The sequence below is a fragment of the Podarcis filfolensis genome (assembly GCF_964270895.1).
Source record: "Podarcis filfolensis genome assembly, chromosome: Z".
Taxonomy (NCBI): domain Eukaryota; kingdom Metazoa; phylum Chordata; class Lepidosauria; order Squamata; family Lacertidae; genus Podarcis; species Podarcis filfolensis.
The window spans coordinates 17,517,583-17,625,493 of NC_139617.1; the positions used below are offsets into that span (position 1 = coordinate 17,517,583).

General features: G+C 44.6%; 4 protein-coding genes across 37 annotated transcripts; 2 read left to right on the forward strand and 2 right to left on the reverse strand.

The window, feature by feature from the left end:
* Positions 1–6,780: 6,780 nt before the first annotated feature.
* On the forward strand, positions 6,781–67,549 carry DRP2 (dystrophin related protein 2). 15 transcript variants are annotated; one of them, XM_083595850.1, is made up of 25 exons: positions 6,803–7,500; positions 12,395–12,541; positions 29,826–29,959; positions 30,641–30,797; positions 31,779–31,899; positions 32,892–33,160; positions 33,886–34,032; positions 34,948–35,026; positions 37,493–37,553; positions 38,945–39,006; positions 41,367–41,441; positions 48,630–48,831; positions 49,980–50,065; positions 52,319–52,476; positions 53,825–53,991; positions 54,886–54,997; positions 56,218–56,354; positions 58,796–58,861; positions 60,072–60,137; positions 61,334–61,492; positions 62,162–62,390; positions 62,897–63,017; positions 63,998–64,084; positions 64,594–64,681; positions 66,954–67,549. In XM_083595850.1, the coding sequence occupies exons 2-24, from the start codon at positions 12,434–12,436 to the stop codon at positions 64,644–64,646; spliced, it is 2,856 nt and encodes a 951-aa protein (XP_083451976.1). In that variant the 5' UTR covers positions 6,803–7,500; positions 12,395–12,433; the 3' UTR covers positions 64,647–64,681; positions 66,954–67,549. The 15 variants fall into 15 exon arrangements, with proteins under 15 accessions (XP_083451986.1, XP_083451976.1, XP_083451984.1 ...); XM_083595858.1 differs by having other exon boundaries at positions 6,804–7,500; positions 61,349–61,492; XM_083595860.1 differs by lacking the exon at positions 64,594–64,681 and having other exon boundaries at positions 6,781–7,500; positions 61,349–61,492.
* Positions 67,550–67,959: 410 nt separating this feature from the next.
* LOC310754220 (uncharacterized protein) lies at positions 67,960–84,584 on the reverse strand. Of its 3 annotated transcripts, XM_083595881.1 has the most exons (7): positions 83,727–84,584; positions 82,325–82,504; positions 80,537–80,725; positions 78,950–79,126; positions 77,204–77,345; positions 73,416–75,185; positions 67,960–68,028 (listed from the first exon to the last, which is right to left on the reverse strand). In XM_083595881.1, the coding sequence occupies exons 1-6, from the start codon at positions 83,820–83,822 to the stop codon at positions 73,432–73,434; spliced, it is 2,538 nt and encodes an 845-aa protein (XP_083452007.1). In that variant the 5' UTR covers positions 83,823–84,584; the 3' UTR covers positions 67,960–68,028; positions 73,416–73,431. The 3 variants fall into 3 exon arrangements, with proteins under 3 accessions (XP_083452007.1, XP_083452006.1, XP_083452008.1); XM_083595880.1 differs by lacking the exon at positions 67,960–68,028 and having other exon boundaries at positions 72,694–75,185; XM_083595882.1 differs by lacking the exon at positions 67,960–68,028 and having other exon boundaries at positions 72,694–75,185; positions 78,950–79,122; positions 80,533–80,725.
* Positions 84,585–85,343: 759 nt separating this feature from the next.
* TAF7L (TATA-box binding protein associated factor 7 like) lies at positions 85,344–99,858 on the reverse strand. 16 transcript variants are annotated; one of them, XM_083596044.1, is made up of 14 exons: positions 99,308–99,687; positions 96,714–98,188; positions 96,151–96,219; positions 95,178–95,251; positions 94,299–94,377; positions 92,609–92,742; positions 91,524–91,677; positions 91,162–91,220; positions 89,908–89,980; positions 88,933–89,049; positions 87,773–87,952; positions 87,511–87,623; positions 86,346–86,405; positions 85,344–86,062 (listed from the first exon to the last, which is right to left on the reverse strand). In XM_083596044.1, the coding sequence occupies exons 2-14, from the start codon at positions 96,793–96,795 to the stop codon at positions 86,018–86,020; spliced, it is 1,239 nt and encodes a 412-aa protein (XP_083452170.1). In that variant the 5' UTR covers positions 96,796–98,188; positions 99,308–99,687; the 3' UTR covers positions 85,344–86,017. The 16 variants fall into 16 exon arrangements, with proteins under 16 accessions (XP_083452170.1, XP_083452163.1, XP_083452162.1 ...); XM_083596037.1 differs by lacking the exons at positions 96,714–98,188; positions 99,308–99,687 and adding an exon at positions 99,719–99,854 and having other exon boundaries at positions 92,609–92,739; XM_083596036.1 differs by lacking the exons at positions 96,714–98,188; positions 99,308–99,687 and adding an exon at positions 99,719–99,854.
* On the forward strand, positions 99,752–105,715 carry LOC310754282 (magnesium transporter NIPA2-like). 3 transcript variants are annotated; one of them, XM_083596077.1, is made up of 6 exons: positions 99,752–99,890; positions 102,135–102,282; positions 102,450–102,506; positions 102,916–103,006; positions 103,110–103,270; positions 103,797–105,715. In XM_083596077.1, exons 2-6 carry the CDS (start codon positions 102,144–102,146, stop codon positions 104,432–104,434), a joined length of 1,086 nt encoding a protein of 361 aa, XP_083452203.1. In that variant the 5' UTR covers positions 99,752–99,890; positions 102,135–102,143; the 3' UTR covers positions 104,435–105,715. The 3 variants fall into 3 exon arrangements, with proteins under 3 accessions (XP_083452203.1, XP_083452205.1, XP_083452204.1); XM_083596079.1 differs by having other exon boundaries at positions 99,861–100,281; XM_083596078.1 differs by having other exon boundaries at positions 99,888–100,146.
* The last annotated feature ends 2,196 nt before the right edge of the window (positions 105,716–107,911 follow it).

A 107,911-nucleotide genomic window follows, 5' to 3' on the forward strand; every position in this document is an offset into this window, starting at 1 on the left:
AAAGCTTAAATTATATCTCTCTGGATGAGCCCTTTTCTTGTATGAATAGCTTTTTTTATCTGTAACTGGGCTAATGTTTCACTTGTGCTGAATTAAACCATCAAGATAAATGGCAAAATAATAATATAATTAACCAGTGCTTATTAAGGAGGGGTCATATTCCCTTATTCCTTTTGAAAACAATAATATTAATAATAGTAAGTAACAAGCAATGTGTAAAATGAGAAGTAACTAAAAATAGCAGCATCAGCAGTTGACTGGCATTAAACACACACAAAAGAGAAACTAGTATCTGCCAGAGAATGTGGACTGTTCTTTTAAAATTATTACCAAACAATTCTTGTCCCCAAAGCTGAAATAGCTGGCAGGGCTTAATCAGTTTCAGTGCTTGCTGAAATTTTGTCTTTGTCTCTTCAATTGAACTCTTCAAATTCTCATTCATCCTTTTCTTAATCAGTAAGCACTTTCCTTCTTATTATTACACATTCTGCAACCTGCCTGGTATGTGGGTCAAAATAAAGTACTTTCATTTCATATAGTGCTGCTCCTGTTTGCCTAACCTGTTGATTTGGCTCAGAATCTGGCCCTCCCTGGTACGTGACAGTATTTTGGCAAAGGGAACAAAGCTTGAGCAGCCTTGGAAGACAGAGCATGTTCTTGTCCTTAGCAATCCAGCAGCAACATATAATCAAGCGCATGCTTTCACCCACACATAATAGTTGCTGATAACCAAGTGTGCATCACTGGAAACCGTGTGCAGATGCTGTTCATGTTATGTTCTTCACCTCCTAGTGGGGGTTCATTATATTGTAATCAGGAAGGCACCAGCAGCTGTTCAGCTGTAAACCACATTATGTTGCTGAAAAATCTGTTGCTGAAAAAAAACAAAGTTTTTTATGGAGAAGTGACTGCCCATATTTGCCAGTTTGTCACTGCACAACTAGGCTGTTAAACTGCTATTGTTCCGGAGGAAGAAACCAGAGTGCTGAGCTGAAGATGTATTATGCCTCCTAGCAAGCATTACTTTTGCATGTTTTCCATTTGTTTCATTGGACTTTTAGTGGTTGACGTGCAGCAGCAGTGTCTGGAGAATCAGACCCCTCTCTTTTCCAGTATTCATTGTGCACACACTGCATCTGAGAAATGGGTTAACTCTGCCCTAAGACATCTACAGACTGTTTTCCAAAGCCATGCTATGCTTTCCATCTGTTAATCAGTCTCTGTGCAGGGAGGGGAAAGATGTGTTTTTATCTTACTGAGGAGTGCCTCATTTTCTTCTTGGACAGACCTTTCCAATCTGTTTAGCCTTGTCATTTCAATGAGTTAACGATTTCTCCCTTTTTTTCTTTCTGCTGGAATGGCAAAAACTACTTGCTGTGTGTTCTAACTCTCTTCTCATGTTGGCCTACTTCCTAGTGCTTGTGCTGTGCATTCCTAATGCCATGAATAAATCAGGAGCCTGCAGATTTGGAAGGGGGTGCAGCTGGAGCCTCTTGGAAAACTCAACTGCTTAAGCAAAACCTGCCAGTGGGTGGCTTCATGAAGTCTCTCTCTCTGCATACATACACAAATGAACAAAAAAAATAAAATAATAACAAAAAAAGAAACATAGATACATCCATAAACCCGTAAGTTCTTACAAAACTTATGCCACCGTGTTCTTAATTCCCAATTACTTATCCTATCCAGTAGGCTTCTGTCTTCCTCAAAGTGGGTCTGTCTTATCTATTTGTTAAAGTGCTTCTTTGATCATTTCCCCATTTCTTCCGTTATCTGAATGCTATACTTATAATCTATCTTGTAATTTGAGAAAATTAATCAAAGCATGTCTAGGTTTTGACTTGAGGACACTGTTTTTTTAAAATATTCTTTATAAATTTCCTACTCCTTTCTTGAACGTTTGGTTTGGCTGTCTCCTAATTGTCTTTTTTGCCAGTTGGAGATATTCAAATAATTTATCCTGCCATTCCTCTTTTGTTGGTACTAATTCTCCTTTCCATTTTCTAGCAATTAATATTCTTGCTACTGTTGTAGCATATATTATTCTCATTCTTTTCATTTGAAATATCTGAGTCTAAAATGCCCAAGAGGAAGGCGTCCGGTTTTTTATGAAGGTTTGCTTTAACATTTTTCTTCATTTCCTCTTAAATAAATTTCAGAAATTCTTGATTTTTTTTGCAGCCCCGCCACATATGAAACAGTGTCTCTTCTGCCTGTTTGCACCTCCAGCAAATGTTAGATCTTGTTTTATACATTTTGGCCATTTTTCTGGGAGTTATATACCACTTACAGAACATCTTCAGGAAATTTTCCTTTAGTGTATAACAAGCCGTAAATTTCCATTCTTTATTCCATAAGCTTTCCCATGCCGATAGCTGGATATTTTTACCAAAATCTTTCACCCACTTAATCATTCCTTCTTTCAACTCTTCATCTTTCACCTCCCACTCTAAAAGAAGCTTGTACATTCTGGATATTATTTTTTTCTTGTTTTGTATTAATTCTTTGTCTACTTTTGATTCTTCCGTTGCAAAACCCCTTTTCCTGTCTATCTTAAAAACCTTGTTTAATTGATAATATTGTAGCCAGCCTGTTAGGTGATGTCTTATTTCTCTGAATTTTTGCACTTTCAATTGATTATCTTCCTCTTCTAATAGGTCTTTATACGTGGCCCAGTTTGTTTCCATATTTTTTCTTTTCATTACAATGGCCACCAGAGGGGATAGCCAGCAGGGAGCTTTTGGTCCAATAAATCTTTTTATTTTCCCCATACCTTATATAGCGGCTTCCTTATAACACGATTCAGAAAGCCTCTTATGAATTTTAACTTTTTCATATCCCAGGTTTGGGCGCCACCCAAAGCGGTTATCAAAGGCTTCCAAATCTAGTAAATCTGAGTTCTGCAATGTGTTCCAATCTTTTAACCAACATAAGCAAGTTTCAGGTCTGGCAGTGCAAATCCCCCTCTGTTCTCATTGTCTATTAATAATTCGTTTTTAATTCTAGGTTTTTTACACTGCCAGATAAACCTTGATAAGTCTTTCTGCCATGTCTTAAAACATCCCATCCCCCCTATCACTGGGATCATCTGAAACATGAACATTATCTTAGGGAGCACATTCATTTTTACTGCGGATACACTCCCCCAGAGCGACAGGTTCAGCCTATTCCATATTTCTAAATCCTTTTTAATTTCCTTCCATATCTTTGTATAATTATCGTTGAATAGATTGTTGTTTTTAATTGTAAACAAAATTCCCAAGTATTTGACCATGTTAACCATTGTCAGACCCGAAATTATTTGCAATTCTTTTTTTCTCTTGTGCTTGCAATTTTTTTGCCAAAAGTTTGGTTTTATTTATATTTATTTTAAATCCCGCCACCTTCCTCCATTCAAAAATTCTTTCTGGTATTTTTGGTAAACTTTCTGACTGGTTTTCAGTTATTATCAAATCATCTGCAAAGGCCTTTATTTTGTATGACTTACTTCCTACTACTATTCCTTTTATTTCTGGGTCTTATTGCAATTGCCAGCAATTTTAACACCATAATAAACAGTAGCGGTGACAGTGGGAAACCTTGCCTAGTCGCTTTCATTATTTTAAAACTTTCTATTTTTTCATTATTTATAATCAGTTTCGCTCTCTGATTTTGATATAGTGTCTCAATGCCTCTATTGAAATTCTTCCCAAAACCCATAATTTCTATATATATTTTTCATATACCTCCAGGATATATTATCAAGGCTTCCTGAAGTCTCATCCCTGCTAAAGAAGGAAATTTATGATTTTCAATTTCAATACATTTCAGTAATTCCACATCAATAAAAACTCTATTTATGTCTTGATTTTTAACATTTTGCACCTTATGATTTGGTTTATTTTCACAAGTCACTGAACTATTTGCTCTGTAAGCATCTCTTGTACAGCACAGCCTCTCTGTTCAGCATTCAAAGACAATTCTAGATTGAGTGAGTGAGTGAGTGAATCTTTATTGCTAGAAGCTAGAAGCCATCACAGTTGGTAACAGTGCATAGAATACAAATAATTAATTTAAAACTGAACAACAGCAACAGCAAAGCAAACATACCAAAATGTAAAAATCACTCTTGCCTAAGTTAATGATACTTGTCTTTGTCCCTAGCTCTCAACTTACTGGCGGGGGGGGGGTGTTAAGTATGTGAGTTGGTCTCTCCTCCTTTGCCTCCTCTTGGCCCACCGGAGGCAGCTTCAACCCTCCTTCGCCTCCATAGCAGAAGAAGAAGGAGCCAGCCACTGATGATGCTCTGCAGTCGACTCTGCTCTTTGGACATTGGGGTGGTGGCCCCCCTACCCAAAAATATAGGGGGGCCAAAAGGGCTTGGATCCCAGGAGCTGGGGTTCCTGTTTCAGGGCGAGTAGTGTATAAAGCCTGAGGCAGAAATGGGCAGAGCAATGGATGTGGCTTTTACTTTTGTACTGTAGGCTACATTCCAGCCACACAAAATTCAAAGGTTTCTGCACACAGCTTCTCCAGGAAAGCAAGAAGCTTCATTGCAGTTCAGGGACATGTTCCAGCCAGGCAAAAGCACTCGACAATCACATTTCCCGAAGGTGGAAGAAGCAACAAGGGGATCACCTATGTTGGACCTGGTCCTCACCAACAGGGAAGAACTGATGGACAAAATGAAAGTACTTGGAAACTTGAGAGGAAGTGTTCATGTCCTCCTAGGTTTCATGATACAGAGGCAAGGCATAGATGAGTGTAGTCAGACATGTCAAAGTGTAGTCTGGACTTCAAGAAGATTTATTTCATAAAGCTTAAGTAGCTACTGGGTGAGATCCCGTGGCCACAAATACACATAGAGAAGGGAATCCTAAATGGATGAGGGTTTTTAAAGGTGAAATATTGAAGGGCAAAATGCAGACAGTTCCAACAAGAAAGAAAAGTGGGAGGCATCTAAGGAAACTGGTGTGGTTGCATAAGAAGCTTACAGATGAACTGAGCTTTAAGAAGGACATAAGAAATGGAAGAAAGGGGAAATCACAAAGGAGGAGTATATACAAGTAGTTGACAGTTGCAGAGAGAAGGTCAGGCAGGCAAAAATTCAGAATGAGCTCAGGCTTGCAAGAGGTAAAAAATAAAAGGTTTCTTTGGCTATGTCTGAAGCAAGAGGAAGAACAAGTAATTGGTATGTCCTCTGTGCAGTGAAGATGAAGAAATGTTATTGAGTGACGGAGAGAGGGCAGAACTACAGTGGAGCCTCGGGTTACGTACCTCTCTAGATATGTAATCTTCGGGTTGCGAAAGCAGCAAACCCGGAAATATTTTTCCGGGTTTTGCTGCTCACACACGTGCAGAAGCGCTCTATCGTGCTGCGTGCGTGCACAGAAGCAGCACTCTGGTTACGGATTTTTCGGGGTGTACACAGACCCCCAGAATGAATTAAATCCCTATCCAGAGGGTCCACTGAACTCAACACCTACTTTGCCTTTGTCTTCACCCCAAACGAAAGATGCTCTACTGGTGATAACAGATGTTATGTAAGGATGATTTAAGGAGGGAGATGCAGCCCAAGACAGGAAAAGAGGTAGTAAGGGAACACCTAGCTACATTAAATGAATTCAAATCTCCAAGGCCTGATGAGCTGCATCCAAGGGTACTAAAGGAACTTGCAGATGTAATCTCAGAGCCCTTGTCTATGATCTTTGAGAATCCTTGGACAGCAGGTGAGGTTACTGCCGACTGGAGAAGGGCAAATGTCCCCATCTTCAACAAGGCGGGAAATAAGACCCAGATAACTAACTACCAACCAGGTTTCTCAAAAACAAGTCATGCCAGACAAATTCATTTCTTTCAGGATGGTGTCTGGGTTGGCCGCAGGTGGTGAGTTCTGCCACTTTTTTTCCTAGAAAAAAGCACTGTCTTTACCCAGTCCTTTAGCCATTAGGCAATCTATGACCTTTTAAAAGCAAGAGGACTGTTACTATGATTTTTTTCTGTGTCTCTTCTATTGCTTTTATTATTATGCTACATAAATTATGTTCTTAATATTGTACACTGCCCTGGGATCTTCAGATAAAGGGTGGTATATAAATTGAATTCTTATTCTCGTTATTTAGGCCATTCTTTCAACCTTGGGGTGGGGGATTATAAATTGTTGGAGACTGAAGGATACTGTTCCAGCTGTGGCATGGTTGGTAGGGCAGTTCTTTTTGGCTGTGCCTATATGAGTTCTATGTTTTGCTTTTGAAACTACAGTTTCTTACACACTGTATTGCAGAATGCAAACAGGTATAAATTTGTTTTCCAGAACACCAGTATTGTGTATTGCATAACATGTTCGGCCTGCTGTCATGGAATTAAAAGCAGCGCATTCAGGGAAGAGGGCAAGCAGCTGTTTCCATGTTACTTATTTTACATACAGCAATTACTTTTTTTTATCCTGATATGTAAAGCCATCTACATGCTAAAATTTATACTATTCACCTGAGTCTTGATTGGATCAATTTTTGTATACACTTTCAGATAAATAAAAATTTGGAGCGGAGGGAAATCTATTTTTATTTAAGAGGTGTGTTTGTGCCATTGCAAGCAGTATCCTAGAGGCATTCCTTGTATAAGTGCAAGAGAAGATAGAATGCCTCTTCTCATAGGATGCCTGCCTTCTTATTCATAAAAATTTTAGATTAAAAATCATCAGATGTTGCCAGATCAAGTGTGAGTATCTTTCTGGCTGATCTCTAGGAAGCAAACTCTATGGTGCATTTTCTGTATTCTAGCCAATGAGTGCAAAGAGTCTGGGAGTCTAGCATATGGCTAGAAAGGGCCACAGGCTGTCCTCCCCGTGCCTTAGCTCCTTTCACCACAACGTTTCTGGCGAGGTACCCGAAAGTTGCCAACTTCTTCCCGTTGCCGGGGCTCCTGTGCACAGCTGCCAGGTGCTGAAGCTTTTCCTAGCCCCCAGGCTCAAGTGACAACGACGGTTTAGAGGCGGGGAGAGATCGAGAGATCATCACCTGTTGGATTTCACCGTCTCCGTATGTTAAAGACACAGGGGACCTCTACGAACCAGCAGCTAACGTGTGCATTAGTGGCAACTGAGCGCCTCGTTTCCTAATAACGCAAAGGGAGCCCAGCCAGTCGAGGGAGCGGAGAACCTCCAGAGTCACGCAGGGGGCCGATCCCGACGCTGGGGATCGGTCCCTCCTCCTTGCCGGGGTTTTCTCGCTTGCTGCCCACCCCCTTCTCTCTTCCCCATCCTTTTTTCCCTCTCCTGGTCCAGCAACAGCGATTTCACTTTCACAGCTGCTGCTGCTGTTGCCGCCGCCGCCAACAGCAAGCCTAAGTGATCCGCTGTCTCTCCTCCTCCTCCGCCCCCCCCCCGCCGATCTATTGGAGATGGGATCGCCTCCCAAACCTTAGCATGCTTCTTCGGCACGGGGGGAACCGACACCTCATTTGCTGAGCCAGCCACCGGCAGCTCCATCTCCCCACTGACCACCCCAGAAGAAAAACAAGGTAGGCCTACCACCGATTATTTGCAGAAGGCAATAAAAAATGATCAAGGTTGAGTCAGCCTTACAAATGCACCCCCTCCCCGCGACACACACACACACACCATCCCCATAACTGCTCTCTCTTTATCGCGCTGTGTCCTCAGCAATTGAGGAGGGGAGGGGCCACTCACCTTGGAATTCGTCTCGTCAGTCCCCCGGTCCCCCCCCCCCGCCGGCGTCCGAAGAACCCTTTCCATTTCCATTTATCCCTCTCTCTTTTAATAATTTCCTCCTAGATGAGCGGCAGCTTTACGCTGATTCTTTCCCTTCCCGATTCTGACACATTCCAGAGGACTAGCCGAATGATTCTGTTATAGGAAAATGAGACCTGTTCTGTCTTTTGAAGACTCCCTTCTTTGTTTTCTGCCTGCAGATGCTGTTGAACAGTAACCATCCCTCTCTCTTCTCCCCCTCTCCTTGCAAATCTCCCAAGAGAGAGAAGCTATAATAACAAAATCATTGTCTTGGTAAGGAGAGGTGGAGGGTGGATGATGGTTCTGGTGGTAGAATGAAGGCCTTAACTTTGCTTAACATCTTGAGATAAAACAAAGAGATTGTGGGAAGTTATGGCAGGCAACACCCTGGATGATCAATGTTTCCCCACCTCTATGATAACAGATACACTTGAGAGCCTCTCTAGAACCTAACTGTGTGCCTAACAGCTTCTGAGCTTTATGTGGTCATCAGTTACCTACCCAAAGTTGGCAATCAAATAAGAGAAGTTATGGGGAAAGTCAGGAGTGGACCCTTTGACCCAAAGCAGAGGAACATTGCTAATTAAATTAAGGCAAAGAATTGGAGAAAGGTAGTCAATGCAAGGTTTAAAGCCCCACTCATACTTTGCCAGTTAAAACAATGAAATTGGTCTAAGTACTAATAAGTGCGCCCATCAAACTGGCAGGTCCCAGTGTTTAACAGTCAAACATGACCATCTGACCTACATTAATGTTCAGCAATTATGGGGCTTTCAAAGCGTTCGTTGTTCCTTTTTTTAATGGCCATTACTTTTGTTCATTGCAATTAAAAAATTGGGGGGAAATAATCAGTGGATGTTAAGTTTGTTGTGATTCTGTCATGGATGCTTTAAGCTGAGATTCCTGCACTGCAGGGGGTTGGACTAGATGACTCTTGGGGTCCCTTCAAACTCTACAGTTCTATGACTCTATTATTCCTTTTTAATTCCCCCATAACATGTGCACATGAAGCAGTCATCATTTATTTATTTTTATGCAAAGGGATTTGTGAGTTTGACATACATCCTTAGCACATTTAATTGTTTTGTAACAGTGCATAGAACAGGTAAAACTGACCAGAGATCGGGGGGGGGGGATGCATAAGAGCTGATAGATAGGGAGGACTCTATCTATTGTTCAAGATGTCAAGAATGGCAGAACTTCAAGCAGGAAATAGAAACTTTTTGACAGAAAGGGTGGGTGGAGTACAACAGATTTAAAAAAAATGGTAGAGAAGAATTTGTCAGATAAGTCTGGCTGCGAGTTTTAGGAATAACAAAACGAGTGCAAATGTATTGCGGAATAAGCATTTGCCCCACATAGCAGCAAGCCCACTTCATTGGATGGGAAATGTGCTGGATTCAAAGTTCCATCAACCCAGCCAGAATGTCCAATGTTCACGGATGATAGGAGTTGTAGTTCAGCAACACTTGACGGTCACAGTCCCCCCCCCCCTTTGCATTATACTTGGCCTGTCTTCTGGCAGCTGAAGATGTTTCTCCTCCCATCCACTGCTACGAATTTTGACCAGATATTGTCCACACCCTTCAAAAGTTACCCTTACCGCTAAGGGCTAGGAACTTGTCTGTTCCCAGAATTCTCTGGGGCACGTCTTCTGCTTTAAATGTATGTGGTGTGAACACTGCCTTGGGTATGCTAGTTAGGCAGGTCAGAGCAAATGACCTCTAAAGGGTTGCAGTTTTGGGAGGTCTTATTTCCATTTGGATTTGCTCTGGGCTGTGGAACTGAAGGTTTATCTGGGGTGAACCCGACTGAAAATCTTGTATTCAAGAGTGAAGTAAGGACAGCTGGGTCATCATGTGACCTCGTGGTTAGAGCCTCCAAACAGTACACAAAGGGAAAACTGGTTCATTTGAACAAGGTTAGTTCCACATGAAGCGTTTTCTCTGCAAATAACATTATTAATTTTATGCAGTTATTGCAGAGGAAACCAGATGATATCGCTGCCAAACCATTGCATGTCTGTAGGGGGGCATGGCCCTCCCATCTGTTTTAATATCCAGTTTGCAGTCACTTTTCTGACATCTGATGGAGGTTTAGTAACAAGTCCAACCTATCCAGGAAAGCCTTGCAAAGCCTTATGGAGGCTTGTCTCTGCTTCTGGCCTAACGATAACAAAAACAATAGTAATATCATTATTGTTATTACTATTGTACTTATTATTTGTTGTTTTAACAAAAAGCAACCCAAAGAAATCTACAAAATAGTAGAAAGATTAATTGTTTTGTTTGTTTTTAAAGTCCATTTGTTGCCCTTGAATAATATATTTTCATGGCATAATTACAAGCCTACTCACCTACTCACTTCGTACAGTGGCATTGCAGGACAGAGGAGGCTTCACTGGCGCCCCAATGAGAGAATTCAAACTGGCTGTGCCCTTCCTGATAGGTGAAGGGGGCATAAGCCCTCTTCCTATCAGGAACTGGATCCCAGCCTGCACCCTGCTTTGGCAAATGAGGATGCAGGCCAGGACTTGGGCTGTGCCAGGAGTGGAGCCAATGGAACTGAGGGTGGGCTTCCCTCGGTTCCACCCCTTGCCCATTTAAGCAGCCTACACCTGGGGCAGAGCTTGTTTGTTCCTGCTCCAGGTTTTCCCGCACACCCACCCTCAGTTTAAGCCGATAGTCAATGACTTTGTTGTGGCTATGGTGGTCGCCCTCCTTCGAGGGGCCGGGTAGGAATTTGCCTACTGGGCTAATTGGCACTGACCTGATGGTTTTGCCTATCTCACAGCAATCGTCAGGACTGGTTGGGCATTGGGGCAATCCTTTGTTTCGGACAGACGGGAGGTTGTAGTCTCTGCCTGCCCCTCCAAACGCTAGGTATCCTGTTAAAGAGATCCAGGGGGAGCGGCCATGTAAGTCTTAGGAACCCCCTCTTGGATTGACCACACATCAGTTTTGGCAGGCGGGCCAGAAGTATCTAGATTGCCCCATGTCCAAGCCAAACCTCTTTCATCTGTATTCAGTAAAGTTGTGGCCTGTTTTGACCAAAGACCAGTCTCATTGGTCTCTTATTATACAAATGGGGGTATGGAAAGTCCGATGCCTGGTCCTGCAAGACATAATTAGTCTTCCCACACACAATCAGGCCCTTTTAATTAATTGTTTCCTAATGTGGAATGAATTAATATTTAATAAGAAAATGTTTTGATGGTTAGGGCTGTTAGTAGGAAACAGCTAACTAAAAGCTTCTTTAGCTGAGAGCTACCAGGAAATGATTAACTAAAGGGCCAGTAGCTGGGAGAAGTGGAACTACTGCTGAATGGGACTTCTGAGTAAACATATTCTAGGACCTTGCCTATGAGGACAAACCCTGAATGATTTAATTCTGCTTCCATCTGACTGTGGAAGAGAAATCCCTTGGCATCACTAATGGACCATGAGGGTAGAAGCAACCCAAACTCAATCCCTGCATGAAGAGGGGACTTAGATTTTTTGATGTTCCATTATCTATATATTCTCAACATAAATGCAGTTATAGCAGCGAGATACCCAAGGCAACTCTATAATAAAAGCCCAGAGCAGAAGTATGTCAGACGTCTTCTCTGCCTCCATAATAGACTAGTGGCTCCTTTTATAGCAATAGGCATAGCTTGAACGGTGAGGAGCAAAAACCTGAGTTGAAGAGGCATTAAGGTTTTCAAAGCTGTAAGAGCAAGGGTTTTTTGAACAAAGCTCTACATTTCAGGAAAGGAACCCCTGTACCTCCAGAGCTTACTCAATGACAAACCCATGAGTGTGACATTGGGATGGAGTTCTGTACGCAAGTCTCCTAAAATGGTGCAGAACTATTAGGAGAACTTCTAGCAGGTCCCTTACAGGGCTAAGAAAATGCCCTGCTCTTCACTGAGCAAAATCAGGGAACTGTGATTGACAAGGGTTCTTTTTATACATCCATCCATGGGCGGTTGTTCTGCAGCTCTGCACTTGGAGATGACAAGTGCACAGCCTTACCAAAAAAAAAAAAAAGCAAAAATGGCAAGAGCATCACTGGATGATAGCAGTGGGGAGATAGTTATAGAACCAATGGTGGTGTAGTGGTTAGAGCATTGTTCTCAAAGGGTGTGGTGCACCACACTGGTGCGGCAGGAGAGAATGGCAATTGTAGCTGGAAGATAATGACAATCAAGGAAACATTTAGACATTTCAGTGTAGAATCAAAATATTTATTATTATAATTAAAAATTGTGGTGTGGCATGAGCAAATTTTTATTCTGAAAGTGTGGCAAGTGTGGAAAAAAGCTTCAGAAGCACTGGGTTAAAGTGTCGGACTAAGGTCTGTGAGACCTGGGTTCAAATCCCCCCCCCCAACATATAGTTCACTTGGTAGCCTGAGGTCTGACACTATTTCCCAGACTAAAATACCCTGTGGAACACTTTAGAAAGTGATCAGTAAATCAGTTATGACAATAGTGGTGATGATGATTATAATCCAACATTGCAGATCCTGCATTTAGCAGAGGGGTTGGACCTGATTACCTTCCAACTCTCTAAAAGCCCATAAGAATCTAAGAAGAGTCTTGCTGGATCAGGTCAGTGGCTCATCAAGAGTCCATGAAGTGATCAAGTAATTCCTGCTCACTCCCTTTTCCATTTCTAGTGTTCCAAAGCAGATATGCCCTCATGAGCGTCTGTTCTAATGCAGCCAGTGGTCATGCAGGGATGCTCTTTCACCCTCCCCAGATGTCATGAGTGGCATGCCACAGGCCAATCTCGTCGCAACAGCACCTCCCATGCACAGTCTCAGGTAAGAACTCCCGATATTTATTGGTTCCTGTGCTTTTTAGGGTGGGTAGGGATGTCTTTGTTTATATGTGATATTTTTTATAAACTGTTTTTGCAAAAGCTTATAACTAAAAAAAAAAGTGAAAGAAAAAATACAGTGAAAGAAAACAACAGCTGGGGAAACCCAGTCAGATGGGCGGCATATAAATATATTAATATTATTTTTATTATGGGGAGAAGCAGGTGGCTAATGAGGGGGCGTGGCCAGCAGGGAGTCCCAAGGGCCAAATAGGGGCATTTGGAGGGCACAGGTGTTAAATTCCCCACTTCTGTCCTAGCTGTTGTCTCATTGCAGATGGCTCTTCCTCCATGAATTCACCTGATCCCCCTTTTTAAAGCAATCTATTCTAGTAGTCTTCCCTGTCCTGTGGCAGCAAGTTGGACACATTAATTAAATATTGGTTATGTGTTGTGGTTCTGGCATGTGAGAAGGGCATTTCCATCCCAAGGAACAAAAACTGTGGGCCTTGTGTGTGAGGGTGATAACGGATAAATGATAAATGAATTAGGGGCAAAGAGGGGGGCACTTTTTGCTTTGGCCACACTCACCTTTGGCCCCACCCATTTCCAGCTTTAGCCCCACCCACTTCTGTCTTGTAGCTCCCAGCCACTTTCCACCCAAGGAATGCAGCCCTCAAACAAAAATGTTGTCTGTCCCTGTTTTGCGACCATAGAAACCAGGTGTGGGGAACTTTTAGACCTCTAATGGGATGATGGCCACAAATCCTGGAAGACCTGCTCCCTGTGAGATAACCAGCCTCATATAACCAAGTCTATTTAATGCATGAAGGTGTTAATACCATAGAATAAGCTGTACCACCAGTCTTAGCTCACCTTGGGAGGGACTATGTAATCAAGACTTTGTTCCTCCTCAACCCATGTCTTAGCTGGTTGCTGAAGCTCAGACTGCATGGCTCTTACAAGCCACTCTTGAGTTCCTTTCACAATAATTTAGGAACGTTCACCACTGCAATTAAGCCAAGTTTACTGCCTGTGCAACTTTATCTGAATGCGATATGGAAAAGCACATGAATCGGATCTTTGGAGAGTTGTACGTAAATTCTTTTTAAACTTACCGCACGTGTGATTTTTTTCTATGTTGGGCGAAGAGGGAAACTTTGGGTGGAACTTAGAAGGACCTGTTTTAAAGGTCTAACAGCCTATATTTCCACACTTTAATTTGCAGCATGTTTTGTGATTTCAAATCTCTGCTGGGGTTCTGTCACCAAAAAATACTTGCCCAAAACTTGTATCTTGGCATCCAGGGAATTATTTTCTCTATGTTTATTTTTTTCTTGCAACCAACACTCCTTGCCTTGCTGGCCTTTTCCCACCTGACCTGGGAGGGTGGGGCCCTGACTCCAGCTGTGAAAACTGAGACTGCTGAACAGACTCTTGGGCTATTTAGAGATTTTTGTTGGGGGTTTTCGTTGTTGTTATCGACATAAAATTTCCGTACCTTCGTATTTAGATCTTACGATTTATGTGGAAATTGTTCAGTTATGGTATTTTTACAGGTATTATTTATTGTTTATTTCTATTTAAGTTACATTTGCAATTATGTAAATCTTTTCATGTTGTAAGACGCCTTGAGCATGGTTTTCACTATGGAAAGACAGCATACAAATTAAATGATGTTGTTGATGACGATGATGGGAGTTGTAGTTCAACAACATCTGCAGGGCCAGAGGTTCCTGATACCGACAAAGGACATGGCTTCTGCAATGGCTTCAAGGCAAGCTTCGGCCCTGCAAACATCTCACTGTAGAAATTTTAAAAGCTGTGAGGTGGGGCGGGGAGGGAGGGAAAGGCAGAGGTGGTGGACAGGCATGCAAGAGTGCAGGAGGTCATCTGGTGGAAAGAAGCAGGGGGCAGAGACAAAGAGAAAGAGGGAGCTTTTTATCATGTGCCCGTAGGTGGGACCGAGCATGGAAACATTAGCTTATGGGGGGGAAGTCTGTGGGAGACCATTAGTGACAGGAATGGAATCCTCTTGGTCAAAACAAAGACATTCTTCCTCTTGCTTTGGTGCTGAAGGGGGTGGTGAATCCCAGGAATTTTCAGTATTCCCTGCGGGGAACCTGGGCTGCTTCCAGACAACCTGTTTATTGAGCATTCTTTGTTATTTGTTTCCACAGAGTTTGCAGGCAGGTTTGACAACAGTCCCCTGTTTACTGAGCATTCGTTCTGATTTGTTTGCGTCAGGGGTTACATGACATGGCATCAAGCAGTCAGAGTTTCTCCAGACGGGTGTCCTCCTCCTCCTCCTTGCAAAACATGTATCCTAAAACATGTCTTTGACACATTGATAGTGCATTAATGGAGTATTTATACTGGATTATCCATATATCACTCCACTTCATTAATTGTCTTATGATTGCTTCTCAATGCTACTGGAAGGGCACCCTTACCCTATAGCACAACAGAAGTGGGGGAAAAACCAAACAAACCTAGAACATTTATTCAGCATTCACTATGATTTGCTTGCAGACAGTTTATGTGGGGGATAGGTTCTGATCAGTTTTTATTGAGTATTAGATTTGTTTGCAGAGTGGTTATATGACACAGGTGGTCGGTGGTCTAAACAACTGAGCCTCTTGGGCTTGCCCCAGCACCTGCCAACCTAGCAGTTCAAAAGCACACCTGTGCAAGTAGATAAACAGGTATACCACTGTGGCAGGAAGGTAAACGACGTTTCCATGCGCTGCTCTAGTTTCCGTCACAGTGTTCCGTTGCACCAGAAGCGGTTTAGTCATACTGGCCACATGACCCAGAAAGCTGTCTGTGGACAAACGCCAGCTCTATCGGCCTGAAAGCGAGATGAGCGCCGCCACCCCACAGTTGCCTTTGACCGGACTTAACTGTCCAGGGGTCCTTTACCTCTACCTTTTTATGGCAATGAGCACTCATCCTGACTTGCTTGCATATACATCTATACATCTTCCTGTTAGTCATTTGTTCATGCCACACTTTTCAGTGCATCTCCCCATCACTTTCCAAACCAGCAAAATTCCAGCACGTTCTCTCTTTTTGAAAAGTGGATCTGTTGTGCTAGGGCAACAGCTCTTTAATCCACTTAAAACACACACACCTTAAGTTCTGGTAGACACTGGCGGAGGAAGAGGAGTGTGGGGGGAGCGCACCACCCCTGGCAGCGCAAGCCCCAGGGTGCCATCACGGCTGCCCCCCCCGCCCATGCTGGGCACCCCGCCCCCGCAGGTGGTGTGCCACACCCCCAGGACCCACGCCAGCCCCACTCCCCGCCTACTCTCTGTCCCCCAGAGCCGGAGCATGAAGCTCCGCCACTGCTGGTAGATGATCAAATTCCTCCTGCAAAATCCTGACAGTCCGGAGGAACCCTTGTGATATGAAAAATTGCAGGATTTCATCAGGAAGCTATAGAACATGCACTGATTGGAAATGAAGCAATATGTCCTTACAGGAACTGTTGCAGACACGAACAGTTTAGAAAGCGCAACCATCTACAACTGCCCCAATAACATTATGAGAACGTCCCCACCCCATCCTGATTATCCTATGCATTTTCCTGCCAATTCCTTTATTGCAAAAAGGATTTGCTGTGGTGGGTTACGTGAAATTATTATGCAAGTGTGAAGCAAATCAATGTTGATTGTGAAGCCTGGATTTGCTGGTATGTGATTGAATCCCACCTGGAAATGGGGACAGTCGGGAAGCATGTTTGGTCTGTAAGGAAGACTGGCAGCCAGGGAAGGCCTGATCCCATCCCTCCACTCTCCAAAGAGGGATCTTTCCTCCACACCGGTTTTCACAGCAGTTCCCATCAGACAACAGACTCCATGGCATTGGTGGCTGGTGCCCATTTGAACTGGTGGGGCAGAAGGCAAGGATACCCAACAACGGGTAGAGACAAGAGACAGTGACAGGCAGAACCTACAAGTCTAATTTTGCCCCCCATCCTCCCTACTGAGTTCTACAAGGGTAAGCATTGAGGCCAAGGAGGAAGAATCTGACAGGCATGGCCAACACCGGGTCATCCATATTTCAAGGTGACTATTCTCTATCAACCCTTTTACTGCAGTTGAGTGTGACTGTCACAAGTCCACTCTGGGAGGGCAGGACGTTGCCCATGACATTCAGCCTCCCTCTCACGCAGGCAGCTGCTTCCACCCCAGCCAAAGAATCAAGTGGTTTGGAGGGTGTTGGAATTCCATATGGACAAAGCTGCAATTCACAGCCTGAACGGTGGCTGTTGCTGCCACCCCCCTGCAAGATTCCTAGGGGGTCAGCAAAGAGATGGTAGCAAACCACTCCTTCCTGCACCTCCCTCCCTTTCCTGCCTGCTTTCCCCGTTCCCTCCTTTATCTCCCTTTTGGATGGCTTTGGTAGGGGTGGCAGTCGACAACACACGCTCTCCCATGGAGCTACCAAGGAGACCCTCTGGGGATCCTCGCATCTGCCCAGGTAAGGGAGAGCTGTCTGCAAAGGCAGAGTGCAGGCATGGATCTAAAAATAAAGCAGTTCACATGCATCTGGGCAGAGTGGGAGTGAATTAGCCAGCCTGACATCCCTGCAGTAGAGAGCAGCTGGAGTTTTGATGCTGAGCTGGAGACAACTGATTCCCTCATCCCAGAAGATTTTGTTTCAGGTTCGGGATGTCTAACTCTGTGTCTGTGTGTGGGCAGGTGTATTTCACATTTCGGCTCTTGGTGTGTTGTGAACTTCTCTTGCAAGCTTTGCATGCTTGGGCTGTCTTTCGGCTCCACGTGGCAGCAGATTTTGGACCCTGTGGAGTTGTCTTCTGCTGTGACTCTATTGCAAGCTGCTGCTCCAAAAGAACCCCAGATTCCCCTGGGGTTTCCCCTCCTGGACTTAGGGTTTCCAACTTGAAATGTTCTTCCCGGCTGACAGAGCAAGGCTAACCTACTTTAGCACTGTGAGAATCGGCGCATCTTCCCAGTGTGAAGGCATCGTGAGATGCAGCAGCTGTGGCATGAATGATTTATAATGCTCATCTTTATAAGTTTCCTTTGCACTGTTTTTTTTTGGGGGGGGTGCATGGCTCCTGCTGTACTTGTAGTGTGCTCCCTAGCACAGGTGCGTAATTTTGCACTCTTTCAGAATTGATGCTTCCCGGAAAGTTTAACTGGGTATTGCAGATTTGCAAAGTTGAAACGAGATTCTGTTTAGCACAGCTCTTTTTTTTTTAAGAAGAGCAATCAAAATGTTAAAGGGTTTCTTCAGTAAAACCTTTTAAGACTCAAAATATTAAGAATTAGTTTGCCAGATGCGATGCTTAACACTTGAATTTCTTCCATATAATTCCTAAGCCATCCTGTGGACTTATTAAAACAAGGGGACACTGTAATTATGCATGGATTTTTACAAGCAAATCTGTGTTAAAAGAGATTTTCCTGGGGAATTCACCCAGCCACACACCAGGGTTTTTTTCGTTTCTGCTCTAACAGACCATGGAATATTGCTGCTGAGTAGTCTTTGCCCTCTCCAACAACAATGCTCCCTTAGGGTGCCCTTCTGCTGAGAGCATTATGATGCTTGAGTATGCTATTCCTGGAGCCCTTGGGGTTGATGCCTTCTAATGGAAGGCAGTAAATGCTACATTGCTTTGGAGGACTAATGGCTAATTAGTCAGAGAGAGAAACTATGGCCAGCACAAATAAAGTCACAGTGGTGTTTTTCTTTAGTGAAAATGTCAGCAGCGGGTTGCAAAAAGTGGAAACTTCTCTCTCTCTCTCTCTGTGTGTGTGTGTGTGTGTGTGTTGGTTGTTGGATGCCAAGATCCATCTAGACCAGGGCTGGAGAACCTGTAACCCTCAGAATGTTGTTGGACTCCCAGCTTCCATCATCCCTGACCATTGGCAAAGCTGGCTGGACCTGACTGGAGTTGGTAGCCTCACAGCTCCCTGCTTCCAGCAAAACTTGGCCAAGTGCCACTGGGAAGCTCACAAGCAGCTCTTGATGGGGCAAAAAAACCATGTCCCTGAAATCCACGTCTCCATTATCTATCTTTAAGGTATGCAGTCTATATACTTGGAGGCTCCATTTTGTTATGGAAATGAAGAAGAGCAAGGCCAAGGGGTCCTTGTTTTCTTCCACAGTCCACGGTGGCCAGCCAACCAGCCAGATGTTTTATTGAGGCCCATCATCAGAATATGAAGGCAACAGCCTGCCCCTATATGGGCTGAACCCTAACCTTCCCCTTGACATGCTAGTTTTCTATGTGCAGGGAAGTGACATATCTAGGTGGTAGAGCACTTTTGCATTGCATGCAGAAGGTCCTAGGTCCACTGTCTGGCACCTTACAGATGTTTCGGACTACAGCTTCTATCGTCCCCCAGCCAGCACAGTGTGCTTGAGCCTGTTGTTTCCCTGGAGTGTTATGTATGTGTGTTTATAGAAACTTCTGATTTTTGCATGGCTGGGAATATATAACCTGGTGCACATAGATAAGAGTTTCAATACTCTGCCCACTTTCGCCTCTGGAATCTTCCCCACTAGGGCATGTGACCCTCGGGCTGAAAATGGTTCCCACCTCTGGTGTTAAGTAATCAGGGGGAAGTACACCAACAATAGGAAAGAGGCAGGACCACTAAGATGCAATTCTAATTTAAATAAGTCAGTCTCAAAGCATGTGGGTTTCTCCATCAAGGAAATTTGTTCCGCAGCAGTGAGCTTACCAGATAATGTCACCTGCAATCCAGTTCACCATTTTCTGGGGAGTAACACAGTGGGACTTCTATCTAAGTACAGTGGTACCTCGGGTTACATATGCTTCAGGTTACAGACTCCGCTAACCCAGAAATAGTACCTCGGGTTAAGAACTTTGCTTCAGGATGAGAACAGAAATCGTGCTCCGGCGGCGCGGCAGCAGTGGGAGGCCCCATTAGCTAAAGTGGTGCTTCAGGTTAAGAACAGTTTCAGGTTTAGAACGGACCTCTGGAACGAATTAAAGTACTTAACCCGAGGTACCACTGTAAACATTATTCCACAGTGAGACCTGTACACACCTTCCTGGGAGTAAACTCTGTTGGACTTGGTGGGACTTTCTTGTGAGTTTGCTTTGAACTTTTTATGCAAAGTTTATTGGCTTTTAATAAAAGCTCAAAGAAGGAAAAAGATAACCTATTAGCAACACATGTAAATTCGCAATACCATTTTGCAAAACCAGGCATAAGGGCTTGCATGCATAAGACAGTTCCTCTGCAGGTGGTATATTGGAGGGAGGTAGTAGCAATAGTAGCATCAGCAGCAACAGTAGAAGTATTACTGTTCCACTATACATTTGGAAAATTGTTTGTCCGGTATTCATTTGGACACCTCTTAAGATAACACATTCGAATTTTGCGTGATGGTTCCTGAGATCAAGTAGCAGGTTTTCATCAATGTTTAGATGCAACTGAATTTCCAAACTGCACCTCATGTTTGGTTTTTTAGAATTCCCAATAGCAACAGATCTGAGGCTTATAGTTATTTAATAAATCTAGTCAATTGATGTCTGTATCCTGCCTCTCCTCCTAGGAACTTTGGGTGGTGAAAGTATGTTCTCTACTTTTCATCCTAATATGCAAATATGCAAGGTAGGTTAAAGTTGAGAAATAGAGACTGGACCAAGGTCACCCTACTGTGTGGCTGAGGAGGGATTTGAAACCAGCTCTCCAGATGTTCCAAGCCGTGGTGGAAAGGCTTGTGGTATTGATTCAGTGGCATAAGAGGCAAACATCATGACAAGACATTGGAGGAGGGTATGATGCAGACTTGAGGAGAGGGAATGGAACCATGGAGAAGAATGTTGTTGTTGTTTAGTCTTTGTCCATGGAGTTTTCATGGCAGGGATACTGGAGTGGCTTGCCGGTTCCTGCTCCAGGTGGATTACGTTTGGTCAAAACTCTCCACTATGACCTGTTCATCTTGGGTGCCCTGCACGGCATAGTTCATAGCTTCTCTGAGTTATCCAAGCCCCTTCGCCACGGCAAGGCAGTGATCCATGAAGGGGATGGAGAAGAATAGGGATGAGCAAATCTGGCCATTTTGGTTTTTTTTCTCAATTCTTCATTTTTCCAGTCTTTAGCTCCTCACATTTCTACATCAACATGACTTTTTTTTTTAAGTCCCTTTCAACATAAGAATACACACATTTCTGTCTGCACTTTTGCTTAGCAGACACATTTTTCATGTTATTTTCTCTTACTTCATTTGTACACATAACTTGGCCTGCAGAACTGTATCACAAAGTTTGGAGAAATGCAGATTTCAAAGGATGGCTGCATTCCAGTCCACTTATCATTATTATCATTACATTTATATTCCTCCCAGAAGGCAGTATTGTTTCAGAAAGTGCAATATTCCCATTTTAATGCGAACAGAAATGAATCTCTCCTCCCTCCCTAGCTGGCATCATAAGCAGATGGAAAGATGCTGTAGGGCTTGCATCTCGCCCTCGGGCCAGTATTTCCCCAAGCGTGACCCAGTGATTCCTGGCCTTTAAGCTAACTGCTCAATACATCCCCCGATAAATGCTGCAGATAAATAGTTGGCCAAAATAGCCCACAGCAGGCTGTGCATTTATTGGGCATTTACTTTTTAAATGAGAAGCTAAGATAGCCTGGTTTCAAGGTTTGATATACAATTCCTGGATTATAGCCAGCAGTGTAGCATGGGTGGGTGGTGCTGTGGTCTAAACCACTGAGCCTCTTGGGCTTGTCGATCAGAAGGTTGGCGGTTCAAATCCCCGCAATGGGGTGAGCTCCTGTTGCTCTGTCCCAGCTCCTGCCAACCTAGCAGTTCGAAAGCACGCCAGTGCAAGTAGACAAATAGGTACCGCTGCGGTGGGAAGGTAAATGGTGTTTCCATGCGGTCTTTCTGTCACAGTGTCCTGTTGCGCCACAAGCGGTTTAGTCAGACTGGCCACATGACTTGGAAAGCTGTCTGTGGACAAACGCCGGCTCCCTCGGCCTGAAAGCTAGATGAGCACCACAACCTCATAGTTGCCTTTGACTGGACAACAGTCCAGGGGTCCTTTACCCTTTTTTTACCTTTTTATGGGTGAGCCATAGGGGCAATTGCCTGGGCGCAAAATTCTTAGGGGCACAACATTCCAAAAAGAAAAAATAAGATAATAATTTTTTTAAAATAGCGCACCCTCCCGCTCACACAGAATATCTTCCAATGATCATGAAAGAAGGACTGAGGAGTGAATTAGAGTGACGGCCTGTTGCTCAGGTGCCCTCTGCATGAGCTTTAGAAAGATATCCGCTCCTGGACAACAACAACAACAACCTCCCTCCATATACTGCTCACCACTTGACACTCACAGGGTGCCACTGCTGCCACTATTGCCCCTTTGTTCCAGCCTATCAGAGGGTGGTGCCAAGCATACTTTCCTTGCCCTGGGCTCTGGCAACCCATGCTACCCCACTGATTATAGCTTCCTTCTCAGGGACACTAGACAGATGGAAGTAATGAGGAGCCAGAAACAAAGGGACAGTCTGCCCCCACCCCCGAACTCTTGCCACACTAAAATCTGTAATCTAATAAAACTTACTATTTGGTTAAATTGCTAGGAGAGGCATGTTTATGTGCAGTCCTGTTGGGTTTGGCTTCATCTCCTTTGCCCATCAGGCTCTACCCCATACCTGTCCAATATGATGAGAGTCTGCCCCCGAAGCAATGACTGCAACCTCCTACCCCACTAGGCTAAGGTTAACAGATGTTCCCATTTCCCCGGGGACAGTCCCCAGATTTACATATCAGTCACCATACAAAATCTATTGAAGTTGAAAAGTGTCCCTGGATTCACTGAAAAAAATCTGGTAACCTTACACTAGGCACTACTGGACTCCATGCCTGTTCTAACAAAAGCTACCTCTGAGTTGCCAGTTTCTACTCTATAAACTCAGGACATCTAACAATCCTAAGCAGAGCCCAAGAATTACCTTTCTGCTTTTATGTGAATCTTTCCATACTCTTATTATGCTAATTACTTTGTGTTTATCAGTTTTTATTAATCTATGACTATGATCAATTAGTCATGTCACTCCAGCTGTACTGAGATCAGGCTGTGGTTATTCGGCCTCAAGAGTAATGCATTCTATACAAATTCAAAAACACTTCAGCCTTCAGAGTTGCTTTATATTTTTCAGGGCTGCACCCAAGACTCCCAATTCATGGGATGAGTATTGGGAACCTATAATCCAAAATAATTACAAACAGCAGCCCCATCATCAATGGGGAGACCCTTGATTCTGTTGCTGCCTTGGTGAATTCATGATTGATGCTTCACTTTGTGTTTTGTTTTGTGTTTTCTTGGTATGTGTTTTTTCTTCTTGATGTTAAGTTTGATGGTTTATATTTTAATGGTTGAGTCATTCTTGCTTTTATGTTTTTTAAGCCACCTTGAGCACCTCCGCCAGGGCTCACGGACTGCAATTCTCATTGCACATGTCCAAGAATTATCCAAGATGCTGCTCCATGCAATGTCGCAGAGGATGCTGGTTGTTTTTTTAATTGCAGATTTATACTGGTTTTTGCAAGGAAGGGCCATAACTCAGTAGAAGGGCATCTGCTTTGTATGCGGAAGGTCACAGGTTCAATCCCTGGCAATGTACAGATGTAAGGCTGGAAGAGACACTCATCTGAAACCCTGGACAGTCACTGCCAGTCAGTTTGGACAATACTGAGCTACATGGATCAATGAGTCTAATTTGGCATAAGACAATTTCCTATACTCCCAGGAGATCAAGGTGGTATAAAGCCCTTAATTCTTCCTTGCAACAACCCCTGTGAAGTGTATTAAGCCAAGAGACATAGGTGACAACTCCGTGGGACCCTGGGTGCCCGAGTACCCAACCCCCCCAACCCCATTTTGGTGCCAGGGCCATGCACGTTGGGTTTGAATGTGAGTCTCCCAGTCCTGACACTTGCTGACTCAAATCTCAGTTTGTGTGCAGCTTCATCGGCTCACCTTTAAGCACTTATTGACCCTGAGCAACTGTGTGTGTTGTTTGTGCAGGGTTTTGTCCTGGACTTGATTTTACTACTGGAAATGTACATATTGTGTTGGCAGCACAGTGTCTTTTACCTGGGAGGCCAGATTAGTGGCTTGATTCTATTTAGCTTTCCCACAGAGAAGGAAATTAATCTTAAGTGGTTTATGGGGTGAGGGGCGGAAAGGAAAATGCAATGGAGGGAAAAGATTGAACAGCAAATTGATAACTGCAGTCAAAATACTAATAGCAGTAGTACAAATCTAGGAAACTCAAACAGATGGCACCCACAGTTGTCATTGTTTTAAATAGCAGATATATATAGCATTAGCTATTTCCAGTCCTTAAATAGCCAAAACAGCATCACCCCATGTACAGAACATCAACAGGTTTGGGTTTGTAAGCGCACAAAAAATATTTAGCAAATAAAATCCTAAGAGGGAGATCCGCCAAACATCCCAAGCCCAAGGAAAACTGAAAGTGCCAAGTGGGCTTGGAAGGCTGACCATTAAGGGTGGGAATGAAAACTGGAGGGGGATAGGATTTTGTAGAGTGAATGGAACCCTGAACAAGGAACACTCTACACTGCAGCATTTTGTTGCAGAACTCACTTGGGTATTACTATTTCTGATGTTCAGGCTTTCCATGTGGCTGTTTGTATAGCTAAAATGGTGTGTGCACATGCAGGCATAAATGCATCCATGCACACACAAGCACACAGGCGTGCACGCGCACACACACACACACACACACACACACACACAAAACATCTCAGCAGGATTGGACTTCGGAATCACCAAGTTTTACAGAAGTACAAAAAAAATGGGAGGAATCCAAGGGTGGAACCTAAAAAATAGCTCAGTGAGGATTGAGAATGATTACAGAATCCTAATGGGTTGTTTGGAATGAGGGGATGGATTGGAGTATCCTGAACAGGAGCAATTCACGCTGCAACATTTCGTTGCTGCTTCCTAGTGTCACACATTAAATGTTAACTGGTGACCATTTAAAAAGAGGTAAAGAGGGACTCTGGCAAGTCTTCATCACCAAAGTCACCAACATCATTTGGATGCTCATGCAACCAATAGCAGATTGGATATGCATGATGACTATTTATTCACTGCTGTAAGTTTTATTTATTATAACACTTTTGGATTTTTGAATCATTGCAAAGAAAAACAACACCAATGTGTTGTTGCACCTGTACATCTCTGCAGTTGCGGTTTGCATTGGGCACATACCAAAAGAAACAGAATGCTTTTATATCTGCTTGAGGCCTTGATCATACCATTTTGCTCAGTCATGAAATACATATTTTGGGTATCAAAAATAATTCATATGTCGCAAAGACATCTAATTAAGAAAACATATTTTGGGGGTATTTTTAAGGAAACATATGAAGTCTTTTTATAGTTTCATTTGAAGAAGGATGGAAGAGTCATGCCACTTGTGGGAGTGATTCATTATTTTGTATTTGTTATTGCTATCCAGAATCCTTGCTCTCTTAAAATAGAACAAGCGTATCTGTTCTCTTTTTAAATGTCAGAAGTATGTTCCATTTTTTCCTTTGCCTCAGTTTCAGATGCTTCAGTAGTTTTATTCATTTCCTTACTTAGCTAAAAGCATTTCTAAACCACTCAGTATTTAAAAAAAATATATCTAAGCAGTATGCACTTTGTACAACAGGAAAACATCCACTGAAACAACAATGCAACCCTAATTAACAGGGAGCAGAGTCAACACCCCACAACCAGATCAGGATGAATGCTCATTAAAGACCAGGTATAAACTAAGCTTCGTGCAAGCAAATCAGAATGAATGCTGATTAAATGGGCTGTCTGGAGGGGTCCTATGCAGTGCTTTTTTATGGGGGTATGCAGGGGTATGCATACCCCTAAACATTTTGCGAATCTAAGTTTGGCCTCATTGAGGGGCAGTATTTCAATATGAGTAGAAAAATGAGAGTACCCCTAAACATTTTTTTAGAAGGAAAAAAAGCACTGGTCCTATGTATTGATTAAAATGCCACCAGACAGAAAGCCGACTTCTGAGTTTCTTTAACTCTTCTTCAGGCTGGAAGTTAATCAAAATGGGGGTGGGGAGAGGAAGGGAAAAGTCTGGCCATGATGTCTGAGCCCCAAAGTCCTGCACTATGTAAGTCTTTTAAGGTGGCACAGGGCTATACTCTGATGTGGCTTTTATAATGTAATTGAGTGCAGTGTAACTACTACTGTTGTTCTTGTTGTTGTTTGGAAACAAGGAGCAGGACTCAGAGGAGTGAGTTTTCACCCTTGTCCCTGCCAGTTGAAATGTCTGGTGCCTCTTGTTCAGAATAAATGGAAAGCTCTCACTGATGACATTGGGAGATATCACATGTTATGGGGCCCCATTCCCATTGCCCAGTTCAGGTGTGGGGAACCTTTTTGACTCTATGGACCAGATCCTTATCTGGCTCCATCCCTACAGGTCAACAGGGTCAGATGGGCATCACCAATCAGACTGGATATCACCAGCCACATGATGCTATGATACCCTGCCTACCTGCCCAAATCCCTTGTGCAGTGGTAGCTCGGGTTACATATGCTTCAGGTTTCAGGTTACAGACTCCACTAACCCAGAAATAGTACCTCGGGTTAAGAACTTTGCTTCAGGATGAGAACAGAAATCGTGCTCCAGTGGCGCGGCGGCAGCAGGAGGCCCCATTAGCTAAAGTGGTACCTCAGGTTAAGAACAGTTTCAGGTTAAGAACAGACCTCCGGAACGAATTAAGTACGTAACCAGAGGTACCACTGTACAGTGGTTCCCAAGCAGGCTTTGGCTCTCTTTCCAATCAGCAGAAACCTGCTTTCCCTTGCCCCAATACACAATTAGGGGTACACTTTAATGCTCCTGATATGCTATTGTGTGAGGAGCCAGGTGGCCATGGTTTGTGGGCCAAATTTGAATCCCTGGCGGTTCAAGTTCGACCAGCAAACCAGAGGCTCGCCAACTTTGGCATAGTTGGTTGGAGGAGGGCATTTAACCATCAGAAGTTAAAAACAGTAGAGAAAATTTTCTGTTAGATAGTGGACTGTCATTGCACTGCTAATGTAGGGATGTTCTCTATCTGTGGTTGCTTAAATTATTGCAAGGAATGTTGTATTGTGCAGAGCTTGGTCCAATCTAGTAAAGTATTTCTTGCATCCTAAAGAAATTTGTATGCTTGGGATCACTTCACTTAAGCCCAATAGCTATGCCTTATGTATTAAGAGATCCAGGCTATGCTTTCCTGCCATGAAAAGACTATTGGTATACAACCAAGATTCTAGTCCGTTTAAAAAAAAAAAGTTAGACCTCACAAGACAAGTCAAAAACCATCCTTGTGATGCAGGAGGAGGAACAGAGCAAAAGCGGCAGTTTGTGAGTGACCAGCCCAGCCAAGTTCTGCCCTCTAGTGGTTCCTTATGAGAAAGCCAGCTGTGATTTTACCCTTTCACCCCTACTATATTTCCCTGTTTTTCAATGGTCAAGTGTGAGTGCTGATTGCTATGTAGCCAAAATGGCACCACTCATGCCAAGAGGGAGGGAGGTATCAGGAGGCTAGAGAGGGAACTCCAGAGTTTACAGAATTACACACACACACACACACACACACACACACACACAAAAACAACATTAAAAAATTCCTTCCAGTAGCACCTTAGGGACCAACTCCCCCACCCACTGGTACATCGGGTGCACCTAGTTTTTTGGGAAGGAAATAAAGGGGGGAAATTATTTTTCCCCCCCAGGCGTGGGGCTGGGGCGGGGGAAGCCCGATCTTCCCCCGACGCCAGCCCCCAGAACAGGCAGCTCTCCGCAAGCCATGGGAGCCCAGCGCGAAGTCGCTCCCACGGCTTGCAGAGAGCTGTGCGAAGCTCAAAGCCTGGGGTGCGCTGAGCTCAGCTCGCCCCAGGCTTCGGGATGCAGGCAGCTCTCCGCAAGCCGTGGGAGCCCAGCGTGAAGTCACGCCGGGCTCCCACGCTTGCGGAGAGCTGCGCGAAGCTCGAAGCCTGGGGCGCACTGAGCTCAGCTCGCCCCAGGCTTCGGGATGCAGGCTGCTATCCGCAAGCCTAGGGAGCCCGGCGGGAACTCCCGCGGGCTCCCCAGGGTTGCGGATAGCTTCCTGAAGCCTGGAGAGCGAGAGGGGTCAGTGCGCACCGACCCCTCTCGCTCTCCAAGCTTCAGCGAAAGCCTGCATTCGCCCCGTAGGACGCACACACATTTCCCCTTCATTTTTGGAGGGGGAAAAGTGTGTCCTATAGGGCGAAAAATACAGTAAGTTTGTTATTTGTATGAGCTTTGGTGTGCATGCACACTTTTTCAGATACACTGAAACAGAAGTCACCAGACCCTTATATATAGTGAGAGGGTGGGGAGGGGTATTACTCAGAAGGGTGGTGGGAATGGGTGATTGGCAGGTTTACCACACCTATCAGCCACACCTATCAGATTGGCAGGTTTACCACACCTATCTGTTTCAGTGTACAGTGGTACCTCACGTTACAGACGCTTCAGGTTACAGACTCCGCTAACCCAGAAATAGTACCTCGGGTTAAGAACTTTGCTTCAGGATAAGAACAGAAATCACGTGGTGGCAGCATAGCAGCAGCAGCAACAGCAGCGAGAGGCCCCATTAGCTAAAGTGGTGCCTCAGGTTAAGAACAGTTTCAGCTTAAGAACGGACCTCCAGAACGAGTTAAGTTCTTAACTCAAGGTACCACTGTATCTGAAGAAGTGTGCATGTGAAAGCTCATACCAGTAACAAACTTAGTTGGTCTCTAAGGTGCTACTGGAAGGATTTTTTTTATTTTGTTTCATCTACAGCAGACCAACACGGCTACCTACCTGTAAGTAAAAAAAAAACATTTAAAGGAGTGGAGAGAGGAAGCAATGGAGGAAGACCCCAGCAGGCTTGAAATGCTAACTGCTCTAGGGGGGAGGGGGAAATAGAATGAGGCATTGTGCAGGAAGGCTCAATAACAACACTCCACACTGAAACTTTCTGTTGCAGATCCCACTTACATACATAGAAAGTGTCCTCCTACTAGTTCAGATTTTTTTGTCCATTTACTCCAAGAGCAGGGAATCTAACTAGACCTGCAAAGCTATTTCCTCCAGAAAACACCCACTTGCCCCACACCTGACATCAGGTGTGAGGCAGAGGAAGATGCAGGTGGGTTCTGCACTGGGAATGGGCATGGACTCCATTGAAGGTTTCTCACTTCTGATGTCCACAGTGTAATAGTTATCACATTCGCCCAACACATGAAAGGTCCCCAGTTTGATACCAGGCAGATACAATTAATCCTGGGGGGGGAGGAACTCTTCCATTGCAGGGGGTTGGACTAGATGACCCTCATGGTCCTTTCCAACTCTACTGTCCTTTGATTCTATGACTGACAGTAGCTCTACAAGGTCTTGTGTCTTTCCCATCACCAATTACCCGCCCCCCCATCTGCACTATTCAGTATTGCACCACTTTAAAGCGCCGTGGCTTCCCGCCAAGAATCCTGGGAAGTGTAGTTTGTTACAGGTATTGGGGAGTTGTTAAGCAACCCCCTATTCCCCTCAGAAAGCTACATGTTCCTTGAAAAAAGGGATGGATAGTTAAATTACTCTGGGCATTGTAGCTCTGTCAGGGGGATAGGTAGTCACCTAACAATTCTCAGCACACTTAACAAACTACAGCTCCCAGGATTCTTTGGGGGAAGCTATGACTATTCAAGTTGTATCATAGTGATTGGATTTGGTGCATGTTTACTGTTACCATCTTCTCCTTCCCTAATATGTACTGATTGAAAAATCCCAACTACTGCTGATAAATAAGAATCGAACATCCATGAATACTCACAACAGCAAGTGCTGTCACACTATTTTTTTTGGTTGTGAGCTTTTAAAAATTGCTTAATGAAATTGGTTAATGAAGCAAAAACAAAACAAAGATGATCCCCCCCTTTTTCCTCTTGTTTTTCATGATACTGTACATACAAAAGAAAAGCGGTTGAGTAACTAAAAATCAGGTGGTTAATAAACTAAAATGTCTTTTATAAAGCAGCACCCAGTATTAATCATAGATTTTTAGAACACTTCCTATGCATCCCTTCCCACACAATTGTTCCCCAACAAGGAAAGAAGAGGAGCAATAGGATAAAAATTTACTGCGCTCCCTTGCCGTGTGGGTACCAAGTGCTTTTTTTTCTTCATTTGATAATAGAGTTTCCTGCTTTCTGTGTTTATGCTCAGGTTAAAACAGCCCAAGATGGTGCTGCACCAGCCTGTGTGAGCCAAAAGCCTCTGAATGGTGCCATTGGGCCGCAGATGCCTCTTGAGATGAATCTCTGCTGGAATGAGATTAAAAAGAAATCGCACAGCCTTCGGTGAGATGCTGGGAGATGCGTGGCAAAGTGCCTTGTTTTCATTTGGCTTGCAGAAGCCAGTCTGACAGATACTGAAGCCAAAGTTGAAATCTCCATGGGTGAGAATAGACAGTGCAGGGATGGGAAACCGTTGTGGCTCTGGTCTGGACCCTGAGAACCAGCTTTGGCAAGCAGATGGGGCATCCTACCTGTCAATCACACAGTGTCACTTTGATGTCCCACAACTGGCAGACAGGTTGTCCTGCCCACCTGTCAAAAATCTGTTGGACGCTTAGGAACCGCTGTGCAAAGGGTGTTGCTTGCCCTATGCTTGGTGCTTGCAAAATGCAGGTTTTTTTCTCCCTATCCCACATTAGCTGAAGGGGAGAGGAAGGAAGAAGCATGCATTTTGCAAGCATTGGCTGTGTGAAGGAGAATTATCCCTCACAGCCAATGCGGGGTGGGGGGAGAAGTGGGAGGTCACGAAGCCATTTTTCTCAAGCCATAGCTATAGTGATGTCTGTTGACATCACTTGTGACATCAGCCAATGGACAAAAGAAGGGTTTAATTCTGAGTATCCAAAACACATACTTCCGAGATGGTTTCATTTGTCACCCTCTCAGCATTCTGCTTCAAATACTTCGCTCCCCATCTCTGTGGTCTCATTGTTCTTTGCCTGCTTCCCACCTTCATTTCCTCAGGGCTCGCTTGGAAGCCTTCTCAGACCACAGCAGCAAGCTGCAGATTCCCTTGCAGGAGATCATAGACTGGCTCGGCCAAAAAGATGAGGAGCTCTCCGCCCAGCTGCCACTCCGTGGGGACGTCCTATTGGTTCAGCAGGAGAAGGAGAGGCATGCGGTAAGTGTCCCAGAGGGCATAGCATGGCATTAAGGGGGGAGGGGAGAGAATAAAGCTGGTAAAGGTTATTAGGCACAATGTCTGCAAACTACCTCTACCAGGATAAGAAGAAATAATATGCCTCTGAAGTGGGCATCCCATGAGCATCTGTTGGGCTTCTGGACTAGATGGGCCTTTGGTCTGATCCAGTGGGACTCTTATTATGCTGCTGGGCTATACAGCCCATCATCCTAGCCATGCTAGCTGGGGTGGCTGCAGTGAGGGCCTATACCTTAACAGGCCCTCAAGTCGTCTTTTCAAATTAAACCAACCTGCAAAAAAATCACCCTCCACAACCAGGTGCTCACCATGGAAAAGACCCTGTTTCCATGCACTATCCAACTAATTTTATTTGAAGGAGTGCTCTGTATTGAAGGGCTGTCTCCTCCAAGTCTAATTAAAAGATAGATAACCCCAAAAAGTGAGAGCAGGGGGCTTCAATTGCAAGGGCCTTGCCTGGTATGGTGAGGTGCACTTTAGTTCTCTTTTATAATATTCCTCTCTAAATATGCATCTGTACATGTAAATTATCGTATGTAGATCCATTTTGTCCTCTCTTTTTGGCAATGGTTAAGCAGACACCTTATCTGTAGCAGAGCTTTGGAAACATATAAGCCCCCCTGTCCTATGCCATGTGTCAGCTGAGTGTGCTGCAAGGTTGGCAAGGCTGGGCATTTGCCAGGGCCCCTGAGACCAGCAGAGGGGGCCTCCCTCTCTGAACTATGCTACCATTGCCACTTGGCACAGAGTACCAAAAAAATCCAAGGCAGCCTAAGAGAATTGTTAGTTCAACCCACTTTGAACTCCCACCTGTTTCAGGCTGGGGGGAGCCCACTGAGGGTACCCAAAATCCTCAAGCTGGCACTGGAAGGGGGTTGTTATGTGCCCAGGAAACAACATTGCATCTTACTTAATTTTTCTGCTTCTCTCTCCTTGGCACAGGCATTTATGGAAGAGGTGAAGTCCCGGGGCCCCTACATTTACTCTGTCCTGGAGTCTGCTCAGGCCTTCCTCACTCAGCATCCATTTGAAGAAGTGGAGGACTCCAATTCCGACAGCAAAGGTTTACGGTCCTACATAACTTTAGCTGTCTCCCCCAGTCCGCTCATGTTGCACCTTCAAACAAACTCTTCTCGTTCTGCTGGGGCAAAACCAAAAGGCAATGCTAGCTCACTGGCACAAGGCTTTTATGCTTCCAGGCTAACCTACTGACCTTCTTTGTCACTATGGAGAGATCCCATAATCCTTCCCTGAATACTCTATGAGCGCATTTGGAGGATAACATACTCCTGACCTCCAGAAGGATACAATAGAAGTTAATCTCATTCCTAGATGGATGTATTGAAGGCTGCAGGAAGGACAGATTCCCTTTTAAAATGGTGGTGATGAGCTACATAGGATGGACAGGGACATCCCAAAGGAATTAAGGAAGTCAGGTGCTCAGAATTGGAGGGGGCAGGGAGGTACCAGACTGGAGTCGATGTTACTATTAGTATTGCTGTTGCTATTACAATTCATTACCTGCTCTTCACCCCAGGTTCCAGGGTGGGCTACAATAATTAAAACGCAATGTTAAAAACAGTTTAAAACAACATAAAATTACAGAGGCAGGCTGGGTCCTAAAGATATACATCTCAAGTATCAAAAACCAGGTTAAAGAGGTGTGTTGTTGTGGAATCACTCGTGCCTGCAAGTGTTTTATTTCCCAGTATGATAGGTACGGATGGTGGGAGTTGTAGTCCAAAAAACAGCTGGAGATCCACATTTGGGAAACACTGGGTGTAGGCAAGAGGCACAGGGAACTTTAGGCAGGCCCTCTGAACTCCCCCCAGCCCACCTTTTCACAATTTATTATTTATTCATAAAAGTATTTATATACCACCCTCTCACAAAACACCAGGGTGATGTTGTGCTAATAACATTTAACTGCAATACAAAGTGCCTATACCTGTTTGCCTTTCTGCCTCTACCCTTCTCTGAGTTCCTCAGGGCTGCCACCCTCATGCTTGACCTCCAGATCAGTTGCCCTCAGTCTTCTTCCTGCTCTGTTTCTAGATGCTTCCCCAAGACACCGGATCCAAAACATCAGTCGTTTTGTGTGGAAACAGGCCACTGTGGCCAGTGAGCTGTGGGAGAAGCTCACTGCCCGCTGCGTCGACCAGCACCGCCACATCGAGCGGACCTTGGAGCAGCTGCTGGAGATCAAGGGCACCATGGAGGAGCTCAGCACAACCCTCAACCAAGCTGAAAGTGTGAGGGAGACTTGGGAGCCCATTGGAGATCTCTTCATCGACTCTTTGCCAGAACACATCCAGGCCACCAAGGTATGACCTGGGGGCACTGGTGGAGGAACGGGGGTGGGTGGGGGAGCGCATCGCCCCCCCCCCGGCACCATCAGGGAGGGGGGTACCATCGTGGCCGCCCCCCGGACACACGCCGCACACCTCCTCACCACGCTGGGCGCCATGCCCCCAGGATGCACACCACACCCCCGCGGGCGGCATGCCACGCCCCCGGGACGTGCGCCAGCCACACCCCTGCCTGCTCTCCTCCCCCGGTGCCGGAGCATGCAGCTTCGCCACTGCCTGGAGGGAGGGAGTGGGCAGACACTGAGGTTGCTAAAAACAACCAAGGAATCTTGTGGCACTTTAAGACCATAACTAATTTATTTGTGGCATAAGATTTTGTGGGTTAAAGTCCACTTTATCAGTTCCATGAAGTGCAGTCCTTCAGCAAGACCCTTGAACTATGGTTCCCAACATCTGACAACCAGTGAGCTGTTGGGCACTTAAAAAGTGCTCCACAAGGGACTTGTGAGTGGAACAACCTTCCTATCTATCTTAAGAGGCCTGTGATTGCTTTCTTCCACCACTTCCAACATGAGTTGGGTCATCATACGTTGTTGAGTGCATTAAACCCCATTTGTAAACAATCGAAGATCATTGTTTGCTTGCTTTCTTCTTCTTCTTCGTCTTCTTCTTCTTCTCCTCTCTCCTTCTTTCTGACTCTTTCCAACTTCTTTTTCCTTTGGGATGGGATGGACCTCCAGTTGTTCAAAGAGGAGCTGTCCCCCATGAAAGATGCAGTGAAGCTTGTGAATGACCTTGCACATCAGTTGGCTATCTCCGATGTGCATCTGTCCATGGAGAACTCTCGTGCCCTGGAACAGATCAACACACGTTGGAAACAGCTGCAGGTGAGGGAGGGGACACAAGAACCTTGTAGAATTGTAGAGTTGGAAGGGGACCCGAGGGTCATCCAGTCTAATCCCCTGCAATGTAGGAATCATACATGACAGAAGGCCATCCAGCCTCTGCTTAAAAATGTCCAGAGGAAAGTCCACCACTTCTTATGGGAGTCTGTTCCTCTGTTGAACAGCTCTTACTGTAAGAAAGATACCCCTGATGTTTAGTCAGAATCTCCTTTCACTTAACATGAATCCATTGGTTCGGATTCTACCCTCTGGAGAAAACAAAACTTGTTCCATCCTTCATGTGTCACCCTTTGAGACAGTGGTTTTCAACCAGTGTGCTGTGGCACCCTGGGGTGCCTTGAATGATGGTCAGGGGTAACTGTGGGCAACACTGGCCTCTCTGGCTCCCCAAGGCTTACACAGCTGTTTATTGCAGCAGCCCTGGCTATAAGCTCTGCATGTGAATTGCTTGTCTCCATCATTCGTAAACTGTGTTGCCTAGAACTGTATGCAGTACTCCATGTGTGGTCTGATCAAGGTAGAATAGAGTGAGACTATTACTTCCCTTGTTCAGGACACTATATTCTGTTGATGAAGCCTAGAATAGCATTAGCATTTTTTTGCTGTTGCATCCTGCTCTTGACTCAGGATAAGCTTTATGCTCTACTAAAAACCCTAGGTCATTTCCACATGTACTAGTGGCAATCCACGTCCCCTATTTTATATTTGTGTAGAACTTTATACTTGCTTGCCTGGGTGGAGGGTAGTGTTTGTGTAGAAACCTCATCACGTTTGTGTGGATGGAATATAGCCTACTCTGTAAAGATAGGAGGCACATCTGGGTTCTGTGCTGGACAGGCTGAAATGCTACATGTTTCCCCCTGCCAATTTTCTTTAATATTTCCAACCTCTACATAGGTCTCCATCAATGACCGGCTGAAGCACCTTCAGGACGCACACCGAGACTTTGGGCCAGGATCACAGCACTTCCTTTCAAGTACGTAGACAAAATCTACAGCTGAAGACATTGTCACTTTGGAGGGGAAGAGATGTTCTCCCTTCTCCTTAGCATGTTTCGCGTGTGCAGCTGAATGAGATGATAGAATCTTGAGGAGGAAGAATACATAGTGCCATTTCAGGCTGCAACTACAGCGTGCCATTTCTGTAAAAGTTTTATTATTATTATTATTATTATTATTATTATTGTTCATAAAAGTAAACCTATACAACAAAAACAGGACAACTTGGTACAAATTTGTGGTCAGCGGCCATGTGTATACAGTTGGTAATTAGGAAAGGACAATGGAATTATAAGAACTTGTGGTCAGGATACCATTATTATATTATTATTATTATTATTATTATTATTAATCTCTTTCCTCCTCCAAAGTTCATTAAGGCCCAGCTTCAGTGATGCTTACTTAACAAAGCATTACATACGCCACATTTTTTTAAAAAAAGAAAACCCTTTTCTATGAAAAGCAAGGCAGGACCAAAACTGACTAATGCTAATTGATGTCTTTTGCCACTCAAGCATTCTTGCCATTTCTGCATTCCAGGGGCTCTGCTCACAGAGGTTGTCCTTGAGGTGGTCCTACCACAGATCCTTGAGCTGGGTTTGGATATTGCCCCAAGACTGACTCATTGCTAGGCTACATGTGTTTCATAGCCTGGGTGAATACTGAAACTTGATGTCATGTGATGCGTATGCTGCCTGTTCACTTGCCCTGAGACTTGTTAAACTTGTTAAACAAGTCTCACCCCCGCCCCAAATGATTTTAAAATGTGCTTGGTTTATTTTCAAAACTTGAAGTGGGCCCAGATTTTCTTTTCTTAAAGAAACAACAGCAGCTTGCCTGTGGACTTACTTTATGACTGTTGTAGCTGTCATTTCTGGTTATCATTTCCACTGTCCTGAATAAAGCTTTCCTTAGCTTTGACAAAGGGACTAAAATAATCTGATGTGGGGACAACATTTTATGCTTAATACAGTTATTATATTTAATTAATTGCTTTAAAATATTTACTGTCGGCCAGCCTCGAGGATACCATTTTTAATGTTTAAACGGTCTCTCCAGTAGTAAAAACAACAACAGACAAAAAAAACCCTAGCTCATCAGGGGAAAATGTTTAGCCCCCCCCCCCCACTTCCTGCTTTGCTAGTTTTCTTCTAGCAATGATTTATTTGCTTATTTTGAACGGAAAAGTGGAATGGAATGGACCATCTGGAGAGAAAGCACAACTAATCAGCTGGAATGTCCTCATACTGAAGATGATGTTATCAGCACCACTCAGTCCACTGTTTCCCATTGTTTGTTGTCCATAATTAAAAGCTATACAGTGGTACCTCAGGTTACATACGCTTCAGGTTACATACGCTTCAGGTTACAGACTCCGCTAACCCAGAAATAGTGCTTCAGGTTAAGCACTTTGCTTCAGGATGAGAACAGAAATCGTGCTTGGGCGGCGCAGCAGCAGCAGGAGGCCCCATTAGCTAAAGTGGTGCTTCAGGTTAAGAACAGTTTCAGGTTAAGTACGGGCCTCCGGAACGAATTAAGTACTTAACCTGAGGTACCACTGTACTGCCTGCGATATATGTTATGCATTCACTTCCTTTGCAATAGCTGCACCATCTATTGCTTTCTCAAACTTATGGCCAATGGTGAAGGATGATGGGAGTTAGAGTCCAGCAACATCTTCAGGGCCACATATTTCCCCATCCCTGTTCTAGTGACCTTGGGAAAGGAGCTGAACCCTGAAGAATGATGACACACACTAACAATATTTTAGTAAGGTATTTGCCCAGACAGGCAAAAATGGGAACCAAAAGAAGGGATCTTGGGTTGTATCCATTGCAAATCCTACTAAGAGTAGATCCATTGCAATTAATGTAGATGATTAACTCAGATCCATTAATTTCAATGGGTCTATTCTGAGTAAAACTTTGTTTCATAACTGTGTTTTTCCAGGTATGAGGATTAGAAAATAGAAGTAAAGGTAAAGGTACCCCTGCCCGTACGGACCAGTCGTGTCCGACTCTAGGGTTGTGCGCCCATCTCACTTAAGAGGCTGGGGGCCAGCGCTGTCCGGAGACACTTCCGGGTCACGTGGCCAGCGTGACGAAGCTGCTCTGGTGAGCCAGCACCAGCGCAGCACACGGAAACGCCGTTTACCTTCCCGCTATAAAGCGGTACCTATTTATCTACTTGCCCTTGGGGGTGCTTTCAAACTGCTAGGTGGGCAGGAGCTGGGACCGAAAGACGGGAGCTCACCCCGCCATGGGGATTCGAACCGCCGACCATGTGATTGGCAAGCCCTAGGCGCTGAGGTTTTACCCACAGCGCCACCCGCGTCCCATAGAAAATAGAAGTAGTTGCAGGTAAATAATTGGTGCATTCAAATCACATGCAAAGTGCTTATCAGCCCTTTCTGTCTATCTCCTCTTCCTATTTTTTTCTTGCAGCCTCGGTCCAAGTCCCCTGGGAACGAGCAATTTCTCCCAGTAAGGTCCCATACTACATCAAGTGAGTGTGCAACAGCATCTGAATGAGTTTCTGGTCTTGTCCTATCCCTTGTGACTGAGAGCAGTATTCAGTTTTTCTTGCCACATATTCAGGCATCTTACCCACAACCTAACCCCACATTGCAGTCAATAAGATTTGTAAGTTCTCTGTGGGACACTGTGGGAGTCTAGGGTCCCAAGACATCCACATGTTTGAACCTCCATATTGCTTTATTTCATGATTGGCATTGCTATGATTTGCACATCAGCACAAACAATTATTTATCCGTACCTGCATCCTCTGGGATTTTCCAGGACATTCCTTCTCCAAATCCCAAATCACACAAGGTGTCTACAGTTTTGTTTTGTTTTAAATATAATTTTTGTTAAAGATTTCTTAGTTTACAAAAAATACGTACATTGTCTGTTTTTTCAAGATGTGTTTGCTACAGATCAGTTTCATTTGCTGTGAGACATTACTGTTGCATGCAGTGTTAGGTTTGGAAGATAAGAGGGGGAGAGTGGGGAAGTGGCATGGGGGGGCAATGCTTCTATTTTTCTACTTAGCATATGTGTAGGGTTTTGTTTCAGTGTCACCTGTGCGGGTTCTCTTTCTATATACTATTTCCCATACTATTTGGTACAAAATGTCTACAGTCGTAACGGTACACAACTCTTGAAAAAATATATATTTATATGTGGAACACACATGTAAACACACGCGGCCTAGGACCCTCGTACCTATGGGACCACCTCTCCCGGTATGCCCCGCGGAGGACCTTAAGGTCCATAAATAGCAACACCCTAGTGGTCCCGGGCCCTAAGGAAGTCAGATTAGCCTCAACCAGAGCCAGGGCCTTCTCAACACTGGCTCCGGCCTGGTGGAACACTCTGTCTCATGAGACCAGGGCCCTGCAGGATCTGATTTCTTTCCGCAAGGCCTGTAAGACAGAGTTGTTCCGCCTGGCCTTTGGCTTGGAATCAACTTGATTCCCTCCCCCTCTTTCTTTTTCCTTTTTCCTTCTGTGATGGAATTCCTATTTGGGGACTTCCCTGGCTTTTTTCTGGCCCACGTGGGACCAGTCTGGATAGTTGGCCTTGGTGAAGATTTAACGTTTTCATCCCCAAAAAAGTTTTTTATTTGAGTTTCTACTGAAATGAGGCTGCATTTTAATGTTGTATTTTAATCTTGTTTTAAGTTGTATTTTAATCAATTGTTTTTATACTTGGTGTTGGCTGCCCTGAGCCCAGTCTTGGCTGGGGAGGGCGGGGTATAAATAATAATAATAATAATAATAATAATAATAATAATAATAATAATAATTATTATTATTATTATTATTATTATTATTATTATTAAATAATATGTAACTTCCTGTTACTGAATTCCTCTCAACCTCTTTATCTTTTCAGCCACCAGGCTCAGACAACATGCTGGGACCATCCCAAGATGACTGAGTTATACCAGACACTGGGTAAGAAGGACTTTAAAGTCTGCAAGGTCTGCATCACAACAATTGTTATGGACCACTAGACAGTCTGCCAGTGGGAGGAGAGGGAGAAGCTTCTTCACTGAATGTGATGTCTTTCTCAGGGTGCTTCCTCTTATTTGAGCATTCATCCGGATTTATTTGCAGGGAGATCAGATAATGTTGGCTATTTATTCTGATTTGCGTGGCGAGTTCCCGCCCCCCAGTGGAAATAATGACACATGACACAATTATTAAGGTTAATGGGCTAAATAAGGCCACAACTTTATTGGTTACAGGTGATGACCAGTATTGGCTTAGGCATTGGTCCTAACCGACTACCGTATTTTTTGCCCTATAGGACGCACTTTTTCCCCTCCAAAAATGAAGGGGAAATGTGTGTGCGTCCTATGGGGCGAATGCAGGCTTTCGCTGAAGCCTGGAGAACGAGAGGCGTCAGTGCGCACCGACCCCTCTCGCTCTCCAGGCTTCAGGAAGCTATCCGCAAGCCTTGCGCGCCCGGGGGGATTTCCCGCGGGCTCGCAAGGCTTGCGGGCGGCAGCCTGCATCCCGGAGCACAGGGCGCCCTCCGGAGGACGCCCCGTGCTTCGCGCAGGTGTCCGCAAGCCTTGCGCGCCCGGGGACAGTTGCCACCGGGCTCGCAAGGCTTGTGGATAGCAGCCTGTTCTGGGAGCTGGGGTCGGGGGAAGCTCGGGCTTCCCCCGCCCCAGCCCCGTGGCTGGGGTGGGGAAATAAATTTTTTTTATTCATTTCCCCCCCAAAAAATGAGGTGCCTCCTATGGGCCAGTGCGCCCTATAGGGCGAAAAATACGGTATATCCGACTTCAGCCCGTCTGCTTGAAGTCCGGGAAGGGTCCTCCCCAGGCTTCAGACAGGGCCACAAAAAGCTGGCAAGCGGCAGGCCACACCCCCAGAGCCAGCCGATTGGCTGGCCAGGAGGTGATGCGGCCAGGAATCCCCCCAATCACGCGGGGGCTGGGTTCCAGCTGCCGCGCACGTTGTGGGGCCGTGAAGCCTGCAGCTCCACCTCCTCTGTAGGGCAGAAGTGGCTTTGCTTGGACAGTGGAGTTAGTTGACATTGTGCTGGAGCAAGTGTCATCCACCCACTTTCCAATGCATTTCCCTCTTCAATTTCCTTATCGTAAAAAGTCAGGTGTTTTGGGGAGGAGAGTTTGTTTGTGCAAGACCTCCCTGTCAACTATTTCATAACATGAATTTGCCCCTGTGTGATTAAATGCCATTCAATAATAGCAACAGGCTGGAAGCATCCTGATTTTGGGATAAAGTGAAGGACAGGGTGATGCTTCTCGGTCCAGTTTTGTAACAAGAACCACAAGAGTTGTGAGTGTAGGACTAAGACCTGGATGACCGGAGTTCAACTCCCTGCTCAGCTATGAAACTCATTGGGTGACCTTGAGCCAGTCACAGTCTCTCAGCCTAACCTACAAGGTACCGTATTTTTCGCCCTATAGGACGCACTTTTTCCCCTCCAAAAATGAAGTCCTATGGGGCGTCCTATGGGGCGAATACAGGCTTTCGCTGAAGCCTGGAGAGAGAGAGGGGTCGGTGCGCACCGACCCCTCTCGCTCTCCAGGCTTCAGGAAGCTCTGCGCAACCCTCGGGAGCCCGGCGCGAAGCCGCGCCCGGCTCCCGAGGGTTGCGCAGAGCTGCCTGCACTCCTGGGCTTCCCGCAGCTCTGCGCAACCCTCCGGAGCCCGGCGCGAAGCCGCGCCCTGCTCCCGAGAGTTGCGCAGAGCTGCCTGCGCTCCAGGGCTTCGCGCAGCTCCGCGCAACCCTCTGGAGCCCGGCGCGAAGCCGCGCCCGGCTCCCGAGGGTTGCACGGAGCTCCCTGCGCTCCCGGGCTTGGCGCAGCTCCGTGCAACCCTCCGGAGCCCGGCACGAAGCCACGCCGGGCTCCGGAAGGTTGCGCAGAGCTGCCTGCTTCTGAAAGCAGAGCGCCCGGCACTTCAGGAAGACATCGGGCAGCCCCACAAGCTCGGGGGACAGCGGGGAGGCGCAGCGCCGCCATCCCGCTGTTCCCCGACCTGGTTTTGGGGGGGAAATAAAGGGGGGGAATTTCCTTTATTCCCCCCCCCAAAAAAAACTAGGTGCGTCCTATGGGCCGGTGCGTCCTATGGGATGAAAAATACGGTAGTTATGAGGATAAAATGTGGAGGAAGAGAACTATGTATGTCACCTGCAGCTGATGGGAGTTGAGGTTCAAAGCACTTGCAATGCATGAAGTTGGCAAAGCAAGAATGACAAAGAAATAGTGCCAACCTTAGTGGAGGACACCAAGTTGGCAAAGGACAGCCTGTGGTTTAATTTTTCTTTCTGTCTTACAGCTGACCTAAACAACATCAAGTTTTCTGCGTATCGCACAGCCATGAAACTGCGCCGTGTACAGAAGGCCTTGCGATGTAAGCCCCAGAATACCCTCCTGTTCTTCCTCTTGTACCAGCCATGTTGCCTAATTAGGGACAATTTTCACATTCTGTAAACTGGAGCTACGAAATGCATGAAGGAGCAACACACAAACATGCAGTATTTTTTGTCCCACCTGAATCCCACTTATTTCTGTGTCTTCTCATATTTTTATTGCCAGGATCTCTAATACTAGAATGAAGAGCAGTGCCAATAAAGGACATCCTTGTCTAGTAGTACCATTTTTCATACTGTACCTCCAGCTTAGGTTACCATATATTATTATATTTGCCCATTTTTCTATATATATGGCTTTTAGCCCTTTGGTGAAGGCAGTCCCAAAATCCATAACTTCTATAACTCTCACCAAGAAACATTGGCAAATGCTTTTTCTGTGTCAAGGAACATTAAAGTTGTTTCTTTTTCATTTTTCTTCTCCAAGAGTTCAGGTTTTTTTTTCTTTCCAAATAATCTTTATTAAAGTTTCAAAGATATTACAAAATAGAAAAAAAGGAAAAGGAAAAATAAAAAGAAACAAAAAACATACAAAATACAGAACAACAAAAAAAATTCAAAAACAAATCAGTCTTTCAATTTCTTAACTTTCATTTGCTTATTTCCTTGACCTCCTCATACCTCCCTTTTTTGTATTCTAGTTCAACAGTTGTTTCAGCAAATCCTTACCCTTTTTACTTTTATCTTAATATTTTATCTTAATATATTATGGCCTTACATTTTCAACTGTTATCAATCCATTTTTACATACTCCTTTATGACATTATTGCTAAAACCACATAACTTCATTCCAGCAGGGAATGTTCAGGGAAGTTTTTAACGTGTGATTTTACTGTATTTTTGGTTTCTATGGAAGCCGCCCAGAGTGGCTGGGGAGGCCCAGCCAGATGGGCGGGGTATAAATAATAAATTATTATATTATTATTATTATTATTATTACAGCATCCCTCTAGCATTCCTTAATTTTACAGTGTTTCTGTAAGTAGTCTTTAAATTTCTTCCAATCTTCTTCTACCGACTCTTCTCCCTGGTCTCGGATTCTGCCAGTCATTTCCGCCAGTTCCATGTAGTCCATCACTTTCATCTGCCATTCTTCCCGGGTGGGTAGATTTGTGTCTTCCAATACTTTGCGATGAGTATTCTTGCTGCTGTTGTTGCATACATAAAGAAAGCTCTATCCTTCTTTAACACCAATTGGCCGACCATGCCCAGGAGAAAGGCCTCTGGTTTCTTCAGAAAGGTATATTTAAATACCTTTTTCATTTCATTATAGATCATCTCCCAGAAAGCCTTAATCCTTGGGCATGTCCACCAAAGGTGAAAGAATGTAGCTTCATTTTCTTTACATTTCCAACACTTATTATCGAGCAAATGGTATATTTTTGCAAGCTTGACTGGTATCATGTACCACCTGTAAATCATTTTCATAATATTTTCTCTTAAGGCATTACATGCCGTAAATTTCATACCTGTGGTCCATAACTTTTCCCAGTCAGCAAACATAATGTTATGTCCAACATCTTGTGCCCATTTTATCATAGCAGATTTCACTATTTCATCCTGAGTATTCCATTCCAACAGCAAGTTATACATTCTTGATAGTATCTTAGTTTTGGGATCTAACAGTTCTGTTTCCAATTTTGATTTTTCCACCTGGAAGCCAACTTTCTTATCTAGATTGTAAGCCTCCCTTATTTGATAATAATGAAGCCAATCTCGCACTTTATCTTTTAGTCTCTCATAGCTCTGCAATTTCAATTTATCTCCTTCTTGTTCCAAAATCTCCCAATATTTCGGCCATTTGGCCTCCATATTGAGCTTTTTCTGAGCCTTCGCTTCCATCGGTGACAACCACCTTGGGGTTTTACTTTCAAGTAGATCTTTATATCTTATCCAGACATTAAACAACGCTTTCCTGACAATATGATTTTTAAATGCTTTATGTGCTTTGACCTTATCATACCACAAATATGCATGCCACCCAAATACGTTATTAAAACCTTCTAGATCCAAAATGTCTGTGTTCTCAAGAAGCAGCCATTCTTTCAGCCAGCAAAATGCGGCTGATTCATAGTAAAGCTTAAGGTCTGGCAGGGCAAATCCACCCCTTTCCTTTGCATCAGTTAGTATTTTAAATTTTATTCTGGGCTTCTTACTCTGCCAGACAAATCTTGAAATATCTCTCTGCCACTTCTTGAAACAGTCCATTTTATCCAAAATTTGTAATGATTGAAACAGAAACAACATTCTTGGCAATACATTCATTTTTATAACAGCAATACGGCCTAGCAAGGAAAGCTTCAAGTTTGACCATATTTCTAAGTCCTTTTTCACCTCTGACCAGCATTTTTCATAGTTATCTTTAAATAAATTCACATTCTTAGCGGTCATATTAACCCCCAGGTATTTTACTTTCTTGACCAGTGTTAAGCCTGTCTCCTTCTGAAACCTCTCTTTCTCAATCACGGTTAGATTTTTCTCTAAAACCTTAGTTTTAAATTTGTTCAACTTAAATCCTGCAACCTGACCAAATTCTTGAATCAGATCAAGTACTCTTTTGGTACTAGCTTCTGGCTCCTGTAATGTCAATACTAGATCATCTGCAAATGCTTTCAATTTGTGCTGTTTAGCTCCGACTTGTATACCTTTAACCAATTGGTCCCTTCTGATCATATTTAGGAGAACCTCCAGGACCGAAATAAAGAGCAGTGGGGAAATTGGGCAACCTTGTCGTGTCCCTTTCTCTATCTTAAATTCCTCCGTAACCACATTATTAACAATTAGTTTGGCCTTTTGTTCTGAATAAATTGCACCTATACCATTTCCAAAACCTTGACCAACCCCCATCCCCAGAAGATTCTTCTTCATAAAACTTCAAGAAATGTTGTCAAAAGCTTTCTCCGTGTCTACAAATATCAAAACTGCTTTAGTGTTAATGTTCACTTGTAATTTTTCTAAAATATTAATTATATTTCTCGTATTGTCAGACAAGTGCAACTTTCCCCCCCTCCAAAATTCCGTTACAAACTTCCTTTAGTGGTTGAATTATCCAATCTTTCAAAGATCTATAATATCTTGAAGTTAAACCGTCCGGCCCTGGAGATTTACCCAATTGCATGTTCTGGATGGCACCTTCTACCTCCTGATCCGTTATCTTATAGTTCAACATTAAGTTATTTTCTTGAGAGGTTTTTTGTAACCCATTTGTTTTCAAAAATTGATCTATATCAATCTTTTTCTGTGGCCCTTGTGTATATAATTGTTTAAAATATCTCTGGAAACATTTTCTAATCTCCACTGGATTCTGTATAGTCTTTCCTTCCACTTCCAAATTTGTGATGGTGTTAAGTTTTTGTCATTTTTTCATTTGCCAAGCTAGCTGTTTCCCACATTTGTTAGCCGATTCAAATGTCTTTTGTCTCATCTGTTTGATTTTCCACTCTATTTCCTGATTCATCATTTTCATATATTGAACTTGATATAACTTTATTTCTCTCAGAATCTCTTGCGATTTTGGTTTCGCTCTCAATTTCTTCTCACCTTCTTTTATTTTCTCCAAAATTTTATCCTTTTTCTCGTTTTGAGTTCCCTCTCATAACCGCTTTACTTGCGTCCCAGATTACTTTTTTTTCAACAGTAGTATTCATATTTATCTCAAAATAGTCTCTCAAAGTTTTTTGGGCCTTCTTGGTCACTTCTTCATCTCTAAACAAGGTGTCATTCATCCTCCATCTGAAGGAGCCAGTTGGTGTTAATTTCATCTCCATTTTCACAGCATTGTGGTCGGAGCAAGTTTTAGGACAAATTTCCACTTTTCTAATCTTTGGAGTCAGTCCTCTAGTTATCCAAATTTGGTCAATTCTTGTCCATGTCATTTTGGCTTCAGAGAAGTAAGTTCCCTCTCTGCCCAGGGGGTTCTTTGTTCTCCAAATATCAACTAAGTCTATATTATCAGTCATCTCAAAAAAGGTTTTTTGTAGTCTGCCGTCCTTGGTAACTACCTGTCTCTGTGCCTTGTCCATATTTGTAGATACCACTCCGTTCATGTCCCCCATTATAATGATATTATAGTCCAGATAGTCCAACAAAATTTCATGCAACTTTTTAAAAAAATCTGATTTTCCCTCATTTGGAGCATAAACACCTACTATCAAAAATTTCTCTCCTTGTAGTTGAATTTCAATTGCCACAAATCTTCCTTGGTCATCTTTGAATATAAATTTCAGTGATAGGCTCTCCTTTGCATAAATTACTACTCCTCTTTTTTTTACTTTGTCTGAAGAAATAAATTCTTGACCCAGTCTTTTATTAATCAAAACTTTTCTATGGAGCCTTATCACATGTGTTTCCTGTAGGCAAATCAAGTCCAATTGTTCCTTTTTTAGTAGGTGAAAGACTTTTTTCCTTTTTTGAGAAGAATTCAAACCATTAGTATTCCAGCTCAGTAGTTGCAGGGCCATGATGTAATTATTCTGCTTTTCCTCCAACTGCACCAAGTGTTTGCTCTTGTTCTGTCGGCGGTATTGCTGTTTCTTTCTCTGGACAGTCCAGTCCAAAAGATAGTCTTGATATGTCTAGTATTCCTCTTTTTAATGATCCTCTGTCCAGTGCTCTTTGCTCTAAGGCTCTTTCAAATGATTCTCTGTCCAGTGCTCTTGGCTCTTCTCCAGATTCTTTCTGTAGGTCTTCTCCGTAATCTTTCAGAAATTTTTCTTTGTCTTCCACTGATCTTATTTTTATCTTTCTTCCTTTAAACCTAAAAGATAGGCCTTGGGGGAATTCCCACCTAAAGATAAGTCTGTTCCTTCTCAACAGGGCAACCAAATCTCCGTAATTGGACCTAAGGTCCAAAAGATGTTTTGGGATGTCTTTAAATATCTCAACTCTTGACTGATGTATTTCTAAAGTCTTCTGGAAATGCAGACCCAGAATTTTGTCTCTCTCCTCTTTTGATTGAAGGGTAATCAAACAGTCTCTCACCCTGTTCTTCTTCCCCCCCTCTTCCAAGTCTAAAAGCACTCACAATCTTAAATCCTTCTTTTCCCTGGTCCAGTTCCCAGAAGTCTGCAAATTCCTGCATAAGAAAGTCTGACAAATTATCCTTCTCTAGCTCAGGCACAGCTCTGATCCTCAAATTAGTTTGTTTCTCCTTAAGTTCAATCATAGAAAAAGTTGACCTGTGGTCCTCAAGCTGCCTCTGTATGCCTGGAATCTTCTCCTCCACTGCAGCTGCTTTTTCCTTGGCTTCTTCAGCTGCCTGTCGAGTCAGAGTAGACTCCTGTAGCAGTTTCTCAATAGTTTCTGTATTGGTGTTTACCTTTTGTCCCAAATTGTTAATGCTTATAGTATTGTGATCAATTTTAGTAGTTGCTTCTACCACCTGTTTACTTAATTTTTCCAATGATTCATTTATCTTACCTAATGCCACTGCTAGAGCTTCTTCAGATGACATACCTTTTGGCTTAGATTGTATGGATGCAGCCGCAGATGAGGCAGAAGGACCCGATGTTGACGGTCTTCACTGCCAAGATTTCCCAGACCTCGTTGTTTTGTCTAAAGGATAATCTGCTTTTTCTTTCCCATCTGCCATACCACTTCGTCAGTCCCACGGCCACAACTTGTTTCAAAGTGGAAAATTCCCCTGGCCTAAATATTAACAGTTTCAAAAACTTCCTCTAGGGGGACACAGTATCAGTCTATAATGATATGTTCCAAAGTAGCACTTTAAACCCCCCCCCCCTTCAAGCAGAGAAACAAAAGCAAAAGTCAGTTTCAATTTATAATACTTTCCAGTTACTTCCTTTCTTTCTAAGATCAGGAGAAAGCAGCCAAAAACAATGTATCTCCCTTGCAGAGCTAGCTGTCAAAAAGTTACTTTGTTCACAGACAGTGCGCTTTCAAAAACGGCAATCTTATTATCCATTGGCAGCCCGTTCCCAGGTTTTGAGCAGTAGATCTTTATTTCCTTCCCTCTCTCTTGCAGGTAAACGTAGTTCAAATCTCTCCGCCCTCTTCTCCTGCATCCAAGGGGGGTATCACTTACTTGGGTGTTGGAGTTTTAGTCCTTTCAAATCCGTTTTCCCAGGCTTTAGGTTACAGCTTCTTTGCTTTAGTCTATATACAAAAAGCGGAAGGCAGACTTCCTGTTCATACCTTCCCGCTTCGGTGCCGAATTTAAGATCCTTTCCCCCCCCCTTGCTTTCTCCAATTAATCCTACTCACGGGTAGTTGTTTTTTGGGTCGAATTGTCTCAGGAAGAAGTCAGCGCTCTCCGGCAACAGCTATGCGGCTTCGCTCCGTGGAGGTAGCAGTCTGCTCACAGCACCGCGCCACTCGCCCGCTTCGCTCCGGAGCCCATAATTGGGTCCCTTTGCAAATTGGGGGGCGCGAAAGGTGCCCGCCGAGCCCCACGTTCACAGGCTTCACCCCGCCTGTGATTTAAAAAGGGTCTCCGCTTCGCCGTAGCGGTTTGACCCGATTTCCACGGAGCGGGTCCCTCCAGCTCAGAGGGAATCCGCCATTGCCGATGGCGCTAAACCCGGAAGTCCAGTTGTATTCAATATATGACTAGTGTTATTTCTTAACTGCCTCGATGGCAGGAAACCTGTTTGATCTTCATGTATGAAATTTCTTAGAATTGCTCTCATTCTTTTTGTCATTATACTATCTGCATATATCTTGTAATCATTGTTTAATAAGGAAATCGGCCTATAGATTTTAAGCTGGAGTACATCCTGCTCTTGTTTAGAGATTAGTGTAATATATGCATTTTTCCATGATGTTGGTATTTGCTTTCCTGGGAGGATTCCATTCATTAAGTCTTTCAGTGGGGATGTTAACACATCTCGAAATATTTTATAGTAGGAAGCCGGAAGTGTCCGCCCCCCCCCCCTTAAAAATATAAGGCAGTACAGAAATGAAATTAACAACAACTGTCAATTGCAAAGGGTGCCTCTTTTTTATTAGTTGGTGGCATGGGTAACGCCATTTTGCTGTGCCTTGAGTTGTTTTCAAACTCAAAGACTTTGTACCTTTTTAATTGTAGCCCTGATTATCTTTGTCATGGGGGGGGTCTTTCTTGCTTCCTGTGACAAATCTATAACAGATTTGTTTTTTGTTTTCTCATCTCCCACTTCCATTTCTGACCACCTTTTCTCTGGGCACCACAGTGGACTTGGTGACGCTACCAACAGCCTTGGAGGTCTTCAGCGAACATGAGCTGCAGCCCAGCGACCATGTGATGGATGTGGTGGAGGTGATCCACTGCCTGACCGCCCTTTACGAGCGGCTCGAGGAGGAAAGAGGCATCCTGGTGAACGTCCCCCTCTGCGTCGACATGACCTTGAACTGGCTGCTCAATGTTTTCGATAGGTACCCATAAAGGCATCCATACCAATAAGAGATGCCTTAGCAGACTTAATCTGATTGTTTTATTGTGTATTTTAATGAAAGAGGCTTGTGTTTTAATGCTTGTGTAAACTGGCTTTTATACTTTGTAAACTGTTTAGAAACTGGTTTTGGGGTATAAAAATTAATTAGGAAGGTGCCGAGTATGGCAGTGTGAAAATGGGCTTCACCAGTGGGTCCTCCCCATTTGTGGAATGCTGTCATGCCAGGCACCATGACTATCTGTTTTTAGGCATCTGAATATTGTTATCCTCCCAGGCCTTTGACTTTAATCTCCTGCTTTTCTCTTTTAGTGCAGGGTTTCCCAAACATGGGTCTCCAGCTGTTTTTGGACTACAGTTCCCATCATGCCTGACCACTGGTCCTGCTAACTAGGGATGATGGGAGTTGTAGTCCAAAAACAGCTAGAGATACATATTTGGGAAATCCTGTCTTCGTGAGATGGGGTTGTTCTTTTATACAAATTATTGTGGGCATTTTCAATTGTTCTATGCCTCTTGTTTTCCTACTTAAATGTTTGTTTTCGTAAGTTGCTTTGAGTTCACCTTTCTGAAAAAAGCAACACAATGATGATTACGATAGGAAATCCACAAGCAGTGTATTGTAGAGATGGTTGTTCTGTGTTCCAAGGACCTGATAAAAGCAGGCAGACTGCCTTTAAACATGAAGTTTCATAAAGTCTGTGTCTTCAGGGGCAAAGGTGGATTGAATTGGTTGGTATCTCCACTGAGGCTTCTGTCAATGGAGACTGGCATGTGGTCTGGATGGCTATGATGTGGCATTGGAAGGAAAAGCCTGTTTGTTATAGGTTGGGTTTGCCAAGCAAGACACAGACCACCAGCCATGCCCTGTTGCCTGCAAGGTGCTATGCACGCACCCTGCTTTTGCAATTGCAGGCTGGAAATGCATGTTTTTCATTGAGCTCCTAGTGGGTCTTCATGCCTTTGCAGGCCTGTTCTGGGAGGCCTGGTTCTGCCAGCACTGTTTGGTGGAAACCACTACAGTGTCTCCTCTGCTGTGCAGGAATTGGACACTTGTAAACCAAACCAAAAAAGGGGAGGGGTTTCCAGGTTTCCCCCCACCCCACTCACCCTGCGCCTTTTGTCTTCCAGTGGACGCAGCGGGAAGATGCGGGCTCTCTCCTTCAAGACAGGCATAGCATGTCTGTGTGGCACGGAGGTGAAGGAAAAATTTCAATGTGAGTCATCCGGGGGAGATGGTTGATGAAACCAGAGTGTGGGAGGCTTTCAGGTTTGGAAAGGTGGAGAGAGGCGAGTGCAGGAGGAGTCACAGCTGCATCACAACTCACCTGCCTGCATCCCTTCCAGTATTGCACAGATGGGAATATGGCAGGAAGCCTTTTATATTGCTCACAAAGCTCCTGTTTCCTGCAGCGGAGGAGAGAGCATTCTTTCATGGGTTCCTCGTCCCACTTGCATGAATAGGCCTGCACACAAATCAGTCCTGCACATGCAATACTGCATGACAGAAAAACACCCTCTCAGTTCCAGTCCTGCCTTGCTCCAAGGAACAGGGCTTCCACAGTGCTCCACTGAGTTTTAAAGCAGACCAGCTATTTCCCTCCTGCCTATCACAGTGCTGACAGGTGAGGAATGTCTAGAGGGATGAATTAGCTCTTCATTGTCTAAAGTACACTTGCAAATTAGGAAAAGGCAGGACCATCAGTCCTATGTCTCCCAGCCACTCCTAGCTGTGCAGTTGCTGCGACAGAGAGGACCTGCCCCTGACCTCAGCTTATGTACCTCCCCCACCCAAGCGGCACACAAGCAGCTGGAGACTCTGCCTGCGTGTAAGCTTCTGCTCCTCCCACTTCAGTCCTCTTCTGGTCCTGGGAGACAGCGGAGCAGGAGAGCTAGGAGCAGGACAAGAAGATGTGGCAGCCCTTGACTCTACATCAGCCTGACCTATCTCTCCCTCCTCCTGCACCTGTTCTCCCCTCTCCAATCCTGCAGCTCCTCCTGCCTCTGACTCTCGTCTCCTGGCTCTTACAGGCTCCCCCAGATCACTGATCCCTTCTTCCAAGCCAGCATCCAACCCCCCACCCCTTTTCCGGTGCCCACTCATCAAAATCAAACCACAGCTCCTCAGCTTCCAGCCATTCCCTGAATCTGCCCCTGCAGGGCGGAAGGCAATTGGCAACATGCAAGGGTCCTGTGGCATACTAGTTTACAGGGGCTGCGCATCCCGTTTTGCTACCTGAGGCAAAACAAGAAGTGCCACCTTGCCCTGCCCTACTGCTCCCACCACTGCTGCCATACTTGTTGCTGTTGGCACCACTTCTCTGCCTGCCCTGCTGCCTTTGCCACAGATGCAGGAGCAAAGCTGCCATCAGTGCCATTTTTGGGCAATATATTGCCTGATTTGGGCGAGATATTGCCAAAATTATGCAATATCTTGCTTTCTTGCAAGATCTCATCTGATTTTGGGTGTGATTTCATCTGATACAGGTGCCACTTCAGTGCCACCTAAGGTACACCCACAGAACTGCCACCTTGCGAACTTCTGCTACCTGAGGCAGCTGCCTCAGTTTGCCTAATGGCAAAGCCAGCTTGGGTGGTTGGTTTGAAAAGGTTACTCGGGGACAGAAAGGTTTGCAAACCACTGCCTTAGGGCATATCTTTACTACAGATATAGTTGTAGAAATGCAATTTTGTTGGCATTTTAATGTGAAACTAACTAACACACACTTCTCAAACCGATATACAAACCAAAACAAAGCTGTCCTTCAGAATTTGCACTTCCCTGAATTTTGTGGTACATTTCTTCAACCAAACAATCTGGATGAAAAAAAGAATGTATTGGGGAAAATGGTGCATAAAATGCAAAATATTAGTGGAAAATATATGTACAAAGATGCATTACATTGGAGAATATATATATATGTGTGTGTGTGTATACGCACCAAAACTGTGAGCAAAATTATGTTTATTAAGAGAAATCTGCACTAAATTGCTGCTGAATTTTCAAGAGTTTTTTTTTTTGGGGGGGGGCTGCAGGAAATAACCCTGCAAATAGTTTTATAAAAAGGAGAAACTGAGAGAAATCGAAACTGACAGATTCCTCCATCCTTAATTGCAGATTATTGTAATCATCATCATGACTTCTCTCAAAGGATCCTGGTAATTGTAGTACCCTTAACAAACTGCAGCTCCTATGATTCTTTGGGGGATGCCTTGACTGTTTAAAGTGCTATGATACTGCTTTAAATTTATAGTGCAGATGGGCCATGGTTAAGAGTGATACCTTCTTTCAAAGCTTGACTTTCACCACTGATGCTTGTCTTTCCCTATGTTTTCATAGCTCTGGGAAAAGCTGCAGTTTGAGTCTCTCTCCTTTCTTTCTTTCTTTCTTTCTTTCTCTCTCTGTCTCGTCCTCCCTCCCTCATCCCACCCTTTGTGGGGGGCCCATGCTCTTCCCTCACGCCTTTCAGATCTCTTCAGCCAGGTGGCAAACGCTAGCGGACTCTGTGACCAGCGGCACCTTGGCATCCTTCTTCACGAGGCCATCCAGGTTCCACGGCAACTAGGGGAGGTGGCAGCCTTTGGAGGGAGCAACGTGGAGCCCAGCGTTCGCAGCTGCTTCCGATTTGTACGTGACACAGGTGGTGCTTTGGCCACGTTGACGCTACGAGAAGAGATTCCTTTTGCCACAAGAGTTGTTGAGGGAGCCAGTGGGTCACGTTTATTGAGTGTCTCTCAGTGGCTTAGGAGTGGCTTTTCTGTGGTTCCTTCCCTCACAGCTGCAAGTTATATTTCAAGGCCTGTTGCTACATGGGTGGGCCCAGTTGCACAGCTCCCCCCCCAAAAAAAAACCCCAACAGCCAGCCGAAACAAATGGACAAGTGGGGGGGAGGCCTCATGGTTCCACCCACCTTGCACTTGGCCTTTAACATTCCAGCAACGGTGCAGAGTTGAGGGCACATGTAACTTGCTCATTATGTTTCTACCATAATGTGAAAAGTGCCTTAGTCTTTTAATAAGAAGCCACTCAACTGCCTTTGTCAACTCTTGACAGTCTTATCCCTTTGTTTTAGGTTTGTCGAATTTATGAATCACTTCCCACAACCAAAAAGTCCTGAAGAAATTTAAGACATGCATAAAATGCAGTAATTGAAATACATAAGCTTATAGAAAGCATAGTCGGAGTGAAGACACCCAGTCTTTGGTGCTGCCCAAACACCCAGAAAAAAACCCCAAACTTCTTTTCCTGGCACCAAAACAATGGCAGAGTTGGTGCCAGGCAAGATTCTCTAGGGAAGAGCATTCCATAGACAGAAAGCTACTACAGGAAAGACAGTCTTCAGATGAAAGTCCACTTAGCATCAAGTATTGTGATGTGACTTAGGCTTAGGACCACCTTTCTTCATAGGTCCTTAAGATCTTCAGTAGAGAGTTTTCAATGGGACACTCTGCAATCTGAGGTGAAGTGAGTGGATATCAGGAAGATGTCCTTCTTGGCTGGTAGTACCCCAATTGTGGAATGTTCTCGCCAGCGAGGTTCTCCTGGTGCCTACAATGTTATCTTTTTGACACTAGGCAAAGGTGTTTTGCTTTTGTTTTGAGCCAAGCTTTTCCCCTTATGTTTTGATTCTGGTTGTTTCAATGCTGCTTTGAGACCTGCCGCCTTCTTAGTTTTTACATTTTATTGGTATTGGAAACGTTGATTTCTTTGCTGTGTATTACTTCTTAAACAGAACGTACACTGGGAATCGGAAGGGTGATATAAAAAAAAGTCTTTAAAGATCACAATGTAGAATTTCAAGGAATTTTTATGCACTATATCGTTTTAAGCAGATTAAATCATTTGTAGGGGCAGGGATGTCAGTAAGATCAGTGTCATTTTGAAAGGGAAAGGGGATATATGTACCAAATGTGCAGCCCTGCAATCCATTCATATGACTAGCGATCAGCACCTGCCTCACTTCTCTTCCTCTTAGGGTAATGGGAAACCAGCAATTGAGGCTATCCAGTTCCTGGAATGGGCTAACCTGGAGCCACAGTCAATGGTGTGGCTGGCAGTCCTGCATCGAGTGACTATAGCTGAGCAAGTTAAACACCAGACCAAGTGCTCTGTCTGCCGACAATGCCCAATCAAAGGATTCAGGTATGGGGTGTGCTACAATAGACAGCTTCCCATGTGCACTGTGATAACAGGGTGCTGGATTAGTTGGGCCATTGGTCTGATCCAGCAGCGTTCTTCATCTGTCTTTAGGCCCATGACATTTGATGTCCACGGGTCCATTCACTCTGTGCATAGAGGTACCATCTAGCTATTATAAGTTGTAGCTTCTGATAGATCTTTTCCTCCATAGCTCATCATATGTTCCTATATTCAAATGCAATCCTACAGTAAAAACATCCTTGCACATCGAAACACTTCTTTCTATGCACTCATTTTCTATGTTGAAGCCTTAAAAAAAAAGTGGAGGTGGGCATTAATAAGAACGTCGGGAGCTGCCTTATTATTTTGTATTATTATTTATTTATTCAAACTAGATACCACCCTTTATCAAAAGATCCCAGGGCAGTGCACAAAATTTAGAGCACATTTTACGGAGCACAAAAATAAAATAATAATCATAATCATAATCATCATCATCATAATCACAACCCCTCTCTCCCCAAAACACAGCCTTAACAGATTATTAAATGGCCAAAGACCTGGGTAAGGAGGAATGTTTTGCCTAGCACCTAAAGACATATAATGATGGCGCCAAGCGAGCCTCTCTGAGTCAGACCATTCATCCATCTAGCTCAGTACTGTTTACTCTGATTGGCAGGTGCTCTCCAGAGTTTGAGTCATGGGGACATTCCCAGTCCTACCTGGGATTGAATCTGGGAATTTAAGTGTGCAAGGCAAATGCTCTACCCCTGAGCAATGGTCCTCCCCAAACATACAAACCCTACTTGCATCCTGACATGGGTGGAGTCTAGGAGATGCTTTATTATTTTGATGCTGCTGGTTTTCTGACCCAGCCCTGATTGCCCTTTGTTCCAGGTACCGAAGCCTGAAGCAATTCAATGTGGACATCTGCCAGACTTGCTTCTTGACTGGGAGAGCCAGCAAAGGCAACAAGCTGCATTATCCCATTATGGAATACTACACAATGGTAATATAGGCAAGAAGTTTTCTGGAGAAAACTGTTTGGGGGGACACTGGTATTTGACCAATGACACTGTTCATGTTTGACCAATGAACTGTTCATGGAGCAAGCTCTGGACCCATTACTTAGGCCTAGGCCAAGGGTGGAGAACTCCAGATGTTGTTGAACTCTAGTTCCCATCAGCTCCAGCCAGCATGGCCAATTGTCAGGGATGATGGGAATTGTAGTCTAGCAACACTTGGGGTAGGGCACAGGTTCCCCAGCTTTGCTGCATAACAAGTTACCAGCATTACCAAGCCTATCCTATTTTTTAAAAGGTATGGGAAGAAAATACACTTTTCAATAGAATAAAAATAGGCTATCATACCACACTTGACCCAATGTTCTTTTATTCAGCCTGCACACAAAAATACAGAAAGAACATAGAGGACTGACTAGTCATATAATAGCTTCTAGACCAAAATATGCTAAATATGAAAAAAATAACTACAACACCATATATAGAATAATGGAGATTAAAATATGTGTGATTGACAGTAATTGTAGCCTGACCTGTACTGTTGCAAGTCTTGAATAAAGCTTTCTTTCTTACTCATAGGTAAGAGCTTTTGTTGTAACATTTAGGGAAGTTTTTAATGTTTGAAGTTTTATTCTGCTTTTAATGTTCTGTTGAAAGCCACCCAGAGTGGCTGGGGAAACCCAGCCAGATGGGTGGGGTGGAAATTATAAATTATTATTATTATTTAGGTTGGGAGGCAGGACAGTAATGTCCACCTTGACATCTTTTCTAAGAACAAATGAGAATTATCAAAGAGGAAATGAGTTTCTGGAGAACTGGGCACCTGTTTTTGCAAACTGAATTTAATGCTGGATCCACAACTATGCTTTTAAGAAAAATTAACATGAAGGGTTGTCTTCAACTAAATTCTGCACAGAGTAGACCCATTTAAATTAAGGGACCTAAGAAATTAATGTCAATTCATTTCAGGTGACCAGATCTGAGTATGACGAACTCTGGATACAACCCAAATAACTTTGAAAAACACTCTTAACAAATGCATGAAAATGATTTTCAAGTTAGGATCAGTAGTATTCTGTATATTTTCTATAAGGTTAATCTATTTTTTATCTTAAGTTTACTATATATAGTATATGAATCACTATAGTGATTGTGCAGTAAACAGGTGTGTGAACAAAGCCTTAGTCTCCTCTGTTCCTCTCTGCAGACCACCTCTAGTGAGAACATGAGGGACTTTGCCACCACCCTGAAAAACAAGTTCCGGTCGAAGCAGTATTTCAGCAAGCATCCCCAAAGAGGGTACCTGCCGGTCCAGTCCGTCCTGGAGGCAGATTTCATTGAAACGTAAGTCCTGGTCCTGGCTGCAAATTCCCCACCCTCTTCCTTGATCGGTAGACATCTTCGTGATGCTTGCTGGGTGAGAAGAAATGGGAGATGGAGAACATGCAATGCTCAGGTGTTGAACTCCCAAATCCTATCTGCATGGCCATTGCTCAGGGATTTCGGTAACTAGAGTCCAGCAACATATGGGTGGCCACAGGTTCCCCATCTCTGGCCCCAACAGAACCTAGACCAAACCTAGATTTCTGGGAAGCAAAGAATTCCCTATCAGCGGTGGATGGGTGGCCTGGAGTAGAAGAGTTTGGATTTGATATCCCGCTTTATCACTACCTGAAGGAGTCTCAAAGCGGCTAACATTCTCCTTTCCCTTCCTCCCCCACAACAAACACTCTGTGAGGTGAGTGGGGCTGAGAGACTTCAGAGAAGTGTGATTAGCCCAAGGTCACCCAGCAGCTGCATGTGGAGGAGTTGAGACGTTTTGACTAAGAACCAGTACAGGGAAGTGGACAGAGGGTTAGGTACAAATCTCTGTTTACCCATGAGGATCATGTTGGACCAGTTGCCTTCATTAAAGTAATAAAATGTGAAATCATTGAAATCTCTTTACATGATTTACATAAAATATACATTAAGGTTAACTATAGAAATCAGAGGTTAAAGACAAGTTGACTTTAAACAATTCCAAAATAAATAAAATCTGTCGTTAAAAATTTACATTATACAGTATAAAAAAGAAAACTACCTATTGAAATGTACACCAGCTTTCCATATCTGGTTCAACATGCCTAAACAAAGAAGTTTTTAGTAGGCATTTTAAACAATACAATTAAGAGGCCTACCTAGTATCAATGGGCAAGGAGTTCCACCATTGTTTCCTTACAACTGCATAATTGGATATTGTGTGGTGCTCGTAAAAAGTTCCAGTTCCATCTTCTAGTACCAGCTGCTCCAACTACTAGGATAATAAGATTCCAAAGCTAATTTTGCACAAACTTCATCTGCCATCACAGCTGAAGGTGAAGGAATCCACACCAGGGTGCCATCAGCTCAGTAGCGATGAGTCCCCACTAAGTCCAGCATTCCATTCCTTCTAGGAATGCTCATGCACAACTGGTGCATGGATTGGAGAAGAGACTGTATGTTAGGAGCAGAGCAAATGCAGAAGATGGGAAAGACCCCACTCAGCCCAAGACCCTAGCAACCTCTGCCAGTCAGAGGAGACAGTACTGAGCTAGATGGATGAATACCCAGGCCTGGTATAAGGCAGCTTTCTGTGATCCTTTGCTGTCAGTCTTCAGAAGTCACAGTTGCATAGTGTAAATCAGGGATGGGGAACCTGTGATCTTCCAGATGTTATGGGAACAATACTCCCATCCTTCCGGGACATTAGTCAAAGTGACTCGGGGCTGATGGGAGTTGGAATCTAACAGCATCAAAAGGGCCGTATCCCTGTGCCGTTTTGTGTGTGTTTGAAAAGTCTTGAGTCATTGGCAGTGATTACTCTGGTGTAATAGCTGGGCTTGTGAAGGTATCAATTAGTGGGAGATTTGGCAGCAGCTCAACAGCATATGGGTGGCCACTGGTTCCCCACCCCTGTTGCAGCAGATGACACCCCCTTCCCAAAGGTCAGAAGGTCTCCCCACAGACTTGTTGTTCATTTGTTTATAAAAATTCTTCTATACCACAATATCATTTTTTTAAAAAATCTAAGTTGCTTACAACAGTGTGCTACACACACATACACACACACAACGTAAAAAGAGTAATATCACAGATTATCAGCTAACTGTTACAGAAAGATGTTTTCTTAATAGTCTGCATAAACTGCATTGGTAAGTTTTCAGGAGATGCTTAAAGGGTAATATAGAAGACACCTACTGAATCCATCAGATGCCAGTGAGATAAAACACTACACAACTTTTAGAAGACATCTGAAGGCAGCCCTGTATTGGGAAGTTGTTGATGTTTGATGTTTTATTATGTTTTTATATGTGCTGGAAGTTGCCCAGAGTTGCTGGGGGAAACCCAGCCAGATGGGCAGGGTATAAATAATAAATTTATTATTATTATTATTATTATTATTATTATTATTATTATTATTATTACCATCATCATCTCTACTGGAAGAGCCTTCCACAGGACTATGCTGTTGACACTGATGTCTCAGTTTTCTGTCAATGTCAAACGAGCCTCATAAACTCAGGAGGTGACCAATGGCACTCCGGCAGATTACATCAGTGACTGAGCTGGGATGGAAGAGTTCAAGCAGTCCCTTAAGTACCCTGGACCTAAATTGTTCAGGGCTTTGTAAATTAATGCAAGGACCTTGTTTTACCTGCCTAGATGGACGACCGATGCAGGTGACACTTTCATTAGACCCCTGCTAGGCAACTGCTGACAATTTCATACCTCAGTCCTTCGTGACTTCTGCTTGTTCCTTTCAGGCCAGCCTCCTCTCCAATGTTACCTCATGCAGATACTCACTCTCGGATCGAACACTTCGCCAGCAGGTATCACTTGACACCCCTAAGAAAGGGGCCGGACCAAAATGTTGGGTGGTATGGGGAACGGGGTGGCACAGCCAGTATGACAGATACAGTGAGTGGAGGAAAACCTGGTACATCAGAAAAGCCCTCTGTAGCAAAGGCAGAAGGTGACTGTCTCCAACGCTCCAAACACTACAATCAGGCCTTTGCGGGGGGCGGGGGGCAACCGGGTACACATGCTCTGGGCCTTGGAAGGCTAAGCGGCCAGGGGACCCTGCAAGGGACTGGCTTCTTTTTGGTTTGAGTTTAGAACTTTATTCTAACTATTCTTTTGCTCTGGGCCTTAGACAAGTTCTATATGGGCCTGACTACAATAGCACTGCTAAGAAGACAGAGTTCCATTTAAGGATAAAACTTAAAATTCCCAGAATATTGATGGCTTCTAGCTGTGGGCTTCTTCAGATGTCCTTTTAATTGTGTATTCATGATTATTTTTGTTCATGGTGGTATCAAGAGTGGTTATCAGTGATCCTGCTTTCTGATGAGTGGTTGTTGTTTTTCTTTGGGCGGGGGTATTTTAATAAGTGGAGAATTCTCTAGAAGCCTAGATCTAGGTTTGGGGCAGGTACTCTTTGGAGAGAGAGCTCCAGCAGAGATTTAAAACTGCAAAACATGCAACAAAGTAAAGCATGGAAATGTAGGCTAGAAGATGTTTAAAATATCCCCTTTTAAATATCCCCATTTCCCATAGCATAGAAAGAGACCAGGCATTTGGTACGTTAAAAATGTTTTACTTACAAACTCTTCAAACATCAAACTCATGTGCTTTTCCATACAGCAGCAAGAAAAGACACCTTAGATTCCAAAACGGTAAATGTTTTGTATTTGTATACAAAGTTATTTGTATAGAAACACAAAGATGGCTTGCGTAAGCCATGTGGTCTAAGCTTGGAACATCCAGCTTGGACCTCCTTATTGCAGAGGTGAATTTAGAGGAGTGCAACCAGCACTAGGCAACTATGCTTTAGAGTGGAATGTGAGAGGCAAGGCAATATTTAAACTGCTAATTTGGAGGAGCTTGTTTCATACCCAGAATTTCCTACCCTCATGAGGGCTGCAATTTCTCTCCTGCTGTAGCCACCCACCTGGTACCTTTTGGGGTCTTCTGGAAATATCTTCTGTCTTTCCTCGCTACTTCCCTGAAGTTCATTGCCCCTCTTCTGTTTCCCTGTAGGCTTGCAGAGATGGAAAGCCAGAATTCCTCCTTTTACAATGACAGCCTTTCTCCGGATGACAGCCTGTGAGTTGCTACTGTCCTCCTTGCAAATTCTACTGAAATCTGTGTGCTTTGTGTCAGTTGCAAAGCTAGGGGGTGGGGGATACCAGCGTCCAACCAGAGGTCATATTTAATTAGGCGACTTCACACTGCAACCACCTGCATATATATTTGAACATAGGAGTTTTATTGAGTTCAATAGGACTAACTGCCACGTGACTGTGTATAGGGCTTCACGTTTAGGCTGTGATCCCTTGGCAGATGTCCCCAACCCTTTATCCTCCATTTGGGCAGAGAAGGATTCCATGTGGACATTCCCCCACTTCCCTTGGGTGGGGAAAATGAGCATTAATACAGCACATATCCTCACTTCTATCATATGTCTTGCTTCTCCCACTTGCAATGGCTTGAGGACTCATCCAGAGTCAAACCTGGCCTACATTTCTTGGAAAGGAGCAAACAGCATGGCAAACAAAAGTTAGCATGCTACCCATGCTTTTTACAGGTACCTTGAGATTTCCTACATGTAGCGAGAAATATTTACGCATTCAAATTCTCTCCTGCTCTACCTCCCAATGCCATCTTCTTCCTGTCCCATCAGTGCAAGTGTTCTTCAGGTAGAATGTGTAGTAGGCCAGCTGGTCTGCTGTTTCCCAGGTGACCAGCACTTAGGCCATGCACATTTGTTTATTTCAGGCAATTTTATCCTCTTCAGGCAAAATGCATCCCAGAACAGCTTACAAACTAGCAGTGACAGCCAAGACCCAACACACCCCTTGCCCACAGCCTGACAATCTAAAAGACGCATCACAGAAAGGGAAAAGGGATTCAGAGCCATGGGTGTGCATGTGCAATGCCATCAGGAAACAGGAAGGCAAGGCTAAAGCCATCGCAAGTAGCAGAATAAGGTGAAGGGTTGTAACTCAGTGGTAAAGCATCTGCCTCGCATGGTTCAGTCTCCAGCATCAGCAGGTAGGACAGAGAGAGACTTCTGCCTGAAATCATGGAGAGCTGCTGCCAGTCAAAGTAGACAACACTGAGCTAGATGGACCAAGGGTCTGATTCAATGTAAGGCATTGAACTTCCTGTGAAGGGGGAGAGGCAGAAGCTTAGCATGCCAGTTGTTTAGATTAGTTCAGCAGGCCTGATGCAAGGTGTAGTGTAGTGCAACAAACCACCCCTACTAAGACTTCTAGCTTCCTTGCTTAACCTCATCACAGCTCTGTCCACAACAGGGATGAGGACCAGTACCTTTTGCGCCACTCCAGCCCTATTACAGACAGAGAACCAGTCAGTAGTCAGCAGCCCCAGGACAGCACCAACACAGACGACAAAGGGGAACTGGAGAGAATCTTGGCGCACCTGGAGGATGAAAACAGGTAAGTGGGCATGGCCAGCAGAGTTCTTGTAATCATTCCTTTTATTACAGATCTGTAAGACGTGTGGGACATGGGTGGCACTGGGGACGCGGGTGGCACTGTGGGTTAAACCACAGAGCCTAGGACTTGCCGATCAGAAGGTCGCGACAGGGTGAGCTCCCGTTGCTCGGTCCCTGCTCCTGCCAACCTGGCAGTTCGAAAGCACGTCGAAGTGCAAGTAGATAAATAGGTACTGCTCCGGCGGGAAGGTAAACAGCATTTCCGTGCGCTGCTCTGCTTCGCCAGAAGCGGCTTAGTCATGCTGGCCGCATGACCTGGAAGCTGTACGCCGGCTCCCTCGGCCAGCAAAGCAAGATGAGCAGCGCAACCCCAGAGTCGGTCACGACTGGACCTAATGGCCAGGGGTCCCTTTACCTTTAAGACGTGTGCAAATATTTCTGGGACCCTTGGGTGTGACAGGAACAGAGGTTTCTAACGATATTTACTTTCATTCATGATATTGGCAAAAAAAAAATCCCCATTGATTAAGTAGCCCTCCAAGACCTTCAGCAATTTTCAAAGGTCCAGGGGTTGGAAAGTTTGGGAGCCACTGTTCTAGCTCTTGAGCACCTGAAGCCCCTGATGCCAGCATACTCTTGCTGCATCCTGAGCTTGTATTTCTCCTTGCAGGGTTCTCCAGGGGGAGCTGAAGCGTCTGAAATGGCAGCACGAGGAGGCAGCAGAGTCGGCAGAAGGAACTCCAGAATCAGCACAGGATCCACACAACGAAGAGCTGCTGGCAGAGGCCCGGATCCTTCGACAGCACAAAAGCCGCCTGGAGACACGGATGCAGATCTTGGAGGACCACAACAAACAATTAGAATCTCAGCTGCAGCGCCTGAGAGAGCTGCTTCTGCAGGTATTGTCTGTGGGCTATATCTCAAAAAGAAAGTCCTTTGGCCTTCTTTGCATACGATGCACTCATCCTCAGGTGACAACATTAGGATCACAGGAATCTGCCTTACACTTAGTTAAACCATTGATCCATCTAGCTCAGTATTGTCTGCACAGACTTGACAGTGGCTCTCCAGGGTTTCAGATGGAAGATGTTCCCTGTCCTACCTAGAGATGCTGCAGGTAGGACCTGGGACCTTCTGCTTGCAAAGCAGGTGCTCTGCTACTGAGCTATGGCCCAATATTACACACTCAAAAGAAATGGTATGAACTGAAACGAGGCCAGGTTTTGTGGGTAATGACCCATCAGCTGAAGACCTGTGATTTAGTGGGCAGCCCAACCCTGAAGCTGCAGTTGGATTTGTGAGGATGTCAGAGCCAGTGGCCATGTGCCATGCAGGACAGATGGGGGAGCACCAGGTGAGAAGTTGGTGGTCATGAGCATCCTTAACATCTCCCTTCTCTTCCCAGCCTGGAGCAGATTCCAAGGGGGATGGCTCTACAGCCTCATCCTTGGCTTCCTCTCCCCATCCATCAGAAGAGAGTCAGACCAGAGAAAAAGGCCCTGGCACTCCAAACACGGAAACTGCAGGTGAGGCTCTGTGTTGCCATGAAGCCCACTCTGTGGGCTGCTGGGTTTCTTTCCTGAGTGTCCTCATTCCTACTTCTGCTGAAGCAATTACAGAGAGTAAGAAGAGTCTGCTGGCCCAAAATCCTGCTCTTACAGTGGCAAGCCCAGTGCTTCTGGGAAACCTGTAAGCAGGACCTGAGCGCACGTCTCCTCCTGCAGATGCCAGCAACCAGTATTCAAACGCATACTGCCTCTGACCATGGAGGCAGAGCATAGCTAGTAGCCATGGACAGACTTATCCTCCTTAAATTTGCCTAATTCTCATTTAATGCCATCCAGGTTGGTTCTCCTGTGAGAGTGAGTTCCATAGTTGGTGGTGGATGAATTTGTACCTTGAGGAACAGATCCTGCCTTCCTGCTCTATTTATTCTACTGTATTCCTTTCTTTCTTTAATACCCTGCCTTTCCTCTCAAGTAACCCTAGGGTGGTCATTGGTCATGTCCCCCTCCTTGAAACAGGAAGAGAACCCAATTTGGGTCGCAGGTCTTTTATCATCTATTTGAGAACGCATCTTGGCATTATAAACATGTGTTTGAGCTGCACCATTACATAGCCTTTGGCCTCTCTGCTTCCTAGTCTAGTAGTCTTCAGTCTCATCCAGACCATGGCTTCCTCCAAGAAATCCTAGCTGTAATTTATACCTCACAGATATACAATTCCCAGGACCCTTAACAAACCACAGTTCCTGGGATTCTTTGAGAGAAGCCATGTGCTTTAAATCTGCTTCATATGTATGGTGTGGGTGTGACTTTCAACGGAAAGAGGGCTTTGTCCTCTAATAGCCCCAAGTCTGTCTTGTAGTGTTATTCCCAACCTTTCAGCAAGATGGTGACTGATTAATAGACCACTTTTAACTGACTCTTCATTGAAAACCCCAGATACAACAATATTAACATGATATCCTCCCTACCCCCCTTTTACTCATTTTTCTTTCTCTTAGATGAGGTGGAGGTGAGTACTCAGGACGTCAGTCTGTGTCTGGAGGATATCATGGAGAAGCTTCGGAATGCTTTTCCCAACACTGGAGGTACAGTGCATTAAATCATCTGGGCCTACATCATCAGGGATGGGATACCTTGTGTCCCTTCAGGTGCTTATGGACCCGGATTCCCATCAGCTCCAGCCAGCGTGGCTCAATGTCGAGGGATGATGGGAATTGTAGGCCCAGCAACATCTGGAGGGCCATAGATTCCCCATCTCTGGATTACTGAGGTAAATTAAAATGGCGGCCCCTACTGAAAGCAGTGGGCCCTACTGGAGAGCCCAAGGCACCAGCAGTGGGCTCAAATGCGATGCAGAGGTCCAAAAAATTGCACAGTTGCACTGTAACCCTTGAAGCGTGCCACCCTCACTGCAGCTTTTTTTACCTGAGTTTGTGGAAGTTCCCCACATGTTTTAGAAACCTGAAAGATCTAAAATATGAGGGGAGTCTCCATGAGTATCGGAGACTTCCCACTTCAGTCTTCCTGTACAAATGGAAGGCTGACCAGAATGGTTGTAGGCCCCTGGAGTCACAGTCCCTTTTTTCCCTGACAGGGCAAAGACCACACCCCCTGGCCTTCCTGAAGAAGTCTCTCAAGTTCTCCTAGATGACTTGTTCAAAGCTGACCGTGGGCATCAGCTGGTATTAGCTATTGTGTTGCTCCTGGTCTGGCTGCTTACGGCATTGTTGTCTGGCATACCAAACCTGTATAACCTAGCCTTACTGCTTTTGCCAGTGTGTCCGTTTTTATTTGATGGGCATAACCATTGGCCTCCGTTTCCTCCCCTCACAGTGGCATAATAGGCCTAAGGCTTTCTTCACCTCTTATATGCAGAAGACAGAAATATATCTCAGGGAAATCGCGAATGAAAGGGGACAGAAAGATTTCGTGGCTCAATGTGTTCTGTGATTGACAAACTTGTTCCAGGAATGAATAAATCCCATGCATTCTTTCCAGGCAGAGGTCCGCACTTAAACGCTCTGCATCCAAGTGGGGTTTTTTGTTGCTGTTTTGCTCTGAGATTTCTCCTTTAAGAACCGGCTCTTTAAAGCTGAAGCAGAGAAAATGTCAAGTTCGGGTTTCCCACAGATGGACATTTGCTCTGACTGAACTTTAAAGAGTTTTCACAGAGACAGCTCTGTAGCAAAAAAAACCACAGAGTTTTAAATCACGGACCAGGCCTTGAAAGAGCGGAGGAAAAGTAAGTTTGGATAAGCCCTGAGGTAGGCTGCAAGACATTGGCTGCATTCACATGGTGGATTCAAAGCACATTCTCCCCTAACCCCCCCCCCCCAGGGAACTGTAGTTCACCCTTCACAGAGCTACAATTTCCAGCACCTTTATCAAACTACAGTCCCTAGGTTTCTGTATATGGTGTGCTTTAAATATATAGTGTGTATGCAGCCACAGTTTGAGTGTAAAGATTTAGTATTTGCTCAGTATGGTTTCTTCCCTAGCCTCTGAAACCCTGTAGAGTTGTTGCAAACGTAAAGACCAGGGTGGAAACTCTGCTCCCCATCACTTTGACAGGTGGGCAGAGCTGCCGAATTGTCAATCGCCTGACATTGCCAGATGTCAGGTGGCCCAAGTTCAAAGGAAAGAATTGTTTCTTTTCTTCCAATGCAGCCAGGCTTAAATCCAAAGGAAAATGCCCACCGAAAAGGATGTGGAAAACAATCAGCTGAGCTCTGGTGTAGAACCAATTCCAGAAGGATTGGTGCCAAGTTTAAAAGGTTTGGAGGCTGAGGGGACTGAAGGCACTTGAACTGCCTCATCCAATGCCCGAACAGTGTGCTGCTGGCTGGGAGGGTAAAGAAAGGCTCTTGCAGTCCTCCTGTCATTTTGCGGATTAAAAAAAAAGAAGGAACGCCACTTTTTCCCTCCCTTTGAGATCTTAAAAACTTGCCTGGTTTGGGGGAATTTCGGCCACTAAGAAAGACTCAGGATCATTTAGAACCAAGACATTTCCCAGTCCTCTCCCCACTCTGGTATGTCTCCCAACCGCCCCAACACAAACCCTGACCCCTACCAAGCTCAGAGCTGTGACATCATTTGGACCAGGCCAGAGTTCTCAAAAATGGTGGGGAGGGATGATCCAGTACTAGAGAAGGAGAACCAATATAGCCTCATGGCCTCTAAGGTTGCAGCCTCAAATGCCATCTTTATGCGACACAGTTAAATATATGGATGGGTGTAAATCGTGGGTGGGATGGGTGATTTAACTAAGCTCCACTGTGAATATAATCAGATTGTGTGCATGCCTGCTTTTTCCTTTAATGTTTGCCTATAAGCCTTATACCCTCACCAAGTAGCATTCTGTGAAAAGTTTTTACGCCTGTTGTCTTGAGATACTAATTTCTGTACTAAAAACGAAGAAGGGTGCAAAACATTACAGGGTGGGGATCAACACAACTTACTAGCCCTATTATCAAACCCAAATTGTCTGTACACGTATACACATATACACAAGCCCTTAACACCTCCACTCTCCAAACTGCCTCCGGGTATAACTCTGAATATCCTTGGGCTTCTCCAGGCAACCTGTTTATTGAACATTCATCCTGATCTGTTTGTGGGGAGGTTATACAACAATGTGCATTCATCTTTATTTGTTTGCATGGAGGTTATACATCTTCCTGCCAATTGATCGTTGTCCCATATTTTTTAGAGCATTTCCCCATCTCTTTCCTAGCTGCAAGCAGTCCAGTTTTGAGGGTGTTTGTGTGTGTGATAACGGTTTTGTTACGCCAGAGGGCTTTAATTCATGAATTGCACAAACCCAGATTTCTCGTATGCCAATGAATCCCTCTCGTTTAAAAAAAAAAAAAAGACAATCTGGAGACAACCTTTATAACATGAATCCAGCAGGCACATATTCCACTGGATGCGACCCTGTTTTGTTTTCTCTTTCAGGTCCGACTTCCCTTATCTAACACCTCCTGCAAGTGAGAGGCTTTGTCTAACCAGTTCCTCAGCAGCTGCTACTCTCCCTTCCTCTCTCCTCCCCTCTGTGTGACAGACTTCACTCGGATCCTTAAGGGGACATCCTCAGCAGAAGCTCACCAGAACCCTTGCAGGGTTTGGCTTCCAGGAGAGCACTCCTTGGTGTATCTACAGAGCATTTCCTTTGGAAGGGCAATCCAGGGTTACGTACCCCAAATCCAGATGAGGTCAAAACTGGATGTTGTGACATGTCTAGATTCAAGGAACTCTGAAAGGAAGGAAACAAGGGCACGTGGTGGTGCCTTTCTGTGCAAACTACAAACTGACATGAATAGCTTTCCCCCCCACCCTCTACAGTTTGTGTTGTGGACTGTCGCTTTTTCTGGGCCAATTTTGGGGTTGAGTCAGGAAGTGGCCTATGGTGGATTTTGGCCAAGTGAAATGATCTGTGGCCTTCACAGGATGGTGGTTTTATGGGGACTGGAATTGTCTCACAGTGACCGATAAACCATGAAGAACCTTTAAGCTGGGAAGAAATCCAAAACCTTTATAATAAAAAAAATAAATCAGAAGAGTTGGTATGTTGCAAAAGGAACTTGCAAGCGCCCGGGTACCTCCATATCTTCCAAGGTCAGTGGGAGGAAGAGACAAGGCCCAGATTAAATCTCATAGGAAAACAAGGGAGAGGAGCAGGCTTTAAAACATATTGTTCCAATGGCAGTAACAGCAGCCTTATGTGAGAGAAGCTTTATAACAGAGAGCCTTATTGTTTTAATTTACATATTTATATATATACATAATATATAAATACATATTATATATATTGTATTTAAGCACTGTAATGGACTTCCTCATGCATTAAATTCTAATTCCTTGTTATGTGTTTACTTTGGATTTGCAGTTCTGCTCTGTTCCGAAATCTGCTTTTTTATGTGATGGGAGGCAGCTCCCTCTCTTCTCTTTGTCTGCCCGGCAGCTTCTTCCAAAGAGCCTAGGCCTGCCTGCTTCCTTTTGGAGTTGGAATAATCTCCACCTGAGTGACCTCCTGCAAACAAAGGTGGTTGGGAGTTTATTTACGCCTTGTGCTATGGGGTCCAGTCCCTTCCTCTTTGGATCAATTTGTGTGTGGCAAACTTAAGAAGCATATGGATAGCTGCTACCTTGAGCTTCCTATGCATAGTGGTCTTAACCAAGTCACACAGGTCAAATGCAGTACAAAATATTCAGTTGCAGGAGCACTTGAAAGCATAGTATGTCTGCGCTTCTGAGTGACCAAAAAAGGACTTCTTTTGAACTGCACTCAGCAGCACAGCTAGTTATGTTGGAAGATAAACAGGTGTCCCCATTTCCTTTCAGGTAGATTGCAACTATTCAGAAGGACTGGCGTCTGAAGCTAGTGTGATCCCATAATCATTTTAACATTGGGGGAATTTTTAAATCTGGGCTGTTGTTGATCAGGCAGCTCAAGGCTCTTTCCTTGGTTAGCAATTGCTGCGGTGGAACTGCTGCCTCCATATCTCCAACTGAGAGAAAGTTATGGAATGTGGCTCATTTCCCGGACTGAGATAGCAACGACACCAGATGTTCTGCATCTCCCATAGGCTACAAGACAAAAGAAAAGAAACAGAGAGGCATGGCAAAAAAAAAAAGCATTGGAAACCACTGCCATTAAGGTCAGCTCTCAGTGGTATTATGGCCTTGATTTGTGCAGTTCCCATTCTAATCCCAAACACGCCGGATTAGCACAAAGCATACTATGCCTTTCATGTAGCCCAAATCTTCTGGTGCTGCAGAAACCACTTGGGTGCTGTGTTGACAGACCTGGGCCATTCCAAGAGCAGTCTTGGCACAAGGTTGTTGTACACCACAAGTTTCCCGTTTAAACTTGAAAATTTCTCACCTCTCCTCTTTAAGGAGAGGCAGATAAACATCACAGTCATGGCCTATTCACTCAGGACTTATCCCCTAGCTGGGCACTGGGGATCCAGTAGAATCGACTGGCATTGCAGGATCCCCTGAAGCTGGTGTCCATGATAGGCTGTGTTTTGGGGATGCAGGTGACAAATTTACAAGGGAAAAGGCATCTCATGACAACTAATGGAAGTGTTCTAGTGTAGGGAACTATGCCCTAAAGCAAATACCTATGTTTGTTGGTTAAAGGTGCTAGTCCATGGTAAAAGGCGATTAATAGTGGGCTGTAAATTGTAAGCAAAGACAGTGTGTGGAATCTAGTTTAGATTTAAGCCTTTGCCTTTTGCTGCATTCAGTGTTGTATATCATGTCCGTGGCTGGTTCTTTGTGGGTGTTGCTTTCAGAGTATATACACAGTCAAATCTGCTACCTCAAAAAATAAAAAAAGATAGTTATACGTTTGAGGTCTGCCTCAACTTTCAAGTAGCAGTATTGCTAAATGGCTGAACGCAATCCCTTAAAAATGCAAGTTATAGAATGGGTTTTGTGAAGTCCATGGCTGGTGGTGCTATGGGTCACAATGTAATTTACCAGCATTTATGGATTGTAAGGAATGTCACATGTGCTGAAAGCATTGTAGGTTGTGAGGGTTGTTGTAGCACGTTGTCATAAATGTGTGGGGGGTTTATGTTAGTGGACTGCTACAGCATGTTGGCTGTTGAGAATCTTGTAGGCTCCCAAGAAAATGAGGAAAACACTAAACGAAGTGGGCTGATTTGTGTCACACAGTAGCTGTAGAAGGAAGTGGGTTTTTTAGGCTATCGGCATTGTAGGTACTGCCAATTATACTGTGTGAGCATGATTTAAAGCATGACAAAGAGCATTCTGTTAAATATTCTGTAATGGTGGACCTTTAAGTCTGGGCCAAGAATGTTCTTAGTGGGCATATGCCTATTCTTCCTCCCAAGGAAATACTCTGGTTTGATGGTTGAACCTCTAAAAAGCCTGGCAGAAATCACCATTGTACAGTGGTACCTCTGGTTAATAACTTAATTCATTCCGGAGGTCCGTTCTTAACCCAAAACTGTTCTTAACCTGAGGTACCACTTTAGCTAATGGAGCCTTCCCCTGCACCGCCGCTGATTTCTGTTCTCATCCTGAAGCAAAGTTCTTAACCCGAGGTACTATTTCTGGGTTAGCGGAGTCTGTATCTTGAAGCGTCTGTAACCTGAAGCATCTGTAACCCGAAGTACCACTGTAGTTGTTTCTGAATTGTATTTTAAAATAAAACAAACACCACATGCCATCTTAGTTTTGAAAGAAACGGAAACTCCATTTTGGAATTGGGCCTCAGGTGGAGATCCCCAGGGGTCATGTAGTTACTCAAACTAGCAAGCTTAGGGCAGAGACTGAGAACCTGTGCACCGCCAGTGATTTGCTCTCATCACCCTTGATCACTGGCCAAGCTGGCCGAGACTGATGAGAGCTAGAATCCAATATTTGGAGACCCACAGATTCCCTGTCCCTGCCTTGGCTTACATGATCTGCTGAGAGGAGGAAATCTGTGTCCTGTGTTTCCTCTTTTCATGTTTCTGAAGGAACACATAGTGTTCCTTTCTTGAGGTGAGAAGCATGTTTCTGTTTCCTAAAGTGGCCCATGAGCTGCAGTGCAAGCTAAGCAATTTTAAGTCTGATCCTGGCATTCAAAGAGAACAGGGTGGGCTTGGGGAATGTATATTGTTTTACTTTAAAATATGGTTAACCCAGCCCTCCTGTTTCTTTCTGCTGAATGAAACCCTGGACTTTGGTCCCAAAGTCCTGTCATTATGGAACTACTGTATGTGAGTTAAGTGCTGATATTGTATATGATCAGGAGCTTGGTACCCACGTTAGCCCACAAAACCAGGATATTGACAAATGGCAAATCCACACTCACGAGTAGTCAGATGCAAAGGAAGAATAGGGGCTTTCAACTAGGAAATCAACAAATCTGTTTCAGTTTCTCGTTTTCCCACATCAGCTCGTAATTTCTTTTTTAAATAACTCCATGTGAAAACTCATCAGCATATGATGTCCAAAGGTTCTCTAATATATTTGAGTACATTTTGTGTAATATACACATTTTTGCAAAGCAATTTGCCCTAATATAATGCATTTTGGGATATGTTATTTTCTTGAATTTTTATATATGCATATTAATGGACATTTTACCATGATATTGTGCATTTTTTTTGTACACGTTACATGGCTTGAGGAATGCATTTGCGGAAGTGCAACTTCTGAAGGACAGCTGTGTTTCGGTTCTCATGTGGCTTTGGAAAGTGTGAATTAGGTAGAATCGCCTTGTTATGTAAAATAAGTACAGGTACCTCACAGCTTATGTGTGTTTAACATGTGTGATTTCAACTTTACGCGGCTGAAGGCCAGCTGGTTGAAATCAAACAAATTAAATGCATGGGAGGCAGAGAGCTTAAATGTTCTTTTTGCACAGGGTTTTCCCAATGCGGAAAAGGCTTTTAAGCTCTAAGACTTGCTTACCAAGCTTGGGGGGGGTCGGTCCATTTAGCATGCAGGCTCTGGAACGTAAAATTGTGTGGGGGCGGTTCCAAGGGGGTGGTTTGTGTACATGCATTTTTGCATATACGTGCCATCCGTGGAATGTACCCCCACGTAAGACGTGACTGCCTTGTACTTTCTTTCCCTTCCCTACTTTTAACCTTTAACTCTTGTATAGAACAGGTAATTTGTGGTGGGGCAGTTTTTCAGTCAGAAGCGTGGAGAGAGCAGCACATACCCAAATCCCATCTTCCACCCAATTCTTACAAGGCAGAGAAGCCCACTCATTCATCCAACTGGTCTTATCTACCCCTTGGTGCTCTTCCTTCATCTCGTCTGCAGTGGCCGAAGACAGAATGCGGACAATATTGTTAGTAGGCCATATTAAGAAACTTGTGTTGTTTAATCTGATCGCTTTCTACAGTGCTAAGATGTGTAGGTTCTCGATTCTTTTGTTTGTATTGATAGTATTGCAGCATTATTCTAAAATTTTATGAACCATCACCCAAGCTGATTTACACGTTAAGCCAACCAATTTACTTATCAAAAGTAAAACCTTAAGTCTTGTGCCTCGTCTGCCCCTAGCATTAGAGGAATTGCAATTCTCCTTTGCACTTGGCAGAATTTGTGTTGCATTTGAAGTATATATAATTTATTTTCCAGTGTGCCAATAAGAGACAGAAATTAATATGGTGAGAGGCCTGAAAATTGTCCTGAAAAGGACAATTGCTCTGTAGCATGGGGTGAATCCCTCAATCTTATACTTTCATTATTAGTTCTCCCCGCCACCCCATCCCACTTTCTGAATAACATTGGGAACCCAGAACCCTGTTCATTAGCGTTGCAACTTCCCACTGCAAATAACAAGAGATTTCCTCTCCGCTGCCTACTCCCAGGAATTTTGCTCATCGCTTTCCTAGCTCTTCACACAGAAGGACTGCAGCTTGGTCACTGGGGTGTGGGTGGGTGTTCATCTCTGTTGAAGCAATTGAAAGGGACACAATGAGTAATGAGGGGGGTTTTTTCTAAAGGGAGCAGAACTAATAATGACTGGTTAAAATGTGCTGTCTTCACTCAAGTCTTTTCCATTTCTGCTTTGGGAAAAAAGAATAAATTTGTATCTGAAGTGCTGTGTTGCTTCATTTTTTGTTTTGGAGGAATTCCCCCTTTCTCTGACCAAATGCAAAACCTGTTTTCCAGGGCAACAGCAAAAATAATCAACACCACCAAAAGCACCAATCTCTTTCTCAAAACACCTTCAATTTTATTTCTATTCATTGGATGCCTCATAAATGAGTTCTGTAGGCACTGTACAGCTATAGCACAATACAATTTTTTAAAAAATCTGCAAAGAATCTTTGGGGCAGGGGAATGGAAATCATAACCCATCTCTAGCTTGCATCTGAAATTTTAGACTTTGCCTGTGGTGGCAAAGAGGAGGTTTATTTTCCAAGTACACGTGCAGTGGCTGAATGAGGATGGCAAGATGACCCTGTATAGCACTTTTATGCAGACAGTTCTTCAATTGAGGAAGGAAACTGAAGAGAATACCAGCAGACCCAAGAAGGGGCAAGCATGCTTGTTTTCTTAGGTGTAGATGCAATGGCAGCTCCCTCCTTGAGCCTTTGATTACTGCACCAGACCCTGAGTTACCTGTTCTCAACAAGAAGAGCTGGCCACATCAAAGATCATTAGCTAGCACACTTTCACTCTGACCCTGCTCCCCAATATCACCACAGACCAGAGCTTTCCAAACTTTTTATGTTGGTGACACACTTTTTAAAAGAAACGCATCATTTTGCGACAGTAATTCAGTTTTATTAGCAAACTGGAGGTTAAATTACCCCCTTTCCAGCCTTGGGAGGAGCACACTGCAGCCAACACACTAACATGTCGTGACACACAGTTTGGAAAGCTCTGCCCTAGACCTTAGCAACTGATTCTACAACCCACTATTTTTCATACCTGACTCTCTGCCTCCTCACTGGGTTTCCTCTTTCATCAGGTTGCGTTGTCTCAGGGTAGAAATGTTCGGCTCACCCATTGCTCCAGATCCAGTCAACTCCAGCACTTCGCTTTTGTCTCCTCTGCAGTGGGTGGCCAATGAAATATCTTCTGTATCTCCATCCTCCTTTCTTGACACCTCACCATTGCCCCATAGAGAGTCTTGCCCCACAATCAGTTCTGCTTCCCTGCCTGTTTTCGCTTCTGGCTCTTCCCCCCTAACTTGCAGACCTGCTTGCTCTGTCTCGGAATCCTCCCCTCTCTTTCCCATCTCCAGATCATCAGCTTTAAAGCTTATTTCTGCCTTGAACCATTCTTGGTCTACCTCATCTCCTTGTGCATCTTTGCACAGCCTAGATCTGTCACCAACTTCAGTTCCTTCCTCCCTACATCCAGCCACCTCTCTGTGGCCACCCCCCTCTTCTCTGGCATGCTGTGATTCAAGGCTTATCACTTCCTTGGCCCTAACATCTAATGTTATTTTCACATAATCACCAGTTGCCACTCTTTTAAAGTCTTCTGGGTCTGCCTCTCCCTCACAATGCTCTGGGCCTGCTTCACAGCAACGTGTCTCCTCTTCTGGAATGGAATGATCATTATCTTCTCTTCTTTTCTCTCCCAATTTTGTTTCTTCTTTAGGTTCCTCCTCCTCTCCAGTAGAATTCTCCTTTCTTGGCCCACCACAGTTTTCCCAGTCAGAACTGACCTTTTCCCTCGGTTCTGTTGCCACACTTGCTTCTGTCTTTGATCCTTCCTGAAGGATTTGGAAGTCATCTTTTTCACTACTTTCCTGAGGGCTCTCCACTATAACCCCATCCTTGGGATCCTCTGCTCCAAAGCCCTTATCACCCTGTACCATTGACAATTCAACAGTTTGGGATTCTCGTTTCCCACAACTTTCTTCATATCCTTCCGTCTCTCTTGGGAAGTTCTCTGTTCCAATGCCCACTCCAATCTCACAAGGTCCTTTAATTAACCCTTCCCCTACGCTGCTGCTCACATGGTTTCCTGCAACTCCCCCTAATTTCTTCCCAGGGCTCCCAGGGACGGCTCTTCTTTCTGCGTCCTTTTTCTCCAGCACTGGAGAATCCACTTCTCTGTTTTGATCCCCAGCCCCAGAATTAATCTCTTCCACTTTCCCCCTCTGTTCTTCAAGCTTCCACTGCCCAAACTCTAACCGTTCCTTGCTTCCAGAGGTTTCACAGCCTGTCGGGTCATCTCCAGAATGACTCTCCATCATTCCTTTATCTTTATTTCCTATTTCCACTTCCCTCGCTTTCTGAGAGGTGATGTCCTCTTTGTCCATTTCGCCTGTCTTCATTAGGAGTTCATCCTCTTTCTCTGCTAAGTTCCCTTGCTCTGTTTCTTCTGTTTCTTCTGTTGCACCCATCCATCTCCCTTCTTCTCTTCCTCTCTCAGGCCTCAGGGTTTCTTCATTCTTTTCCTCTGTTTGTGGGCCGAGGCTAGAATCTGACAGCTTTTCTGTCTCCTCCATTGCTCTCCCCTCAGTTTCTCCTTTAGGAGGAGGCTGCTGGAAGAGATCTTTGTATTTCTTGCGGTCTTCCACGTGCTTCTTCCTCATCCTCTCCCCCAAGAGCTTCAATTCTTTCCTCACAGCGGCAGTCAGCGATGGATCCAGGTGGGCCACCCTCAAAAAGTCTGTTCGGGCCTCCTTTTCATTCCAGACAGCAGCGTGGGCTTTAGCCCGTTTGAAATACGCCTTGACATTTTCTAGCAAAAGAACAAAGTCAGTTGGTTTGCTAGCTCTCATAAACAAATCTAATAAATTACAGAGTTATCTGTTAAAAGCCACCACTCTCAGTATTCTGCTTTCCTGGGCTATGTAAGGATAGGGTGTTTCTTACGTTGTCATCTGAGTGGACCACATGAGACTAAAGTCATTCCACTCGGGTTACACAATGACTGTGTACGCCACATACATTTAAAGCGCAGTTCCTCCCACCAAAGAATACTGGGAATTGTTGCTCACCCCTTACAGATCTTATAAGAAAAACTGCTCCCTTTCCCTTATGGGGCATTTCGGAGCCCGTACAGAGCCCTTTCAGTAGGAGAAAATAGCAGAGTATATTGAGAAGTAAAGCAGCTAGTAAGCCTGATCTTTATTCACGAACCGTTGCAACCCACCACGCACAGGAGAGAGGACAACGCTGAACAATAGTTCACAAGGCCTTTTGAAATTGCCCACCCTGTACCCCAAGACCACCACCCCTAAACACCATACATACATCACAGAAAGAGGCGGTCTACAGCAGAAATCCTACCTACCTGATAATGGTCACTGATTGTATTACCTGGGCAGCCTGGCCTTTCTTTTGTGATGGTTAATACTTTAGGCCACAGGCTCACCCTATTCATACACGAATGTGCCCTTAAGACAGGATTTGCAAGCAAAAAGACAATGGCAAGGCTTTCTCTCTTTGCCTCCCTTACTGCAGAGGAATATTTGAAGTAATTTGAGAGAGTCAAAATGGCTTCAGGATTGCTCTCCCGTACTATTTCAGACACACGGTTCATATATTTAGATATGTGTACAGTTATGAATATTCTATATTTGGGACCTTAAAATTCTTATAACACAGAGCTAAAATTAACAGCACCCTTAACAAGAATTCTTTGCGGGGGTGTGTGCTTTAAATGTATGGTGTGTACACAGCCTAAATCTCTCTCTCTCTCAGAGGTACCAGTAGCTTTGTGTAAAATTGCCAGATGACGATGGGTCAATAAAACCAAACTCAACTGTTGACGTTTCCTCCTCAGTTATTCACTGAGACACAGTGCGGTAGGATCACACATAATGCTGAAGCTAAAGCTAAAGAACTTGTGGTGCTCCAAATGCTGCTGCCCATAACTCCCATCTTCCCTGGCCATTAAATGTGCTGATTGGAGTTGGAATCCAGCACTGGGCTCACATGCTCCCAGTCTCCTCCTCCTGCACATTGGGAGAAAGACTTCAGCTGAGTTTACATTCAGTTTCAAAGAATCCAGCTGTATTTGGCTCCAAGGCCTGTGCTTCCCCACTCCTGCTAGGGAGCCTTGTTGCTGTGCTGATCATGTGACACTTGTGATTGTGGAAAGGAAGAGATGGACTCATGGAGGGAGGAGACCCCACCAAAGCATCTTGCCCAACAGCACCCCAAAACCTGGAACCTTGTGGTTTCACGATCACGATGCATGAATAATTTGGTTAGTAGTGTAGAACACTGTGTTCTCAAAACCCCAACTTTAATTAATAATAATAACGATGATAAATCTAGACCTCAATAGTGCAAAAGCAGGCTGTTGATACAGACAGTGACTATTTTGGACAGGGGTTCTTTTCCCAGCCCCTGCACACATTGGCAGGGCGTGCATAAGTGCACCCCACTCCACCCTTATTCCACCCCCTTCTGCCTTCTTCCGAAAGGACCTGTGCGTCAGTGATTGCATGTCAATTGGATGCATCTAAACTAGTATCGAATGTTTGCTTTGCTCTTTTTGGAAGCATAAATAACTCAAAGGAACAAAACGTGTGAGCTCACCCAGTCTTAACAAACTGCCCAAGTAATTGCATTGGTCATTGATGTTTTCAGGGTGGCCAATAAAATTGTATGTGATGTGAGATGTGTAGTCTCAGGGCAACAGGAGGAATGCTGGAGCACATCTCTATGCTCATGCAATTTAGGGCCCTGGCACATGCAGAAAAGGATAGAGGAGGGTTCTGCAAGTAGCGAGCTGAAGGAACCACTCACCATTGTTCTTCTGCAGGAGGTCGGTTGTGTGCTCCAGTACCTCATAATACTCCCCCAACTCCAGCTGGCACTGACAGTAGTTCAGCACCAGAGGTGTAATGAGATTCTCCAGCTTCATCCAGTCTTCATCCCACGGCTTCTCCTGTGGAGAAACCCAGCAAAGAACAAGATGGTGGGTTTGGAGAAGAGTTGTAGCTTAGTGGTAAAGGCACCTGCTTTGCAGGTTTTGCATGCTGGTCCCAGGTTCCATCACCAGCATCTCCAGGTAAGGTTTGGAATAGTGCACTAAGAGACAGAGACCCCTGCATTGAAGCCAGTGTTCAGGGTGGGACATTAGAGACATGGAGCCCAACAAGCTCGTTCGTGGCAAAAGAGAGCACCTAGCTAATTAACAAAATGACTTATTTGCATCCACCTCTTTCTCACAGAGAGCTCAGAATAGCTTAAAAATGGATCCCCAGGTGATCTAGACACCGGCTAGGTGAAATACAGCTTAACTTTAGGGGTGGCAAGACATCAGACATGCTAAGTCCTTCATGGGGAATGAGTGGTCCAAGAATATAGTCCAACACTGGACATTCAAAAACATGGGTCAGCAAACTTTTTCAGCAGGGTCCACTGTCCCTCAGACCTTGTGGGGGGCCAGACTATATTTTGAAGGGGGGGGACCATGAATTCCTATGCCCCACAGATAACCCAGAGATGCATATTAAATAAAAGCACACATTCTACTCATGTAAAAACACCAGGCAGGCCCCACAAATAACCCAGAGATACATATTAAATAAAAGCACACATTCTACTCGTGTAAAAACACACTGATTCCTGGACCGTCCATGGTCCAGATTTAGAAGGCGATTGGGCCAGATCCAGCCCCTGGGCCTTTGTTTGACTACCCATGTTCAAAACCTTCATTATGGTCCATATTGTAGGGATGGAAGAAGCTTTGGCCCTCCAGGGGCTGTTGCACTACAAATTCCACCACCATCTTGCACCGCAGGGCTATTCTGACACGGGCTCATGGGAGTTGGAGTCCAACAACTTCTGCCGCCTTCATGCCCCAGCCCTCACCAAATTAGGCGGGAGCTGGGTTGCTCCTCAAAGTGTCAACACTCAGCTCCTCTATCCAGGGGCAGGGAAGGTGAGCAGCACCATGTGCTACAAAGCTTCCCTCTCTCTGGCAGCAGCAGAAGTAGTAGATCAGGTAGAGCACTGTCTCCTGCACTTCCGCTGCCTGAAGCAGGTTCTTCTCCTTGCTTCATGGCTCTGATTATGCATATTTATACCACCTTTTGATTTTTAAATAAAAAATCATAGGAACAATTCATATGAGAAGGAAATGCAAAACAGTTTTTAGAAAAGAACAGTGCAAAAAAAAAATCTAAATAAACCCAAACATTGGAATGGCGGCAAGATCTTGAAAGCCATGTGAAACAATCAACAGAACTAAAATTTTGTCTAAGAGGCCTGGGATATTTTGTTGTTGCTGCTGCTGCAAAGGTCTTTACATGATGCCAAGAAGACAACAAAAAACACACCAAGCAGACCTCTCTGGAGAGAGCATTTCATAATGGAAGGGGACACCACCGAGAAGACCCTGTCCTGGGCAACTACCCCGCTTGCCTTAGATTGTAACAACAGAAAATCCTACTCTACGGGCAGTCAAATATAGAGAAAGGCAGCCTGTGTAGAGCCAACATATTTTAAATCAATTACTTTTTTATTTTATCTCCACCCAACTCTTACCTTGGCCTGGATATTGCGCAAGCAGATGATAGCTTCCTGGTATTTCTCCGCTGCTTCCTTGAATTTTCTGGAAAGGACTAGTCGGTTGCCCTCCGTGTGCAGCTTTGGCACAGCCAGTAGCTTCTCCTCGTTGTTCATGGCCCACGTATCCCGCTTGTAGGAAGAGGGATCCTCTACCTAGATAGGATAGAAAACCACAGTTATTACAGGGGAACCCCCACTTACACAGGGGTTCCATACCAGGACACCTGCAAGTGGGGGATTCCCACATTCTGCCCCTATCTCCTTTCGGTGCTGAAAACTGGGAAAGTGCTAGCTAGGCTTTGGAGCTTAGAGGACTCTAGGATCCTGCCAGAGCTTCACACCTCCTCCCCAAAAGCCCAGTGCCTTGCTTACCCAGCTTTGAGATGCCCCCCCCATTGGCTCAGCACCCAGTGCATGTGGACAGCTCTAATATCTGCCCCTGGACCTCCCAGTACAAAGATATCTGAGGGAGCTGCAGCAGAGAAGATCCTCTTACTAAGTCGCCACCCATTTCACAGCAGATGGTGGAAGCAGCTGGACAAGGGTTTCTGAAAACGTATGCTGTGCTTCCTTCCACAGGGCCTGTAAGAGAGAGCTATTCCTCCAGCTTTCAATTTGAACTTAGCCTGATCTTTTATTTCCCTCCTTCCCTCCCCCTCCCCTTTTTATGAAGATTACCCACTCTGAGACCCCACAGCTAATTCTCCCCTGGTCTCCTCACTGGCCCAAATAGGACTAATTTAGCCAGCTAGCCCTGGTGATCATCTAATGTTTATTGGATGGATTTTCCCCCTAAATTGATTTTTAAATTCTGAATTTATTGTTATTCATGTTTTATACTGTATTTTATGCTGTTTTTTGTTGCATCAATTAAGTGTTATGCTGTTTTTTGTTGCATCAGTTAAGTTTGTTGTTAGCCGCCCTGAGCCCAGTTTTCTGAACCGGGAAGGGCGGGGTATAAATAAAATAATAATAATAATAATAATAATAATAATAATAATAATAATATTATTATTATTATTATTATTATTATTATTATTATTAGCAGGCTGACAATAGGAAAACAGCACATCAGGGATGAGGTAAGTTGAACCCTTTTCTCTGACGAGCCAGTTTTCAAAGTGCAAGGACCTTGGGGTGGGCGAGAGGGTGATTTGGGCAGAAATGCTTCCTCCCTCCAACTGCAGTGGTAGAATCCACAAAAAGCTTTTGCATCTGACACAGCTGGGCACAAACTGATACTCATTGGCACTGACTGCCATGTCAGTGGCATGGAGTAGCCAGAATGATGCTGGATTAGGCCTGGGAAACAGTGGGCTGGGAGGCTCAAACCCCCACGCAGCTTGGTGTTCACAGAGTGTCCACGGCCAGCTGTTGTCTCCCGGGCTACTTCGCAGGGGTGTTGTGAGGGTAAAATGGGGGGAGGGTGTGATAAACCAATCGACCTCCTTTGGAGGATAGGGGAATATAAAGGTCATAAATAATCATCCATTGATGAGATAGATGGTGGCAATGGCACGTTACACAACAGAACTGTAGTTTCCTTCTGATTCTCCCACTCACTTTGAACAGCTCCATAATGAAAATAAGGGGCTGTGGCGTCTGCTGCAGTTCATCCAGGTCTGCGTGGCCTGTGGTGTAGTAATCGAACATGTTGCCCATCCCACAGCGATGTTTCTGGCCCTCCAGAGGGTCCTTGCCCTCGGCAATTTTCCTCATGCCCTTGGAGACCAAGGCGTACATTCCCGTGTGCTGAAATTGCGAAGAAGGTAACCATAAGACTAGGGCGGAGAGCATACAGGGCCTTGCATGGGAAATGTGATGTGCTACAATCAGATGTCCAAGAGGGTAGATGGCATTTTTTCCTTAATGGAGGATCTGCATTAAAGGTAAAGGTAAAGGAACCCCTGACCATTAGGTCCAGTCATGGCCGACTCTGGGGTTGCAGCACTCATCCCGCTTTATTGGCTGAGGGAGCTGGCGTACAGCTTCCGGGTCATGTGGCCAGCATGACTAAGTCGCTTCTGGCGAACCAGAGCAGCGCACGGAAACACCGTTTACCTTCCCGCCGGAGCGGTACCTATTTAGCTACTTGCACTTTGACGTGCTTTCGAACTGCTAGGTTGGCAGGCGCTGGGACTGAGCAACGGGAGTTCACCCCGTCGCGGGGATTCGAACCGCCGACCTTCTGATCGGCAAGTCCTAGGCTCTGTGGTTTAACCCACAGCACCACCCGCGTCCCTAGGATCTGCATTATCTTAGCGTAAAAAGGCACAACGTAGCCCATCCGGCTCCCAAGCGTCAGGTTAGGTCATTGACATTCTCTTAGGACACTTCCAGACTATTGCTATTTTGGGACAGGGTCAAGTCACTGGCAAATTCAGGTTGTGCAACTATAATGGATTGGGGAGTGGGGGATAGAGGTCTTGCACAACAAGGCCACTCCCCCCTCCCAAAAGAACAGACTTTTTGTGATCAGGAAAGTAAGAGTAAGATGCACTGGGAAGTGCTGGACAACACTCGCTTTGATGCAGCAGCATCTAACCTCCCCACAAAGTAGTCAGAACAAAGGTTCATTAGACAATGTTCGCTATTTAATCTCCCTGGAAACAAATCAGGATGGATGTTCAGTAAACAGGTGGCTTGGAAATAGCCCATAGTCAACTCACAATAAGAAACGGAAATTTGCCCAAGGCCTGAAGGCGAGAGGAAAGTTAACAGGTATTTGAACCCACAGCCCGCTCCACCTCCTCGAGTCCAAAACCCATTGCAATTTTCCATCCCTGCTTTACTCCAGAATCTATCGCAAGAGGCACTTGATAAAAGGAAATTGATTGATGAGGCATGTAGTTCAATGGTAGAGTTCCTGCATTACATGCTGAGGGTGGGGTTAGATTTCAAATTAAGATAATAAAGTAGCTGGTGATGGGAAAGACCATTTTGCTCCCAAGACCCTGGAGATACGTAGCCAGTTAAACGTAGACTGTATTGGGTCAGAGGGACCAATAATTTGGCACGGTATAAGGGGCTTCCTACGTTCCAGAGACTTTGAAAAGGTGGAGTCTGGGGAACTATTTTAGTGAATCTGGATAGTTAGGTCAAATGATGGGAGGTTGTGAGCATATTTTAGGATAGCCACTGTGGTGTTCTCCAGATGTCGATGGACTACAACTCCCATTTTCCTTGGCCACTGGCCATGCTAGCTGGGGAAGATGGGAGTTGGAGTTCAACAGCATCTGAAGGGTACCAGATGCTTGATAGTCAATTGCAAATAACTTTCTGCTAATTAGGGTAGGCATGAACTTGACAATTCATGTGTTCAGGGTCTGCCTGACACAATTGCACACTCACAATAGCATCACACCAGAACTCTGCCACCTCGCCGATCCGCATGGAAGTTAGAAGGGTCTCCCACACCTCGATTTTGAACATCTTCCCCACAATAATCTCCATGGGGATGCCAGGGCCCCGACTGTCATCTATCACCGTTCTCTCAAAGTTGTCTTTTAGCGTCTGGAAGTGGAATGTGATCTGGATCAAAGGCAAACTAAAGTTAATAATGGTTAGGGCTCTAGTCAGCTCAAATCTAAACCCCTGGAAGTTCAGAACCACCTTTGCTTTGCCTTCCACAGTGTTCTGGAGCAATTATTTATTGCCTCCCTCCATTGAATGGGACTCTGCTCAGTTTCCTCTTCCTATGTGGGAATTACTGTCCTTTAAAGGTAAAGGTAAAGGACCCCTGACAGTTAAGTCCAGTTGCAAATGACTCTGGGGTTGCGGCGCTCATCTCGCTTTACTGGCCAAGGGAGCCAACATTTGTCCGCAGAGTTTTTCCAGGTCATGTGGCCACCATGACTAAGCCACTACTGGTGAAACCAGAGCAGCACACAGAAATGCTGTTTACCTTCCCGCCAGAGCGGTACACGTTTATCTACTTGCACTTTGACGTGCTTTCAAACTGCTAACCAATAGCAAATGAGTGTCATAATTCCAAAAGCACATAACTGAAAGATAGGACAGGAACTTAAATATGTAGGGCTGCTAGTCCTACTGAGAGTAGGTCATTTAATTACAATGGGTCTACTCGGAATAGGGCTAGCACCTGACACAGTGCTTAGCCTCCACGGCTCTATAGACGTTAGGCATATTATACAACTGAAAAGGATTCACTGCCTTATTACTGTGTGCTTTACTTCTGTAACCAAAAAACAGCTTTCTAAAGCCAGTAGTCAGAAGAGACAGAAGGCAGAGGAATAAAGAGGAGTGTTCCAGGTCAACCCTTCTGCTGCCCATCTTTTTACCTAATTACCTAAGAATCAACTACCTGCTGAATCAGATCAAAGGCCCACCTAGTCCAGCACCCATTTCCAACAGTGGCCAGCAACATGCATCCAGGAAACCCATAAGCAGAACATGAAAGCAATTGCTCTTCCATGCTGCCGACCCCAGCCACTCAAATTCAGGGTATACTGCCTCCAAACATGGAGGTTCAATTTAGCCATAATTGCTAATAACTGCTGAAGAGCTCTCGCTCAGGGGCAGAGCGCATGCTTAGCATGCCAAAGGTCCCTATTTAAGTACCCAGCACCTCCAGCTGGGATTGAAAGTCTCCTGTCCAAAACCTTGGGAGAGCCATTGCAACTCAGTATATTGACAACCATGAGCTAGATGAGACAGGTTGGCATGGTGTAAGACATCTTCCTATGATCCTATTCACACATTTTTAATGGTTTCTATGCTTGCAGCCATTTACCTTGCTCCCATCTTTGAAATCTGGCAACGGACCGTAGCCGCCATGTAAAATCTTTTTCTTGACTCCTTCCACATTAAGTAGATACGTTTCCTCCATGGCAGAGCTGCTAGCGGCTTTCTTTTCCAGAGAACTCTTTAGATTGTTTTACAATGCCTTGCTGCAACAGACCCACTTCTACTCCCAATCTACTTCGATGGTACTAATGTCCAACCGACTCTAGAGAATTGAGCAGAAATTCTTCTCTGCGCAGACCCCTTTTGGAGGCAGAGATATTGTCCCGGTCCTTGTCACCTTCTCCAATGTGCTGGGAAAACAACACACTGAAGCTGCCTTCCTGATCCCCTCCTTGCCAGGCCAGGTTAATCCAGGATTTGCCTTCTTAGTAGGTATGAAATTAGATTAGGCTAGTCTAGTAAACAGAGAAATCCCCCAGCATCCTTCTAGAAGATGCTAGCAATTTCCTAGGGCTAGTTGAGACAGTGTGAATGCCCCTCCGTAGAAAAATGCTTCCTCTACAAAAGAATTCTGGGCCATAGACCTCCCTCCCAGGGTTAACCAGAGATCAAATGGTGCCCCAGGTAAGGAATGTTTTTGGTACATTTGGAAAACCTTCTTTTTACACTTGTTAGATGCCTTTTTGTTGCAGCCCATTTCATGATTTAATGCATATTTTGCATCAATACCCAGGGTTGTTTCCATGTTAGTCCCACTTAGCTACCACTGAAATCAATGAAACTTGAAAGTCACAACTTATCTGATTTCAATGCAATCTAAGTACAACCCATGTTGTTGTTGTTTAGTCGTTTAATCGTGTCCGACTCTTCGTGACCCCATGGACCAGAGCACGCCAGGCACTTCTGTCTTCCACTGCCTCCCGCAGTTTGGTCAAAGTACAACCCATACTTATAAGTACAACCCATAAAAAGTACATAAAACATACATTATGTTCACCATGCTGCAACTGGCAGGGATGAGACAGGTTGTTCAGTTGATCCTCTAAGTTGTACCACCCAGAGGGCATCCTAACTCAAGGACATTAATTTACTTCAAAACCAGAGTTCAAACTTCCAGTGGGAGGAAGTCAGGTTGATCCAAATGGAATTATATAAAATTAACAGATTGAGATAGCTAGCTTTCAAGTTTAGCAGTAGTTTTCTCATTTGTTTTATATGGCATCTATACAACAGAGGTGGAATGACCTGTGAACCTCCAGATGTTACTGGACTACAATTTCCATTATCTCTGACCACTGACCATACTGGTTGAGGGGAGCTGAGCTGAACATCTGGAGAGTCACATGTTCATTTTGTTTTTAAAAGACACAACCCACACTGAGGTCAAGAGGCATAATATTACACTCACTCACTCTCTCTCTCTCTTTAAAATAACAGACAGTGATTAGATTGTAACTACAAATGATGCAGTGCGAAGTTGTGAAGGGACACAGCATGAGCAGGAATGGGCAGAATACTTGATGATGAGGATACCCATTACCTATTGTGTGTTGAAATCGTTTAGCCATAAGAATTAAAAAGCTATTCCTCTGGAGGGAGAAAGCTGGGATTAGCTTGTGTGTATCCAACCATCTTGGGGAAACTGTCCACATTACAAAAAATATGAGATCAATAAACATACATTTTTATTTGCTGTTATTTTGTAGGTGAACCTCTTACAGACAACACATGTCAGTACATGAAGGACGGGAACAGTGGTGTTTTCCTTCTCACAAGTCGCTTCTGCACTGTGCCCTAACAGCTCTCTTCCAGGAAAGAAATGATTTCACACTACTCTTAGGAGCATAAGCTGCTTTTTTAAAATAAAAAATAAAAATGAGAAGGTTGCATGCTAGCTCAGCATTAAGTAAAATAATTAAATTATTTTTTTAAATTATATTAAAAAATCATTATATCTATGCAGCTCGTCTGGCTGAGTTGCCCCAGCCACTCTGGGTGGCTTCTAGAAAATTGTAATAAATTTTAAGGACCAAGACTGTAATTAAGACTCTTCTATCTTCATCAGGAAACTGACCATGTGTGCATGCTCAAGGGAACCAGTGTCTTCCCCTCAAGTGATGGTATTTTCTGTCCACATGTCTGGTCCATTACCTGCAAAACGCCAGTCCCTTGTGCAAATAAAACATCAAATACTGACAGGGATCTGCTTCCCAGCCATAGAACCAAATCCGTCTATCACTGGTGAATTAAAAAGGGTCCCCCCCCAAAAGGCAGGCAGTCTCTGGAGCTTTTCGGTTGGCATCACATCTGTACTGGCTTGGTGTGTCAAAGCCGGACTCACTTTTCCATAAGGGCTTCTAGCTGCTCTTGAAGAGAGGCCAGCTGAAGAGAAACAGAATGTAGAGAGACAAAATATGGTTAAGAGCTCTTAAGCCACACTGCAAAACACTTGTGGACAGTTCAGCTACTGGCAAGCATTTCACACTGTATCGTACCAGAGAGCACAGCATAATTTTTCTCAAATGACGAAAAGCTTTTCAAGTTCACAGTTGGGAAAATATGGTTCATTATCACATGGGGGAAAGACTTTAGCACTGCTTGTGGGTTCACAATGCAGCTTGATTAACTGTACTGCCCCGTTTGTCAGCCTTACAGACCACCTTACCTGCTGCTTCTCTAGCTCTTCCTGCTGTTTGAATTCATCCAGCACAGCCTGGAGGCGGGTCTGGAAAACAAGATGGGCAGGAAATGTGGCTGTTGCTCCTGTACTTTTCTAACAAAAGAACACAACACATATAGGTTTTCTTTTGCAAAGGGCAGTTTCATGCGCACAGCTGGGTCTTCAGCCTGCACTGACCTCCCACACAGACCAACCACAAAAAAGGCAACTGTGGCAAAATCGCAGGTTGTGCTGCTGCATAACCCAAGGGTGTGGATTTTCTCAAGCCACAGGTTAAGATGAAAACAGCACAGGGCTGTATTACTCTCTTTAAAACTTGGTTACCTATTCAGGTTCTTTCTCAAATTATTGTCTAGGAAGTAAGCCCTGATATACTAGGGTTATCTACCTGCTCCCCAAGACAAATCTGCTTTCTATGAGGTCAGTTAGAAGACCATCCTGTGTTCCTTTAGCCATGGATCTCCATGTTGATGGACTACAACGTCTATCATCCCCGACAATTACTTAAGTGGAGATTATGGGAACTGTAGTCAGACAATACCTGGAGACTCAAGGCTGAAGAATGCTGACATTCTAGTTCAGTACTGTCTACTGCAGGGGTGCATAAATATCATGCCAGGGGGTCAAATGTCACCCTCCAGGCTGCTCTATTTGGCCCACGGGAATCTCCCCAAGCCACACCCCTAAGAAGCCCTACTTCACAACCTCCCTTGCATGCTACTGGCTGGCTGGAATGCGTCCTTGAACTCTGCTACTGCCTCCTAGTTGCTTGCATGGAAGACAGTGATGGACGTATACTGCACAAAAGTAAATCTGACATTTATTGTGCTACTCACCCCCCAGAAGGCTGCCCATCTGGGAATGTGACACATGGTCTGAAAAGATTGCCCATCTCTGGTCTACCCCAACTGGCAGTGGTTCTCCAGAGTCTCAGACAGAGACTCACCAACTGCAACCTAATTTATTTTTTAACTGGATAATCAGGGAACGAGCCTGGGACTTTCTGCAAATCATATACTCTACCACCGTAGGGACTATTGTCTCTGCTGAACGAGATGCCTATTAGCTATAAACACCTGCCAAACTCAGCTGAGCTGAGCAGGCTTCTATTAGACTTTCTCTAGAGAAGGGGTGGTGATGCTGAATTCACCTTGAGGGCTAGGTTCTCTACTTTCATGATGAGATCTTCTTGGCGCTTTCTGCGGTCCTGGGTCTCCTGCAACTTGTCTTTCAGGTTGTCGATCTGCTTCTGGATTCCCATGGCTGGAAGACAGAGCAGAAAACTTAGCACTTCCAGAAACAAGTCAAACAATCCTCAGCACATTCTGGCACAAGCCGAGTAAGGTCCTGATTGAAGTTGACCACCCCATCTACTGTACAGCCTCCCTCCCTGGGGGCCTCAGGCATCATACCTATCTGGTTGGACCCTTCATTTTCTTGCTGTTGCCCATCTGATTCATTCAGCTTGCACTGCAGTCTCCTCGCTAAGTCTTCTTCTGTGTCCATGATGTTCAGGTCATCCCTCTCCTCCTCATCACTGCTGGTACTGCTGACATCCTTAAACATCTCCCGGAGCTCAGCATGTTCTATCGCTTTGAAGCAACAAGGAAAAAGGGAAGAGTATAGTTTACAATACGCACAGTAAAAATTATCCTAGAAAAGTGTTGCTAACCTTTTGGTTAGCATGGTAACAAATAGCCTTCTTGACGCTGTTTTAATTTAAAGACCTCCAGCTTCCTTGCCAGGCCAGGTTAAATTCTTCTCTAGTCCGCTGGGTCAGAAAACTGTACCCAAAAGCTACTATCTATATATTTTGTACTTAGCCATCTGCATGAAAGCATCTAGAAATATAAGCATCAGCAAGTTGGAATATGAATACAGGCAACTACCTTATACTAGGTCAGATTATTTGCTCATTTAGCTCAGGACTGTCCACTTTGAAAGGCAGTGTCTCTCTAGGAACTCAAGCAGAAAGGGGTCTTTCTCATCACTTGGTTCCCAATAATTTTAACTGGAGGTTATTATTATTATTTGTTGAATTTATATACTGACACGGGTGGTGCTGTGGTCTAAACCACTGAGCCTAGGGCTTGCCAATCGGAAGGTCAGCGGTTCGAATCCCCGCGATGGGGTGAGCTCCCGTTTCTCGGTCCCAGCTCCTGCCAACCTAGCAGTTCGAAAGCACATCAAAGTGCAAGTAGATAAATAGGTACAGCTCTGACAGGAAGGTAAATGGTGTTTCCGTGCGCTGCTCTGGTTTCGCCAGAAGCAGCTTAGTCATGCTGGCCACATGACCCGGAAAAACTGTCTGTGGACAAACGCCGGCTCCCTCGGCCAGTAAAGTGAGATGAGCACCGCAACCCCAGAGTCGTTCACAACTGGATTTAACTGTCAGGGGTCCTTTACCTTTACCTACACCCAGGGGTCTCAGGGCAGTTCACAGAATAAAACCAAGATATAAAACCACAAAATACCTATTAAGGTATCAGGGACTGAACCTTCAAACTCTGGCATACAAGATAAGATGATCTACAGCTCTTCAAGTTAGGGAGCTACTGAAGTTTGACAATACCTGCAGTGCCATGGCTTGGTTTGTGTCCAGACAGTCCAGGAGAAGAAATATCCAAGCTTGTGAGTGAACCATGGTTGTCAGGGTCTTTTGTTTCATCTTCGGCAATGACCTCCCAGCCTCAGAACAGGTACAGAAGAGTCAAGGAAAAACCAGTTCAATAGGGAGGCATGCTCTAGAAAAATGGAATCTGCGCTGGTAAATTGATGCTACAGCAATATTCTTCAGATGATTAGAAAACACTCTCCAGCTTTCCACTGAAGCACATTAATTGATGTCTACACCTGTTCATTTTTGCACACACTGCTTTCCTGAACAGGTATGGCACAATGCAGTGGTGGCTGGTACCCACTGGAACTAGTGGGGCAGAAGGTAGGGAGACGAACAGTAGGTACAACCAGAGACAAGGATAGGTGGAGCCAATAACTCTGGTTCTGTTCCCACCCTCCTCCTTGCTGAGTTTTACAAGGGCAATACTTAGACTGAGAAAGGTGAAGCTGAAAAGCAATTCCACTTTTCAGACTGGAGGAAAATAGCAAGGCAAGCAGATGTGGCCAGCTGAGGGCAGACTGAGGACAGTTAGCAAGGCAGTGCCCAAGGTGCCCTAATGGACTAGCCTTTGCAAGTGCCATAAATCCCAAGAAAGATGCCACCAGGATATGTCTGCTCCTATTCAGCCAGATGCAAGCAGACTCTTCCACTCTGGGTCTTTGCCATACACAGAATTCTACTTGATCCATACAAATTCAAAAAAGAACAACAGCCACCACCAGCTGGCCTAAGCAGAGCAACATGCAGAAAGTCACAAGTGTGGGGGATGAGAGGAGACACACAATGCATGTGAGCAAGCATGCAATGCTTGCTAGGGTCAAGATTGTGGGATACCTCTGGCCCCAAACATACATTCAGCACTTGTGTATTCAGGCAAGGATGGCAAACTGGTCTACATAAAAAGCAACCACTAGAAAGAAAGGATACGGACTCCGACAGCTTCAGCATCTGTGCTCAGAAGGCGCTTCACTTCCTTTTCCACATCTGGAGACTCAATGTACTGGGCCAGAGAGGAAGAAAGAAAGAAAAACAATATTACGCACCCACAAGTTGGTTGTGCCTCAGTGCAAAGTGTCGTTCCTACTGGATGCCACAGACACACCTGCAACCTTTCTACCTCCATTTTCAAAAGCATTCCTGAGCCATCCTCTAAGATTCCTGCAATTATTCCAAGCAAGTCACAACTTCTTCTCCAAAGGCCTTCAAATGGAGATTGGTGGAAAGGAGACTGTGGTCTACCAGCAGACCAGGGAGGACAATTTATGGCACATCACTTAGTGCTTCCTGATCACTCAGATTCTCACAAAGAATGCTGGATAAGTCAGACCTTGGTCTGTTCCAGCAAGGAACTTCTTACGGTTTTTAGATCTGCATATTCAGGATCATTTGGCACACATTAGCACATAGCCTTCCCCATCACAGTGCCTCCCCTCTCTTGCAACTCCCATCATCCCTGACCATTGTTAACCTGGGCTGGCAAGGATGGGAGTACAAGTTCAAAACATCTGGAGGGCACAGGGTTGGGGGAAGCTGCCTTAAAATATTCTATGCTCTCTTATTTTATACACTGAAAAACACAAATCAGTGAATCATGGGAATTCCACTTGAAAAACAGCAACAACAAAACAGACCACACAAGACTGGGCAATCTGTTCCTGCTGACTGGATTACTACATTTTGTCAGTCAAGGACATGTGATTTCTCTTTGTTTGTTTTTGTTTTGTTTGTTTTTTAAGAAACCAGAATGACCTATAGTGGGATTTTTCCTATAAGAAAGAATGTTTGAAGCAATGTGCATCTTTTGAAACTGTGGCTACTACTCATGAAGGCTACATATTACCTCCAGTATCAGACACATACCTGCTTCTGAATACCAGTTGCTAGGAATCATAAATGAAAACAGGCTATTGAGCTCAGGTCCTCCTTATGGGTTTAATTAACTATGGCAAGCTGTCAAATATACATTCATTGAAAGTTCCAGATGGAGACACAACTGTGCTGGTGAACCTCTGTTGTTGTCTTTCTTGTCAATGTAGCAATGAAATCATGCCAGACTGGTGAACATTTATCTGATTTGGTGGAACTTTTAGCCTGCTTCAGTTTGCACTGTGGTTGGCTTTCTGCCACAGCATGTGTGAGCAACAATTCAAAGCTAACACCAAACAAGGAGATGCAACTCACCTTCTTCTTAGCTGTCTTCCTGAACCGCCTCTTCCTCACATTCTTCAGTGGGAGAGTAACTGGAACATCACAGCAAATTAATTACATGGGGCAAAAGGGAGAGCTGAAGGGCATTGTGACTTACTAAGGGAAAATGGATCTCTCCTTGAGCAGTGAGCTAGGCAGCAAAGACGAGAACAGCCAATGGCAGCTCCCCAATTTGGAAGAAACCAAGGGTGAGGGTGAATCTTGGTCATATTGTATTGGCAAACAATACTCCAACTCCTTGAGGATCAATGGAAGGGACTTTTCTGGAGGTAGAGTGGGAAGCGGGCACAAAGTCAAGTAAGGAAGGTGAAATGAAATATAGTTATTCTACTCACTGCCATGATTCCAGAGGAACTTCTTCTCTCTGTCTTTGTCTTTCTTCTTATTGGCTTTGACATCGGTACTTGAAGGAGTTTTAGCATCAGTAGTCGCTGGAGCTGGCTCTTCCTGAGTAGGGTATAGTTCACCATCCACAGTGCACACAAGCATCTAAATCCCCAAAAGGAGTTATATGCAAGGTCAATGTCAGGGATTCACACTGCTGGGTACCTGAAGGCTCTAATAACATTCATATTACTATTATGCTGGTACAGTGGTGCCTCGCAAGACGAAAATAATCCGTTCCGCGAGTCTCTTCGTCTAGCGGTTTTTCGTCTTGCAAAGCAACCCTATTAGCGGCTTAGCGGATTAGCGCTATAAGCGGTTTAGCGGCTATTAAAGGCTTAGCGGCTAAAAGGCTATTAGCAGCTTAGCGGCTTAGAAAAAGGGGGGGAAAGCGGAAAAAATCGCAAGACTCGCAAGACGTTTTCGTCTTGCGAAGCAAGCCCATAGGGAAATTCCTCTTGCGAAGCACATCGAAAAACGGAAAACCCTTTCGTCTAGCGGGTTTTTCGTCTTGCGAGGCATTCGTCTTGCGGAGCACCATTGTAATATTAAACATTATTATCACACATTTTTGCACATTATTCGTATTTATGGCTATGGATGTAGCCATCTGAAGTTTCAGTATGATATAGGTTTTGTTTAATATTTGTACCTTCCTATTATTTTGGTATTTGAATTCTTGAACTCATGGAGATAAGGGCCCCATCGAGATCATTGTGCCTGAAGGCTGGCCAAAATCTGAAGCCAGCACTGGTTGGATATGAAAGCACTGGGGAGGAGAGGAGACAACCAACCATTTTGCCACCAACAGTATTTGGCACAAGCCTCTCTAAGACAGTTCAATTTTCTTGCTTTGGGAGAACAGCCAACTGTAAGGAATTTCTCACACTCAAAATTGGGTGTAGATGTTTTGCATCGTGGAACATCCATAAAGAGCTTCTAGCATGGAAATGAGAGTGGGGCAAAATTGAGACTGTGTACAAGACACAGGGAGGACAGAGAAAGTCTGATATCCAGACCATGAGACAATACTTACTTGGCAAATATCTGCTGTCTTATAGAAAGTCTTCTTATCGATTGTTTTTAAACTCTCTGTGATACAAGGCAAGTCCACCAGCTTGGCGGCTAATGGGGCCCGGTCTACTCGCACAATCCCATGGCGGCCATCTGCTGCAGAGAGGAAAGTAGGCTTGCACTTGAAGATTCGTGGTATCTTATTAGCAATTCAAAACACAGTTCTGGCATGTTTAACATGTATGCATGTGTGCTACTTTATAAGAACCCTGCTGGATCAGACCAAAGGCATATCTAGCTCAGTTTCCTATTTGCCTCAATGGTCACTCTGAGGACATGAGAGCAATAATCTCCTGCTTGTGTTCCTTATCAAATGGTATTCAGAAGCATACTGCTTCTGATATTGGAGGCAATGTAGCCATCAGAACTAGCAGCCACCAGTAGCCATGAATTTGTCCAATTCCCTTTTAAAGTCATCCTAGCTGGTGGCCATCACTACATCTTGGGGTAGCAAATTACACAGTAACTATAAACAATTAACTACAAATTATGTGAAGAAGTTGTTGTTCCTTTTGTCTGTCCTCTCAACATTTGGCTCCACTGGATGCCAAATTCTATGAGAGAGTGAGAAAAAACTTCTCTGTGTCCGCATCATTTTATACAGGCATCCTCACACTAACAAGGGGGTTGCTTCCAGCCCCCTGCACACATAAGTGAAATCGTATACAGCGTGGTGCACCCTCTAAACTCCCTCTCATACCAAAAATACTGTATCAAAAAATATGCACAACTAGAATTGACATTCTGGGGTCAGCTGGAGGCTGTGTGGGAAAGAGGCTGCTGCTCCTGAGCTACCCCACATGTCGGCTGTTAGACAAGGAGGCTAAGCAGCCAGAACAAAGCCCCACTGTGCTTCCGGTCTCTTCGGGGCTTCCTCTGCCCTCACTGGCATCGTCTTTAGGCTCCATAGAGGGTCTCCTCGTGAGCCAGCTCCCTCCTGCCATTTCTGGGTTTGGATTGAATTATTTAATTATTTCCCAGTCACGCATGAGTCGATCACACATAAGTTGGAGGACACCTATACATCTCAATCATGTTTTCCTTTATAACAAAAAAATAATAATAATACTGGCATACTGTGCAGAACTTTGATTACTGCAACATTCAGTGATAACTTGCAAATGTGAATGGGTTATCATTAAAATAATGCTCATGTAACCTCAAACACATAAGTCACCTACTGAACAGCCAATCAAATCAAGTGATATTCATGCATGTGGAAACTAACATTACAGGTGGGAACGTGGATTAGATATATTATCTTCCTGAAGTATAGACAGGAGAAAAGACCAGTTGTACTACCCCCATTTACAAAAAACTAATTCAACTTTTCCACTGTTTTTAGAGAGTGTGGAGGCATCAGTGGCAGAACAATCCCTCTCCCCCCCCAGCAATTTCATGTAGCCCCACCCAATAGCTTCCTAATGATTGGGCATTCCAAACTGCAGGACCTGATGAATAGCTTAAGGTAATAAATGTGTAACAACAAAAGTCAAGTGTTCTAGCTGATTAAGTTTTACTCAGACTAGACTCACTGAAATTAATAGGCCAAAGTTAGCAATGTCCATTCATTTCAGTGGGTCTACTCTGAGCAGGACTAGCACTGGATACAACTCCCAAGAAGTAAGAACTCATTGACCTGGTCCTCTTACCATGCAATTCTATGGTGAGCCTGTCCTTCAAGTTGACACTTCCAGACTGAACTGCCCTCCGCACAGTAGAAGCATGTTCCTGAAAAGGCAGAGTTTACAATAGAGTCATACCTCAAGCTGCATTTGCTTCACGGTGCGTTTTTTCAGGTTACGAATGCGGCAAACCCGGACGTGTTTACTTCCGGGTTCACTGCTTCACGCATGTGCAGGAGCAATCTGTGCGCTTCACGCATGCGCAGGAGCGCTCTATTGCGTCACATGCAGGCACAGAAGCGGCACTCTAACGGACTTTTCAGGGTGCGAACGGCACCCTGGAACGGATCGGGTCCGTAAGTAGAGGTACTGTCAGCATTTTCATCCCTCCCTTTGCAAGGATCACCAGATCATGTTTGTTTTACTTTCTGTCTAAAGGAGGGGGAGGAAGCTACTCTTCTAGACATCCATCCCTAGCACTATGTGTCTTTTTCTTTGACCTGTCTAGAGACAAGATGGCAGTATGAGAGAGCTGTTTCTCTCGTACATGTTTGTTATGTTCTTCTGTTTGTTTAATTAGAAGAAATAAATTAGGTATGCAACAAAACCTCCACAGCTTTGCTTCTGTTACTCTGCTGCGTTTCAGGTGCTCACGTGAGCAAATGTGAGTCCACCGTACCAGGACTTATTCCTCGGGAATGCTGTGTTGATGTTCCTACGTTCCTGTGATCGGAAGGTCAGAGAAGGTGCTCCCGACACCCAGCCCATGCAGGCGCTGAAGACGTGGGCCGAACATGGGTGTACAGAAAGGTCCCACTGTACCAACCCATATTCATGCCTACAGCAAGAGAATCAGGAAGCAAGCACAGAGCACTTTGAGGCTATTTATTGCAAAGGGTCTCTTACCGGAGGCAGTCTCAGTATAAACTGGCTCTCCAATTCATGGGGAGCATCATCTTTGTTCTTGCTCATCTTTTGTTCTTGTGTTTCAGGGAACAAGAAAAGAGAAAGCATGGTTACCTGTTGGCCTAAAAGTAGCTTCTCTCAACCTTTGTTATCCAACCTGCTGTGTTGCTAATAGCCTCAAAGTAGCAATACACCCAAATGCATTCTGCTCAGAAGCACCTTACTTGAAGGAACTAGAGAACTTGCACCACACATGAAAAGCATATTCTGGACAATAAAGCCACAGATGCAACTGGCAGCTTAAGAAATAAAAGGCAAGATGGTAAAAGCAGAAGGGTTTGCCCAAATAGCCACTACGGTCTCCATAATTTACTCTGAGCCGCAGTTTCAGTCATACGACAGGGCAAAACTCAACAGCTTTAAGATAAAGAGCAGAATCAAACTAGCAAAGCTTCTCTCTTCTTCCCCACCCCATACTCTGAAAAAGTCATTCTTAGCTCTTTCAAATAAGGTGTGATCAGCAGTGTAGAAAATCAGATTTGACAATACACACAAGATCAAAGGAATGCAGGAATCATACAGTACAGTATAAGATTACTGTTTGAAGCATAAGGAGAATGCAGCCGTTGGGAGTAAAGATCCTGCCATTTATGAAGCACTGGGTGCTGACTGGGTGGCAAGTAAAAGTGGAGATTCCCTGCCACTGAACTAGTGACAGTAAAACCTTATATAAAGTTGGCAATGGATGCCACATGTGTAAAAGGCTACAGATTTCACTGTCTCAAAACACAGCAGCTCATCAACATTTTTGCTCCGGTCCGCCCCCTCCATTCCCCTAATCACACTCCAAAGGCTTGCAGTCCTCTTTTGGATAATTTCAGAAAGGCAGGAGTAATATTTGCATTTAGATCCTTCTTCTAGAAAGAACTACAGAGCCAACACCAGAGTATCATAAAAGAAACAAATGCATTACTTGTAGATGCCATCTCTCCTCTTCTTGCTTCACGCAAACGTTTATAAAAACTTGTACCATTCAAAAAAACTAAACATAAATGCAGAAAACAACAGTTAAAAAAAGAAAAGAAAAATGTCTGTAGATCAAACAATGCCTGCTACTAAAGTGAGATTAAATACATCAAATTGCTGTTTCTCTGTCCCCATGAATGAGATTCTATAACAACAACAATAACAATAATAATAATAATTCCCTTAATAATAATAATTCCCTTGAACTCTTCCCCTGAACTCTTCCCCATCCCACATAACCTCTCTCTCTATAGCCGAGGATCAGCTAATCTGCAGGCAATAATTTGTTTACCTATAGCAAGGGTAGCCCAACATGGTTCTTTCCAGGTATTGAAGACTACAACTTCCAGCATCCCTAACCATTGGCATCTGTCTAGGTTGGATTAGAATTGAATGTGGTGTCATCCAGATGTTATGGACTTCAAATTCCCAGACAGCATGATAATGGGCAAGGGTGATGGGAGTTGTTATCTTAAAATATCTGGATGGCACTATGGTTGCCATACTTACCATAGAAGAGTTTGGAGAAGAAGAGTTTGGATTTGATATCCCGCCTTTCCCTCCCTTTAAGGAGTCTTAAAGCGGCTAACATTCCCCTTTCCCTTCCTCCCCCACAACAAACACTCTGTGAGGTGAGTGGGGCTGAGAGACTTCAAAGAAGTGTGACTGGCCCAAGGTAGTATATTTTCTTTTAATTGTCAAATAATTCTGTGTACATTGCGGCAGCCTTTGGCTATGTGCAATAAAACTGACTGACTGCCTGGCCCAAGGTCACCCAGCAGCTGCATGTGGAGGAGCAGAGACCCGGTTCCCCAGATAACGAGACTACCGCTCTTAACCACTACACCATACTGGCAAAAAAGGCAAAAAAGTTCAGAAATCAGATTATCCTCAGCTTTTTTAGTGGTTACCAGTATGAAACTTTCATACGTTGACTCCAAAATGAAGCATTTTTTAAGGACCATAGATAGGGCACAACCAAAGAAGTAATGACATGTATGTTGAATAATAGTATTAGTATTTTGAAAAATAATTGGAACATTCAAAGCACTTAGTATGCAGTATCTTACTGCAACAACTCTGCAAAGTCAGTCATTCTCCTTACACATCAGGCGAGCGAAGGGACTGAGGCTGATTAAGCATCTGGATTGTGGTTCAATCTCTGAGCCATTACACAATAACTGCTTTTTTGTGTGGAAAGAATGCTTTGCAATACTATCCAAAGGCTATATCAGAGATGAATTAAATCAGGATAGCTGGAAACCATATTATTTTAAACTGGGGAGGGGAAACAGACTTTACTTGAATGAAGACATCATTGAGTACTACAGGTACAAAACCAAATCCTTGCATTGTGCATGGATCTGGTTGAATAATGTCTTATACAAAGTCAGATGATCAAACCATCTAGATCACTGGTCTTCAACTGGTGGGTTGGGACACACTAGTGAATTGCTGCGTTTTCCAAGGTGGGTCACAACAGGAGCATTACCACCATGTAAAAAATAAGAAATGGGTCCCCAGATGCAAATTTGGATTGAAGGTGGGCCCTGGGCCTGAAAAGGCTGAAGATACCTGATCTAGACCAAAGCTGCTACCCTAAGTGTTAGTTTTCCATGCTGATGCAGGAAGTGCCAGAGGCTGGACTGGGGACCTTCTCCATACAAAGCATGGAGCTTTCCCCATCAAAGCTGATTTAAAATTGCGCCCAGTTTAAGTGTATTAAAATGTATAATTTAACCACCTTACTTACACATACAACAGGGCATTTAAATGATACTAAAAGCTACCAACTTGGGATGGCTTTAAGAAAGAATTGGTCCCATTTTGCATGAATTTATCTTATCAGTGGCAACTAGTCACAATGTTTACATTCTTCCTCCACTGTCAGAGCCAATAGGCCTCTAAATACCAACTGCATGAAATCACAAGTGAGGGGAGTGCTGTTGCATTCGGATCCTGCTTGCAGATTTCCCCACAGGCATCTACTACTGAGAACAGGATGGAGGATTAGATGGGCTTTCGGTCTGCTGCAGAAAGTCTCTTTTAAGTTCTTCGTTTTATTTTTTTTAATTAGTACACAAACTCTGCTTCAATTTATATTGTGTGAAACCCGCAAGCAGGACCCAAGCATGAGAACACATCTCCCCTCCTGCAGTTTCCAGCAATCGGCATTCTGAAGCAATACCACCTCCGGTTTTGGAGATTATCAAGCATTGCCATCATGGCTAGCATCCATGAATAGTCATGCCCTCCATGTATTTGTCTAATCCTCTTTCAAAGCCATCCAGTTTGGTGGCCATTTCAGCCTCCTGTAGAAGTGAGTACCATGGCTTAACCATGCACCCCACGTTCTGAAGAAGAAGAAGAATTTGGATTTGATATCCCGCCTTTCACTCCCTTTAAGGAGTCTCAAAGCGGCTAACATTCCCCTTTCCCTTCCTCCCCCACAACAAACACTCTGTGAGGTGAGTGGGGCTGAGAGACTTCAAAGAAGTGTGACTGGCCCAAGATCACCCAGCAGCTGCATGTGGAGGAGCGGAGACACGAACCCGGTTCCCCAGATTACGAGTCTCCCGCTCTTAACCACTACACCACACTGGTTCTGCTGAGTGGGGGGGGGGGGGAAGCTCTCAAATGTGGAGGCAACAGGTGTGGATAATCAAGGAAGAGTTCTGAGTTGGGGAAGAGATAGAAAGGAAGGAGAACTGTTGCAGGGTTGGGGAATCTCTTTCCAATGCTTTCTTGGGGGTGCCATTTAGGGTTGGGGGCATCGACGAAACTAAGGTGGTGCGGCAGAGAATAACTGTGGGTCTGGAGAAAAAGAGCAACTCTTGGGGGGGTTCTTTCCTACACCTCCTTGGCAGGAGGCTGCCTGGGGCTCGGGGCCACTGCAAAGTGGGGGAAGGAAGAATTCCGAGCTGCAAGAAAGGAAGGGGGGGACCTGGGTTGTGGGGGCTGCTTTAGTCCTGGGATATCTCTTTCCATATGCTCTTGAAGGTGCTCATTAGGGTTATGGGGGGGGCGTTGAAGCAGACAGGGGATAGCAGTGGGCCTGGAGAAGAGTAAGGAACGAGTCTTGGGGTGCTGTTTAGGGTGCAGGCTCCCAGACTCTCTGTGTGTCCCTATTTTCAAAGGACAGCCCTCTGACTGTCCTCCCGGGGGGCGCCTCGCCCACCCCACCCCCCATCCTGGTTTCTGGATCTGAGCCCAGAATATCCCATATCATCATTATGAGATAGGGGGCCGCTCCTATTTTCATCGGAGGTGTTGCGAGGGTATGGGGAGCCCTGAAAGTGGTTTTTTTTTTCCTTTGGGGGTGGGGGTGGGGTGAGATAGCGCGGAGAGAGAGAAAGTGGAAAAGTCCCGAGAAATGAAAGGAAGGGTCTAGGGAGGGATCTGGGGCCGGCAGAGGCCTCGGTGAGCTGGGCTTGGGAGCAGCAGTGCTCAGGTGAGGCCTGTCCCCCCGGGGGGCGCCTCGCCCACCCCCACTCCCCCAGTCACCAGTCACTCACCGGCAGCCGGCAGCCCAGTGTGCCAAAGGTGGCCAGCTCTGCTCCGCCCCGGAAGCTACGGGAGCGGAACAGGCGGCCACGGGGCGGAGGAGGAGGCGGAGAGAGGAAGGGACGCCGCGGGAGGCCTGCCGGCAGCTGCTCCTGACAGGGAAGAGAGCGACGGCAGCGACAGGTACCGGCGCGCCCCACCCCACCCGCCGCCCTTAGACAGGCCTCGACCTCCCCGCTCGCCTCAGGCCTAGGGGCGCCCCTCGCTCTCAGGGGAACCATGGAAAGCTTCCTTTCAAAAATCCGGATTAATAAATCCGGAGTGGCCTTCGTCCCTTATAATCTTACTTTACCTGTAATTTCCGCCCCCTAAAAAAAATTAGGGAAGGGTGTTACTTGGCTGGGGAGACAGAAGGGTGGTGTCTGCTTTTCCGCCCAAAGCAAGCCCCTTTAATGTTTTATGTTACCTCGGTGGTTTGTGGTTGGCAGGGGCGCGCGTGTATCTAAAGTAAAATTTGCCGCCTATTTACTCCGGAGCTTTCAAGGCTGCCTACGAAACAGCTAAGAGTATATGGGTATATGGAGACTTACTGGCATTTTGTATTATTTGTGTTTAATTGCAAATGCGCAGGTTGAGTTTGCTGCTCCAGGCAACCTGTTTATTGAAGATGTTGTTTAATGTCCAGTTATTTCCGCCGCCCCCCTCCCATGTTTCCAGTGAATTTATATCCCAAAAGTCCCAGGCTTGGGGTTTTTTGTTTTAAGTGGGTGCCAAACCAACTTTTAATTGTGCAACTCAAATTTTTTAATATGCGTTTGACGCAACTCCAGATCTCCAGAGAGTCACAGCCAACACCCAGAATTCTGCTAGCTTACAAACGCCCAAAAGTCAGCTGAGTCTTGGTCTCAAGCACAGACACCTAAGTATTACAACATCACCTCGAAGGGAGAGGGGGATAAATATAGGCCCTTTTTCAGGTACAGTGGTACCTCTGGATGCCAGTGGGATCCATTCCGGAGCCCCGTTCGCATCCTGAGTAGAACGTAACACACAACTGCGCGGGTCGCGTTTTGCCGCTTCCGCGCATGCGCATGACGTCATTTTGAGCATCTGCACATTTGCGAGTGGCCGAACCCGGAAGTAATGTGCTCCGTTACTTCTGGGTTGCTGCGGAGTGCTTAACCTGAAGCTACTTCAACCTGAGTTATGACTGTATTCACTTGCCATTCGAAAGACTTATGGAAGATCATTAACAAGTAGTTCCAACATCACCTGTAGTACAAGAGAGGCAAATAGTCCCTATAAGGTTTCATATCCTTCCCGTGACAGGTACGGTCGACAGACAATTTGTGAGAGTGCAAGCTCTCCATGTTTCTTGTATCGTCTGCTTTTGGTTTGAAATACTTTAAGATTTTGGCCTGCTTTTTCCTTGGGGGGCATTTCTGCAGCTTGTGTAAGAGAAATTCCCAGTTCTTTATAACTCTGTCTTGTGAGTACCATCCCCGGAGTAGATTTGGGTTACTTTGTCCCGTCAGTATATTTGAGGGCTTTGTTTGAAAGAAACTCTGAGCGTTGTAATTAGCCTCAAAACAGTTTTAGATAACATCAAGGAGTTTTGGATGGCTTCAGCGGGATTTCAAAGGGGCTTTAGAAGAGCCTCAAAGGAAGGGAGGGTGTTTAAAATGCTCTCTGGCGACTCCTGGAGTCCTTAGCTGGCTGGGATATACAGTGGTACCTCGGGTTACATACGCTTCAGGTTACAGACTCCGCTAACACAGAAATAGTGCTTCAGGTTAAGAACTTTGCTTCAGGATGAGAACAGAAATCGTGCTCCGGCGGCGTGGCAGCAGCGGGAGGCCCCATTAGCTAAAGTGGTGCTTCAGGTTAAGAACAGTTTCAGGTTAAGTACAGACCTCCGGAACGAATTAAGTACTTAACCCGAGGTACCACTGTAAGCTTGTTTTCTGGGAGTGTGTCTTCCCCCCCGTGTTTTTAAAAGCTCCTACTCACTCTGCTGGTGCTCACAGGAGACTTGCTTCAGGCACCTTCTTCTTTCTCCCCCCACCCCCATAAGATTATGATTATACCAGTGTACCCCAAGAGTATTTGAGGCCTGGAGAAAAAAAATCCCTTTTTCCTTCTGTCAAAAGTAGCAAAGGGAGGCTAGTTATGCTTACCCTATTAGTGAACATTGGGCCACTTCACAGAAAAATCACTTCTACTTAAAAGACATTGTGTCCATTGGAAGCATGTAGGTAGAACATGAGTTGCTTGTATGACAGAATGCTTATTTAGTGAACTTTTCATAGGACGTAACCTGCCAGTGTTGCATCACTGTATTTTTGGCTTCCTGCTATTGCAGATTCAAGATGGCTGTTCTTCTGGAACAGACATTTACACTCTGATCTTTCTCTCTCAAAACTTGAGGTGATTGAAATGGAGGACTCAATGGGACGTTACGACTTCTACATCGGACTGGGCCTGGCTCTCAGCTCTAGCCTGTTCATTGGAGGAAGTTTTATCCTAAAGAAGAAGGGACTTCTCAAGCTAAGTAGCAGAGGTGCTGTCAGAGCAGGTAATGATATTGAATAGGAGCTCACAGAGTTACCATGACATCTGTTGTGGATGGGAAAAATCCCAGAAACCAGGCTGTCCATGCTTCTTAAGAGTTTGAAAAAGTTTTCCAGGCCAGCTTCTGTTTTCATTTAAACTTCACCTTTGGTTTCTTTTCTCTCTTCACAGGTCTAGGGGGTCATGCATATCTGAAGGAATGGATGTGGTGGGCAGGGTTGCTAACTAGTAAGTACTTCCACGCAAGATTTTACCATCTTCACCTACATTTCAACAACTTGAATTATTCCCTTTGCCTTCTTACATGACCTCCAATAGCTCCCAATGAGTTTCTTGGTATAAGGAGCTTTATAATAAAGCAGCCTTGCAAATTAAACCACCAGAGTGGCTGGGGCATCTACAGATGGATGGGGTACATCATCATCATTATTACTATTATTTAAAATCATTACTAGCCTGCCTAATAACCTAGTCATTTGTAGATTGCTGACAGGAAGTGGAGGGGACAATGTTGAATTAAGAAGACTTCTCTTGCTGGTCACCTGATTTTCTCACCCACCATGAGGGTAAGAAAGGAAGATGAAATTTGCTCTTTGTTAACCATTTTTTTGCCAATGGCAAACTGCTTCTCTTGCAGTGGGAATTGGAGAAGTTGCCAACTTTGCTGCATATGCTTTTGCCCCTGCAACACTGGTCACTCCTCTAGGAGCGCTAAGTGTTTTAGTCAGGTAAGTACAACATGATCAGATGTTTCCCAATCCCTAAGCCCTTTTCTGGAAATAAAGATGCCAGTCTCAGGGCCTTTATCAACACAGTTGTATCTTCCTATAGTGCAGTTTTAGCCTCCTACTTCCTGAACGAGCACCTGAATATCCATGGGAAGATCGGCTGTATCCTTAGCATTTTAGGCTCCACTGTGATGGTCATCCATGCCCCACAGGAGGAAGAGGTCTCCAGCCTGGAGTCAATGGCGGAGAAACTAAAGGATCCAGGTATTAACTGCCCCTCTTCATTTACCTACTGTATGTACGCCAACAGAATACCATTTTGGGTGAGGGGGACTTGACAGAAATTGAGTGCTTTCCTTAATTTCATTGAATGAAAACTCATGTTGATAATCAGTAACCTGTGAGTGAATAATTTTTATAGGACCTATTTTATTCTTTATTCCCCCACCGATGGCATTTAGTTGGCTTTGAACCATAACAGTGACATAAGAATTCTAAAGCACACTGTGCACTGAAAAACTTTACAAACAACTGAAGGAGGAAGGTCTTAGTTCTAGTCAAACCCAGTGCAAAAAAAAATTATAAGCTGGGGGCTATGTGTCTTATCCTTTGAGCCACTGTCTAAGCTCTGCTGCTTATACTTTTTCCTCTATGTATTTTACTCACCAGATTCTACTAATTGAATCTAGCTTGTGCACTCATTGATCTGAACAAAACTGTCTACATCCTGCAGAAGTAAGCTACACCTAAAAGATTCATATTGTCCTTAACAATTTCTCCTCCTCCACAGGATTTATAGTGTTTGCTGTGTGCATGCTGGTGAGTTCAGCTCTTCTCATCTTTGTGGCTGGGCCTCGCTATGGACATAGCAACGTCTTAGTGTATGTTTTGATCTGCTCTGCCATTGGTTCGCTCTCTGTCTCATCTGCGAAAGGCTTGGGTATTGCCCTGAAAGAACTGTTTGCTGGGAAGCCTGTCTGGAAGGAACCGTTGAGCTATTTGCTTTTTATTTGCCTTGTGATCTCCATCACCATCCAGATCAACTACCTAAACAAGGCCTTGGATATCTTCAACACATCTGTAGTGACCCCCATCTATTACGTCCTCTTCACCACATCAGTTATGACTTGCTCTGCCATTCTGTTCAAGGAGTGGCAGCATCTGGTTCTGATGCACATCATTGGCACCATCAGTGGTTTCCTCACCATTGTCCTTGGCATCTTCCTACTGCATTCTTTCAGAGACATCCCCTTCACTGCAGACCTGCTGCCTCTTTTCCTGAAGGATAACCAAACAAATGTGCGAGCCGCTTCTTGGGGAAAGGGGGACAAGCATCAGTCCTGTCTTCACCAGCCCCTTTTGGACTCTGAGGACACCCACAAAGAAGGGACAGAGAAAGCAGAGGAGCAATATGGCCAAAGTTTATGAAAGCTAGAACATTATACATAGCCTTTCGGCTTAAAAAAAGATATATCCCAATCCATTTTCCATGTTCCAAAGAGCTTCTTAAGACTGCTGCTGTTTTCCACTAGAAAAGGTGAATCAGGTTCTAATGAGCAACACTGAACTATTTGAAATGCTTTTATGTGCGAGTCCTTTCACTGGTAACATACTTGAACCAAATTAGAGACCCAATCAGGTCAAGCTAGAGCTCAGCAAGTGGCAGCCCTAGAGCTGAACTTGCTGTCGCCTGCATTCCCTCCCGTACATCCAGAAGTGATGTGGAGGACAAGAAAGAAAACCAGAGACAAAAATATGTGCACCTGAGGGGTTTTGGACCAACCCCAACACAAAAAACAAGTTTCAAAAGTAATGGGTGATGTGGCATTGGTAAGGGGGGTGTGAATTGCTCAGGGGGTGTTGCAGAGTAAGCAGAAGCAAAATACTTCAGTCTTCTAGTCAGAGGTAGGAATGCACAGCAGAATTCCTCTTTCTCTTGTAATCTGCTGAAGGTAACTCAAATCTCGGGGAATGGGAGAAGTAGAAAAATATGTGTATGAGCAAGAGGACTAGTATGTGGACAAACAAGAGTGTGCAAGAGAGAGGAGGGTTTCTCCCTGTGTTTTCTTCCTCTGGGTCATTTTAAAGAACACAGATTAAGGGAAGACACATGAGAACACAAGGACAAGCTGGCATGGACAGTAGACCACTTGGGTTATGGAGAAGCTTGGCTCTATCATGTAAAGTGCCCCACTGATAAAACAAGGATATAAGCAATGAGTTCAGCTCTTGAATGAGCTCTACATTGGTGTACTTCAGAATCAGAATGCACAGAAGTTCTGTAAAACGTAACTGTTTTAACTCAGTATGCAAGTCTCTCTCATGAGAATGCAGCTGCTACTCTGTTTACATGCCTGATCTTAATAACAGTGCTCTACCACTTTCTGAATGTAAGGACAGTGCATTTTAAGTGACTTAAAAATTAACTTCTCTTTAAAGTATTATCAGGGGTTGCCAACCTTCTACGTCTCTTGGGTACATTTGCAAACCAGAGAACCTGTTGTAAGACACACACAAGCACATATTCTGTTGGCTACGATAGAATGATTATTTCTCATTTCAGTGGGGGGAGAGGAGAACAAGAGGGCACTGGTTGTCAGGGAAGCCCAGTGCCACAGGGGCTGTGTTGATGATCACTTAATGTTGATGATGTATTAAGGTTGACAGTTAATTTATTTCAAATAAATGTTACTTTTCTTTGTACTGCCATTAACAGTGTTGCAGAGTTCATAACATTTTTAAAAAACAACAACCCTAAACTTTCTTTTGAAAAAAAATTATTTGGACTTCTTGCTAGCTGAATGTTACCAATGCAGTTCAATTCAACCTTTTAGCCATTTCCAGCCTTCACCCATGGTGGCTTTTCAAGCAAGCAGTTCTCTTGGTGAAAAACTGAGTGAATTTCCAAATCACACTCTGGCCCTTCATCCATGCTTATAAACCTGAATCATTTGGAGCCATTTGTTTTTAAATCAGTTTTCCTACCCAGTACGTTGTTTCTGATGGCTCACTACAATCTTTGATGTTGCTGCTGCACAACAGAATTGGCCCATATATTTTAATTCCTTCACACTGTGAGAAGGATCACAGGACTCATAAAGGCAGTCACACAAACAGGCTGCCTACAAGCTTCGAGGTGATATCCAGCATAGTCATGCTCACAAAAAAAATCCATCAAAACAGTAGATTTAAGTAAAAGCAGTGATCATTTTAAAAAGTAAAGGTAAAGGGACCCCTGACCATTAGGTCCAATCGTGACTGACTCTGGAGTTGCGGCGTTCATCTCGCTTTATTGGCCGAGGGAGCCGCTGTACAGCTTCCAGGTCATGTGGCCAGCATGACTAAGCCACTTCTGGCGAACCAGAGCAGTGCACGGAAATGCCGTTTACCTTCCCGCCGGAGCGGTACCTATTGATCTACTTGCACTTTGACCTGCTTTCGAACTGCTAGGTTGGCAGGAGCAAGGACCGAGCAACAGGAGCTCACCCCGTTGTGGGGATTCAAACAGCCGACCTTCTGAGCGGCAAGTCCTAGGCTCTGACGCAGCGATCATTTTAGGTGCGCCCAATTAAAGTGCAATCACTGACACACAAGTCCTTTGGGACCCAGAGGTCAGAACGGGGGGGGGCGGGTAGGGTGTGCTTAGGCACCAATGCGCAAGGGAACCAGGGATGGAACCCCTATGCAAAATGGTCCCCACCTGTAGTTTAAGCCTGTTTATTTCAGTAGGTTTACTTGGAGCATGTCTTAACACTGGATATCCCCTTGGTTTCTAACAGCTGAAGGCAGCAGCTTATGCATTGTCTACTTTCCATTTTCTTTTAAAAATAATGGTGTGCCCCCTTTATCCTTAACTGTTAGGTGATCCCTGTAGTTCCACTGCAAGTCCTCCCAATCACCCTGGCAAAAGTTACAGCCCTTTCACTCAGAATGTTGCCTGGGCTCATAATTTCTGTATACCTACAATACTGCAGAATTCTAAGAGTTTGGGGCTGAGAATTCACAGGAACTCTGGCGGTGACCTTTAAGTAAACTACTATGGGTCCCAGGACATGGTCAGCAGCATGTGAGGCTACCGCATTGCAAAAGTTAGCAGGTCTGGGTCTGACCAGTGCCTGGATGGATGACTATCTGGGAACCCCATGAATGTAGTCTTCAGTTCTACATTAGAAGGCAGGCAGGCTAAAAATGTAAAAATAATAACAGACCCCTCCATCGTCAAATACAATGGTGAAGAACCAGGAATTGATCTGAAGGTGTCCTGTTTTTTGAAGAACAAATATAATGTAACCCTTGTAACTGAAGGTTTAAGTCCTATAAAAAACTATAGTTCTTTGAAAAATCACTAAGGAATTAATTTCCTTCTACTGATCCTTATGACTCTGTAGATAGGGAAGGATCAACCTTAGACAAGCTGCCTTCTTGGCCTTGATTCTCCCATCCAAATATGAGTAAAGCAATCCATCTTACAGGAATATTATTGGTATGAACAAGATGTGGCCTGGACAAGAAATCAGACCAGCTCAAATATATTAGGACAGTAATTTTTTTGGGGGGGGGAATACAGCCAAGAACCAACATCTGCTGCACATCCACACACCATACATAAAGCATTGCCCAGTGATCAAGAACAATTGTAGAAGTTGTAGTCTAACAATACCTGGAGAGTCACAGGTTTCCCACCCCTGCAATATTACTTGCAGCTCAGGCATCCGCCAAACCCTTAAAAGTAAAACTTCACCCAATGCAGGAACTGAAGCTTTGATTTCTCACTCTCACTTCTGGGCAGGATAGCAAACCAGTGTTTGGAAGACTCAGAAGTTTCTGCATTTGCGCAATTTCTGCAATATGTGGTAGGCTAATAAAACAGGTCTGGTATGTGTAGTGTTATCCTCCTGATCTGAA

Excerpts from the sequence above, each read along its gene's own strand:
- LOC310754282 (XM_083596077.1), top strand. The coding sequence starts at position 102,144 with ATGGAGGACTCAATGGGACGTTACGACTTCTACATCGGACTGGGCCTG. Across the intron at positions 102,283-102,449 it reads CAGAGGTGCTGTCAGAGCAG|GTCTAGGGGGTCATGCATAT; the intron begins GTAATGATATTG and ends CTCTCTTCACAG. Across the intron at positions 102,507-102,915 it reads GTGGGCAGGGTTGCTAACTA|TGGGAATTGGAGAAGTTGCC; the intron begins GTAAGTACTTCC and ends CTTCTCTTGCAG.
- DRP2 (XM_083595850.1), top strand. The coding sequence starts at position 12,434 with ATGCAGCCAGTGGTCATGCAGGGATGCTCTTTCACCCTCCCCAGATGT. Across the intron at positions 39,007-41,366 it reads TGAGTTATACCAGACACTGG|CTGACCTAAACAACATCAAG; the intron begins GTAAGAAGGACT and ends TCTGTCTTACAG. Across the intron at positions 63,018-63,997 it reads TCCAAACACGGAAACTGCAG|ATGAGGTGGAGGTGAGTACT; the intron begins GTGAGGCTCTGT and ends TCTTTCTCTTAG.
- TAF7L (XM_083596044.1), bottom strand. The coding sequence starts at position 96,795 with ATGTTAGCCGCTTTAAGACTCCTTAAAGGGAGGGAAAGGCGGGATATC. Across the intron at positions 94,378-95,177 it reads TTATACTGAGACTGCCTCCG|GAACATGCTTCTACTGTGCG; the intron begins GTAAGAGACCCT and ends CTGCCTTTTCAG. Across the intron at positions 89,050-89,907 it reads TGCTGAAGCTGTCGGAGTCC|GCTGGGAGGTCATTGCCGAA; the intron begins GTATCCTTTCTT and ends ACCTGTTCTGAG.
- LOC310754220 (XM_083595881.1), bottom strand. The coding sequence starts at position 83,822 with ATGGAGGAAACGTATCTACTTAATGTGGAAGGAGTCAAGAAAAAGATT. Across the intron at positions 80,726-82,324 it reads AGTTCTGGTGTGATGCTATT|CACACGGGAATGTACGCCTT; the intron begins GTGAGTGTGCAA and ends TCGCAATTTCAG. Across the intron at positions 77,346-78,949 it reads TGCGCAATATCCAGGCCAAG|GAGAAGCCGTGGGATGAAGA; the intron begins GTAAGAGTTGGG and ends GTTTCTCCACAG.